Source organism: Eschrichtius robustus, chromosome 5 (genome assembly GCF_028021215.1).
Source record: "Eschrichtius robustus isolate mEscRob2 chromosome 5, mEscRob2.pri, whole genome shotgun sequence".
Classification (NCBI taxonomy): Eukaryota; Metazoa; Chordata; class Mammalia; order Artiodactyla; family Eschrichtiidae; genus Eschrichtius; species Eschrichtius robustus.
Genome location: NC_090828.1, coordinates 57,325,587 through 57,469,765, shown reverse-complemented (window position 1 = coordinate 57,469,765; position 144,179 = coordinate 57,325,587). Strand labels below are relative to the sequence as shown.

The 144,179-nt window shown below is 36.6% G+C and overlaps 1 protein-coding gene across 2 annotated transcripts; it reads left to right on the top strand.

The window, feature by feature from the left end:
* Nucleotides 1–57,008: 57,008 nt before the first annotated feature.
* MTX2 (metaxin 2) lies at nucleotides 57,009–117,307 on the top strand. Of its 2 annotated transcripts, XM_068543895.1 has the most exons (10): nucleotides 57,009–57,271; nucleotides 79,070–79,117; nucleotides 80,167–80,213; nucleotides 100,103–100,175; nucleotides 105,229–105,305; nucleotides 106,555–106,647; nucleotides 107,157–107,195; nucleotides 107,586–107,711; nucleotides 108,934–109,010; nucleotides 116,848–117,307. In XM_068543895.1, exons 1-10 carry the CDS (start codon nucleotides 57,232–57,234, stop codon nucleotides 117,020–117,022), a joined length of 795 nt encoding a protein of 264 aa, XP_068399996.1. In that variant the 5' UTR covers nucleotides 57,009–57,231; the 3' UTR covers nucleotides 117,023–117,307. The 2 variants fall into 2 exon arrangements, with proteins under 2 accessions (XP_068399996.1, XP_068399997.1); XM_068543896.1 differs by lacking the exon at nucleotides 106,555–106,647.
* The last annotated feature ends 26,872 nt before the right edge of the window (nucleotides 117,308–144,179 follow it).

The window sequence follows — 144,179 nt, the reverse complement described above, 5'->3', positions numbered from 1 at the left end:
CTGTCCTCTTTCAATTTTAGTTATACAACATAATTATCATTTGAACTCAGGAGAGATAGAATTAACTTAAAGCTTTCTCAATTAAGGTTATGTGGTATTAGGGACACTTTAATAAAATTCAAAAACACATTTGGGTTACTAAAAAATCCAAACTTTTAAATATTTTCTTCCCTTAATGTCAGAAGGCTCTATTAGAGGCTGCTCTCTTAGTGAAGAAGAAACAGTTATCTAACTGTTAGTTTTATCTATTTCTCTCTTTTGTTAAATTTAATATTTTTATTTCAAAAATAATATTCATGGTATGTAGCCAGTTTTATAAAATTATTTCTGTATACCAAACTATCTCTCTATGTGTTCGTCTATCATTCCTCACATCTATGTATATAGAGAGATGTTAATATTAATGATGATTATTTCTACATAGTAGAATTTTGTTGATTTGTTTTCTCTGTAGTACATTTCTATATTGCTTAAAATTTTCAAATAATGAATCATTAAATGTAGAGATAATAAAGTCGTTACTTTAAAATATATGAAAAAGGGAAAAATGCATTTGGTAGCCACATTCTTTGCATTTATTTTTGCCGGTGGAAGACCCCAGAGGAATTAGATAATGCATCTCATGTGCCAATTCCTGAATAATTAAATAAAAATGTCTGTAATATACATGGGTGTACACACGAGTCAAATAAATGATAGATAAGGTCTATCATTCATTTCTTCAATAGGGAATTCAGTACTTGGGTGTCACATATGTTCAATTTTCATCCTACCAGTTGGAAACCAGCTCTGAATTGTGCTGATAAAAGCAGAATTCATGACTAGCAAAAGAATAAGAATACCTTTAGCCTAAGGAAAATGGAGAACCAAGAAATATGGAAAACTACACTTCAAAGTATCATTTTTTCCATACTTATAAAGCAAAACTAAAGAAATGCTGCCTTTTATTTTAAAAGCAAGTTTATAAAGATACAAACAAACTTTCTATAAGAATGCATATTCTTTTTTTTTTGGCTGCGTTGGGTCTTCGTTGCTGCGTGCGGACTTTCTCTAGTTGCAGAGAGCGAGGGCTGCTCTTCTTTGCGGTGCACAGGCTTCTCATTGCGGTGGCTTCTCTTGTTGCGGAGCACGTGCTCTAGGCGTGCGGGCTTCAGTAGTTGCAGCACGCAGCCTTAATAGTTGTGGCTTGTGGGCTCTAGAGCACGGGCTTAGTTGCTCCACACGGACTTAGTTGCTCCGTGGCATGTGGGATCTTCCTAGACCAGGGCTCGAACCTGTGTCCCCTGCACTGGCAGGTGGATTCTTAACCACTGCGCCACCAGGGAAGTCCCTATGAATGCACATTTTTCATGAGCTTTGCATTTTCCTGGAGAGCAACACCAAAATATTCTTTAATTTCTTTCTTGCATTTCTGTTGCAGAAAGACAAAATTTCATAGTGGTCTGTGAGATAAATACACAAAAGAACAAGTCTAGTTAAGCCTCTAAGAGAGTAGTTAGGAATTAGATAACCATGATGAGAAAATGCTAGTTCTTTCACTGTTTTATTTCGAAGTTGGCTTATTTCATTAGCAACTTGATACCTCTAAGTATGTGTGAGAAAACTTAAAACAGATGCCTATTTTTTTCTAACTGTATTGGATATCTCCATTTGCCTGAAATTGTGAAAATTCTGTAGAGCATCTGCTCTACAATGGCTGCTGTCGTTTGGTTGTTCTGGGTTGCCCAGTATCCACTCTTCCTTCCCCTAACAGCCCTTCACTTTTCCTTAGGGGAAAGGAACGGTTGATTCTCGTGGCCATGGTGGTGATGCCGGCTCTGGGGCCTGAGCCTGACTTACTTTCAGGGTGTTCTCAGCCACCTGTGGAGCCACCTCCAAGCCTAGTTCCCTGGCCCTCCAGGAGATAACTAAAATTAATCTTTTTTGTTTTCTGTTTAAACTGGCTTGAATGGGTGCAATATTTGTCTCTCAGAACCCTGTGTGATGCACTGCCCTCAAGGAACTTATAAACTCAGGAGTAAGGGAGATCAGACGAGTCCAAAAATAACATTAAGTGCTTTAGGGGAGCTTCACATGCTGCGGACGGTGTCTACACAGCACAAAATGAAGTGGCAGTTGGGCATGCATCCAGTTGCTTTAATAATTTTGGCAGCCCATTGAATACATAAGGCTGCAGAGTGGATCATGAGATCTCTGGAGAAGGGGATCCTACAACTTCCACTGGGAGCTTGCTGGGAGTTGCTTCACAGACTCTGGCAATGGAGAAGAGTGGGGTTTTTTCCTTCATCTCTTTTGGTTCCGAAGAACTTTCTCAGCTCAAAGTGGGAATTTTAGACTAAATGATAACAAAGCTCTCACTACCAATTGCTTCTTGCTTGGTTTCATAGTTTGATTAATTTTAATTCCTTCTGTGCTCCACTCTGTACTTCATACACATCTTTATTGTATTCGGATTGCTGGTTATTGCAATGATCTGCGTCCACGTCTCTCTCCTCCAGGGCAGGAGCTGTAATATGCTCATCTTCCTAACTCTGGATTCTCTACCACACCCATTTTTGCTATGTTTGGTGTTATGCTGATTTTATGTACCATAATTACTGGAGAGATTTTTTTTTTTTTTTTTAAAGAGTTGTCCATGTGCTCCACTCTGATCCTTTTAGAAGGTGCTTCCTCCCATGCTTGGGTTAGAATGATAAAGTAAGACAAGTTTGTCTTTGTATCTTCTTTTTCTGAGGCTCCTTCCGTCGTAACTCCCCTGTGGGTCTACCCACACCTTCTAGTCAGTCCTGGATTAAGTCAGCTCCAAAGCACTCATTGGCAATGTTCTGTCTTAACCTGGTTACATGAGTGGTCTCTTTTATTGTTTTTTAAACTGTACCCAAAAGTTCAATGCGCCCTTCTGCAATCAAAATAAGTGAAATAATGCACATTAAGAACATGTATCTTGGGACTTCCCTGATGGTGCAGTGGTTAAGAATCTGCCTGCCAATGCAGGGGACACGGGTTCGATCCCTGGTCCGGGAAGATCCCACATGCCGCGGGGCAACTAAGGCCATGCGCCGCAACTACAGAGCCTGCGCTCTAGAGCCCGTGAGCCACAAATACGGAGCCCATGTGCCACAACTACTGAAGCCCACGCACCTAGAGCCCATGCTCTGCAACAAGAGAAGCCACCGCAATGAGAAGCCCGTGCACCACAAGGAAGAGAAGCTTCCGCTCGCCGCAACTAGAGAAAGCCCGTGCGCAGCAACGAAGACCCAACGCAGCCAAAAATAAATAAATAAATAAACAATTAAAAAAAAAAAAGATGGGATGCCCAGTTAAATTTGAATTAAAAAAAAAAAAGGACATGTGTCTACCACTACGTATACTGGGTTTCCCTCTGTGTGAGAGAGAAGAATTTTAATACATTTTAAGCTTCTTCTAGAGGCAAGAACGAGACACTGAGAGTAGTGAGCTCTGAGTTGACATGGAAAGCAGTGTTGTAAGATGGATTAGATGGGAAGAGATGGAAGTCAGCCAGGCCATTTCAGGGTTCATTTCCATAGCCTTGATGAGAGATGTTGAAGGCTTGAGGCAAAGAAGACAAAAACATAAAACAGGCACTTTGGAGGAAAAATGGGAAGGCGTTCGTGACTGATGTAAAAGAGGAGCGATAAGACAAGATACAGACCTTAGAGCTCTAGAAACAGAAATGATTAAAACGATTTTTTTATCATGGTAATATACATAAATTAAAAGTTACCATTTTACCCATTTTTAAATGTACAATTCAGTGGTGTGAAGTACATTCATACTGTTGTGCAATCATCACCCCATCCATCACCAGAACGTTTTCATCTTCCCAAACTGAAACTCTGTACCCATTAAAAACTAACTCCCCATTACTCTTCCCCTCAGCCCCTGGTAACCTCTACCCTACTTTCTGTCTCTGTGAATTTGCCTATTCTAGGCACCTCACATAAGTGAAACATAATATCTGTCCATTTGTGTCTGGCTTATTTAAATTAGCATAGAGTTTTCAAAACAAATGAGTTTGCTGTGCCTCACCTCCATTACAAGTCACTTAAAGATAAAGTTGTATTTTTCAAAATGACATCCATTATGTATATGCTTAAATTTAAAAAGCCTATTTCTGGGTTTTCTGATTGCAAACTTCTGGATAATTGAAGCCAAACTTTTCTCTCTATGTGTGTCTGGGGTGTGAGTGGGGTGTGTGTGTGTGTAGGGGGTACTCTCTACTCACCTACTAGGCGCTCCTCCACTGCTCAGGAGGCCTTCCACCACCTGGAGACGATACATTTTCAGATCTTCCTTGGACTCACCCCAGATTCAAATGTATCTGGTCAGTCTCCTATTCCCTTTGGGCTCTGTTCTCTGCTAATAGGTCAAGGAGGGTAACAACAGGTTGGTGTGCATTTCCCAGGTTAAATATTTACACTTTAACCAGGAGTATTTTTAATAGACCCTAATGAATCCTGGAGACAATGTGGAAATGGAAACGTCAGGAGAGCGGCAAGCTGATGGAGGAGAAGGTGAGACTCATGTGGCCAGGGCAGGTGTGGGGCTCTCCCAAACCTCCCGTGCAGATGAGCACCCAGGATGGCTGCATGGCCCCGGCACACACCAAAAGGTGGAGGTGCTTTAGGTGCCATGAGGTAGGGTGGAGGAGGAGCCCCTCACGGCTCAGAATCCTAACTGTTTGGGCTGGCAAGAGCATTAGTGATTGCCTAGTCCAGTTCCAGAATATGGGCTTGGAAATTAGAGGGCCTGAGTTTGAATTTTGGTTTCATGCCTTACTGTATGACCTTGGGCACATCATTTGACCTCTTCTGTGCTTTCCCCACAAGTTGCCTTGTGGGGAAATGAACAAATGGTATCTACCTCATAAGACTGTTGTAAGGATTAAATAAAGACAATCTATTAAAGAGTATTTAAGAATGGTTTTTGATATATAGTAAGCACTACATCTATGTTAGCCATCCTTCACTTTACTCTTGGAAAAGACTGAGGCCCAGAGGTATTGCCCTGACGGCTCAGTGTAGAGCCAGGATTGAAGCTACAGTAGTAGGAAGCTTTATGTGCCCATTAGCTCTCTGGGTTTCTTTTTTTTTTTTTCATTTGAAATATAGTTGATTTACAGTGTTATATTAGTTTCAGGTGTACAGCGTAGTGATTTAGTGTTTTTACATCTCTGGGTTTCTTAAAGCCAGGAGAGGGAGAATAGCAGGTCATAATCAAGAATGTTTCTATCCAAGTCTGAGGGAGAAGGTGACCTACTGCCCAAAGCACTGCATTTTATTTTCCCACGATAGAAAGAAGGCAGAGGGGGGGAGCCTGGTGACGCAGAGGCTGACTGCCAGTGAGACTCCTTTACGCGCGTGCACGCGCGCACACACTCACACACACACACACACACCCCTACCTGTTATTTCGGCATTTTTTTTTTTAAGTGAGAGATTCTGGTTAAAGTATAAATGCCCCTCAAGAGGGGTTATATATTAACCTCCTGCATTAGTTATCCATTGTGGTGTAACAAATCACTCCCAGACTTAGTGGCTTAAAACAACAATAATCATTCATTAGACCCCCCAGTTTCTGGCGGTCAGGAATTCTGGAGTGGTGTGGCCGGACGGCTCTGGCTCAGGGTCTCTCACCAGGTTGTGGCCAGACGTCAGCTGGGCTGCATCAGCCTGAGGGCCTGACTGAGTCTGAGGATTCAGTCCCAACCCGGCTCGCTCACGTGGCTGGCAACTCGGTCCTCTCATGTGGGCCTCTCTGTGGGGCTGCTTGAGTGGCCTCCTGACATGGCTACTGGCTCCCTCCAAAACAAGAAGTCCGGGCCTCCCTCGTGGCACAGTGGTTAAGAATCCACCTGCCAATGCAGGGGACACGGGTTCGAGCCCTGGTCTGGGAAGATCCCACATGCCGCGGAGCAGCTGGGCCCGTGAGCCACAATTACTGAGCCTGCGCCTCTGGAGCCTGTGCTCCGCAACAAGAGAGGCCGCGATAGTGAGAGGCCCGCGCACCGCGATGAAGACTGGCCCCCGCTTGCCACAACTAGAGAAAGCCCTCGCACAGAAACGAAGACCCAACACAGCCATAAATAAATAAATAAAAATTAAAAAAACCCAAAAAAACCCCCAAGCAGTCCAAGAAGCCAAGGTCTTTCTGAACAAGCCTCTGAACTGACACACTATCACTTCAGAATGTTCTGTCAGTCACACAGTCAGCTCCACTCGGGGTGGGAGGGGACAGCAAGGTACGAAGACCAGGAGGTGAGGATCTCAGAGGCTGGCTACCACGCCCATCTTCAGCTCCAATCCCAGTCGTGAATTAACCCAGGAATAGGAGAAACATGGAGGTGGTGTGGCGTCTGGGGGGAGGCCTTAAATTGGCCCCAAGGGGGAAGGCAGGAAGACAGGAAAGCAAGCCTCATCCACCTTTCTCCGCCCTACCAGAGGGCCCGAGAGGCAGCTTGAATCACGAAGGCGTAGCCCCTGAGGAGGTGACAGACCTCAGAAGCACTGTCACCACTGAAAAATACCGATAAAATGATTCCTCTTTGAAGCAAAGCAGTGAGAACTTTGAAGCTTTTGACAAATGTCCTGGTACTCACTGTCACCTGGCTGGACAGCAGTTTGAGATAGCTGCTGTTGCTTCTGCCAGTCTAATGTGTGTGACATCAAGTCAGTCTCTTCATGTCTTACTGTCTCCATCCCTAGAAGGGGTTTGACAATATTAATTCCCTGGTGGTTGTTTTGAAGAACAGGTTTATCATTACCAGTACATAATATACTTATTTTCATGTTATCATTTTGCTTTAGAAAATTCATTAGTGTGTTTAAAAGATAGTACAAAGATTCTCATAGGTGCATTAATCAACACATTTACTTGCTCATTTTTCTTTTAATTTTAGTTTTCAAAAATGCCCAAAGGCTACATCCATTACAGGGTAATGGACTGCAAAATGTTATTTAATTGCAACGAACATATTTACTGGAGTTACGGAAAAGAAAAAATATATAATTCTGTGAACTTCTATCAATTTAAAGGAATCAAAACAACCCCTGGAAAGGGGTAAGAGAACGCTTCCTCATGTTCTCACTCTCCCTCTCGCTCCCTTCTCTGCTCATTCACCTTTGCTCCACTGACCTTGAGAAAGCAGGAGACCTTGGGCCAGAGCATCTTCTACACTCCGAAGGCCCGAGACCCGTGGCTCAGAACTCTTGGGAGGTGGATGTATCTAACAGCCTCCTGGTTTGATTCTGATACAGGGCTTTAGGGTGCCTCCCCACCAGCAATTTTCCAGAGCCTTCCTCCTCTGCAGTCTGAGAATGCTCAGCAGATAGATCTTCCAGGGACTGGCGGGGGGCAGGGGCCGGTGTGGGGGTGGGGAGAGGGTGGGCGCAGCAGCCACAAGCAGTCCCACTCGTTGTGAGTTATTCCGGCGCTTTCCTCACTCACCTCACAGATAGTCTGAGCATTTTTTGGAGGTGACTAACCATGGCCTTACACCAACAATCTTATTTATGATTCTTGAATTATAAAATATTTTAAGGGAAGGTTTCCCGCATAAATTTAAAACTGATAATTAAAAATATCAATAGATAAAACACACAAGTTCAGGTATACTTAATATACCCAAATTTTTCCAGCAGATCCTGGTACCATTACATATACAATTATATTTAATTCCATCGAAGATGATTACTTTGAACTGGATTCGCCTGCTGTCTATTTCTCGTTCCTCAGGGATCCTGTGAAAAATCCAAGGAAATTCCTTGCTGATTGGGGAGATATTAGATGCAACATATGGCCCACACATGTGATTAGTATTCCTCCAAGGAGAAACGCCAAGGGTTATATTTAGAATATGGGGTATGTGTTCAGTGGTTCTGGATGACCCAGGGGATTATTAGATTCTGCGTGTGGAATTTTCTGTAGTTAAAAGAGGAATCCGGAATTTTGACTGTGTGTTGGAGCTCATCTGTAGGCTTTGTCAGGTGTGAGGCCTGCCACATTTTCACTATTGTGTAGTTTCTTGAAAGCTATTCCTATGGCTCTTCAGAGATTTTCTGAGTTTCAGGGTCTCTACCATGTATTTTAGAGGAGTCTAAATTTTTACTTTAGAAAGTACACAGGTACTTTCTAAAGTAAAAATTAATAATTCACGAACAATGTTATTGGCCCCCAAATAAAATGGATTGAGCCTATAATAGCATTGCCAGTTTTGCGCCTACCTTAAATGAAATAATTCTACATTTTATTTTATTGTTTGTCCTGATGTTTCACCACAATGGTGTTTTACCATGCATTTGATCATGGAACTAGAGAATGGGATAGGATTTCTGATAGAATTCTGATGTTCATGTCACGGTCCTGGGAGGCCACACGCTGATAAATCAGGATTTCTGCTGCCTTGATCCAAGGCCTTGGCTCATCTGACCACCTCAGAAGCTCTACAGTCCCTCCTCCATCTCCTGGTAGGATGTCATCTACTGCACTATGAACTCCTAGTTTTCTGTGTACCCTACTTAAGCCACTGAAGTCCTGAACAATGTAAGGGCTGCCTATACTTGACTTTTCCAGCTGAATATCCTACTCTCAACTCAGAATCAATACCCTCTGCCCAATTTACTCCCCAGAACTGGAGGTTCCCTTTCCCAGTTACCTGACTGCTGTCCCTGTGGTGACACCTACTTCTCTTCACTTCCAGTCAGCCAGATGAGAACGCTTGGGAAGTATACTTTTATTCATTGTCTTACACTAATGTCTAAGTCCCTTTTCTCATTTTTCCCTTCAAGTGTTTGGATTCACTTTCCATGTTCTTCTCATTTGACACTGCATGGGAAGCTTTGATTCTAGCTATTTGCCATGACTCCTGTGTCCTCTCTCTCTCTCTCCCTCTCTCTGTTGTGCTGCTCCCCTGGCCTCTAGGCAAACTGCACCAAGCTTAACTAGTTTACCTCACTCTCAAGGGCCACCTCTAATGAGAATTTGCTTAACTCATCCACCCTGGTTTTCCATTACTGCCAAAAAAACCTTCACTTCAGTCAGGTTAATTTCCTTTTCTCTTTTATTCATATTAAGATTTTACTTGCTTCTGTTTATTTTTTCAGGCATTTTTTCTTCCTGAAATATTCCTTTTTCCATCTTTCAGTTCTCCATATTCAGACCTCTGATAACCCCGCCTCACAGTACTTTCTTCTTATCCTGTACTTAAAATTAACAAAACAGATCAAAACCATAAAAATGTGTTCATACTCTTTGATCCAGTAATACCATTTCTAGAACTGTATCCTAAGAAATGAAAAATTAACAAATGAGAGAAAGCTCTTGTGCACAAAGTTTCCTCTCCCATACAACATTATTGATGATAATATTGAAGAACTGGAAACAAACTATATATCCAATAATAGAATTAAATAATTATCATACATCCCTCTATGGAAATTTTTCATGCACAAAACGAATATTATAAAGATTGGAATTATATGAAATTTTATTTAAAATATAAAGTTAACTAAACAATAGAAACAGAATGTATAATATTGTATGTATATAAACATTTAAAGTCAGTCCTTAATGTGCAAATTTTAAACAAGCTTGGTTTTTCCCCTTTTTTAGATAATTTAACACTAAAGACATTACTGACAAAAGAAAAACACATCCATTTACAAGTTTCTATGTAAATGAATTTTTGTTAAAAAGAATCTAACACCTCTTATGTGTGTATGACATTCTAGTTACTTTATAATCATTTAATCCTTAAAACATACCCAGTGAGGCAGGTATTATTAGCTCCATTTTGAAAAAAACAAGCCAGGAGAGGGTAACTAATTCTCCCAGGATCACACAGGTAGGAAATGGTAGATTCAGAATTTTCACCAGACTCTGCTGCATGATAATCTGAAACAAACTGTTTCAGAGGACTTCAATATTAAATAATTTGACTATTATCATCCTTAAAAAGTAGGGGACAAGAGAAAGAGAAAGAGAGTTTTGGAATTACTTACATGGACGTCTTCCTAAGGAGTAGTGGAAAACATCACAGTGGTTAATGACAAAGTCCATGGTGGTGGACAGGGTGTCTTCTGGGAGTCCTTGTTCACCATTCTTAGCTTAAGGTTTATGATTCAGAGGTGACAGTGATAAAACTCTTCAAGCACTTGAATGGTTTGATTAGGCTGCAACCCACCCTCAAAATCAGATAGAAGATTGGATGCTCCCATCTTTCTGTAGATGGCAATTCAGCTTGGTCCTTCATGACACTTTGGTTGCAAGTAATCTGTCAGCTTTCCAAAGGTAGTTGGAGCTCCAGACTCAGGGCTGTTTCTGGAGCACAGAGGATCCTGGAGCTATCTCCCGTGTATAGGTCATAAGAAGCTGTGAGGTTTGGGCAATCTTTGGCTGTAAGCGATACCTTGATCTGCAGAGAATTTTGCAAAAATAATGTTGGCAAAAAGCTAATTTTACTGAATTCATGGAACTGGTAGCCACCTGGAAACGGGTATTTCAGAGATTCGTACATTTTCCTCTGGGCCTTCAAAGTGTGGATTCCTGATTGAAGAGGACAGGTAAGATGTAGTTTCTGAGCTTCTTCCATGCTCTTCGAGCTATGTGGGAGTGGCCTAGGCACCATGGATGCAGTGCTAGTGAGAATTTTAATCTCACAGTGATTTGGTTATTAGGTCAACCTTTGATTCTACCCAAACTGTGCTGTACTTGTCAGAGCCTATGGATAAATAACGCCATTAGTTAAAAAGATGAGACAGACTGTTCATACCTAAAAAACTCAAAATTTATTTCACATGGCTATGGGCAGAAAAAAGGTCAGTGGCTAGTTTAGTCACTCACAAGCACCATCAGATAATTTTCAGAACAGTCCATGGGGTTAGCATGAATTGGGGCAATAATGCTTAGAGAGAGTCCTTTGTTACTAGAGTGACCAAGACAGGCAAGGATGGAGTGTACATTTGTTGTGTGGGAGGAGGGTCGAGGTAGGATGGCTGAAGCTCAGGTACAGCCAACTCTTATCAAGGTAAAAGGGAATGGAACTGCCACACACATTTCAGGCTTCATATTATTCATATTGCATTTATATATAGTATGACTCATATTATTCATATATATTCATATTGCATTGTTTTGACGTTTTGTTTGCTTTCAAGTCTGCCCATACTGTGTATTTTAACTTGAAGTCCACTGTGCAAAAATTCTGGAGTGCGGGAGGTAGTGAGGAAATTTTAACTTCCCCAAACATGGTGCTAGCTTTTGTATCTCCCTCAGGGTGGCACTACTTTGGTTAAAATTTGCAGTTTTGTGAAATCTGTTCCCTGTTGAAGAGTGAGGAGTCCAAAGTTTAGAAGTGCATCATGTCCACCAGTAGCCTTAGCATTGTTACCAACACGTTGTTAAATAACTCGGTTGTGTGGTATTTGCTAATATGGGTATTAAAATCCCAAACAATTTAAAAAAATTAAAGTTTTTAACGTGAGCAGCTTCAGGGGACAGAAAATGCTGAAATTAGCAGAGGGGCATGGAATGACTAAGAAGATCCACCAGCCCTTCTACCTGAAAATCTTAACTCCAGAGTAGAGAGGCCTCTTGGATCTTTGTTTTCATTTCTTTTTTTTTTTTTTAATTTTATTATTTATTTATTTATTTTTGGCTGCGTTGGGTCTTTGTTGCTGCACGCGGGCTTTCTGTAGTTGCAGTGAGTGGGGGTTACTCTGTTGCGGTGCGCAGGCGTCTCACTGTGGGGTCTTCTCTTGTTGTGGAGCACAGGGTCTAGGTGTGCGGGCTTCAGTAGCTGTGGCACGTGGGTTCAGTAGTTGTGACTCACAGGCTCAGTAGTTGTGACTCATGGGCCCTAGGCACGCGGGCTCAGTAGTTGTGGGGCACAGGCTTAGCTGCTCCGCAGCATGTGGGATCTTCCCGGACCAGGGCTCGAACCCATGTCCCCTGCATTAGCAGACAGATTCTTAACCACTGTGCCACCAGGGAAGCCCTGTTTTTATTTCTTTTTAAAAGTACTTTTAAGCTTACCTAAAGTCTCTTTTTATTATGGAAATTTAAAAACAAATATGGAGTCTAAACTTATCTTGAGAATTCTATTCACTTGGATGATTTTCAAGCTAGATAACTAGTGATGCAACTTGGATATTTTCTTAGCTTATGTTTTCTGAAAAAAAGATTCAATATTTTGCTTTTGATGTACATCAGATGAGCAAAGAATAGAATATCATATCTTGGTATGCTATTTAGGGATTCTATTATGAAGAAATTTTGGAGTTTTCATACTGGTTGTTATATGAATGGTATTATTTTTAATAAAAGCATGACTTTTGGCCATCATCTTATTCCCCTTTCACTGAGCTATAAGCAGCATCAGATAACTTTCTTAAGATTGTGAAGAAAAAACCCTATTATTCTATCGGTGACCTTTGCCAGGCACCTGCTCTCTTGAACTGCTCATGTCTCTGGAGTGTCTGACTAAGGTTTCTTCTGGTCAAGCCATCGACAGTCCAAATGTCAAACAACAATGTGGCCATTTTTCATCTTGAGATAAGCGTTTCTCCAGTAAGATGATCAATTAGTCTCATTCACATTTTAACACTCCTCCCCATGTATTTTTATGCTATACAAGGATCTCTATAGTCCTATTACCTTCTTATTAGAAAATCTCTCATTTAGATTTCAGGCTATTAGAACACATAATCAATCCAAACACACCTCATGTATGACCTATAAGTGTATTGACAATTTCATTATACCAAAACATCCTGCAAAGGTGGTATTATGAAAAAAAAATCTCTTCTTAAGGATATGAACTAAAGTCTTTCATAGAAAATGTCCCACTTTATTTCAAGTTCTGGAAATGTTTTTTCCTGAAGCAAAACTTACGTTTAATTAATTACAAATAGGATTTTTTTTACTTGGAAATAAAGCATTTCATGGAATGCTATGTAAGAAAAATTCCAAAATGTATTTGCTTTTTGCTGGAAAGACACTTAAGATGCCATACTTTATTCTAAAGAAAAGTATAATGTGGGAAACATTAGGTGTACATTTTGAGAATAATTCTCAGAGAATCATTACATATTACTTTTGGAAAGTTTGACTGCTGTCTGGATTTGCACAGATATAGCTATAACCACTGCTTCAAATGCAGCCAGATTTTAAATATGAACTACTGGTTTTTTTCTTAATTCCTTGTTAATGGTTCATCATCCACATCTACCCAAGTTTTTGAAACTGTTTTACATTACAGGTGGACGATTTATAAATCCTGCCCAAGAGACACCTACATTTTAGAGAGACTTATGAATGCCCTCATTTTTAGAGAGCTAATTTTTAATTAATTAAATTTAAAAAGACCCTTTCAGAGAATGTTACTTGGGAGCTCAGAGTGCTTACACCTCTGAATATAAACTGTTTCAAGTCACTTTAGGAAGCACAATAAAAATATAGTACTAAATATATATGCATATGTGTGTCTGTGTATAGTGAGAGAGAAAAATAGTTCCATGTCCAGAATCAGTCTTTAGTAACACACTTCATAAATTTGGAATATTTAACATAATCAAAACAGCTGGCTTAAAATAATAACAAAATGCTTTTCTACATTTGAAAGTGAAACAGCAGTTCCAATAGGCATTATAAATAGAATGATCTTCATTGGTTTATTAATTCATTCTTTCCTAAGACAAGCCAGTGACGAGCACCTAATCTGGGCCAGGTAATGTACAAGGCACTAGAGATACAAAGATAAATGACAATCTGTGCCCTCTTAGAGATTTTTTTCCTCTTGGAGTTTTAATGTTTAATTTCTTTTGTGCTTTTATTAGGAAGGAAAGGCAGAAGAGGAGGAAAATGATTGTCTAAAAAAGGAATGGAAGCTTGAGTCAGAAGCCTGAACTCATTCCATTATTAGAATGGTCTCAGTTCTCCAACTGAAATGAAACCTACACACTCCTTTTCCCTCGTACAAAGGCAGGATGAATAGTAACAAGAAAAGGGCATGGGTTCTGGAGTCAGGAAGGTATGGGCTGGAATACTAATCCTGCTACCAGTTGGATTGTGCCTTTCTGTAATTTACTTAACTAGCCTCCTCATAGATTGCTTTCCTCATTGCAGAATGGGAATAGAAATATAGGTTGGTCCTTGCTAAAAGCCAATTCTTTCCCCTTCTAGTCCCTTCCTTTCCCTTCAAGCACTGAATATCACTGATCTGAAAACAAGGCTCCAAACAAAATAAATTAAAATAATTTGAAACCTGGGAATGATAACTTTCAAACGATGTAGCTTAACTGCTAACCTTGATGTTTTATAAGTTACTGGAGTAAAAATGATGTTGGGGACCCCTAATTTCTTGGTCTGGCTGTGCATGCTTGGCACTGGTCCCAGACTAAATATAGCACATCTTGCTCCTTGGGTCAATATAATTTCTAATCCCTAGGTTGAATGAGAAAACCTTCCCAGAAGAGATTTAATTCTCAAATGCATTTAGGTAGACAGTGGATATATCTAACAGTGCATCACCAAGTGAAAACAGGTCATCAACATTAGCTCAGCTAACTGAAAAGAAACTTGCATTAGGAAGCCAGCAATCTCACCAACAATCCTGCTGGGGATTGACTAAACATAACTGTTAATTGAAAAAAAAAAATTAAACATAGAGTATTAGGGATATATTCTCCCACATAATTCCCCGAAGTGTAAATGGAAGCTCAGCAAGTGCATCCTCGGAAGAGTATCTACCTCTTAACATCCCTGTTCATCGCTCAAGCTCCATTCACAGACTCCTGAAGGGGGGTGAAAAAGGAAAGAAAATCCCATGGAATTTTCAAGTAAGAGGAGTCCATCTCTTTGCACTTACCAGTTCATCACAACATAGCCTTAGCTTTAAAATGGCTGAACTGTTTAGAGTCACGTGTTCTCATCTCTGGAGGATGGACTTGGCCCTTTACCTTTCTAGAATAGATTAATGAGTTTCATCTCACTTACCCACATGAAGGACAAGGTTTAAAAAGCCAGGCCCCTCTGATTTAGATGGACAGTAAAGGACTTTTTTTTTTTTGGCCTTGGTCAAAATGTCTCTGAATTCTTAGACTTAAAGCTGAAAACAGGCTTTATGCTCTCAGAGTATCAGGAGAAGTTAAATGTCTTTATTTTTCCATTCATTTTCCTTGAAATAAACAAGCCTATATTTTCCAATTTCTTCACTAACTGGAATCAATTTCTGCGGTGGATGAAAGTTACTATCACAACTGAGTGTGAAAAATCAATAAGAAATTTAAGACTGCTGTTTCTGCCACCACTTGTAATGATTACGACAGCAGGCTTAGACTGCCTACACAGTAGTCCTATAAGCCAGGCCCCAAAGAATCCTTATATCTCTGTGCAATCCTTCCTAGTAAAACAACCATTCAATCTAAACGAGACTGAAAAAGGTACCCTTTAGCAATTTGTTGTTTGGCTTGTGGCTGGTATTAGTTTTCTGTAACTGCCTTAGCAGAGTAGCACAAACTTAGTGGTTTAAACCAATCCAAATGGATTATCTTACAATTCTGGAGGTCAGAAATCTGATGTGGGTCTCACTGGCCTAAAGTCAAGGTGTTGGCAATGCTATATTCCTTTCTAGGGGCCTTAGGGGAGAACCTGTTTCCTGGCCCATCCAGGCTCCAGACGCTCTGTATTCCTTGGTTCAGAATCCTCAAAGCAAGCAATAGTAGGGTGAGTCTTTGTCATATCACATCACTCAACATTGATTCTTCTTCTGCTTCCTGCTTCCACTTTTAAAGACCCTTGTGAATACTGGATAACCCAGGATAATCTTTTTATTTTAAGGTCAGCTGACTAGCAACCTTAACTCCATCTGTAACCTGAATTCTTCTTTGCTCTGGAACATATATCCACAGTTTCCGGGGATTAGGACACAGACCTTTGCCTGCCATGGGCTGAATAAAACCTCCTCCCAAAACAAATAAAAACAAGCAACAACAAAAAAGGCAATACATTTCCCTTTTTCAGAAGAGTAGAATAAAAACTCTTCTCAGATGAAGACATTTGTCATTTGGTTGGAGCCTTGGGAGTAACAATGTTTGAATCACAAACTCCGAGTGAGCCTTGTCGAGCTGGAGGAGTTCCCAGACTAGTGACAGTCGCAGCTAAAATAAAGTTCTGAGTCCTCTGGGGGTTCACCGCCTGTTTCAAACGGTAAACTGGAATAAACAATTACTTTCTTACAGGTGTCTGGAGGAAACAGTTTAAATATGTATCATTCTAATCTGAACTGAGCTGAGAGAGCTAGATGTCTCCCCTTTCCTAAAAGCTTACGTTACAAGTTCCTGTTCTAGGTGTGAAGACCCTGACTTCCGTACTGGCAATCCAGGATGGGCAATTTTGTAGAGAATGGCTTTGATTGGCAGCTGGCGCATAATTAGATACTTACTATCATTCCATAATTGATGCATCTTTTTCTGTCTCTTTCTGATAATTTGGGGGTAGGGAGTCATCTTTATTTCCTCTTCTTCCTCCCACCCCTCATTTCTGCCTGCTTCTGTCTTTACCCAGCGCCTCGCAAATGGAAGGGTATAAGTTATTCTGTGAAATGTGTGAAGTTTTTATAGCAGAATCCTATGTAACTGAGGCAAATCACCAGACTGGGCTTGGTTTTTCTCTATTGTCTTCTCATTCTTCCTCTGACCGTTTAAAAAATGTGATATAAAGGATCTTTCCCAAGTCAAAAGATTCAAAGTATTTCCATATTGCTATAAAAAATCTTTGTACTTACAACTTTTAAGGGCTGCATAATATTCTTGTAAGTGGAAGTACAATAACTTACCTGATTTCCTCATTCTCTTTGGGCATGTTGGTTACTTCCTATTTTGTTATTTCAATTTGCAATTGAAAATAACAGCAATTATCGTCTTGTGTATCTGGTGTTGTCTTCTTTTTTTCTTTCACCACTTTGGTTTTTCCCATGCCATTCTCTTCCTTGGTATAGTTCTCCATTTGTTGTAGTAACTCCTCAGATAATCCTCAGTGGTCAGTGGATGGCAAAATTTCTGAGTCACTTCATGTCCAAAGCTATCTTTGTTTTTCTCTTCATTAAATATTAATTTAGATGGCTACTGATTTTGGGTTGAAAATTGCCACACGCAAATATATGGCAATATCAAACAAGAAAAATTCCATCTCCCCAATAAGAAGATAATTTAAAAGTTATCCGCTAAAATTGAATATACAATTTTATACATGCAAACAAAATAGGTAATATATATTTATAATATTTAACTTTAACTTCATAACACAAGATTTAAAGAAACATATTTTAAAAATCACTATTTTTTTGTTTGAAATACTGCTTTCTTTTTTCTTGTTGAATTCTTTAATATTTTTGTTGTGGTAGAATATACATAACATAAAATTTACCATTTTAACAATTTTTAAGCATACAGTTTAGTGGCATTAGTACATTTACATTGTTGTGCAACCATCACTACTATCTATCTCCAATTGATATTATCTTCCTTCTGGATTAGGAATTTATTGTAGGTGTGATTACGGGGTTAGAGGGTTTGAATCACCTGCCTGCTTTGAAATTCAATAATGTTGTAGTGTCAAGCGCATGGATTATAGAGTTAGACAAACCTAGATTTGAGTCTTGAGTAATATTTTACAACATTGGGGAAGTTATCTAACCTCACTAAATCTCATTTTCCTCTTCTCCAAAGTGGTGGTAATAATAGCACCTAATAATACCTAATAATAATCTGTCTGAAATTATATATATAAAGTACATAGTATGGTGCCTGGCACATAGTAAACACCCATTATTTATTTAATAATATGTAAACATATGTAGTATGTAAATCTATTATTTATCATTATTATCATCATATTCACAATCATATAGAATCAATTATTCTTTGAATACTGTAACTTCTGGCATTTTACCGCCATATTGTAAGGATATTTTAAACAATATTTGCATTTTGAACAAGTTGTGATAGTATCAGGATTATATAAGGTGCCATTGGGGTGATTCTTGTTAGACTTGAAGGATCACCTTTTTACAGAACATGGAATTAAACCACAGCAGTATTCACAGCACACCACAAGGCAGATTTCAATATCAGATGAAGTGCAGTGGAAAAGAATATAAAACAATGAAAGAGAGAGACAGAGAGAGAGGGAAATAGATTGATTTTGAAAAAATGAATAGAGAGAGAACCAGGGAAGCTCCTAGTTATTAATCCATTAAGGAAAGCAATTGTAGAGAAAAAGGGGATGAATGTACAATCAAGTCCTGCAAATATCCTCGCAATACACTCATGAAACAGTGAAGAGTGCCTAAGCCTAAATACAGGAAAGCTTACTATTCCCAGCATCACACAGCCATTCATCGGCTGATTAGAATTTAGGTTCCTGATCCCACGATTCCATTTGCTTGTGGCTCACTGATTAAGGACTGATTTTAGAAGGAGGTCCTTTTTACTTGGAATAAGTGGGTCTTTACACAGACACAGACTCATGGAGAATAGACAGAGCACAGCTGAGCAGCAGAGCTGACATTTGTCCTCTGAGATCCCTGCCTACCCTTCTCCACCTTGCATCAGAATTGGCGGGCAGAAGTTGCACTAAAGGGCTCTCTTTTTTTTTTTTTAAAAACATCTTTATTGGCGTATAATTGCTTTACAATGGTGTGTTAGTTTCTGCTGTATAACAAAGTGTATCAGCTATATGCATACATATATCCCCATATCCCCTCCCTCTTGCGTTTCCCTCTCACCCTCCCTGTCCCACCCCTCTAGGTGGACACAAAGCACCGAGCTGATCTCCCTGAGCTATGCGGCTGCTTCTCACTAGCTATCTATTTTACATTTGGTAGTGTATATATGTCCATGTTACTCTCTCACTTCGTCCCAGCTTACCCTTCCCCCTCCCCGTGTCCTCAAGTCCATTCTCTACGTCTGCGTCTTTATTCCTGTCCTGCCTCTAGGTTCTAAAGGGCTCTCTTGCCCTCCAACTTTCTGCTGCTTTTGGCCAAGGAGACTGGAGGGAGGAGAGTATTATCCTTCTGGTCTCCTCCCTGTGGGCTTGGGTCAGGCTGGCTGTGTCCTGGCTTCTGTCTGGCAGCGCTCTGGGCACAACCCCTCAGTCTGCAGGTTCCGGTAACTTCTCTACACTCTTGTTAGTGCAGGGTGAAAACAGCCCCAGTGCACTACCGTATTGTTCCTTGTTCATTCCTTACACCCTGATCATAACCTTGTAAATAGTCCTTTTACCAAAATCTCCTCAAACAGTCCCCATATTATCAGTTTTCTGCTGAGACTCCAGCTGATACACAAGCTTTATTGCTGCTAACCAGAACTTTTGGGGAAGAAAGAGGAGGTGACCTAGCCTAAGAGGGATCTAGATGCTTACCACTCCAGCTGGGTTTGGCCCATGCTGATGGGAAAAGAATGTGAGTGGAGTTATTCCAATAGCTATGAGTCCTCCAGAAAACTGGATCCTTCCTCTTCCAGTCAAAGGGGATATGACATTTGCATTGATGGGGTCTCACCAGGACAAGAAGAGAGACCTGGGCTGTCCTGGAGAGTTGGCCATGAGGCCCCTCCCCTGGGTATAGCCTTTTGTCTAGAGTGGCCAGGCAATCTGGGGCTGGGCAGCCCAGGCATCTACTGATTCTTAAAAGTCATAGGGCTAAAAGGCAGCCGAATCCTTACATTTCAGGACTATCATTGGCACCTAAATTACAGTGATTTTTAGGCCGCACTGTGCAGCATGCAGGATCTTATTTCTGTCACCAGGGATTGAACCCATGCCCCCTGCAGTGGAAGCGTGGAGTCCTAACCACTGGACTGTCAGGGAATCCCTAAATTACAGTATTATAATCCAGCTTTATATCTAAGGCTTTCAGACTTTGGATACTTTAAGGAACAGTTTAGTGACCAAATGAAGTCATTTGTTTGGAGGTCTCTAGACTCCAGAGAAGAGATTGTCCTGGGAAGCCCTACCACAAGACCACTGTTGTCCCATATGGGGACAGCAGCTTTGACATTGGAGTTGCTGCTTTATGCCCTCTCTTGGCAATGTTTTATACATTTGATAGGCTGCCAGGCTCTAGCCAACGGGGAGAGCTTCTTCTATTCTGTACGAAATGGGAAAGCCCAATTCTAACCTTACCTCCAAACCCCTTGACTGTCATTTAGCTATCTTCGCTTCTCTAACTGCTTCAGGCTTTAATTTTCTACCCCTCACTTTGGTACCTGACTGTGTAGAGGCTACCTTTTGTTGTTACTTCAATGGTGTATGTTCATTTATTTATTCAATTATTTATTGAGTGGGCAGGGACTGGGCTATAATGGGCAACTGTGAGTATGATGAATATAATCTCTGCTGTCCTAGGATTTATAGTTTAGTGGAAGATACAGATACATGGAAAGATAATTACACATGCTTGTTCCTTGTTTTGCCAACTTTATTGTAAGCAGGAGGCAGAATTCATACCTACTGTTTTGTATCCATCACATACCAAGTACATAGTGACATTCAGTAAATACTTTGTTTTATACATTTCCTGTTAATAGTTCAAAGTTTGTTACTCTGTGTATTCTTTGGTGTCAAAGGCATCAGATCTGGCCTCCAGGCAAAGAAGGAAATCAGATTGCAAACTGATGCTTGCTCAGCCCTCTCTCTACACACCGGGACAGCGGTCAAAGCAGACTAGCTCGCTTCGAGTGTCTGCGAGACCTGGCCAGCTCCCCCATTCTAAGCCTTCTTCCTGGAGGTACAGGTGCTCCCTCACTGATGAGTCTGCCCACCGCACTGGGAAGAACTATTTTCCAGTAAGGAAAAGAAAAAAGAGGAAAGAACAGAAAGCTCTGTAGCTAAACCAGTTTCATCTCTCAGGGATAAGAAGCTGTTCTCCAAATGACTTCATTGTAGGGAATGGGAAAGGAGAGTCTATCTGAGGCTCACTGGAGTTCAGCCACTATCTCTTACTTTGGTTTTCTTGCTAAATTCTGGATATTTATTGCCACTGCTTGATGTATTTTATTATTGCTCTTTTAGGAACTAAAGCCCAGTTATTCCAACTAATATATTCTAAGATTGTTTGGGAATGGTTAGTTTCAAATATTAATTTAATTTCCAACATTCTTGACATTTTAAGACTTTTAATTAAGATGAATTTGTTAAATGCATCAGGATTTGCATGATGGAAATGGTTCTTTGCGAGGTTCTTTTTAAACTGAGTGGTTTTAAATGGACAGTAGCCCTTATATTGGTCACTATCATTTAGTATTAATACCAGCCCTTCCATCTAGATCAAATTAAAGACTTAAATTAAATGCAAATTCAAGAGTTAAATCAATTATAGTTATAATTACATTCATAAATTTCCTCAAAATTTTATTTTTATGAAGTTACCCACTTATGTACCTTAATTTTCATTCATCTTAACCAGTTATGGTTTTTATTTAAGATTGTTACCTTAACCTGCCAGCATGTCCATCTTATATCTGTAGTAATTTGTTCATGATCTTAGGCTTTGTTATGTATGTATGTATTTATTTATAGTTTTATTGAGAAATAATTGACATATAACACTGTATAACACTGTATAACGGTTTGATTTACATATATTGTGAATAGGTTCAGCTAACATCCATCTTCTCATATAGACACAATAAAAAGAAAAGAAAGAAGAAAAGAATAATGGAAAAAAAATTTTCTCCTTGTGATGAGAACTCTTAGCATTTACTGTCTTATCTTCCCTGCCTATCATACAGCAGTGTTTGCTATAGTCATCGTGTACATTACATCCCTAGTACTTATTTATCTTATAACTGGAAGTTTGTACCTTTTGACCACTTTCCTTCAATTTCCCCTCACAAGTCTGATCTCTTTTCTATGAGCTTGGTTTTTTCTTTTTTTTTAGATTTCGCATGTAAGTGAGATCACATGGTATTTGTCTTTCTCTGTCTGACTTATTTCACTTAGCAAAATGCCTTCAAGATCCATCTGTGCTGTTGCAAATGGCAAAATTTCATTCTTTTTTTACAACTGAATAGTATTCCATTATATACACACACACACATATATGCCGTATCTTGTTTATCCATTTATCTGCTGATGGACATTTAGGTTTCTTACATATCTTGGCTATTGTAAATAATGCTGTTACGAACATTGGGGTGCATGTATCTTTTTGAATTAGTGTTTTTGTTTTCTTTGGATATATACCCAGGAGTGGAATTGCTGGATCAAATAACAGTTCTATTTTTAGTTTTTTGAGGAAACTTCATACTGTTTTTCACAGTTGCTACACCAATTTACATTCCTATCAACAGTGTACGAGGGTTTCCTTTTCCCCACATTCTGGTCAACATTTGTTATTTGTGGTCTTTTAGATGATAGCTATTCTGACAGGTGTGAGGTGATGTCTCATAGTTTTGATTTTCATTTCTCTGGTGAATAGTGCATTTTTTCATGTGCCTGCTGGCCATCTGTATGTCTTCTTTGGAAGAATGCCCATTCTGGTCTTCTGGGTTAGGCTTATTTGTAATTTTGAGGCCATTGGAACTTCTTCTATTACTGTCTGCAGGGAACTAGGTAAAAGGCTCCTCTGCTGTTTACTCTGCTGCTAGACTAAATCCTAAACTACTCTTCTAGACCCAATCTGGTGCTCCCCGATCCCACTGAGACTTTCTCCACAGGTGACTATAACTCATTTCTCCATATAGTTCATTTATCCATCTAGTTCTTACCTTGTCCTTCTGACTGGAAGTGCTCCAGTTGTCTTCTGGCTTACAAATTTGGCATCTCCTAACTTCCCCATTCCAGCAACAACTTCAATGGCTACCACAGGAAATGTTCTCCCAACCTCCATATTGGAAGGGAAATGATGCTTCCATCAGACTTGTCCCAGGCTTGAGGTGGAACCCAGATGCCCTGTTTCTTAAAAAAATTTTTTTTTTTTTTTTTTTTTGCTAATTAAATGTTGAATTGTGGAAACTGGTGGGATGGATTGGATCAGAAACCAACCTAGAGGTGGGCTTAGGGATGAATGCTTTAGGTAGAATTAGAATATAGCATGCTTTAGCAGAATTAGAATATGGCAGAAAGCCAATAACTGGTATTTTCAGCTATTACTTTAATATTTTCAGCTATTCTGCTGTTTAAATCCTTTTTATAACTAGGATGAATTAACCGGACCTGTGAAAAGCATAACTTTTCTCAAGGAATCTCTAGGAGAAGGAGCAATGATTTTCAAGGTAGAGAAAAAAGTATAAGTATTAAGACTGAATTCACCTAAGATGGACTAAACCAGGAATCTATAAGAAAATATATCAGTTAGGATTAGACCTTGTAGCAAGTAACAGGAACCCAAAATAATAGTGGCTTTACCTAAGTGGAGCTTTATTTCTCTCCATGTAAAAATATTTCTCGATTTCTAGATTTCTACTTCTGTAGGCAGTCCTTGAAGTCATCAGGGATTCCGGCTCCCCCATCTTTTGGCTTTACTGTCTCTAGTGTTCCATTTCCTGGCCCAAAGTGGCTGCTAAAGCTCCAGCTGTCACATTTGCATTCCAGCCAACAGGAAAGAAGGCTATTACATATATATATTACTTTATCACATTAGATATAACTTAGTCATATGGCCATACGTAGCTGCTAGGGAAGCTGGGAAATGTCTTTTACCAGGTGGCCACATGCCTAGCTAAAAATCAGTACTATTGCAAGGAAGAAGGAAAGATGTTGGGGAATAGATAAATATGATGTAACTGGGGACTGTTGGGGGTAAAAGGATCCATGAGCATTCTATGAAAACAACTCCCAAAGAATTTCTGCCTTCTAACATTAAGCAAATAATTTAAAATAGATGTGAAATCATTTTCCAGAACATTTTTATAATAGAACTACAGCACAACTCTCAAGGGCCCGGTAGTAGAAGCACATGACAAGTTATAACTCTTAATGTAGGTGCTGAGAATGAAGAAGAGTGAGTGACTGTTGAAAACAAAGACCTCAGAGATTTTCGGATGAAGGCGCACCAGAAGTGTAACAGCAGCCTGTCACAACGTGAGGAATGATTTTGATCATTGTCAGAGGAGTACCTCTGAATCACAGATTTGGGACTTGCAGAGTTTTATTTGGGTCATGTTCTCATGGGCAGCATTTCTGTACTTAGATTTTCAAGTCAGAGAAACTGAAATCTTAACTCCAAAGGATACCAGTTATTTTCAAAGTAGCATTTTCCTCCCAAATGAGTCAATTTCAGTCCCTTCTTGCCATTTCCTGAAGCAATAATATATTTACCCAGTGTACTCCAAGTTAACTTAATGTGCTTAATTTGTTATGAGGGAATGATTCATGTACCCTGAAAAATAGAGTTCACTAGTTTATGTGTGGGGAAAAAAACCAAAAGAATGTTCCCTAGGAACCACCAGATCACTTACCATCACATTTGGCCTCATTTGTTCCCTCTGGAGGACTTTCAGATCAAAATCTCTTGAGGCTAGGGATCTTTCTATTTCACTTGGTATCCCAAGAGCCTAGCACAGTGGCTCTCACAAAGCTAGCTCTCCATAAACATTTGTTGAAATAGTCTGAAGATGGTTCATCAGAGACATTGACAGAAAAGCACAGAATAAAAATTAACAACACAGCTCTTGGTTAGTCTTGGGTTGTTTTTAGTACTTCTAAGAGAGAAGAAAATTCACAGCAAGACGGCCCTGGGAAGTCTTGAGCTTTTGTAAAGAAGTGATGAAGGAAAAATATTTATTTGACAACTGCTCTTCAGTGTGAAAAATCCACAGCTGTAAACCACAACGAAGCAAAGAAAACCTAATCTATAAGAGCTTAAGCATTTTTCCATACTACATTTCAGGATACACGATTATTCCTTTTGCTACTTCTGTTTGCCAGTTCTGCCCATTTGCCAAAATAAAGACGTTCTTTCTCCAGCCAAACCTCAGCTATGAGAGTGAACTAATGACTTCAGAATGGAAGACAGATGCTTCCTGCAGGAGGATTCCCCAGGAAGACAAAGAACATGCAACTAGGACCGGTTACAGAGTTTGTGAGGCTCAGGGCAAAATGAAAACGTTGGGGCCCTTTGTTCAAAAGTCAGGAAAAAAGTGCCATTAAAGTTACTAAAATATAAATCTTTTTCCTTTCTTCCACTGCCTCTCTCTTGACTTGTCACATTGCTTTTTATTTTTACTTAGTTTTGCTCTAAGTAAAGAAGAATTAGACAGTTTAAATTACTGGCATGATTTTTACCATTCATCTTTTTATCTTGGAATTCCAGTTTTAAATATAAATATGAGAACATTTAACTTGCATGCAGGATCAGCGAAATTACACAATTTGTATTTTGTAGCTATTACCTGCATACATATTTTGTTCTTACTAGAACACTGGAAATGCTGCAAAAAACGACCTCAACTGTTTTTTTATTTCACTTCTCGATACATGCACATTCTACCAACACCCCACAGAAGTCAATGTCTTCCATAAAATGCTTACCTTGTACTTGCTTTGAGTCCTGCTGAACTCCCACGCTGAGTCCACTGGAATTCTATGCTCATGCAGCACCAGGAATGCTACATGCAAATGGGCTGCCAAGGAACTATGGACACACATATATTGTGCGTATCTGCTTATGCTGCGCTATGTTGTGCCTTTGGACTTCACTTACAAAACACAAGTTCAAAGATAAAATTATTATGAATTTCAACATAGTGACAGTAGCACATTAAACCAAGTATGAGGCCCTTCTGAATGTGGGGCTATGTGACTGCCCAGGTCACACATCCATGAAGCCAGCCCTGAAAGTAACCAAAGTAAGAGTTACTCTTTCTTTTTCAATAATTTGAAAAATGTGTAATTATACGAAGAGCACAAACAAAATGAGCACATGCCAATAGGGGCAATATTAAAAAATAGTACTGTAATGGGTAACTCAAGCATGAGGTGAATCTTGAAATATTTAAAAGAGTTAATAGGAAAAAAAGAATCTGAAGGCAAAGTTCAATTGAGAGACATCTGAAGTGCAATAATTACATAGTTGTGTGGAAAATCAGTGGATTAAAAATTTGTAAAGAATTAAACATTTTTGGGGCTTCCCTGGTGGCGCCGTGGTGGAGAATCTGCCTGCTAATGCAGGGGACACGGGTTCGAGCCCTGGTCTGGGAAGATCCCACATGCCGCAGAGCAGCTGGGCCCGTGAGCCACAATTACTGAGCCTGTGCGTCTGGAGCCTCTGCTCCGCAACAAGAGAGGCCGCGATAGTGAGAGGCCCGCGCACCGCGATGAAGAGTGGCGCCCGCTTGCCACAACTAGAGAAAGCCCTCGCACAGAAACGAAGACCCAACACAGCCATAAATAAATAAATAAATTTAAAAAAAAAATAAAAATTGAGTCTTAATATACTTTAAAAAAAATTAAACATTTTTGCTTATTGCTGCAAACCTTACAACTTTTAAGAACTAAAGTTTAAAAATTACAGAGCGATCGTATTAAAAAACTACTCACAATTTTAATATATTTTGAAAAATTTGTTGCATATATCTCTAACATAACCATTTTTACTCCTAATTCAGGGAGATGACTTAAGAATAAACAGTCTTGTTCTTTTCATGCACTCAAATTTTGTATAACTTTGTTGATGAGAGTCAGCGCCATAATAGCCCCAAAGGAAAATCCATCTAAACATTTTCAACTTGAAGGATTTAAAGAAACAATGATAAATAAGCCATTAATTTGTTTTCATTTTAATGTATCTTGTCTTATATTAGGGTGAAAAATTCAGCTACATTTTCAAATGATCAATAAAAATATAAATAACTATATTAGAATGATACAGAAAATCATTTGTGACAAGAGGGCCATGATTAAGTTGTATGAATATACAGCTCTGTGAGTATTAAAGTGTTGCTGCAAAATAAAGATGTATTATACACTCACTAATAATTTTTTATAATAAAATTAACCAAAAGCCAGATTATTCTTGTCCTTAATCAAATAGTCCTTAAAAATAACTCTTCCAAACACATACGCATGCATGCACGTACACACACCCACACGCACACACATGCACACACTTGACTATGCATTGAATATTTCTAAAAGGACGTTCAAGAATGTGTAGTTAGGTGGTTCCACACCTCTGGGAGTGAGATTGGGTGTTGAGAGAAAGACTTTTACTTTTCACCTTTTCCCTATCTTCTATGCTATTTGGATTTTTTGTCATGAACTTAATTTTGTTTTAATAATTTAAAAACTGGTTAATTAACAAAGGTAGTCATTCAGTGTGTATACAACTAAAACACAGTCTACAGGCACACAAGGAAGATACATGTTTCTACCTTGCCTTCATTTCTTTCTTAAGTTGGTTGCAGCCAGTCTCTAGCCAGGGGGGAATCTTTGCATTAATAATGTCATTGGGGGTCCCCAGAGAAACAAGCTTCTGCAAAGGAGAGGCACTTCTTGCAATAGAAAGGCTTAATTGTCAATCATGAGGAAGAGCAGTATCCATGAGCCTTTTCCTGTCATATGTTGTATGTAAATGATATTCTCTCACACTTTTAAAACATTTTTTAAATGGAAAAATTCAGATATATACAAAGGTAGAGAGAAACGAGGCCCCACGTATCCATCACCCAACTTCAGCCATGGTCAACTTATGCACAATCTTGTTTTGTTTATACTCCCAACCATTCCCCCCTCCCAACTGAATTATTTTGGAGCAAATCCAAATATCCTATCTTTTCATCCATAAATATTTCAGTATGTATTCCTACGAGGACTATAAAAAAAAATAACCACAATACATTATCACATCTAAGAAAATTCTCAGGAATTCCTTACTATTGTTAAGTATCCAGTTACTCTTAAAATCTCCCTGATTGTCTCATAAGTGTTTTTTATGGTTGACTTGTGTCTCTATTTTTTTCCTTACCCTTTATGTGTTGAAGAAACCAGGTACTTTGTCCCATAGAGTTTTCCATAGTTTCAATTTTGCTGATTGCATCCCCCTGTTATTAACATGTTTTCTGTCCCCTGTATTTCTTGTAAATTAGTAGTTAGATCTGGATGCTTGGTCAGAGCATCTCCTATTATTGGGGAAGACTACTTCATAAGTGGTACTGTGTACTCCCTGCTACATCACCTCGGAAGCTGCATAATGCCTGGTTGTCTCTCTCTGTGTGAGGTTGGCATCGATTGGCAGTTTAGGGGCTGTCAGTAGAGCACACTGTAGTATCCTCCTCACTGGTCTCCCCACTTTGCCCTTGCTCCCACTCCATAAGGGGTATTTTCTGGGGGGACTGAGCTGTGGGTTGGCTGGGTGATTTTTCTGGGCTCATCTAGGGCTCACACACTAGTTGGTCAGCTAGCAGTCTGATCTAGGGTGGCCTCCAGTGGGATGGGATGAGCCCAAGCATGTCCTCATGGGTAATTACAGAGGTCCAAGAGCTTTCCATATTTGATATAATCTGAGTCATTAAAAAGAGCAATCTTTCTTAGCAAATTCTTCATTAGGCTTCCAGTTAGTTTTCAATATGAGCATTCAATACAGATATACTATCTGATAGAGCTGACCTTTCTGAAGTTTTGGCAGTTCATTTTGTTTCTTATGCAACAGGATAAGGTTTATTATTAACGTTTTCTTGTTCTTGTACTTACATAGTTTTATAGACTTTCTGACGTGAATAAAGGTCTTTATCATTTTATTCTTGAGCTTGTCAGTTCAGTCCACACCAGAATTCTTTATTTCCTTTAATCTGTCTCATTGACTCTTTTACTTCCTGCACAATTCTTCTTTTTCTTTTGGCAGCCCAAGCAGATTTACAGACATTCCTGTTTTAGCTATGCCGGCCTATTTATTCAATTTATCCTTAGGAGATTCAGGTGAAACCTGTTGCAGTTAGCTTATAAGCTTTTGTGATATTTACTTAACAAATGTGGCCTTTAGGAGATCAAGGTAGGCATTGACTGAGTTGACAAATAAGAAAAATAGTGGGATGGCAAACTCAGGCACAGGTAGAGGGGAGAGTCACTCTGGAATGACGCTTATATGAGATGAGGAATATTTTCCCCCCAATGTTAGAAGCAGCTCTGTCAAATCATTCATTTCTTCAATAATTTACAACTGCTTGGGCCTCTTAGAGTATAAAAATTATATCTATATCTGTATCTATTTTTGCCCCCTTGGCTTGACCAAATATATCTTATTTGTTGTTTCATACTCTTCAAACAATTTTAAAAGTAATAATTCACTTAATAGTGACAAAACCTTGTGTCATACTTCTGGAAGTATTAATTCAGAGGCAAAAAAAAAAAAAAAAGACCCTAAAGCTCAGGAAGATAGCTTTCCTCTAACTCATGGCAGAGGTGAGAGCACACAAGCCTAACTCTATGCTTACAGGCAACCCCTTACTCACCCCATATGCAAAAGCAGGTAACTTACAGCCTGAACTTGAAGGATGTTACATAATAAAGTATTTTGCTGGAAATTAAGAATTGAAAGCCTTGGATGGATTTTGCTAAACAACACAGTGATCTGTGAATGCCAAAGAAGTGGAAAAGAAAAAGAAAAGCAACTCTTTTTTCAGAGCTTAGCCAGCCTTATGTGGATCCTAAGGGACAAGCTCAACAATAATTAAAAATGAGAAAGGGCTTGAGTGTCTTACATTATAAACAACCTTACAATCTGGGAACTTCAAAAAGCCTTCTGGAATACCATTATGATGAATCAGTTTAAAATATTATCAGTTTAACACTGATCAATAAAACACTCTCAGTTTAAAAATATTTCTTGAATGTCTTAACACTGTGTTTGGTACTTCCAAGGAAGGCAGATGAAAAGAAATTGGCCCTCATAACTTTTTTTTTTTAATTTTTATTTATTTATTTTATTTGTGGCTCTGTTGGGTCTTCGTTTCTGTGCGAGGGCTTTCTCTAGTTGCTGCAAGCGGGGGCCACTCTTCATCGCGGTGCGCGGGCCCCTCACTATCGCGGCCTCTCTTGTTGCGGAGCAGAGGCTCCAGACGCGCAGGCTCAGCAGTTGTGGCTCACGTGCCTAGTTGCTCCGCGGCATGTGGGAATCTTCCCAGACCAGGGCTCGAACCCGTGCCCCCTGCATCGGCAGGCAGATTCTCAACCACTGCGCCACCAGCGAAGCCCCACTCATAACTTTTTAAAGAGACAGTAACCTCTTTTGAGTTATAGACTACTTAAGGATCATTTGAAAGCTATGAATTGTCTCCTCAGGAAAATGCACATCTGAACATACACTCCAAATTTTACATTTGGTTTAGGGGAGTTTAGTGGGCTTTCCAGAAGCCCTTTCATGGATCCTCTTGGGGTGAGTTATGGACTTCAGTTGCCCCTAGTGTACTGGGAAGAAACTAAGTAGGAGTCAGATATGCCTCTAACTTGCCATCTGATCTTGGTGAAGTCATTCATCATCTTCAGGACTCAGTTTCTCCATCTGTGGAAAAAAGAATCATGGACTCAATAACCTTCTTTACATAACGTCCTCTGTCTTTGGGACAATAATCTGGTTGGAAAGTTAAAATGAACGCTCACAAAAATTCAAGGCAATATTTCCCCAACATTTATTATGAAAACTGTAAGACAAACAGTGAAAAGGGGAGAATTTTATAGTGACCACCCATATCTCCTTCACTTGAATTCTACCATTAAGTTTTATCACATATTTATCCACTTAGTCATTCCTCTATTCATCTATCAATTCATCTCTTTAAAAATGCATTTCAGGGCTTCCCTGGTGGCACAGTGGTTAAGAATCCACCTGCCAATGCATGGGACAAGGGTTCAAGCCCTGGTCTGGGAAGATCCCACATGCCGCGGAGAAACTAAGCCTGTGAGCCACAACTACTGAGCCCGCAAGCTGCAACTACTGAAGCCCACGCACCTAGAGCCCGTGCTCTGCAACAAGAGAAGCCACTGCAATGAGAAGGCTGCACACCGCAACAAAGAGTAGCCCCCGCTCGCCACAACTAGAGAAATCCTGCGCACAGCAACAAAGACCCAACACAGCCAAAAATAAATAAAATTAAATAAATTTTTAAAAATGCACTTCAAAGTAAATTAGGCATCCTTACTTTCTAAGTTCTTCAGTATGCATATCATTAAGTTGAGTTCAACATTTGTTTGCAGTTTTCTTCTTTTGGTGTGAAATTTACATACAAGGGAATGCACAAATCTTAAGTTTACATTTGTTGAGTTTTGACAAACTAGTCACTCTATAATTGATCACTTGCTACACCCCAACTCTTCTGTCCCTTCTCTGTTTATTGTACTCAGCTGGAGAAACCAAAACTCTGCTTAAATCCAGCTCTCCAACCAATAAAAACTTATCTGTGATGTTGAATGAGATGAGACAGAAACAACTATGTTCACTGTGTGTTTTAAATTCATGATTACTAGCCTCAAGTGGGGCTTCATGCTTCCTAGCAGTTACACTGTTTGCTTAGTCAGTTTCTCCCACATTTTAAACAAGTGTTTTTCAAACTATCTGTGGTGAAGGGCCAGTTTCTTATAATTTAAAATTCATTTTAGAATAATACTTTTATAAAATACAACTAAAATGGGTTACAAGAAAAATGAAATAAAGACATGCAAAATGCAAATTCTAAATTTGTCTAAAAATTACTCCATCAAATTGCTATAAAAGATTCTAAATGCTTACTCTTAATTTCTGTATTTATCCTTTCATGGACAGGTAACAGAGAATTTGCAAGAAAGCACGGGTCTGCGTGCTACCCTTTGAGTAGCACTACTGTAAATGTCTAGACTATTTTGTACCTTCTCTCCTCAAACCGCCACCACCTCCTTGTCTTCTTTTACTCTCAGTTGATGACTTCCCTTCACCAAGACACTTGAATGAATCAGAAGAGAATTTTCACGGCTCTCACCATCATGTCTACTTATCTACCTGTATCCGTGTCCATATGCACTGTCCTTTCTCATGTTACTGTGGATGAAGTGCCACATTCCTTGAAAAGGCCAATTCTTTCATCCGTTTACGGCGTCACACTCTCTGAACTCAAGGATGTTGCCACGGCAATTCTCCCCTTCTCTTCTGCATCATTGTTCCCCCTCCCCCCTCTATACATCATTCCCATCAGCATACAATCATGCTGTTATTGCTCCCATCTTAGAAAACCTCCCTTGGCCCTCCCTTCCTGTCCAGCTACACACTTACCTCTCTGTCCCTTTCCTGCAAAACTCTATGAATTAGTTGTTTATACCAGCCCTCTCCAATTTCTCTCCCTAATTCTCTCTTCGACCCACTTTAGACAGATTTTCACCCCCAGCACTGCATTGAAACTGCTCTTTTTTTTAATGTCACCAAAGGCATTCGCATTTCCAAACCAGTAGTCATTTCTTAGTCCTCATTTTCCTTGACCAATTGGAAACATTTGAACACTTTGTTGCCAATGTTCCCTGGAACACTTTCTACTGTCTTCCAGGACACCGCACTAGTTTGCTTTTCCTCCGACTTTTCTGGCCTTTCCTTTGGAAATGTTTGAGTACCCAATCCTTGGATTTCTCCTTTTTCCTGTCTCCATTTATTCTCTACATGACCTTGGTCAACTTCATGACTTTAAATATCATCTATAGGCTGATGAATCTCAGGTTCTCAGAACCTCTCCCCTGAAGCCCAGATCACCTGCTTATCATCTCTCATTGGGTGTCTAGTGAGCAACTGAGCATTTCAAACTTAACGTGTTCAAGCATGGCTCCAGATACTTCCTTCTGCCCCCAAATGCTTTCTCAGTCCTCTGTATTTTAGTTAATAGCAACTCCATCCTTCCAAAGCCCTAAAACTTTGGCATCATCATTGGCATTTCTCTTTCTCACACACCACATCTAATCCCTCAGCGATTCTTGTTAGGTATCTCAATTTATCCAAATGATAAAGAGTTTTTGCATAAAGATTGAAGAGTAATACTTTTTAAAACAGAAATACTAAGAGAATGCCAATATAGCCTCTGTGCCCATTGAATATGGGGATGGAAAATGAGCAACCTCCATTCCAGAGGGCTGCAGAGGGTTGCTGGGTCACAGAATGTTCTCAGATTCTCCACAGGCAAGAGATGAGTCAGATTTTGTAAAGAGACTGAGGATGAGAGGAATTTGCTAACATTAGAATTACTATTCAGAGGGCACAAAGGAGAAGACTCAGGAGATAACACTGGGAGGTTATGGCATCACCACCATCATCATCATCATTGTCGTCATCATCATGTAGTCTAACAGCCTATTAGAAGAGTAGTAGGGATACATATACATATAGATGCATTGGGTTGGACCCTAACATCTTAAATGTGATATACATGTGGCAATGTTAACTTAATAATTTAGGGGCTTCCCTGGTGGCGCAGTGGTTGAGAATCTGCCTGCCAATGCAGAGGACACGGGTTCGAGCCCTGGTCTGGGAAGATCCCACATGCCACGGAGCAACTAGGTCCGTGAGCCACAACTACTGAGCCTGCACGTCTGGAGCCTGTGCTCCGCAACAAGAGAGGCCTGTGCACCGCGATGAAGAGTGGCGCCCGCTCACCGCAACTAGAGAAAGCCCTCACACAGAAACGAAGACCCAACACAACCAAAAAAATAAAAAAATATATTAAAAAATAATTAAATTAATTTAAAAAATAAATAATTTAATGCCAAGGCCAAGTAATCAATAATGAAGTCCCAAATTGTAGCTAATTTATAAGAATTGAAGAAAAAGGACAAATATTGTATGATTCCACTTAACCTAAGATACCTAGAGGAGTCAGATTCATAGAGACAGAAAGAATGGTGGCTGCCAAGGGCCAAGGGAGGAAGGAGGGGAGTTAGTGTTTAATGGGTAGAGAGTCTCAGTTTGGGAAGATGAGAAAATTCCGGAGATAGATGGTGGTGGTGGTGATGGTTGCACAACGATACGCATGTACTTCATGCCACTGAACTGCACACTTAAACATGGTTAAAATGGTACAGTTTATGTCATTTATTCTTTACCACAATAAAAAAGTTGAAGCAGTGTGCACTTTAACACTTGCTAATCCAAGTGAGTTCACAGAATGTCAATTGCACACACTAATAGGGGTCTAATGCTGTGGCAAGTGTTCTATTCAGTTCCTCTTATTTAATCCTCACTCAGCCTCATCAGGGAAGTATAACTATCTTCATCATAAGAGAAGGAAAACAGAGAGCCAGGGAGTGTTCCTTTTGTTTGTTTGTTTGTTTTCTTTTTTAGTTGATTTATAATGTGTTAGTTTCAGCAAAGTGATCAGTCATATATATATATACACACACACACACACACACACACACATATAAAATATATATATAAAAGAATCTGAAAAAGTATATATATATAATATAGGTTATTACAAGATATTGAATATAGTTCCCTGTGCTATACAGTAGGTCTTTGTTGTTAGCCAGAGAGTATTCTTATCCAGTCATATAGCTGGTAAGCAATGGAGCTGGGAATTATATCAAAGCAAACGTGTCTCCAAAGTGTATGTGCTTTCTACATGCTAACCCCATCACACTGCAATAGGGGAGATGTCAGTTCTGTTTTTTTTATTTTATTTTATTTTATTTTATTTTTTTATTTTTTAAACATCTTTATTGAAGTATAATTGCCTTACAATGGTGTGTTAGCTTCTGCTTTATAACAAAGTGAATCAGTTATACATATACAATATGTTCCCATTTCTCTTCCCTCTTGCATCTCCCTCCCTCCCACCCTCCCCATCCCACCCCTCTAGGTGGTCACAAAGCAAGTTCTGTTTTTAAAATGTTCTGAGGTCCACATTTTAAGCATGTGACACAGTAGCGGACTGCTGGAAAACACTAACAACAGACAATTAAGGCAGCTTCTTTTAGACAAAAGCCAGACTGTGCTCAAGTTGAGAAGCCTGTGCTGTGAACCAGAGCAAGCTCCAGGAGAAGTGGCCGAGGCCTTTAATGAAAGAACACTGATCAGTGGGAACACTGCTGAAGGACTGACCAACATACATCGGATTCCTCAGCCATCTCTGCACACACAAGCAGTAATTGCTATCGTGGGACATCACCTCTGGATAACGCACAGCCAAAACACGATGTGCTCAGAGGTAAAATTAAAATTTTATATCTGTACTTTATAACTAAAAGTATTTCATAAATACAAGGCATTGAAATGATTTAGATTCCACAAAGCAGTGCGGGAACAGGAATGGTTTTATCAGATGCGTGTCATAAAGTTCATGAACTGCCAAAACAACAGTGCCCGAAAGGAATTAGGTACAGACCACTCAGGGAAGCTTTGTGTAATGCCACCTTGATTTTTTTTTCTTTTTCCCACGAAAGCATGTTTTGGAAAATCTATGCATGTATCCTGTTGTATAGAAAACTTCAAAAGACTAAAGTGGACCACTGCAGAAACCTCAGAATACTGTCTTGAGAATACTTCAAATATTTTAAAAACACATCAGTATAAAAAATCTGCACTGTAAGTTAAAGATGCCAATTGGGTTGCCAGTAAGGGCAAAGTTTAATATTCCCAGATGTTATTGTGCAGTATCTATGATATGCTGGCTGAGTAGGGTATGCACGTTTGTACACTGTGGTATTTTTTCAAAATGTAAATCTAGTCCCTGGAGATATAACAATAGCAAGACTGAATAAATTGTCTGAAAAGTAAAATTCATATTTCTTTTTTATTGTTAGTTTGAAAGATGGGGGAGGGAAAGAACAAGAGAGCTAATTCCTCTGTTAAACAATATTTTTTTCTTATCAAGATTATAAGCAAATTCTTATTAAGCATAGACATGAAATGAATAGTTTTTTATTTTGGCATTGAATATTCCTATTACAGATCTTCAGGAGGAAGTAATGGAAACTAAATATGCTCATTTACTTAATAAACTCTCTTGTTGAGGTATTGACCATGTTATAGTCATAGTCCATTTTTAAAACTTCCTATATTTTAAGACAATTGATTGAATTCTATCTAAGATGTTCAAAACAAAACGAAGCATGGTGATTTCACAACATCAAAAAGCCACACCTATATTACAGAAGTATTTTGGAGAATTCATAACATCCTTGCCCTTGTGGGAGTTGGTAGTGACGATAGAAGAGTAAAAACAGTTTCATTCTCGAAATTTCTCCTACTTAACTCCATTCGGAGTTGAGATTCAGTGATAATAACCACAAAGAAAGAACATTTTTAAGTGCAAAGTTATTTTGGTTAACCCAAAGAAAAATTTTTATCCAGTCACTGTCTCGTTCAATTATTCAATAGATTTTGAACTCAAAATATCATTATAGAAAGCAGAAAGGGGAAGTTGTCAAGTTGTCCTTCATAAAAGTAATATAGCTAATGTACTAGTCTCCAAATATTCTGGCATTATGCAAAAACCTTCAAGGTACGGGTCAGTAAACGAGATTTCTAAACTCTAACAGTAGGCAGTTGTGCAACATTGGAAAAGTAATTTTAGCTCTTTGGAACTATGTTTCTTTATCTTCAAAATAAGAAAGTTAGGTTAGACTGATGAAGTTGGCTTCATCATCAGAGTACCTCATTTCAGCAGTTGTCAGAGGTGTCCTAGTTGGGAACTTCCGATTAGCTTATGTAGTCAATCTGAGGACAAATGCACAATGTCTGTTTGATGTTAGGCTAGGATGATGGGGTTTTCAAAGTTTCCTTCCATCTCTAACCGTCTATGATCCTATGACTTATTTGGTGGCTATCTTTCAATCATCTTCAACAACAATGTGTTATGGGTGTTATTGGGCTAGGCAAGGAGGATACTAAAAAGTTTAAAAGATTCCTCTTCAGTCTGGTTAGGAAGACAAGTTAGATAGATAGAATTAAGGGAACAGAATAGTGTGTACTGGTTGGGAATGACACCCTAGGACCAGAGTGTTGAGGAAGGCCTTCACAGATCAGACTGGAAAGAGTTAACAAGGTAGAAGAGGGTGGACCTGTGCAAAGGAGTGATAAGGCCTTTCTAGGTGGGATAAACAGAGTCACTGGGAACATAGGAGCAGGAATATTTAATGTCTGTCTTGGAATAATGCGTAGGCCAGTTCAGCTGGAAAGAATTGTGTTATTATTTAATGAGTCTTTAATCCCAAATTGTGTATAGCAGCTTAGCTGTTATTTTAGCAAATGTGGTAGTTATTATCGCTATATTTAGCCAGCCTGTGGTGCATCAGACTATCCAACTGTTTATAATTACTTTTATTAACCCTAGGGAAATTATTGATGTGTCTCAAAATCTAACATTGACACAGTGGAAAAATCGACAAATATTTATTGAGTCCATATAGTGTGCAAGTCTTTATGGGGCCTAAAGCTGGATTGGAAAGGTTCTGGATCTAAGGGAGAACACTAGCTGCTGTTTTAAAATGCCCTCGAGGAAAAGCAAAATAAAATACAAGACCATATAGCCAGTTTAGCACCTTAAAAAATAAACCTTCAAGCCACCTATACTTACAAAAATGATCTTACTCATACCCATGATGCGAATGATTATCTTGGTATGCTGATCAATCTAAACCTCTAGCTCTGGTCCAAGTCACTTTTTTTTTTTTTTTTTTTTTGGCCATGCCACATGGCTTGCGGGATCTTAGTTCCCTGACCAGGTGTTGAACCCAGGCCCTCGGCAGTGAAAGTGAGGAGTCCTAACCACTGGACTGCCAGGGAATTCCCCAAAGTCACTTCTTATCCTCATAAGCTCTGAAACAGCATTTCCTTTATTTTTTTCACTCTGCAGATCTCTACCTGGTATCTCACAAGCATGCCAAACTCTAAGCTCCAATAGATTTTGACATAATCTTCTCTCCCCAACACAACATCTCTCTCTCAAACAAAATATAATAAAAGCAGAAACCACTTCCATTGCCACTACCATCATAAAAAAGCAGCCACTAAAAAACTCCAAACCAAACAAATCCAAACCCATCCTTTCTCTGGCAATTCCCACCTTGGTGAATGGCACTACTTCCAATAACCCAGTCACTAGGTCAGAAATTTTGGACCCTGGAAGAAGGGCATGATGAGATGAGGCAGTATTGCATACATGAAGGGGGTAGGGATGAGGAACCATTATGAGGCCAAGGGATGTGCCTGTCTTAATCACTGTATTTCTACAGAATCTGTCACTTAGTAATTGTCTAATAAATGTTTGTTAAATTAAGTAGAAAGTTGCCCAAGAGCAGAAATTATTGCTTTATCAAAAGGGAGGAGTAAATTATTATTCATCTTTTTGCTTTTTTTGGACAACACAAAATTTGGACCCACAGATTCTTAAACTGGTCCTGAGAACTTGGGTTGTTTCCTTAAAGGCTAAGTAGACTTTTGTGAGCCAGCTTCAAAATCTACGCAGATAAAAATGAACTTATTTACAAAACAGAAATAGACTCACAGACTTTAGAGAACGAATTTATGGTTACCAGCGGGGAAGGGTAGTGGGAAGGGATAGTTAGGGAGTTTGGGATTGACGTGCACACACTGCTCTATCTAAAATGGATAAACAACAAGGACCTACTGTATAGCACAGGGAACTCTGCTCAATATTATGTAACAACCTAAATGGGAAAATAATTTGAAAAAGAATAGATACATGTATATGTGTAACTGAATCACTTTACTGTACACCTGAAACTAACACAACATTGCTAATCAACTATACTCCAATATAAAATAAAAAGTTAAAAAAAATCCACAGCATTTATAATCTGACTTCTGAGGGAGATCGTATTAGCATTTCAAGCAGCCAATTTATAAAGATACCTTTGGAATACAACTTGTTTGTAAATTGGGGATTCTTTGTACTCTATGTGACAATGATGAGTGAATATTTGAGATGCTAGAACCTAATGGTGTACTCAGAAGGGCAAGATTCCTTCCAGGGGGTAGGTGAGAGAGCTTTTCAAGATGAAAGATTTGAATAGAAACTTTAAAAAATGGGCAGGGATTGAAAAGGAATAGAGAAGGAAGACGGGCATTCTAGATGAGAGTAAAATTATGAACAAAAGCAAGAATTAACAAGGAGTACAGGCAGATAGTGAGTAAATGTCTAAGTTGTGTAGGGAAGTATGAGAGAAATGTAGAAAGCACGTCACTGAAAGAGCAGCTTTTCAGGAAGATTAATCTGGTGGTTACCTGTGGCATGATTTGGAATTGAGAGAGATTGGAAATGGTAAAATTTGTTGAGTCTATTTTATAAATCCTGGTATGAGGTACTGGCCTGAACCAGGGTGATAGTGGATGTACAAGGAATATGAAAAAAGATAATAGGAAATGAATGATATTTTATTATTTCACAGAGCAGAAATTATATCCTAAGCTTTCTGATTTATAACTAATATATAAACTATAGTGAGACATTCTCTGAAATACATCACTGTAAGATCTTGTATTATTTTTCTTGAAGGTACTTTTTTAAAAAATTAATTAATTAATTAATTAATTTTAAAATATTTTTGGCTGTGTTGGGTCTTCGTTGCAGTGTGCGAGCTTCCCATTCTCGTGGCTTCTCTTGTTGCGGAGCATGGGCTCTAGGTGTGCAGGCTTCAGTAGTTGTGGCTCGCGGGCTCCAGAGCGCAGGCTCAGTAGTTGTGGTGCACGGACTTAGTTGCTCCACGGCATGTGGGATCTTCCCGGGCGAGGGCTCGAACCCATGTCCCCTGCACTGGCAGGCGGATTCTTAACCACTGCGCCGCCAGGGAAGCCCTGAAGGTACTTTTTGTTTATGTAAAAATCATATTAAATGATACATAATTACACTCTTAGAGAGACCAGTTGAATTTTTTGTTATTAAAAAGGCACACTGAATCAACTATACTTCAATAAAATTAAAAAGCTTTTTAGGGGCTTCCCTTGTGGCGCAGTGGTTGAGAATCTGCCTGCCAATGCAGGGGACACGGGTTCGAGCCCTGGTCTGGGAAGATCCCACATGCCGCGGAGCAGCTAGGCCCGTGAGCCACAACTACTGAGCCTGCGCGTCTGGAGCCTGTGCTCTGCAACAAGAGAGGCCGCGATAGTGAGAGGTCCGCGCACCGCAATGAAGAGTGGCCCCCGCTCGCCGCAGCTAGAGAAAGCCCTCGTGCAGAAACGAAGACCCAACACAGCCAAAAATAAATAAATACAAAAAAATTTTTAAAGGCACACTGAAACTTCTATTCCCAGCAAAACTGAGAATTAGATAACATGAAAAAGTCTCTCATTACAAACCACTTGGAAATCAGGGAAAATGCAACATCCCTATACATCAAAAGTGAAGAGGGAATTGAAAACGAAAATGGTGTGGTGGAAGATGCTCTTACGGTGCCCTGGAGAGTTTGCTGGTCTTGTTAAGCTAGAGCCCTGGGTTTATTATCCCATGCAAGAACACGAGAGGCCTTGGGCTGGTATCAGGTTAGATGACCCCATAATGCTGGAACCCCGAAAGGCTGTGGCCTCAGAGAAAGGACAGGCTAACAAAAATCTGCCTACCAACATGTGGAGGCAACCAGGAGCTTGATGCTTTCCACCTGTGCGGTGGGTCGACCAAAACAGTATCCACTTGAGGTTAATAACCACAGGCCCTCATACGGATTTGTCATTTGAATTTACACTATCTGTAGGGGTCCAGGAACTCCCCCACACCGAGAAATCAACCAAAAAAAAACAGGTGGTCTAGGCTAGGCTGGTATTATTTCCAGAGTGCTTGGTAGAAGCCAATGCAAAACCTGCTGGGGATGGTGGTGGTTATATCCTTAACCCTAGTTGCACATAATTGCCACAGAGGAAGCTACACAGATTAAAATTACAAAATACACAAGGAAATAATCTACTGTGAATGAGGGTCAGAAAATACATACATCCAACAGGATGATTAGACCCCAAGAACTTCAGTTAATGAAAGTGTTGGTTAAAATATCTGACTTATACAACTGTAGTCCTCAAAGAAGAAATTAAGAACATAAGAAAAAAAGTTATAATTTTAAAGAAGTATTTTGGAGCGTCATTCTGGGCAGATTACTTGGGAAAGGGGAGCAATTTGGGCATAAGCAGGGCTAAGACTAGTGGTTAGGAGTTGTCATAATGTCCATGGGATGATGTGAACTTCCATCCTATTCATTTAATGTTGATATTTAAAATGTGAGACATTTTGGGGTGAGGCTTAGCGGCAGAGATCTCCATGAAGTAGTGATAATTTAAGTCAAATGATGAAAGAACAGTTCTGTCCAGTTGGAAGCAAGACCCCAGCCACCAGGTAGAGTATAGGGGTAGTGGTGGTAGTGATGGTGGTGGTTACAGGGGGTAGGGGGAGAGATGGGGGATAGCTGCTGACACTAGGGTGATTGTCAAGACTCTAGTCAAGAGAGCTTGAGTTTAGGGTAGACGTATATCCTAGGAGAGAAATGGGTTACAAAACAAATTGTGAAAGAAGTCCTGTAATGCAGATTAGGTGTGCATAAAGAAGATAGGGAGCAGTGAAGACATAGTTCATTCAGGATTTGAACTACAGGTACCCTGGGTACCAGCCTTCAAACAACAAGACTAATTCCAGACCCCACATACTGATGGGAATGGGGTTTCCAATATGTTGCCAGGCTTGGTTAGGACTTGGTAAGAAGCTGAGCAAATTTAAAACCTAAATTTGGGTCAAGTTCCATGAGGCAGGCACTGATACGTCTGACTGTATTTGTATACCCACTTATCTCTTGACTGTGCAATGCCTTTAGGACTTAAAAAATGAAGAGTCTCACGTTAGTATTGGGTAATAAAGCAATTGTCGTCCTCTTTAATTTACTACAAAACATCATACAAAATATTTCCTTTTGCACACGGTATGGCCCCTATTTAAATGAATGAATGCACAATTATCATCCATACCTAGATTAAAAGAAAAAAAAAATCAGTCCCTAATAAAGAAGATTAAATGTCAGTTCTCCTTAAATCAGTGTATAGATTTAATGCAATTCATAATCTCAATGAACAGATTTATGATAAATTCATCCAACTCTTTGTTGTATGGCTTCCACTGTCACTAGAATTTCTTTGTAGGTGTTTATTAAGAGAAGCAGTTTTTCCTTTGCTGATAAAGTATTTTTTGAGGAGTGATTTTTTCATTTTAGAAAATTTAGAATAAAATTTTAAATGACTGAGTTTAGAATATTTTGTTTGGGAGGGGGAATCCCAATCAGCCCTGTTCCCACCCTAACTGCCTGCTGGGTTGGTGCCCACCTATAGGTTCCGTCTGGACAGGCCCTGTCAGGAGCTGCTCCCTTCTGGAAAGAGCCTGCAGCTGCTGAGCTCCCCGGGTTGAGGGTCTGCTCCTGAGAACCAAAGTTCTCCAGAACTGCGCTGCTACACTGCATGTGAGTTTCCAAATACTCCTGGGCCTTTTGATTCCATTGGTTTGGTGTTCTCCCTAACACTCCGCAGAGTCCCTCTCTTCTTCAGATCACCCTCCTGTTCCCCCCCAGCTCACAGGTGCCTGCTTCAGAGTAATTCTCAGCATGCTGTTCAGCTGGGGCTGCGGTGTGTCAACCCTAGGAGTACTCTGTGGCAATATTCCAGGGTAGCAAAGTTCTGTTTCCTGTAAAATAAAAATAAAATTCCTAGATTCTGTGTTTGACTTTGAGGGCAGAGAGGAGGCTGAAGAAAATTGGTTTACAGTGTGCTCTAAAATTTCCAAAGTGTATTCCAAGATACATCTTGTTCCGAGAATCCCTTTGGAAAAAAAGATTGGTTAGGGCATCATTAGGTGGGACTTCCCTGGTGGTCCAGTGGGTAAGACTCCGTTCTCCCAATGCAGGCGCCCGGGTTCCATCCCTAGTCGGGGAACTAGATCCCACATGCATGCCTCAACTAAGAAGTCTGCAGGCCACAACTAAGAACTAAAGATCCCGCATGCCACAACTAAACATGCTGCAGTGAAGATCCCACTTGCTGCAACGAAGACCTGGCGCAGCCAAAATAAATTAAAAAAAAAAAAAAGGCATCATTAGGTTAATTTACTACAAAACATATGCAAAATATTTATTTTTGCACATAGTATGACCTCTATTTAAATGAATGCTACATCTCCACGAACAGGTTTATGAGAAATCCATCCAACTCTTTGTTATCTGGCTTCCACTGTTACTATAATTTCTTTAACTTTTAGTTGGTTAAAAAAAAAGTGTAGAGATCTGCATACTGTTCTTTCTTATGGGAATTCATAATCCGTGGAAGCATGTTAATAGCTCTGAGAAATCCTGTTTAATTTTGATTAGTCCAATGTTTTTCAAAACTTTTTGATCGCCATAACATTTTTTGAATAATATCTGTTATCATCCTGAAGGAACTAGAATGCTGGGAACCGAGCTTTGGAAAACACCAGAATTACCTGCATTCAATGGCGTTTGTTCAGGCCTCACTGACTTTGCAGCTTCTGCATAGAGGCTCACTTTTACTCTCTGGATCTTTCTTCTTTCTTGGCCTCTGTGACTTCCCTTAGTCTGATGTTCTTCCTACCACTCTGTGTCCTAAGCCTGGGTGTTCTTCAAGGTTCAGGCCTCAGCTCCCAGTTTTCTTCTTCATCTTCTTTTTTAAAACTCTCTTCATTTGGTATTACATTCCCTCTCCTGGTTTCAATTATCATCCATACCTAGATTAAAAGAAAAAAAATCAGTCCCTAATACTTCTCCTAGCTTGAGTCCTGCATCTCAAAATGCCTCCAAAACATTTTCACTTGTATATTGTTCTGCCACCTCAAATTCGACATGTCTACACTTGTCTTCCCACAATATGTGCCCCTTTCTGTGTATATACACAAACAATAACCAGTTACACTCTATAAATTTGGAGAAAACCCCATTTAAATAGCAATAAAGAAGATTAAATACTCAGGAATAAACATAATAAGAAATGCGAAAAACCTAGATGTGAAAAATTTAAAACACTCCTGAAAGCCAAAAATGTAGACTTGAACAAATGGAAAGACATTCTCTATTCCTGGATAGGATGAGTCAACATTATAAAGATGTCAGTTCTCCTTAAATCAGTGTATAGATTTAATGCAATTCCAATAAAAATACCAACAAGCTTTTTTTTATGGAGCAATATAAGTTGATACTGAAGTTCATGTGTAAAAATAAACATGCAAGAATATACAGGATAACATTCAAAATTTATGAGAAAAGAAAGACACTGAAGAAGATAAATTACTTCATGTAAAAGGGAAGGAGGTTTTAAGAAAAGAAACATTTATCTGCTAACTTCTAAAAAAGAAATGCAGGAACAATAAACCAGAAATAATGAGATTGGTTACTTATAGGGAGTGGATGAGAATGGGTGGAAAGAATGTGTACTATGAATGAGGGAGACACATTTCTCTGTGACTGTCTTTTTATATTGCTTTGACTCTTAGAACCATGGTAGTGTTTCACTTGCTCCCCCCTCCCCAAAACAAATAATTGAAATAAGCCAGGACTTGGGGGTAACTTCAACTAGAACATGAAGAGCCATAAATGAACCTAAATGTATGAAATGAATAACATAGTCACACTGAAATGGGTGGGGAAGAAAAGAACTAACTTAACTAACCTTGGAAAAATAGTTTTTTAGCTATAAACTATAAGGCTAAAGCCCAAAATCCTGCACAGAAATATTGTACTCTACTTAGTAAATTTGTTTCCCATGGGGATATGGGTTTGCAATTCTGAAACTACTTTATGTGTACACTATGATTGAACAAATAAGAAAATATATTGTGGATAATGCGAGCCAGGCTTCTCACTGTCAGAGAAAGAAGTTACAAATAAGGAAAGGGGGGAAGGCTAAAGTGAATTTTGTGGTGTTGGATTAAAATTGAAGGTATCAGTATGAACTCACGGTTTTATATATTTATAATGTATATTTTATATAATGTATACATATATGTATTGTGAAAATAAAGGAAACCTCATTTAAAACGGAGTGGGGAAGTCCTGAAGGAGGGGCTATCATATACTACCACTTGCCACTCCTTGCAGACTCCAGCAGGAAGAAGCTTGCTTTACACCTCTGCAGAAGGTGGAAAGATTTTTCTCCTTCCCTAGCCAATGAGAAACCACTACACTCAGGCAACCAGAAGCTACCACCACCCTGAACTCCTGCTCTCCTCCAATAAACTTTTGCGGCAGACAGCCCCTCCTAACCTCCTCCTTTTCTCTGTAAAAGAAGATGGCTTCTCTTCTGTTCTCTAGATTTGCCTATGGTTCACCATGGTTTGCATGTCCCGAACTGCAATTCCTCTGCTATTCCTGAATAAACTTAATTTTGCTAGCTAAACCACTTACCCTTTTGTTTTATATATGTTGATATATATATATATATATATATATATACACACACACACACATATATATATGTATATATATATATATTCACACACACAGATGAATAGTTTTAGAAATAAATATAGGTGTGTGTGTGCATGCGCTACTATACACACATTTATTTCCTACCTTTGTTCACTGAGTGGGTCTGAAAGCAATAACAGCCCAGTAGCATTGGGCATACCTAGCAACCAGATCTTGGTTTCTAACTACCACTCCACTAAAAGAAATCAGGCTTCCTTAGAAAATGATTGATTCCATGGCTGGAGCAGGGAAAATACAAAATGAGCCTGGTACATCTTCTAGTGCTAGAAAATAAGGAAATGCTCAAAAAATGATAGAGCCATTTTGAAAAGACACAGGAATCAACTCGAAAGATCTAATAGCCAAATCTGGGGAAATTTGAGCAACAAAATAAACAATGATAGCTTTGGTTTATAACTAATAGAATAAAATTAATATTCACGAATCCATACTGATACAAATGAAAAATCGAATAAATAAATAAATTTTAAAAAGAGGAGAAAGCACAGCCCTTTCTCGAAGTAGGATTCTATTTATAAATGTGGGAGGAAAGACAAAAGTAGAAAATCACCATTAGGCAAACATCAAAGTAATAATTGTTGCAGGCAAGAACCATCAATGGATATCAAAATTAGCGGACAGAAGTATGATCAGAGACAGGATTTTGTATAGTCTCAAAGTATCTTTCACAATGTACTTATCAATTACAAAATAAAATGTAACTGTGCAGTGGAGAAAACTCATAGAAAGTATCTTAACCAATGATCACATTGAACATGACAAGTAATAAGATATATTGATGTGTACCCCTCATATGATGTACTGAAAAAGGCACAACATCACTTCTGGGGGACTCTTGCCAAAAACTCATAACCTCAATTTATCATGGAAATATCAGAGAAATTCAAATTGAGAGACATTCTGCAAGATAACTGAGCAGTATTTTTCAAAAGTGTCAATGTCATGGAAGACAACGAAAAAGAAAACCGGAGAAACTGTCACATATTGGAGGAGACTAGAGACATGACAACTAAATGCATGTGAGAGCCTGGACCAGAAAAAGTAAGTTAGTAAGAAAACTGGAGAAATTAGTATAGGTCTGTAGATTCGCTAATGGTATTATATCACTGTTGATTTCCTGGTTTCAGTAATTTTATTATGTTTTATTCTACATTTACAAAAGCACATACATTTTACAAATACATTACATTTACAATTTTGTATTTACATAAAATATAAAACTATATTTTCCTCTAAGATATTAACATTAGATAGAACTGAATAAAATGTATATGGGAACTCTGTACAATTTTTGTCACTTTTCTATAAGTCTAAAATTATTCAAAACAATAGTTAAAAACAATTAGATAAAAGGACTTAACTACAGCTACTAGGAAGATATACTTCAATACTCAGGAACTGAAATTTTAAAAAATACTGGGAAGGCTATGATACTAATTTTAATTTTAGGCTTGTTATTGTGTGTTTTAATCCAACTTCCTTAATATGCTTTCTTACCACAAAACGATCAGGCAGTGCTGGTAAGTTTAAAGTGTTTTCCCGTATGCCATTCTTTTTCTAAAAGCCTTATATCTTGCTGTTAACATACATTTCAACATGATGGACATTAAAGAAAAGTTGAAAGATATATTTTTAGTTTATCATAGGAATATATATTGGCTACTTATATGACCTTTAAGTTGTTAGATACCAAAGTAAATTTATTGTTATTAAAAAAAAATTCTCTTAAGTATCATCTTTTTTCATTCTGTCTTCATCTCATTTTAAGATACTGAGATTCGTTGTTTTTCATACTCGTGTTTATGTATGTGTGAAACTACATCTTTCTAGATACATTATATATGCAGGTTCTCTTTCTCAGATATGGGGAAGTTTAGCTACAAATCCTCTGGAGAAAACTGGATGAGGGAGTCCTGTGCAAAGAAACAAAATTCTCTTATCCCTCCTTAGCTAGTGAAAGGCCTTCCTATTTGAGTTTTTAATACTTCAGCCTTAGATTACAGTTGAGATGCAACTAATGTGCTTTGAGTGTTCCTCATACAGTACCTTTTTCTCATGATTTCGGAGTAGTAGCCTAACAACACTACTGGTGTTATAAATACGACTTTAAACAAAGCAAAGGCAGTTATTCTTTGTGACTTTTATAGTTGGAATTAGGTTCTTTACTGACAGTAAAATACAGACAAAACTAAATAGAAGATCTCAGTAAAGTTCATGTGGGTTCATGTGAATGACTGTGTTCAACAGCAAAGAGAGGAATATTCATTCACTTATTAAAAACTTTCCAGGAAGAAAATGGGAAACATTGCTGTGATTGGTGAGAAGTGCTGTTTTCCAATATTAGTTGCTTCTATTCCTTTTGAGTTCCTGTGTTTTATTTCTGGGATACTGTATTAAAAAAAGGGAAGCTGGTAAGATACCAAATGTTTCATGCTGAAATTTGAACTGACCAACAGCTTAAAATCGTTGCTTTTAATTTTGAGGAGTATATGGTGAGATGTTTTCATTTTATCTAGAAAGGAAAAAAATAATGAATTGCCATGAACAGAAGCACGTTGTGCCCCTGAGAGACTGTGAGGTTCACACATGTGCCAAAATAAGGTTGTTCATTACCCCTGTGAAGGCTAAGATATTTGATGAGTTTTCAGGTTACTGAAGGTGCACTACGTACCAGCCTAAGGAGTTAATTTGCAGACATCTAATTTCAGAAAGGCATTTGGTGTCCTGGCAAGGGCATTTCACTTACCCTGAAGAGTTGTGGTAGCTATGGCAACACAGCAAATTAAAATATTTCTTAGGTCACATTGCCTGTGACTTTGAATGGGTTTGGACACTCATAACGCTTGTTACACTGTTGAAATGGTTTGTTTGCTTGTCCATCTTCTCAACTGGGTCCATCTCAATTAGATGGTAATTCAGAGAAGACACTGAATTTTGTTCACCATAGCATCTCCATGATCATGTTAAGGGCCTAGCATTACAAAATGGGGTCCAATAATTACCTGATGAATGAATGAATGAGTGAATAAATCTCATGCTCTAATACAGATTCTGATTTGAAAAAAGGGCAAAGGAAAACAGTGGTGGCCATGTCGATGGACATAATCTTAATAGATGTCAACTTTATATCAGAGGTGACCTATTTTTCCATAATGGGAACCTTTTTCTCGACGTGTCTCCAAGTGTTCAGGGGTCCTTTCAAATTTCTGCTGTCTTAGGCCCATTCTTTACCAGTTGTTGGTGACACACATGTTGTAGACACTCTTGCTTCAGGTTCCTTAACCACTTTCCTCTTCAGCTTTGTTTAAGGGTTATAAGGTAAAATATGAAAACTCAGACAAAGTTTAAAGTCAATGCCAAACCATCATCAAAAGCAAGAGTCTCTATAACCAGTCTACAAAGTTTGCCAGTTTCTCCCTATTCAATGCACCCATCAGTATTTGACGATAGGAGTCACGCATTGAGATATGTCTCGTCCAGGTGTGTGCAACATTGACTAAGGACATGCAATCAAGCAGTAACGTATTTTGGATGTTGTTCTGTCTGCACGTGTTCTTCTCTTGTTACCGTAGCAGTGAATCTCTGCTATGGAACATGGAGCTGGTTAAGGCAGTTTCTCAAGAGTATAATTAAGGCCGTGGAGACCTGTACTGTGAGGCCTGCATGTAGACAGGCCAGCGTGCTTGCCATCTTAGTCACCTTCTAAAAAGTTCTACTCATTGTGATAAAAACACTTTTTTCCTAAGTCGTAAAAGTGGTAAAAAATATGACAGAAAGTTTAGAAGACAGCCAAAAGAAAAAAAATCAAAATCCCATCCCTTTGTTGCGACAGTTTTACCACATTTGAGAAATCCTACCCCGTTTTTTTCATACACATTTTTACATAGCGGTATTCACAATAAAATACATTTCACATTCTGCTGTTATTATTTAACATTGCATCATTCATATTTTCCATGATTCCATGTTGTTATATTCACACATATTATTTATAGCTTCAGAAAGCGTATATCCTTGTTAGCCAACTCTGGAAGGATAATATATACACCAAGGGATGAGACAATTGTGTGTGGGTTTTTCGTTTTGTTTTGCAAACCTGTAAGTTTACTGCTATAGTGATTTAGGACTGAGTTAGCTTATTACATTTATGTAAAAGTAATTACTTTTCCGTAAGTATAATAATGTCACAATAAATACATATAAATAATAAGTGTAACTTGTTGAAGTTATCCTCCGCTCTTCCTTTTAGTTACCACAATCATCTGAATTTCTCTCTCCTTCCCCCACCTCAGAGACTGTAGTTAAGGCGTCATTACATTTTATTATCCCCTTTGTGGAAATGAAAAATACCAAAGAGCTTAAATGGCTTTTCTAGTTTTAAAACAAATGGCAGCCACAGTGTAGCACTCTTGAGTCTTACTGTAGACTGTAGTACTATGGTTTTGGCTCCTAGCATCTCTTCTTCCGTTTTTCCTTATAACAGGTCTCATTTCTCCCTGGCCTGGTTGATCATTGAACCCATTCACTTGGACAAAATATTAATCCAGAGGTGAGAACATCCAAGCAATGATCATTCTTCCCTGGGATTGATTTAAGGAAGTTGGGGTTGCCCAACTAGGAAGATGTTAAGTTGGTGCTGCTGGCAGCTATTTTTCCTGCCATCTGGGAGAAGGTGTGTCTTCAATAAAAAAAAAAAAAAAAAAAGCTGAACAGAGATGAGAGGTGGTGAGACAGAGAGCTGAAGCACTAAGGTCCTGGTTCCTAGAGCTCTTCATTCAGTTCTGGGAATTACTCTCGTGTCTTTTCTGCCACTATGAGGCAAAAAACTGAAACTTTCTTATGTTAGGTTTAATTGTGTTTTTATAACTTGCAACCAGAAAAGTCCTAACTCATTCAGTTCCTGTAACTGTAGATAAGACATTTATCCACCACCAGTGACGAGCATCCTCAGTAGATATGGTTAAGAGACTCAGCTCCCAATAATAACGTAAAGCTGTGAAAATGAGGTAACATACATATTCTGCAGAACATTTTGGAAATTAAGCATTTTCACTTCTTTTGATAACCAGTTAATGTTTGAAGAGTCTAGGCCCACTAGAATCGATAATGTAGATAGTTCCCGAAGTGTAGGCCAATCGACTTGCAGTTCATATGAGGGTGTGCTAACCTAAAATGCAGGAGGGTGGGATCAGAAAGTGAGAAAGAGGTAAGAACCTAATAGTCCTGGATTGACCATGATTTCTTAGGAATTAAACAAAATGCAGGGAAGAGGGGTTGAGAGAGATAAGAACCAACGGCTGTCACATTTCTGTACCCTTTACATAAAAATCTCTGTAATATATTAGATTGCTTATAGTTGCCTACATTTCCATTGTTTTTAAAGAAGTAAAAACTGTTAACAGATGAACAGAAAAGCTCTGGTGCATAACATGGTTACCTTAGTGTTTGTAACTATATTAACACTCTATTTGGATTGATTGAATTAATCATAGTTAATTCTGTTGTTGGGAGTTGGGGGGCAACTAATTTGATAAAAAAGACCTGAATTTATTATATCATTGTTAAGTAAACAGTATAATTTTGAAGAAATCTCAGCCTCAAATTTTCTCTTGCAGGCATTTTTGAAAAAAGAAAATATTTACATTTAAAATATTAACATTCTGCTACAGAAAAATGAAATGAAGATAAAATGCCTTAGTACTTTAAGCTTAATAAAGCATATATTCATCGTGATCACTATATATTTTTAATTTAACATGGTAATATAAAATCCAGATTAAGACATGAAAATGACATTGACAGAACAGTTTTGCAAGAAAATCGATTTTGTTAGGGCAAACAGTAAGGCTGTTAGCGTCATGCATTAATATCTTATTTTAAATAATTGTGTGATTATCCTTTTAGTAACATATGAATTCCCTAGCACTTTTGTTTTATAACCTCATTCTTAAAAATTCCAGGGGCTTGTTTTCTTGTATGTTCCCTAATTGTGGTGATCTTAAACAGATCTTCAGTTTTAAATCTGCCAGTTGTTCTAATACAGCTGAATAAATGTATTTTCTCCAGTTGGCTATTTATTACAAAGACAGCTTGTTTGTGGGCACCGTCAGGACATCTGCATTTTATTGGATTTAATTTTTAGTAATAAAGACCTCCCACATTTATAGATTCTTTCCAGCACAAATTAGCCTGTGTGGGAAGCAAAGAACCATCAGTCAGGGAGAAAAAGTGAATCCATATGGTGCCAATGATTCTGTTTCCCTGGCTACAGTGCAGAAAGAGTTGAGCATAGACAGTTTCCCCTAGCAGATCTTTGTTTTTTTCTCAGAAGCTTGCTGGAACAGGATTGGTGTCAGTCCCAACGCAGTACCTTTCAGCCAGCCCAGCTCATCCATGTACCACGCATCAAGTCATAGACGCTTAACTGAAATATCAAGGGTGAATTCTCCTTTTCTTCTAATCTTGTTCTGTTTCTCTTACATGTGTGCCCAGTCCCTGGCTCTTGCCATTCTCTTCCATTTTGGGGCTCACCTCTGCCCTTTGGACTTGTTTTGTTTTTGCCAGTCCAAATCCTCAGCGCTTTCTCAGGGCTTTGGTTCAGGTTCCCACACAGGGTCTATGATATGGAGAAATCTTTAAAAAAAACCTGCTTGTGTCAAAAAGCAGTCAAAACATTCTATCTTCAGCTTTTTAAAGGTGACAAACTAAACTTGGTAATAGAACTTGAACAGATGATGGATATTCTTCACTTTTAAAAGTTATATATAATTCCCTGTTGTGAGAGAACAGACAGGAACTGAAAATTTTTCTTTCAGTTGACACCAAAGTACCCGGAACAGTTCATTTCCCTTGGTCAATGTCATCCATGGGATGAGGAGGAGGAAACTGGGCATAGCATACATATACTTTACTATCAGTGTTAAGTCCTTCAGCACAAGAAAAAACCTATTATCTCTGCCTCTTGGCAACTCTGAATCTCAGCCAGAGAGAAGATGCTGCTTCTTAAACACTACTATGTTTATGTCCCCGTGAGTTTTTGGTAAATTTAAATTTAGTTTAACAAGTTTCCTAGTTGTAGAGGGTGATACAAATATTGATGACTTATCCTTAAAAATTTATTATCTAGTACAGTGGGTAGAACTGTGTTCCCTCCCCCCACCCTTAATAAGATATGTACACATTTCTAAACCCTGGTACCTGTGAATGTGACCTTAGTTGGAAATAGGGTCTTTGCAGATGAAACCAATTTAAGATGAGGTCATACTGGATTAGGGTGGGCCCTAAGCCAATGACTGGTGCCTTATAAGAAGAGGGAAATGTGCCCACATAGACACAGAGGGAGAACACCGTGTGATGATGGAGGCAGAGACTTGAGTGATGTGTCTGTAAGCCAAAGAAGGCCAAGGACCGATTGCTGGCAACCCTCGAAAGCTACAAAGAGGAATTCCCTAAGAATTCTTCCCTGCAGCTTGGAGAGAAAGCATGGCTCTGCTGACACCTTGATTTCAGACTTCTAGCTTCCACATTTTTGAGAGAATAAATTTCTACTGTTTTTAGCCACTCAGTTTGTGGTTATCTGCTATGAAACTAATGCACTAGTTAAGGAGGCAGAAATATGAACTATAAACTGTCACACAGTTTTAGAGACCTATGGAAGCATAAAGAAAGGAGACATTGCTTTCTAAATGTCATGGGCAATAATTTTTGGAACATCAGGTTTCTTTGCAGAAACTTAGTAAGCTATCTGACTTTTAAATGTACTGTGTGATTCTTTTTTTATTGAGGTATGATTGACATACAACATTATATGAGTTTCAGATGTACAGCTAAATGATTCCACGTTTGTATGTACAGTTGCAAAATGATCACCACAATAAGTCTAGTTAACAGTCTATCACTATACATAGTTACAGAAGTTTTTTCTTGTGATGAGAACTTTTAAGATTTATTCTATTTTTTCTTGTGATGTGAACTTTTAAGATTTAGCAGTTTTTAAATATGCAATATATTATTGTTAACTATGGTCACCATGATGTACATTATATCTCCTTGACTTATTTTATAACTGGAAGTTTGTACCTTTTGACTCCCTTCAGCCATTTCACCCAATACTTACACCCCACTTCTGGCAACCACCAATTTGTTCTCTGTATCTATAAGCTTTTTTTCTTTTCTTTTCTTTCTTTTTTTTAGATTTCACTTATAAATGAGATCATATGTTATTTGTCTTTCTCTGACTTATTTCAGCTAGCATAATGCCCTCAAGGTCCATCCATGTTGTTGCAAATGGCAAGATTGCATTATTTTGTATGGCTGAATAATACCCCATTGCATGTATATACGAATACCACATCTTCTTTATCCACTCATCTGTTGATGGACACTTAGGTTGCTTCCAAATCTTGGCTATTGTAAATAATGCTGTGAACATGGGGGTGCATATATCTTTTCGAGTTAGTGTTTTGCTTTCTTCAAATGAACATCCAGGATTGGAATTGCTGGTTTGTATGGTAGTTCTATTTTTAATTATTTTGAGGAAACTTTATACTGTTTTCCATAGTGGCTACACCAATTTACATTCTCATCTACAGTGCACAAGGTTCCCTTTTCTCCATATCCTCACCAACAATGTTATTTCTTGACTTTTTGATGATAGCTGTTCTAACAGGTGTGAGGTGTATCTCATTGTGATTTCGAATTGCATTTCCCTGATGATTTGTGATGTTGAACATCTTTTCATGTTGGCCGTCTGTATGTCTTCTTTGGAAAAAAGTCTGTTCAAGTTGTCTGCCCGTTTCTATTTTATTTTATTTTGGCTGCACTGCACAGCTTGTGGGATCTTAGTTCCCTGACCAGGGATTGAGTCCGGGCCCTGAGCAGTGAAAGCACAGAGTCCTAAACACTGGACTGCCAGGGAATTCCCTCTGCCCATTTTTAAATCAGATTTTTAAAAATATTGAGTTGTATGAGTTCTTTATGTATTACAGATATTAACCCCTTAACACATATATGATTTGCAAATATTTTATCCCATTCGGTAGGTTGCCTTTTCATTTTGTTGATTGTTTCCTTTGCTGTGCAGAGCTTCTTAGTTTGATGTAGTCTCACTTGTTTATTTTCACTTTTGTTGCCTTTGCTTTTGGTATCAAATCCAAAAAAATCATCACCAAGATCGATGTCAAGTTGCTTACTGCCCAAGTTTTCTTCTAGGAGATTTATGGTTTTAGGTCTTATATTCAAGTCTTTAATCCATTTTGAGTTAATTTTTGTGTATGGTGTAAGGTAGCGGTCCAGTTTCATCCTTTGCATGCAGCTGTCCAGTTTTCCCAGTATCATTTATTGAAGAGATTGTCCTTTCCCCACTGTATATCCTTGGCTCCTTTGTCATAAATTAACTGACATATACATGGTTTATTTCTGAGCTTTCTATTCTGTTCTATTAATCCATGTGTCTGTTTTTATGCTAACACCATTCTCTTTATATTACTACTGCTTTGTAATATAAATAGTTTGAAATCAGGAAGCATGATGCCTCCAGCTTTGTTCTTCTTTCTCAAGATTACTTTGGCTATTTGGAGTTTATTGTGGTTCCACACAAATTTTAGAATTGTTTGTTCTATTTCTGTGAAAAATGCCATTGGAATTTTTATAGGGAATGCATTGAATCTGCATATTGCTTTGGGCATTATGGACATTTAAAAAATATTAATTCTTCCAATCCATAGCACAGAATATTTTCCATTTATTTGTGTCTTCTTCAATTTTTTAAAATCAATTATTATTTTTTAAAAAAATAAATTTATTTATTTATTTATTTTTGGCTGCGTTGGGTCTTCATTGCTGCGCACGGGCTTTCTCTAGTTGTGGCGAGTGGGGGCTACTCTTCGTTGTGGTGCGCGGGCTTCTCATTGTGGTGGCTTCTCTTGTTGCGGAGCATGGGCTCTAGGTGAGCGGGCTTCAGTAGTTGTGGCACGTGGGCTTAGTTGCTCCGCTGCATGTGGGATCTTCCTGGTCCAGGGCTCGATCCTGTGTCTCTTGCGTTGGCAGGCCGATTCTTAACCACTGCGCCACCAGGGAAGTCCCTATTTTATTATTTTTGATGGAATTGTAAATGGGATTGTTTTCTTAATTTTTCTTTATGACACTTTGTTGTTACTGTATAGAAACAACAGATTTCTATGTATTGATTTTGTATCCTGAAACTTCACTGAATTCATTTATTAGTTTAAAGTTTTTTTGGTGGTCTTTAGGGTTTTCTACATTTAATATCATAGCATCTGCAAATAGTGACAGTTTTTCTTCTTCATTTCCAAATTGAATTTCTATTATTTCCTTTTCTTGCCTAATTGCTATGGCTTGGATTTCCAATTACTGTGTGATTTAAAATGAGTCACCTCATCACTCTGAACCTGTTTATCATCAGTGAAAGAGGGGCTTTGGCCCTCCAGATGATCTCTGAAGTCTGTTTCACTTGTAATATTTCATTCCTCTAAATCTGTAATATAGTCTAATTTTTCTTTAATTGTTTATGTATATTTTAAAAAGTTATTAGGTTAAGGGGTAAAAAGTCATCTATGGGATTTAGGTGTCTCCTCTTCCTGCCCCTCTTACCCCTGAAAAGGATGAACTGAAGTGTGTGACTAGAGTATTTTATTCTCCAAGATGAGCTTCATTTCAGGTGTACACAGATGAAGGGCAAACTTTTAGCTTAGGTGCTGCTCAAGCCGCCTTCTCTCTGGCAAGCATGTTTGAATAAAGAAATAAACACTAACATCTGTCCATGGACTAATCAACCTAACAGTATAGTTGAACAGAGGAAATTAATGTGGGTTTGAATCTGGGCTTGAGTGGACTCCCTGCGCAGGCAGTTTAAAATCCCTAAGCCTGTTTCTTTATCTGTAAAATGGCGATAACATCATCTTATTGGTCATTTAGAGGATGACATGAAATAGAATACTGTATATATTTTTTAAGTGCCTAGTATCCAGTGGACACTTAAAACTGTTACTTGCCTTGATGATATCCCTTATTTGTGGAATCTAAAAAAATACAACAAATATTGTATTTGTGAATATAACAAAAAGGAAACAGACTCACGGATATAGAGAACAAATTAATGGTTACCAGTGGGGGGGGGTAGGGGCAATACAGGGGTGGCGGAGTGGGAGGTACAAACTACGGGGTGTAAGATTAGCTACAGGGATGTACTGTATCAATACAACACGGGGAATATAGCCAATATTTTGTAATAACTGTAAATGGAGTTTAACCTTTAAAACATATAAAAAAATAGAATTAAAAAAATCACCAACCTATACAATCAAGAGCAAACAAATGCTTGTTGTTTGAAACGACTTTAAAAAAAAGTTACTTGCTTACAAAATCCTCGCTTAGAAAGGAAACTGAAAACCTCTGGGCTACCCCCGCCTGTCAGGTAGGCTGAGGTCCGGAATCAAACACCCTTCTCCCCTCTCCCTCCCCTCCCCCCGCCCACCGGCGGCCCCCAGCGGCCTTGAGCCCGGAACAGCACGGCCGAGAGGAGTCAGAGGCGGGGCCGGCGGAAGTGCTCGCTCGCCGCTGTCAGCTGCGCCGGAAGTTCCTGGCCCGGCCTGGCGGTAACCTTGGGGTCTTCGCCGCCCGAGCAGCCACGGCCGCCGCGGGGGTGGGCTTTGCTAGTCGGAGCCTCAGCCGGGGCCAGGTCTGTTAGGTGCCAGGAACCGCCGGGTTGCGCAGGAGTTCGCTGAGGTTCCCGGGGAGTAGGAAGCGCGGGCGCAGGGCCTCCCAGCCGACATGTCTCTAGTGGCAGAAGCCTTCGTCTCGCAGATTGCAGGTAGCGTGCATGGCCGCGGACCCGGACGGAGGCGGGGACCGGCGTGGGGCAGTCGTGGGGAGCACTATGGGCTTTAGGACTGCAGGTTTCCTCCAGCCTTGCAGCATTAGACGCTGAACCCAGGCCTGGGGATGGAGGTGGGCACTGACTACCAGCCGCATCTCATAGATGAGAAAACGGAGGGGGAGAAACTTGGCCAAGGTCACCCCGTAGGACTGGGAGTTCCATCTGCTTTTCTTGGGCACTGCTTTGTCCAGCTGCCCACTGGGTCTGGAGTTGTTGGGGTGCGTGGAGAACGCCGTGGGTTGGAATTAAGGTGGGGGCGTGGCCACAGGGGCAGGGCTTCCGAAGGCTTCAGTGATTAAGTATGGGGGCAGCCTCGGTGTGGGACCTGAAGTTTAAGGTGATTGTCACTAGTGAGTCGCCAAGTGTCCTCTCCGGGCAGCACAGCATTACCATTTGCTAGGTCTCTAGGATTCATTGACACATTTTTAAGTCTACATGAATTTTTTGAAACACCTTTGACTTGACGGACTGAACATGACTGATGTAAATAGATTTATAATGTATTTCTGTTATCGAGGTTCTTATTTACTGTAGTGAAAGAAATTAAATATTGTTGAGAAAGTGAGGAGACTATTGTAGGCGTAGGTTGATGGGTAATAATTAATCTTTAAATGGAGTTAATCTTAAACATCCTAGCAGTATTTTCACGGTGAGTACGGTAAATATTCAGTCACGAGGATAAATAGGTACATTTACAATAAGGTAGTATTTTTGAAATGGAAAGTACTGAATGTGTTACAGAATTTGCCAAACTGTTTTTCATTGCATTTGTGTGAACATACACTTCTTTTTTCCTTTTTTCACTTAAAGACTGTTTTCTAAAAGAGAGGGAAGCTCCCACTAGATTGCAAGCTTCATGAAAGCTGGGATAATAGTTATTTTGTCTCTAGTATCTTTTTTTCTTTTTTAAATTTATTTATTTATTTTTGGCTGCCTTGGGTCTTCATTGCTGCGTGAGGGCTTCTCTCTAGTTGTGGTGAGCGGGGGCTACTCTTTGTAGCAGTGCGCAGGCTTCTCACTGCAGTGGCTTCTCTTGTTGCAGAGCACGGGCTCTAGGCATGTGAGCTTCAGTAGTTGTGGTACGCGGGCTCAGTAGTTGTGGCTCGTGGGCTCTAGAGCGCAGGCTCAGTAGTTGTGGCGCACGGACTTCATTGCTCCACAGCATGTGGCATCTTCCCGGACCAGGGCTAGAAGCCCTGTCCCCTGCATTGGCAGGTGGATTCTTAACCACTGCACCACCAGGGAAGTCCCTGTCTCTAGTATCTTGAGGACCTGTCAGTTGGTGCTCAGTAAATATTCGCGACCTGAATCAATGAATAATCTTGAGATTTCAAACGATTATTTCTATTTATACCATTTATGTTTTAAAAAAAGTTAGATCACAAATTTAATTTAGATTGCTGCTATGTTAAAATATTTCAGTGTATGCTGATATTGGTCTACTGTATTCCCTAATGTGTGATTTCTTTTAAAGAAAAAATGATGAATATCTTTTAATAAGCTTTTAATAAGTTTGGAACTTTGCTTCCATTAGTGAAATTTAAGAATTTCTAGGAATTTTATCAGTCTACCATCTTAGCTATTTGGAGTGGTCACTCTAGGAGGAGGCATTTATAGATGGATAATTCAATAAATGGTGTTGGGACCACTCCTAAGTCATAACATTTCAAGAATAAATTCCAGATGAATTAAAGATTTAAGTGTAAAATAGGAACAAAAACCAAATTGTAATAAAATAATTAGGAAAAAATATAGGAGATACAGCGTAGGAGGCCCAAGCAAGACACAGAATTCAGAGTTCATGGAAGAAAAAAATTACAGATTTTATTGCACATAAATTTAAAAAGCTTTGTATGATAAGAGACATAAGTTTCTACAAATTAAGAAAAAGACAGTCCAACAGAATCAAAGATAAAGGACAGGAACAGGCAGTTCACAAAAGGGGAAATGCAAATAGCAGTGAAGGTATGAAAAGATGCTCTCCACTAATTTCCACTCAGTTGGACCCTCAAAGTATTGGTGAGTCTGTAAGAAATCACTGCTTTTTGGGAACTTAACATAGCAATATTTATTTAAATGCTGTTAATTGACCCAGAAATTCTTCTTAATGGGATTTATCTGATAGAAATAGAAGGACCAGTATTTAAAGAAATATACAACAGTAATAATTGTAGTATTATTTTTAATAGCAAAATCCCAGCAATGTCCTAAGTTATGGCATGTCCACATTATTACACACACTAAAAATGAAGAGGTATATCTGTTAAATGTATTGGCTTGAAAACTCTGATTATCTTAACTAAAAAGTTATAGAATAGTGTTTGTGTGTATATGTATATAGTATGAACCCACTGTTGTTAAATAAATGAACCCTGTATAAACATGTATATGTAAGCAAAGAAAAATGTAGAAGAATATTCAACTAATTTTAACTAGTAATGTCAGGGTAATAAGGATAGGATGTTGGTGGAGTGAGAATATTTTACTTTTGAATTTAAATTGTTCTAATTTTAAAAATTTGAAAGATTATATTTTGGCAACAGCGAAAAAGGGTGGCTATACCAATAATTTATATGAAACCTTGTATTTGACTTGTAAGTGTGACTCAAATCTAACAACTAATCACAGCATTCTGCTTCTGGCAGTAATATGGTTTTCTTGGAAGAGATCAACCTCAAGAGATTAGAGATATATATCTACATAGTCCCGTTATAACTTAATAAGTAAATGTGAATCTGTTTTTGTAGTTGAGAGCTCTATTTTTTAATGTATTTAACACTTTGCTTATTATTCTTTCTTTCAGTGGGCCAACAAACTGGTATTTCTTTTGGAAACATTTAACGGCATCTTACATCTATCTGTGATATTCATGAAGTGCCCTCCTTGAGAACCTCATTCATAAGGACATCTTTTTGAAAGCCTTCTCTGAACTCTCCCATTTAAATGAACCACTTCTGTCTCTTTACCACTAGTGTATCCCTCACCAAGTCCTCTCAGTTCTTACTCCTTATTATGACTCAGTAGCTATTCTCTCCATCTACACTGCTATATTATTACCTTAGTTTAGGGCTTTGTTATTTCTTGCTTGGATTACTGTAGTAGTGTCTGAATAGGTTTTCCTGCTTTCAGTCTGGTCTCTTTCTAGTACAGCCTCTACACTGCAAAACCTCAGTGGGTTTTTGTCTGTTTGTGTTGTTTTATTTTTATTTTCCTAAAATGCAGATTTAACTCCTTGTTTTAACACCTCATTGGTTCCCCACTGTCAGTAGAATGGAGTGAGGCATACAAGAGCCTCCGTGAGTTATTCCAAGTCTGTCTCTCCAGCCTCATCTCTCACACCCCTTTCCTTGAACTCTTGCCTTTCTAAACTATGAGTAAATAAATAAACTATTAGTAGTGTCCATCTTTGGCAAATGTTGCCTTTTCCCTGAACTGTCCACTTTGCTTGGATAACTCCTGTCTGTCCTTTAAGACTCTGAGCACATTTTAGCCTGTAACTCTACCTGACATTTTTTTCTGTGTAATAAGAAAGGTTTATTGTTTTTTTTCTTTTTTTCTCATAATAAAAATGATACATTACTACTGTAGAAAATGAAAACAATCCAAAAGAATGCAAAGTAAAAATCACCTAAAATCATAAATTTAAAATCTCATCCTCATCATTAAAACTTTGGTGAACAAAGCTACCTCATTTACTCTCCCTACAAATAAAAAAAATGAACATAAAAGATATATAATATGATTACTTTTTTGTAATCTGTTTTGTCATGTAGCATATCGACATCTCTTTCCATGTCTATGAATGGACTGACATATATATCATCATTGTTAAATGGTTGCATTAGTATTTCACGGTAATGAAGAAATCATAATTAGCTTATCTAATCTTATTATGATGGGTATTTGGGTGTTGTATTAGTTCGGCCTGAGAAGCAGAAGTGGTAGGAGCTCTAGCGCTAGTTCTACCTCTGTCTATACATACACACACACACACACACCCCCACACACGCACGCAGGCGCTCGGAACTGGCTTATGCTGTTGTTGTGGGGTTGGCCAAGCAAATGCTAAGTCTGCACGCAGACAGCCCTGAAGGGGTTCCAGGAGGAGGAGGGAGCACGTGCCGAAGGTGCTGCTTGCAGAGCCTGAGCTCAGGGAGGACTTAGGTCCTCTGTTAGTAAGTTGGGCCCACCCAGGATAATCTCCTTTTTGATTAACACAAAGTCAGTTGATCCTGGACTTTAATTATATCAGCAAAATCCCTTCACAGCAACGCCTAGATTAGCATTTGAATAACTGGGAGGTGTTTGCTGCGAAATGGCTGTTGCCTCCCTTCTGTCTTCCCAACACCTGCTGGAGGATACCCCTTGTAGCTCACCCTAATAAACAGTAGAAAGGGTATTCTGGGAGATGTAGTTCAGTCTAGCCAGTTTAATGTACCTCAAAACCATCACAGGTGTATATGACTTTGTAAACAGTGCTTGCAAATACATATTTGTGTATCTGAGTAGTTTCTTTGGATAAATTTCTTAAACTGGGAGAGAATTTTGAATTTTTCTTTTAACTCAGTGACATGGAAAGAAATGGTAACTTATGATTTTGAATTAATAGCTTGGATCTCTAGATAATGATATGCTAGATTAAGAACTTTAAAAAGAGGATGAAAATAGTCCTGGATATTGAGTGGTTTCCAAAATCTTTTGTAACAACCTGTGTATTTTAAATTTTCACTTGTTTTTTTAACTGGCAAAATTTTCCAATACATTAGTTGAGTTTCAGGTTAAAAAAATTATTTTTTTCAGATAGTTGGGTAGGCACATATCCTGGGGAAGGATTGAGTATTCCCATTTGGGTTGTATGACCATATTTGGAGTAGTCACTGTAGCCAAAAGGACAGAGTACTGTGATGGACAGGCCTGACTCACTTGCCCATCTGTTTACCCAGAGTGACTCCAGCTTTTAGGGCTCCACAGTGCCACCAGATACACGCAAAAAGCTAGAGAGGTGCTGAGCGCTAAACTACAGGAATCTCCTACAGTGTTGATCACTTCCTTCACCTTGCTTTCTTCTTGTGGACTTGGAAGTGAGAGTCAGACCTGGGTTCTTATTCAGCTACTTGCTAAATGTGTGACCTTGGGCAAATTACTTGCCTTTTTAAGCCTCAGGTTTCTTATTTGCAAAGTGGTAAAGATAATTATAGATTATTTAAGGAATAGATGACAAAAGATAGAAAATGCTTGGCATTGTATCTGGCACATAGTAAGCACTCAGTAAGTGTTCATTAATATTATTTTTAGCTCATTTACCTATCAGTTTTTCTCTTTTACTGGACTTTGCTTCTGTCCTCCTGTGTGAAGATACAAGTTTGGTAAAGCTTTTAAAATTACTTATAAGTAGAATACATAATTTATTTAAATAATATAAAACATCTGTAAGTAGTTATTACTTTTATTAAAATTACTCCTTTAATAAATTATTCTAAGATATTTGTTTCAAGATTATACCTTTGATAAGTTCCAGCCATATTTATCTTCATTATATAATTGAATCTTCAGTATAGGCCATAGGTATAAATACTCTGAGACTTTTTCAGTGTGATTTGTTTGTTAGCATTGCCAAAAGGTTTTAGCCTTAAAAACTTAGCTGCTAAGTATCTGGTTGATGATAAGAGTAAGCGTCCATTTTTGACCCACTGTGCTAGATGATATATTGATACATAGTTGCTAGTATTAACAATTTGATCATGTTAGGCATTTTTCTTGTTTTATGGATCAGGAAATTGAAACTCTGTTAGGTAATAGTGTATAACGGTTAAGAACAAGGCCATTGGAGTGAGACAGAACTGAATTCTAAGCTCAGTTCTGCTTTCTGTTTTATGATCTTGGGCAGAGCTTTCTAGGCCACAGTTTCCTTATTTGTGAAAAGGGGATAGTATATTCTATAATCTAAGCACCTAGGGTAGTACATGGTATGTTCAGTATGTGGTAGTTTGTTACTGCTTTTGTTTCCTAGGTGCCTTTGAGGATGTTACCTTTGTACTGTTATCCCTTTACCATTTTGGTCAGCAAAATATCCAAAGTGTCTTTATTTTTATTAATTTCTATACCATCATTTCTGAATGATCTTATTACTTCACTAACGTGTTGATATAGTTTAAGCATATTAGTTAATTTCATCATACTATGGTTATTAATCTTTTGAAATCAGGACAATATCTGTTCTGTTCTTTATTTAGAAGCTCTGTAAACTATGTAAAGGATGAAAAAGAAGACTTGGAATATTTCATTTATCTCATTGTGGGCATGCAGGTGCTTAATTGTTTAAATTAATTAATAATTTCATTCTCGCAGTTGCATTAATTTATGGTATGATCTAGGAAAGTAGTTTTACAGGTTCCATGGCACCCATATGTAAGCATTTTGAAAGTAAGTATAATCAATATAGGCATGTTTAAAAAATTTTGTTTTTATATCAATAATAAAGTGCTTTTTATTCCATCTTTCTTCCACATGAATACTGGGAAATTTGGACTTTGAAAGCATTTCAGAAGCGTCTTAGAGGCCCAAAGTGGAAACTGTGGGTTAAAAGTCCTTTGTAAAAAAGAAGTGATGCTATTGCTCACAAGATTTATTAAGAGTGAAGAAAATGGTAGTCAAGGCTCTTACATCTGTATATCTAATATCTAATAATTGCAACAGATATTTGAAAAAATACAATGCATTCAATTCTTTTGCTCTTGAAAATAAAGATATTTTGTTAGTTATTTGTAGTCCACATTCTGAGGATTCTCCAGTATTGAGGAAGGCACTGAGGAATTATTGAGAAGTTATTGAAGTGGCCATTACATTTCAGAGAATCTTTTTTCATTTGTATTAGTTGTATGAATAGACTCATAACCGTAGTGCTTATCACCTTGGCACATGAAAAGTTGATATTGAAGGGGCAGATGGAGAAGCAAAACAAAGACAAAATAGGTTATACTTCAGATTAGAGGCAAAATACAGTTTATTGACAGCAGTGTGACCTATTTTCTTTTATCATATGAATAGGTTGAAAACCAAATTCTTAAAGGCAATGTTTATTTCCTTTTAGAAAACTTTAGTATGCTGTTAAGATCACTTGAAAGGCTTGTTTTTGATCGTATAATAGTCCATATTAAGCATAATGTGAGTTTTGATTTTCTTGTGTGCTTCATTAACATTTTGTACTCTGAAATTACATGATTTTTCATTTTTAACTTAAAAGATTTTGGTGATGTATGCCCCATAAAATTTGTCAGTCGTTCTTCTATGAAGACTTTTGAGTTATTAACGTTAGCTCAAGCCTTTCATATATGAGTGAAAATTGAAAGAAAACATCAAACTTCTTAACATTTTTCAAACATTTTTGATATTTCTTGATAAGCAGTTTTCAGATGGGCTGAAGATGTCAAATGAAGATGAGATATTAAATTCAGGCTTCTCATTCTTTGTTCAAAGACAGAAGTTATAATATTCAGCAAATCCAGCTACAGACATTTATGTGTAGAAGTTTCTGCCTTGCCAGTAAGAGAAATGCACGTTTTAATTTTTTATTGCTTTGTAAATGATCCTGTGCTCTATTCTTGAACACTTTTCTTATTTTTGTACACTCTATAAATGAATCATGGTTTTGAACTTTCCTACATCAGTAATAAAAATGAAATTTGATTGGTTAGTAATAAAGAAGATTCTTTTCATAAAAACAGTCATTTTGTCATGGCAATTCCCATTAACTGTAACTGCATTAGCAGAATAGAAACCATAAAAAGCATTTCATTATGCTTGTACACTTAGCTATGTTTTTGTACTGATTATATATTTTTATCTCTAAGAACTTTTATAAACCAGAGAAGTTTCTTCATGGCTTAACCTGAGATGTTATCATTCCTAATTTGGTTAGATGGTTTTATTTCCAGACTTATAGCAATTTTTTGCTGTCAGATATCTTTTAGGCTTTAGATAGCAAAAGACCTGCTTGTATTTTCCACAGAATATATTTTTAGGTTGAGTATTATCTGATTTGCATTAGGTGCTCTGCTAAGTGGTGGGGTACAAAAATGAGTAACAGTTGTTGCGTTTGGTGAACTTACATTCTTGTGTTGGACAGATCCATTGAAACAAAGTGGTGTATCCTGTAATACAAATGCTAATTTACTGAGCCTTTTACCTCCCTTCTCTCAAACTGAATTAGGGGTGTTAGATATTTAGTGAACATCTCAACTCCTCTCCCTGCCCCTCACCTTCTGTCTAGCGCACTTGTGATTATTTTTTTTTACCCAGTTCATATTTCGTCTCCTCTCGTGAATTCTTTCCTGTCTTCCTCAAGCAGATTGTCATTTCTTCAAGAGGATTCCTATAGTGCTTTATACATCCCTCTGGTCTGATGCTTATATTAATAATTGTTACTGAGTACATTCTGTGAGCTTAGAGACTGTATATGGCATTTACATAGTTTATCTAATTTTATTCTTCCAAGAACCTTACAAGGTAGATGATATTTCCCCTTTTTACAGATGAAGTAAATGAGGCAAGAAGAGGTTATGCAACTTGGCTAAGGTCACTTAGGCAATAAGTTGTAGAGTTGGGAGGGGAACCCAGGCATGTCTCACTTCAGGACCTATGTTTTTTCCCTACACCACCTGTATTCATTTATTGTATTGTAAATGGTTATGTGTATCTCAGTCACCTCCTCTCACTCCCTCTGCTCTGTGCCCCCCACCCGCTCAACAAAATTAGATCTTAGAGAGCAATGGCAGTTTTATATTCATCTTTGTCTATCTATCATAGTCCCTTTTCCAAGTTTAATAACCTATGGTTGTTTAGTTAAATGCTTTAATATATATTTTTTCTGCCTCTCTGAGGATTTTCTATCCCTGTGCTTCTGTTCATGAAGGGATTCTGTGATGGTTAGTTTATGTTATCTTATTTCTTGTTTGTTTTTTCTTGTTTTTTTTTGTTGTTGTTCTTGGGGAATCTGGCAATTCTGCCAAGATTTCTGCAGGTATAACAACAGATCAAATCCTCTGTAAGGAGTCATTTGTTTCACGGCTAGCTGAGAGGAGTAAGGGAGGAGGAATAGAGAGTTCTTTGGTTACCTAGCTTGATACGAGAGAGTGAGTATATGTCACGTACTAGAAAAGGGCAGATCCTTAAAATAATAGGTACTGTTGTTACAGTGATTGTAATTGGTTTAGAGTAGTGGGGAGGATTGTTTCTTAGTTGGAGGGACATTTATTTTCCGTTTTCTAGGATTAGATTTAGAGAACCATTAAATCTTGAAGGTTAACACTGTTAACAATGTTGAGGTCTGATACTTGTGTGGGACTGGTTGTCTTCTCTCTGTTTTTTGGCCAGATACTGCACTTTTAATCTTAACCAGCTGTTTTTGCATAGTTCTGCTATTGATCTCATATTCATCTCTATTTCTGAGAAAAGTTCAGACACGGTGTCAGTGTTTCCTCTTTTATGAATTACAGATTACCATTTTTAAAAAGAGAATTCAAATTTTGAGTCCTAGCTACAAGTTTCATATCTATTCATAGTCACCTGGAGTTGGCCTGCTGTTTATTGGAAATTAATGAAAAATGGTGGATCTTTTTTATAATGGGGCGAAGTCTAAACATAACCATTTGAGAGGATGACACATGAATCCTTACTAAGAATGGAAGGTTTTCAGTTTAACTTGTATTCATTTTAGCCTGAGTTATTGGCTTGCTGATGCTGTGAATTTGTTTTCTTCACCCTTGTTAACCTCCAGAAGTTTGTCAGTTTTATGAAATTGATCCTTGAATACCATTTTGAAATTGATCTCTAGTGTCACATAGATAGGTTCAGATGGCTCACGTTCAAGTCTCATAACTACTAACTTAATTTTACTTTCCTTATTGATTACATCTAATGGAAAAACTATCATTTAACCACTTTTTGGTTCCAAAGCAAGTGCAGCCTCAGTTCATTAGTCTTAAAATCTTATTCTGGAACACTATTAAATTGCAACTTGTTACTAAAGCATGTTTTAAAACATGGCTTTAAGCCATATCCACAAATACTTAAGTAGAATAAGATGGGTAAAAATCTTCTTGAATAAAATTAATCTACATAGATCCTTACTGCCACATTCTGTGAGGCAAATGAATGAAAGGGGTGAAAAGAACTTAATTTTATTTCAAGTGTACTCCATGTCCTTTGGACAGTTCTTTTTTTTTCTTTTTTTTTCTTTTTTTTGGATGGTGGTCGCAGACCATCTGCATCAGATTTACTGGGAGTGTGTGTGGCAAGTTTGGATTCTTGGCCCTAGTTTCTACAGTATCAGAATCTCTGAGTTTGGGGTTTGGTGGAAATATGCAATTTTACAAAGTTCCTTAGGGGATTCGTATACATTAATGGTTGAGAACCATTGTTGTAGGGTGATTGTAATTTCTTTAATTATAATTAATTAATTATTATAATTATTACCTAAGAACGTTTATTTGTGGGCTTTGTAAGAGGTTAGCTAATACAGTTCTGTGTTCATTGAATCTGGAGCCAGACTACCTGGGTTCAAACCCTGGCTCGTGTCACTTATTAGTCACTGTGACTTTGGCAAATTACTTATGGTTGTACCTTAATTTTCTTATTGTAAAATAGGGATAATAATAGTAGTGTCTACCTCATCAAGTTGTGAGGTAGTTACTATGTCAAGCACTTAAGTACACAGTAAATGCAATAAGTCTTAAAATCTATTTCAGCTTTACTGAGGTATAATTTATATACCAGTTTTAAGTGTACAATTAATTTTTAAAATATATTTACAGAGTTGTGATTATTACCACAATCCAGTTGTAGAAGAAACATTTTCATCACCCGCAAAAGAAATTTCTTGCCTGTTTACAGTCATTCCCATTCCCATCCCAGCCTGAGTCAACCACTAACCTACTTTCTGTTTCTGTCGATTTGCCTATTCTGAACATTTCATATAAATGGGATCATACAATGTGTTTTCTTTAGTGACTGGCTTTTTTCACTGGGTATAATGCTTTTGAAGTTCATCTATGTTGTAACAGGTATTAATGCTTGGCTCTTTTTTTATTGCCAAATAGTATTCTATGGTATGGATATACCACATTTAGTTTATCGACTCATCAGTTGATGGTCATTTAGGTTGTTTCCACCTTTTGATTACTGTGAATAACACTGCTGTGAACATTCTTGTACAAATCTTTGTGTGGATATGTTTTTCCATTTCTCCTGGGTGAATACCTAGGAGTGGAATTGCTGAGTCATAATGGCAATTCTGTGTTTAACATTTTGAGAAACCTCCAAACTTTTTATATTCCCACCAGCAATGTGTGAGAGTTCCAAATGCTCTACATCCTCTAAACATTTGTTATTGTCTGTCTTGTTGATTAAAGCCATTCTAGTGGGTGTGAGGTGGTGGCATCTCATTGTGGTTTTGATTTGCATTTCTCTAATGACTCATGATATTGAGTATCTTTTCATGTGCTTGTTTGGCCATTCATGTATCTCCTTTGGAGGAATATCTATTCATATCCTATGCCCATTGAAAGGACTGAGTTATTTGTCATCTTTGTGATTGAGTTGTAAGTTTTTTATATATTCTAGATAATAGCTGTAAGGGTCTTAAGGGACTCTTAACTGCTGTCACCATCCACCCCCACCCCCCCACCATTATCATCTGCCTCAATAGCAGTCTAGGTAGTTTTTGACCAGAAAGAGGTAGATTCTCATTATTCTCTAGTTTCATTTGGGCACCAGCTTTGGTTGCAAGAGAGAAGTTCTGCCCTTTACAAGTTTTCCTGAATTTTCAATCTGTTTTGCTTTCCTTCTTCTGCCTCCTGAATGGCAGGATATTAGAACCCATTTGCCTTGGATATTCATTCTAATGTATCATTCATTCATGTGCCCTCACTTTGAATCATTTTAGTCCTTTGTTTACCACTTTGTTACAAATGAATAGGTGGTTGGAGATATTGATGAGGGATTTGTGGGGCTGATGATTTGTCTGCCATGGGCTCAGTAAATTGGCATTCATTTGGCATTCTGGAGATTGTGCACTGTTTTATGTAATTTTTTTTCTTAGTTCTGTGTAACATGTAGACAGAATTAAGCCTTGTTATGGGTGTATCAGATAATCTTTATTGTTATTTTCAGATAGGCTCCAGTATTCGTCAGAGTTTTAAACTTGGAACATTATAAAGATAACAGATAGGGAGATGGGCCATATGGTACCACTAAAGTCTAAGTGCCTTAAAGGCAGTTACTTGATTTTCTTTATAATTTTATCCCTAGTGCTTAGAGTGGTGCCTGGCACATTATATTCACGGTGTGTGTGTGTGTATGTGTATATATATATATATATGTGTGTGTGTGTGTGTGTGTGTTCTGTGAATATTTATTGAATGACTGATAAAACAGATTTGTAGAATGTGGCTTAATTTACTTTCTAAAATGAGAGCTATGTACACTTTACTACACATACTTACATGCAACAAGCAATAAAGAATATGCAGTGGATTCTGATGTCAATCAACAAGTTTTTAAGGACTGATGATAACTTGTAGCCAAGGGAATGGTTCTAGTGTGAATCTTCTTCCAAAGTTTGGCAATCCCTTTGTATTTTTGTCTTACACTTCTCTAGTCTGTCTTAGAATGTCTGCTCCTTGCTTCAGGACCCTTATTTCAATCTAAGGTATTCTTTAATCTTTCTATCTGCCCTTCCTTGCAGTATATTTTTTAAGTGGCTCCTATGATCTGAATGTTTGTGTCCCCCTCCAAATTTTTGCATTGAAACCCTAATCCCAAGGTGATGGTATTAGAAGGTGGGGACCGTTGGGAGGTTATTAGGTAATGAGGGCAGAACCCTCATGATTGGAATTAGTGCCAAGAGATCCCAGAGAGCTCCCTAGCCCCTTCCACCACGTGAGGACCCAGCAAGAAGTCTGCAGTCAGTGACCTGGAAGAGGTCTCCTACCAGAACCCAACCATGCTGGTACCCTGATGTTGGACTTTGAGCTTCCAGAACTGTGAGAAACAAATTTCTGTTGTTTATAAGCCACCCAATCTGTGGTATTTTGTTATAGTAGCCCAAGTGGACTAAGACAGAGAGTGGCCTTACCACTGTGTTACAAAATACTACCTGTCAGTATTTTAAGTATTGGAACTATTTTAAGTTTATGGAAATGACAGCATGGCACGACACCTCTCCATTCTCTAACATGAGCCACTTTCTTTAAAGTATTTAAAAATTGAAGTATAAAAAAAAAAAAAAAAAATTGAAGTATAGTTGATGTACAATATTGTGTAAGTTTTAAGTGTACAATATAGTGATTCACATTTTTTAAAGGTTATATTCCATTTATAGTTATTATAAAATATTGGGTATATTCCCTGGGTTGTACAATACATGAGCCACTTTCTGACATGAACATTGATCTCCAACTGTTGAGGTGATGGGAGAATGTTTTTTTGTTTTTTTTAAATAAATTTATTTATTTATTTTTGGCTGCATTGGGTCTTCGTTGCTGTGCGCGATCTTTCTCTAGTTGCAGCGAGCGGGGGCTACTCTTCGATGCGTTGCTCAGGCTTCTCACTGCGTTGGCTTCTCTTTGTTGCAGAGCACGGACTTTAGGTGCGTGGGCTTCAGTAGTTGTGTCACGTGGGCTCAGTTGTTGTGGCTCGCAGGCTCAGTAGTTGTGGAGCATGGGCTTAGTTGCTCCGTGGCATGTGGGATCTTCCCGGACCAGGGCTCGAACCCATGTTCCCTGCACTGGCAGGTGGATTCTTAATCACTGTGCCACCAGGGAAGTCTGAGAATGATTTTAAACTCTTATTGTGTGAAGAGTCACGTCCTGCTTACACATCCTATGTAGTATCATTAAACATCCCCTATGAGACAGTACCTCAAGGATATCACTATTTAATCATTTCATGATCAGTATTATCTGGGATATAGTGTTATCTTTGAATTGTACTATAGTTTGCAGGCTGAACTGTTGAATCTAATACATAGCTCTTAAAATTCTAGCTTTGATGAAGTCACATGTCATCATATTTTAACTCTAAACATCTTAAAAATCTATTTTAAATGAAGGCTTCATTTAACAACTTGACAGGTTTTGAACTTAGTGTCTATGTTGATATCACTGAGATCATCAGTATAGTATTTATGTCAAACAGTAAATTATTTCCTTCTTTTCTCTGTGTGTCTTGCAGTAACTTGTCCATGTTTAAGAGCTGTCAAATATTCTTTGAGCATTTTGTTTTATTAGTCGTATTTGCATTTACACCTTTGGCAGAACGACATCCAAATTTGGAGATAGGTTACATGCGTTTTTTATTCCTTTAGACTGTCTAAATAGTCTTTGGAAGCGGAAGAGATGACATCTATGAGCTTTTGGAATCTAGTTGCCTAAGGATAAACTGGGTTTGACTTCATTAGTGCACAAATGATAGGTTTGTGTACAGTTATTATAGCATTAATCAATTTGATGGATTGGAAATATGACAGTACTGAAGCAGCATGTAATATTAGTGCCTATTATCCTACAAATTATGTCTTCACCTACATTCATATGCCAGAGGAGTCATGTTGTACATTAAGAATGAAGAATTAAAAAAAAAAACCCCAACAACAGAGGGCATCTCTTTTTATGGCCCTTCTCTTGTCTTTTTAGATTAGATCATCAAGAGATGGACTTTAGAATTAGACTTGTTTATTAGGGCATAGCACTTTCATACTGTGAAATACCCTGAATTGAATGGAATAGATAGATCATTTGCCACCAGAATGACTTATCACCCAACTTGATACTATAGAGAATACTGCAGGTAAAATGGAGTCTTTAAGAAACCTAGATATGTGAATTTGTTGGCCAGTAGTCATTTCTCTAAAAATTGTAATGGATTTGTAGTAAAGAATATTGATGTTTTTGTTATATTGGTTGATAAAGCTTGAAAATAATAGGTACCTTAAAGATAATTAAATGAGAATCAAGTATGTATTTTGGGGGGCTATGGGTTTTGCTTTATCATGTGTGTATTTCTAGCACAAATTTATTTATTTATGCATTGTTTATTTTATATTAGGACTTTCAAAAGTCTAAAAGTATGTATTCTCTCTTTTTCTAAGCTTTATTCTCCTCCAACATAAATACTTATGGGAGGTAGAAAATAACTTTGAAAAATTTAAAAACATTCCTTTGCATAAAAAAAGCTATCACTAAAGGCTGAGACTTTAAGAGGAATCACCTTTGCTCCTGGTAAAAGAGGCACTAGTGTGAAATACTCAGGGCAGTTTTACCTGGGCAAAATTGGAAAGAAAGTAAAGGATAAAGGAGTTAAAAGACCTTTAATAATGTTATTTGGATAGAAAGTTATGCGGTGTTCTGATATTTGCTTTATTTCTAGATGTTTTTTATTTATACCTGTAAAATAGGAATATATTTCTTCTTTATAAAAATGATAAACACTTTCATGGACCTTTTGCTAGGGAATAAGAAGTCGTTCTAATTTTCAAGAATGAATTAATGTAGGTCACTAAGAGTATCTTGGAGTAAGTTATTGCTTTGGTATGAAAATGATATAGTAGTTTCTGATTGTGAAAGAATTAATTTCTGAAAGGTGGGTAGTTTTACTTTGGAACTCTTGTGATAAAGATTAGTTTTAAATGATACTTAGATCAAAAAAATTTAAATATTGCTTAATTTGAATTTCGTATTTTGGCATGTATTGTACATATTATTATAAATGCCATATTCAAGTTTGGAGCAATTGAGAAGCCTAGTCTTTAATAAATAATCTCAGGACCATAGCAATTTTCACATTCTAGGAACTTACTGCCTACAAATGGAGATAAGGTATTGACATAATAATAGAATAGAAAAGAAAGCAATATATGATATAAGACAAGTACAAACTGCTATGAGCAGTATAGATAAAGGAGAAATTAGATTTGTTTAGTTACAAAAGCCTTCTTGATAGAGGTAGCATTTTAAGCTTGGTCTTGAAAAAGGTGTAGGATTTGGGTATGTGGTGGGGAAAGAATATTCTGGACAGAGGGGAACAATTTGAGCAAAGTCACTAAGGTGAGGAAGTATGAAGTATATGGGGGAAATTTTAAGTACTCTGGTAGGATACAAGGGTCCTATTATTAGGTAGATGGGTAGGCAGGTATTCCCCCCCCCCCCCAATTAATTTGTGTGTGTTCTTTCCAAGCTTTTTTCGTGTTCAAAAAAGGTGATTTCACTAGAATAGAGGAGGACTCTTTTTTGTTCAAGGGTATGTGAATGGCTGGGTTCCCTGCTGAAACTTCAAATAAGTAGTTATTTAATTAGAACAGTGTTTTACAAGGTGGGGCGAGGTATATATACACCCTGTTTAATGCAGGACAATCCTTTGAAGTACAGGAAGAAAATATTGGAACTTAGGTTTCAATTTATTTTTTAACTGTTTTCTTTTTTAGTGTATGTTTTATAATGTGCATGATTTATTAGCTTAGGAATACCAGCCATATGATTTCCAAATCTATTTGGGTCTGCATACTCAAGTATTTTATTGATGGGGACATGAGATTTTAAAAAGTGATAATCCCTATGTTAGAGTTAAAGAATATGGAAAGGGGAATAGTGAGATGACTTGTCAGATGGTTGAGGGCCTTGTGTTGGTCTTAGGAGCATTTCAACAGTAATATCCAGTGAAAATTGTATATTTGGTATAAAACATAGAAACAGATTTCCAGTTTTAGGGTCAGTGCATAAGTAAGTTTACAGGATTAGATTCTGCCAACTATTTTAGGCAGCTGTTTAATATTTTTATAGTTGTGTTATTGGTTGTAGTATTGGAGTTCTCTGGGTAAAAGTTTCCCTTTTTTGGCCAGGTTGTGTAGTTTTCTTATCTTCCCTGCTTCATTCTTAGCCTAAACAGTACAGAATCATAATAATGATAGTAGTAATAGTAAACACAAACATTTATTCAACCAGCATTTACTGATTGCCTGTTTGGTGCTAGGTTCTAGGAATGAAGTGGTAAGCAAAAATCAGACATGAACACTGGATTCATGTGCTTATTTTCTAGTGGGGGAGATAAACAAATAGTCCTCAAATCCCTGTAAAAATGTTGACTTTGATAAGTGGTACAAAGAAGTGTGCATCTTATTCAAGCTTGAAAAAGAGAGGGTTTGAACTATTCCAGAGGTCACCGAAGTCTTCCCTGAGGACAGGACCAGCTACATAGTTTGTAGGGCCCAGTGTGAAATGAAAATATGAGGCCCCTGTGTAAAAGAACAGGGGCCTCAAGACTGGTGCAGCAGAACCTAAAATCACCCGTGGAGCCCTTCTACGTACGGGCCCTGTGCAGCTGTTCAGGTTGTAAGTCCATGAAGCTGGCCCAACCTGAGGAAGTGATGTTTTTGCTGAGATGTAAGGACACGATAGGAGGGGAGAATAGCTCCAGGGTAGAGGAAACAGCTTAAATGAATCTCTGGGGCCAGAAGGAACGTGATGCATTCAGAAACTGGGTGAAGGCCATTGTGGCTGGTGTATAGAGTGGGTGGAGAGGAATGATGAGGCCAGAGAGGGAGAGAGGGTGATGTGTAAGGCCAAGTCGATCTTTATTCCAAGAGCCACACAAACTATTGATGTGTATGAAGCATAAAAATTACTTTGAATATGCAAATAATACCAGTAGTTGGCACCTTGACAGTGTTGGACAACGTTGTCTCTCAATCCTCATTTTCTATCAGTCTCCTTTTCAGAAACGTTTAGTCTCACCTTCTATATTTATTCTAAGGCTGGCCCTTCCCTAAGGCAGGTTTTAAAAGGCTCTTCACATCAGGGAGAGATTTTGGTGGTAGAAATTGAAAATAGGATAGGTGAGTCATGAAATTTTATTCACGATTGAATTAGTCTGGTCTAAAACATTTTAGGTTGACTAAAGTAAAACTAGTAAGAGATGAAAATGTTTTATTATTTATTTTTAAAGAATTTTCTTTTTAAATGCTGCAGATTTTTAAGGTCTGTTGTGAGTACTATAATTTTGAATTCTTAATCTCCCTCTCTTTTACACATGATCAGGGACAAGGGTGGATATTAACTTCCCTAACCTTGGGAAAGAGGAGTGGGGAAGAAATTGTAGTTTTGGACTTTGTCTTTCACATAATAGGCATTCTCAATGAAAAGGCTTTAATTAATATTACCCAAACCAAGAAGTAGGCTTTGTACTTTGTTACGTGTAGATAATGTTCATGATTCATGGACTTACTTATGAAAGCTCATTTCCTAGAAAGATACCTACATGGTTGATTTGTAGATCCATTGCCATGCCAGACAACTTAGGATTTTCACTATTGTCTCTCTGTTGAATAACACACCAGCCATTTCTTCTCCCATGTCATTCATTCCCTGATCATTTCCTGCATACTCTGCTATTTCTTGCCTCCTGGACTATGGTTATACTGGAATTCCAAGCTGCTAAAATAGCATGGTTATATAGGTTTATATCAGCCTACTTGCCTTCTCTTTTTAAATGATAGGTTCTGTTTGTGAAGATAACATCAAATGTTTTGGCAGAGTTACTTTCTGAGAATTTTTTTAAAAATTTAATTTAATTATTTATTTTTATTTTTGGCTGTGTTGGGTCTTTGTTTCTGTGCAAGGGCTTTCTCTAGTTGCGGCAAGCGGGGGCCAGTCTTCATCGCGGTGCGCGGGCCTCTCAACTATCGCGGCCTCTCTTGTTGCGGAGCACAGGCTCCAGACGCGCAGGCTCAGTAGTTGTGGCTCACGGGCCTAGTTGCTCCGCGGCATGTGGGATCTTCCCAGACCAGGGCTCGAACCCGTGTCCCCTGCATTAGCAGGCAGATTCTCAACCACTGCGCCACCATGGAAGCCCTGAGAATTTATTTTCAATAATTCCTGAGTTGGAACATAGTTTGTATATTGGAGCAAGGAAAATATACTCCGTCATCCCCATTTCCAGCTTTAGGATCTTAATAACAGAGCTTTTAGTATTTGTAGATAACTCCTTTATTCTTATTTGCAGTCGGGTAATATGTTGCAAGATTTCTGTTACTTTTACATATGTCGGTTGTATTACATCAGGAGAAAGGGGGTGAAGATAAATGAACTTTTAACTGGAATTACTGAACACAGAAGAATATATGAGAACTCTGATACTGCAGAGTAGTGATGTAGCTTCTGATTTATCAAAGAACACTTAAATTATATTCAGCATATATTTAATGCTAAATGTATATTTTTCCATTGTTTTGAAATTTTGTAATTCATGTCTAATATGTACACAAAATAGCTAACCAAAAGTTAAAACTACCAGAATGTTTAATTAGAGCACCCTATTACTTTAACATAGTTGATAATTAAATTCAGTAAAACTTTGGTTAGCCAGAATATTTAGGGGATTGACTGGTAGGTTTCTTTCTTTCCATGCACAATTAATGATCACCAACTGTACGCAAAACATGGCACAGTGTGGCATACACAGATGCATATGACACATTTGTGCCCTCAAGGAACTTAATTTCAATGTCTTTGGAACTTTTGTAAATTTTATTCCTATGCCTTATTGCTTTCTTTAATAAGATTAATATAATGCATATAATTGAGTCTTTAATGATGTGGACTCTTATAATGAATGAACCTCATTGTATTGTTTCTTATATAGATGTAAACAGTGTAGGTGTGCTGATCATACAGTTTATCCTAAAAGGTTATTTTTTAGTAAATTGCTGATGTCAGCTTGTTTTTGTTTCCCTGACTTTTATTTTTAAAACTGTTACACAGGTTAATTGGGTTCTTATTGAAATTTTACTTTGTTAAAAAGTTTACAGTAACATACAGTAATATTTAGTTGCACTGCCTTTTTGGTATGTGAGTTGAAATTCAATAGCCTTTACGAATATGTATACAGACAGTCCCTAACTTAACAATGGTTTGACTTACGATTTTTCGACTTTACGATAGAGCGAAAGCGATACGCATTCAGTAGAAACTGTACTTCACATTGTGAATTTTGATCTTTGCTTGGGCTAGCGATATGTAACTAGATACTCTTGATGCCGGGCAGCAGCAGGGAGTCACAGCTGCCAGTCAGCCACGAAATCACGAAATCAAGAGGGTGAACAACTGATATGCTTACCACCATTCTGTACCCATAAAACCATCCTGTTTTTCACTTTCAGTACAGTATTCCATAAATTACATGAGATATTCAACACTTTATTATAAAACAGGCTTTGTGTTAGATGATTTTGCCCAACTGTAAGCCAATGTAAGTGTTTTGAGCACGTTTAATGTGAGCTAGGCTAGGCTATGATGTTTGGTAGGTGAGGTATATTAAATGCATTTTCAACGTACAGTGGGTTTATCGGGATGTAAACCCATGGTACGTCAAGGGAGGTCTGTAATACTGTGGATAACAGTGTGCAAAACTGTGTATGGTCCATTATTTGCTTGGTGACTTCATGTATTATCCCTAAGTATGAGTTTAATTTTGTGTAGCCCAGACCAAACCAAAATTTATAATTTACAATAATAGTACAATGTTTTTCTTTTCATTCTAAAGTGGAAGTAAAAGGAAATTAAGGCGTCCACCCCTCCCTCCCACTCCTAAGACTGTTTTAGTGCATCTTAAATGATCAGTCTTAAGAAAAAAATGCTTCATGTGTATAAATTTCTTTTTTAAAAAACCAGCTGGAAGTATATATTAAAAAAATAATTTGTTACTGTGTCACAGAGACTGTATTAATTTAAACACAGTAAGAAAAATACCAATTATTGTCAAATTTCATATTTGACTTTCTTCCTGACAGCAAATATAGTTAGAGTGTTAGAATTGGTGATTCTGATGTTTTATGGATTTTACAAAGAAGAATTCAACAAATGATATACTGAATATTCTGTCAGTGGAGGCATTGCTTCTTAAGTGCAGTTGATTAGACAAATTCAAATCTAGTGCTTTTTCCAAGCACTGGTAGGTTGCTAATATTCTCTTTGTAGTTGGAGTCTACTCTGGATGAGAGATTGAGTCAAGGTCCAGCCTGGCTTCAGGCCTAAAATTAGCTTTAGCAGCTCTATTTCACATTGTAGGTACTTAACTGCTTCATCATGTTACTTCCCTTTGTTTTGGTGAGATGGTATTGGTGAGGTCAAGGCAATGAAATGTAGACAACAACAGGATTCCTCTGTCTGTTTAAATACTACCAGCTTATGAGGAAAGATGCACAGCCTGATACAGATGTATTTGATTCTTTCATACAGTGTTGTCTTTTGAATATTTACTTCCTTAAAAGTTTACAGTAAAATATAAATATTGCTTCACTATTTTTCTCTTTGATAGTGAACTGAAATTAATTATCTTTTTATATGCATGAGTAACATTTTGGATATGTCTGTGTTTGAAGGAGCCTAAAGGAATAGTAGCATTTAGGCTGTTTTATTTTTAAAATTTTCCCTTTTGATTGGGCAAGATGTCTTCCACCTCCTCCCCATCAAAAATGAAACTACCACCATTCACTTAAAAGAAATTATCTAACCTGCTTATATAGGTTCCCATAGAATCTAAAGTAGTGTGACTAGTTGCCATATTTAAGGTATCCTTGGCAATTGACTTTAAATGCTGTAGGCAAATGTATGTGATTATTAATTTGATTGGTTATTGATATGTTTTTGCCCTATGTGCCTAATTATCACTGCTGTGTTTCCACAGCTGCAGAACCTTGGCCTGAAAATGCTACATTATATCAGCAACTGAAAGGTAGGTACTTGTTCTCAGTTAAAAATGGCTTTGTATCAAAATATATTTATTACCAAAAACACCCTTCAATAATATAATCCTTTGCAAAGAGAACATAAAACATGAAGAAGGGATTCCCGTGTATAATTTGTCTAGGAGATTTTACCTAAATTTATATCTGCCAGTGTAAACCAACTATTCATGGCCTATAAGGTCCTTAGTTTATTATTGACTCATTATATTGGCTGCTGTAGGCAGTGTAAAATGATGTGGTTGCAGGAGCAGTTGGCAGATTTACTGTGCCAATAGCTGACACAGCAGATTTTTGAAGTCCTGTGGTAAAGTGGGCTCTCAGTAAAAAGGAACTGTTAAAATGTATAGGCTAGGATGGTTCAGGCTCCCTTTAGCAGCTCTTCATATATCATCAGGTCACATTATGGACCCCATTTGGGGCTCAGCAGCCTGCTACAGTTGTCAGAAGACTGCAAAGTAATGAAGACTAATAGGCAGCAGCCCTAGTCTTCTAAGCATGGAATTTTTATTGCAGCAAACTTGTCATCTTTCTTTTGTGTGACAGACCTAGACACACTGTGTAATATTAACTGTAAGCTGGTTTTATATGATTTTGAATGCTTTTACTTTTAACTAGAGAGGTTTGAGTAGAGATACTATTTTACTTAATTTTAATGAAAAGAAGAGGAATGTTTCTTGAAAACTTGGAAAACGAATTTGTTTTTAAGTGAGTGATTTTCATTACATATTGTTGATAAAATACAGTAAGTGATCAATTAGTTTTAGAGGAAATTGTTGATAAAATACAATAAGTGATCAAATAGTTTCAGAGTAAATAGTTTTGTTTCATTGTTATTTACATACTCTGATAATGTAATCAAAATTGTAATCACACATTGATATAGACATATAGACACAACAGCATTGATATAGAACTTCATGATTACATTTTCTTTTTAGAAATAGGAATAGTTTTTAAAAATAAAAACATTTATAAATGTATTTTACTTGTTTAGCAGTTACGCTTTTGACTCAGACCTTTCATTGTATTTCCACAGGGGAGCAAATTTTGCTTTCTGACAATGCAGCTTCTCTTGCTGTGCAGGTAAGTACGTAAATAATGTAATTTTTTAAATTTTGAGTTGCAAATTTTTTTTCTTCTCCAGTCTGATACTGTATGTTTAGAATCTTTTGTGATTTATCATTATCAATATAACATCTCTTTGTGAAGTATAATTTTATTATGTAATATTATTCAGGTAATTGTTGTTAGTATGTAAAATGAACATAAAAATCTTCATTATTCATTCTTTTTATAAACAACACTTATGTTGTAGGTGCATTTTCTTTATTTGCTGTTTTGCTTTTGGCTAGATATGATGGTATTGATTATTTGGGGTGATATGTTCATTTATAGGCACAAAACTATTTTCTAACTTATTTGTAAAGATTTATTCACTACATATTTTTAAGCATCATTCTCTCATTCTTCTCATTCTAGCCTTAACCCATTTGGTAATCATGAAGCAAACATATTCTTCTCCAGCCATTCCTTATATATTTATCGATTACATTAGTGTCTATTATCCCCAGACCACTTACTGAATATAATAATAACTCGTCAAGTTGTATATCACAGTTGTGTAATCCAAAAGATTAGTGGTCCTGTAAACTTTAAACTGCGCTATAGGAAGAATAGGATACTTGGGAATTGTTTACCTTAAAAAAAAGAGAAATGTTTATGTAGATTATGGAATTATAATTATTGAAACATTTTACATATTTAGTTGCTGTTTGGTTAGCTTACATAGTTTGAATCACAAAGAGGATTTTATTGTGTAGCACCTAAAAGATAACTTAAAAGAGAAATCTAAGACGTGACATTTGTTGGAGATGAGACTGTGAGCTTCTTGAGGACAGAAAGAAAAGGAAGAAGAGGGACTGCTTTTGCTGCGTTCTAAGCATGATGCTAGGCACTTGGTCATCTTGTTTTTTTTTAATTCAACTTGATATCATCTGGGCTTAATAACTATGTCTGATACATAGTATGTCATTCAGTACATTTTAATTTTGTTTAAGGCAGGGAAAGAAGGAAAAGATAGAAATGTGTTTGGACAATAATTTATTTGTATGAGTATGAGCTTTTTTAAGTTTCTTTCTTTTAGAAGATTTATATATTTTTACCAAGAATGTAAATTTTGTTTATTTTATTTACTTACCTTTATTTTATCTTTAGGCACTATAGTACTATAACTAGTGTATTTTCTTCCTTACGGTAATCTTTGAGAGGCAGAACTTCTTAGTTGGTTATATTTAATAAATATGGACTTTATACTGCCTTTTTGGCAGGGGGGATAAGGAAGTTGAAATTTAAGTTTAGCTTTCAAATACTAATGACACAGTGCCTAGCTTATAAAATGTACTCAGTAAATATTTGTTGAATGAAGCGTTTATAAGTGTGGTAGAAGCAATCTTGCTTGATAACTGATAGCACAAGTAAATTACTTGCTGTGTGTGAAATAGTGTCTTCAGTCTTTATACTTTTGAAAAGATAGCTTCAGGGCACAGTGAATATATATATATTTTTTAACATCTTTATTGGAGTATAATTGCTTTACAATCGTGTGTTAGTTTCTGCTGTATAACAAAGTGAATCAGCTATACATATACATATATCCCCATATCTCTTCCCTCTTGCGTCTCCCTCTCTCCCACCCTCCCTATCCCACCCCTCTAGGTGGTCACAAAGCACCGAGCTGATCTCCCTGTGCTATGCGGCTGCTTCCCACTAGCCATCCATTTTACATTTGGTACTGTATATATGTCAATGTTACTCTCTCACTTCGTCCCAGCTTACCCTTCCCCGTCCCTGTGTCCTCAAGTCCATTCTCTACGTCTGCATCTTTATTCCTGTCCTGCCCCTAGGTTCATCAGAACCATGCTTTTTTCCTTTTTTTTTTTTTTAGATTCCATATATATGTGTTAGCATACAGTATTTGTTTTTCTCTTTCTGACTTACTTCACCCTGTATGACAGACTCTAGGTCCATCCACCTCACTACAAATAACTCAATTTCGTTTCTTTTTATGGCTGAGTAATATTCCATTGTATATACGTGCCACATCTTCTTTATCCTTTCATCTGTCAGTGGACATTTAGGTTACTTCCATGTCCTGGCTATTGTAAATAGAGCTGCAATGAACATTGTGGTACATGACTCTTTTTGATTATGAGTTTCTCAGGCTGTATGCCCAGTAGTGGGATTGCTGGGTCATATGGTAGTTCTATTTTTAGTTAAGGAACCTCCATCCTGTTCTCCATAGTGGCTGTATCAATTTACATTCCCACCAACAGTGCAAGAGGGTTCCCTTTTCTCCACACCCTCTCCAGCATTTATGGTTTGTAGATTTTTTGGTGATGGCCATTCTGACTGGTGTGAGGTGATACCTCATTGTAGTTTTGATTTGCATTTCTCTGATGATTAGCAATGCTGAGCATCTTTTCATGTATTTGTTGGCAATCTGTATGCCTTCTTTGGAGAAACGTCTATTTAGGTCTTCTGCCCATTTTTGGATTGGGTTGTTTGTTTTTTTGGTATTGAGCTGCATGAGCTGCTTGCATATTTTGGAGATTAATCCTTTGTCAGTTGTTTCGTTTGCACATATTTTCTCCCATTCTGAGGGTTGTCTTTCCGTCTTGTTTATGGTTTCCTTTGCTGTGCAAAAGCTTTTAAGTTTCATTAGGTCCCATTTGTATTTTGGGTAGGAATAGACCAGTAGTTCTTAACTGAGGGAGGATTACTATCCCACAGAGGACATTTGACAGTGTTTAGACATTTTTGATTGTCACAACTGCTAGGGAGGCTGCTTTTGGCATCTACTGGGTAGACACCAGGGATGCTGTGAAACAGTGCACGAGACAGTCCCTCCACAGAAAGAATTATCCAGCCCCAAATGTAAATGGTGTCAATGTTGAGAAACCCTAGAATAGACGGTTTAACTAGTTTTCAGCACAAACCAAGATATCATTATATTACTGTTAAAAAAAATTAACATTTTAAATAATCTGGGGAAGGAAAGAAAAAAGAAATCTTAGTGTGTACCTTATCTAGTAATTCTGTTTTTATGGTTCTTATTAATTTGCTTTCTCACCGTGGCATCTCAAATCACAGTTGCAATTAAAACCAGAAAATAAGAACCTTTTAAAATGCAGAATTTTGCATAACCGTTTTAATTTTTTTTGTTATCCTACGTATGTCACTTAGATGATAAATTAACCAGCATATATTAAAAATTCTTGGTTTTCTTCAATATTCTTTGACTTGACAGCTGATAGTAGCCATGACTATAAATGTGACTTTTCCAGATATCTGATGTAAACTTTATGGAGTAATTTTCTTCTATATAGTGGACCAGTATCTGTTTAGAAGAATCAGTTAAATGTATAAAATTGACCAAAACAATGTGATGGGTATCCATAAACTGGATATTTTCTAGAAGATATCAGATATCAAGCATCAGATATTTTAGTAGTCTGCCAGTTAAGCCATCAGGAAATTTAAATTTTACTTACCACATAGAATTGGCATTTATTATATTCCTGGAACTAAGTGGTTAGATTTTTTATTTTTTTTGGTTAAAGGAACTTTTATGATTTCAGTTTAAAAGAAAATAAAATTTTTTTTTTCCCAGGGCTGTTATTTCCTCTTAGATTTGTTTTCCTTCTTTCATCCACAAAGTATTGGTATTACCTGAAGTGTTTGCCTAGTCATAAAATAATCTTGTATGTTGAATATTTTGAAGTATTAGAGTAGCGTGTTCCTCTGGTTCTCATGAGCAGTGTGTGTGTGTATAAATATATATATACACACACATATATATGGCAAGGTGCACATACACAGTATTACATACACAAACATGGGGGAGAGAAATCTTCCATTTCATAATATTACTTCCACTTTGAAGCTTGTAATGGTTGGTAAAAGAATTTTGATAACAATTCTCTGTTGCTATCCTCTCATCCCCTAAACCTAAATCAGCTGTCCAGTAGATATATAATGTATATAATGTTGCCCACATATGTAATTTAAAATTTTGTAGTAGCCCCACTAAAAGAAGGAAAAAGAAACAGGTGAAATTAATTTTAATAATATATTTTATTTAATATTATCAAATATTATCATTTTAACATGTAATCAGTACAAAATTTATTAACGTGATGTTTTTCGGTTTTTTTTTTATTAAGTTCAAAATCTGTTGTGTATTTCACGCTTACAGCACATCTCAATTTCTGCCAACCACATTTCAAGTACTCTGTATGTAGCTGGTGGCTCTTGTATTGGGCAGCACATGTCCAGAAATACTGTATGAGCAAATACATATGAACTTCAAAGTTTTCTGTGGAAAATGTTTCATTTGATTTTTCTTCAAGAAGTTTATATCTTTACTGATTCAGTATATGTTGTCTTTTATAGCAGATTCCACAATTGAAATGGGTGGTTGGTCTCTGTTCCACATACCTTAAACATTACTCTTTGTTTCAAGTTTCCTCATCTGTAAAATGGAGATATAATAGGAGCTATCCTACTGGGTGTCATGAAGACTGAATGTGTTAAAAAATATGTAAAATATATATAAAAATTAAAGCATTTAGAAAAGCACCTGGCATATTGTAAACATGCAATGAATAGTGGTTATTTCCTTCTTTCCTGATTCTTTGACAGAAATATACATAATCAGTGTCAGCAGCAGGAATGGAAGCTTGCAGACTTTGTAATGCCTAAAGTAATTACAATAAATGTTAGGTGTAAGAATTATTTTTGGACATATTTAAATCTGCATGAACATTAATAATTTTTATAATCATTGTTCCATTCCGTAACTAAAAGTTGTTAATATAGAGTGCTTGAATTCAAACAAACCATTATTTTAATAATACTAAATAAGGTTTGTTTTAAAATTGAGTATTTATTGAATGCCTTTATTGTCTAAGGCACTCTATTGAGAGCTTTCATGTGCGGTATCTCATTCAATCTTTACCGTAACCCTAGTGTAAGGCACTATTATTAAGCTCATTTTAAAGATGTGGAAACTGAAGCTCAGGAAAGCTCTGGCCAAGGTCATAGAGCCCACAAATTGCGGAGGTAAACAGACACCAACAGCATTGGTGGAGTGCCTACTATGTGCTCATCACTGTGCTGAACACTTAATTCTTATGAACTCATTTAATCCTTATAATAACTGTATGAGGTCAGTGCTTTTATAATCCCCATTCTGCAGATAATATTAATAAGAACAACAATAATAACTGTAGCTAAAATTTACACAGCACTTATTCCATGAGCCAGGTCTTGTTCTATGTACTTTAGGTATCATAGATAATGCTTACACACAGGCACCATATGAGGTAGGTAGCATTATTATTTCCATTTTGCAGATTAGGAAGTTGAGGCAGAGAGGTTAAGCAATTGGCCCAAACTTATATAATTAGTACTTGACAGAGCTGGAATGCAAATCCAGGGAGTCTGGGTATAGAGTCCACCCTTGTAACACTTTGCTGCATACCAGTCCAGTCCAGTGATACAGACCTTTGGAGTTTTATCCAAAAATAAGTAGACACTTAATTCAAAAATCATTTCTGACATTTCCTAGCAAATTATATCTTACTATTTATGGATTACATTAAGATGTGAGAGATAGATATGTTGCAGCTTTTGGATCTCTGAGATGTGATAAAGGTAGCATTACCTATGTTATGGGTTATTACGAAGTTCAAGTTAGGTAATAAATGGGAAATTCTTTTGAAAAAAGTGAAAGCAGAAGAACTACAAGATGATGTTGAATGCTGAATTAGTGCCTATTTTTGCTTCAAAGATTTATATACGTATTTTGTGAATGTCTTTATATAATAAAATGTTACTTCTAGTAAGTTTTAGAAAGGATTTTTGTTTATTATATATGAAGCCAATTTAAAAAGAAACCTGTTTTCCTTTTTTGTATGGCTTAATCTAAATATTGTAAAAGTTTAGTTATTGAATTTATTTTTTAGAGAGTGTCTCAAACTGATGATTATTAGAATGGTGAATGAAAAAGTAATCTTCCTTTTTACTTCTTCATTTTTTACTTCAAGTAAGAATAACATTTAAGCTCAGGTTAAAGGAAATAATATTCTTATTTTTTCCTATCCTTTGTGAATAAATACTTAATCTCTAAAAATGAAGGGGAACACAACAGAAAAAAACTGTATTCTTTCTGTTGAATATGTTGTTTTTTTTTCTTCAGGTTTTGTGGTTTTTATTAACACAGGCTGTTATTAAAAAAAAAAACTTTTGTTTTGCTTTTTTAAAATTATATCTAGTCATATAACCCCAAAGAATTATTTACTATTGGTACAAAAGGAAATAAACTGGGAGAGCGAAGTCCTATTTTAACAGTAGGAAAATATAGTTTAAGCTATTCCATTGAGAGCCTGCCTCTCTATATGCTCCCCCAACTTTAATCATTAAAAATGTCAGCATTTTTATAGGCCCCTTTAATACTGGGCCATGAACACTAACATGTCAGATCTGCTGATAAGCAGTTAGCTGACCCTTGCTTTTTCCTTTTCACAATTGATGCTTTTTAGGTGGACATATTAATATGAAGTTAAATGATAACATCATAATGTAGTGATTGGGGAAGAGCAGGAAAGAGGAGTATCTCTCCTTCGGGACTGCAGGTCAATTGTTGCATTGGAGAAAGAACTGTGAATATGAAATTACAGCTGTTGTAAACTTGTTGTGTCATTCAGATGGTCACAGTGGACAACTTACCTATAGAATTTTAGAGGAAATGATTTTGAATTTTCAGTTTGGTTTAATACATTTTCTACTTTAAACAGCTTGTTTATGGTTGTATGTAGTTTCTAAGTGTCAGTTTAAACCTGATATAAATACAATAGGTGGGAATGCACCGATGCATTTATTTTAATAGAGAATTAATAGAATACTATTTTATGTAAAACATTTTAAAATTGATATAACTTTCTTAAAGTTTTATAAAGTGTAAAATTTTAGTTTTTTAAAGTATGTTTATCCCTTCCACTTTGATCATTTTCTGCAAAATGAGGCTTCTGTGTTCACTTTCAGGATTAGGAGAAGGAAAGCTAAGGGATAGGGAGAATTTAGTGGATCCTTTTCAGTGTTCTAAAATGAGCAAAATAGAGGCCGCAGATGTTTCCTTGATATCACTGAATTTAAATTCTTCAGATTGAATGTGTTACATTACATTACCTTTTTTATATCAGAAGTATTATAAAGCGTTTTGGTGATATATGCATATAACACCTGGAATGATTTAAATGTATAAAATGTGACCTTTAGGAAAGATGACTGTGAACTTAAAGTGCAAATAGAATTTAGTAGATTAAAAAAATTCTCAGTATTAATATTAATCCCTCAACACATAAATGGTATGGTGTATATAAAACATTTAAATTAATCTTACAGATTTGTGAAAATGAAGTATATTCAAAATAGAATTAGGTGGCTGTTAGAGTTGTCATTTTTAGTAATTAGTGAAATAATGTAAAATGGTTATACAGGGTAATGGTTTGCTAATATAAATATCTATTTAACTTAGCAGAAATTTACATTTCTGTAGTTCTGAGAGATTGCAAGTTAGAGTATCAACCGTATACTTTTCTGTTTAAAAAGTAAACAGCAAGCAGGATTTTAAAATTTGTTGCTGTTAAACAGAACAATAGAGACATAGCAGTAAGATGAAAAAAATGACAAGTCTATTTTTTAAACAGAAAAAATGCTAGAATTCTTCATGATTAGATATACAGTATCAACATAATCGATCTAGCAGCATTATATTTGACCTGAAAATGCACTTAAATTTGAGACCATACACTACCCCGTGTGAGCGAAACATCTTTCATATAGTTCTAAGATGAAATTACCCTTGAATGAATAGCATCTTCATTTATCTTCAAACCTCTTCTGTGCTTTTAGTGAATCTACTCTTTCAACATTCTACAACAAGAATTACATTATACCATTATACCAGAGTATTTCTGCAGTGTGAAATAGATTGGTTTGGAAAATGAACCTGGCTTTGATATAAATTACATTACCAGGTACAAAGGAATTTGTTATTTTGTTTAAAATAGTCACAAATATAATTAAGGTCTTAATTTATGTTAAACTACAAATATGGCTATTACTTTAACTGGATTAGGAACGTAATCTGTCACTTCAAGAATGATACCTAACACTTTTCATTTGTAACCTTAGATACATTATTTCAATTACAGGGTCTGCAGCTGTTTGATATAAAAAATGAATTATTTTGTAGATAGGTTTGTTTGTGGTTTTTAATTTTAAAACATGTCTCTTCAGTAAGGTGGAAAATAATCCTTCAGTTGTTGTCACAGATTTTCCTTTGTGTTTGGGTAAAACAAGATATGAATTAAAATTCAGAACCATTTTTATTTTGTGCCCTGAAAATGGCATTGCGTGCTTTAGAATAGTCCTTAGTGAGTTCTTACCTAAAATATTTCAAATTTAATTATGAAATGAATAGAAGCTTTGTCCTAAAGAAGAAAACCTGAGGCCTGCTGTCTAAGGATAACTGGTAATGGTTGGACTGAAAATGGATTTTTTTCTACTTAGAATTCGGATAATTTTGTTAATGTTAAATTTACATGCGTTTAGAAACTATGTTTATAATCCCTTAAATTCCACAGTGTTAATCAATTTAAAGCACCCAATCTTTTAAAAGGTTATTGAGGACAATTCTTTAAAATTTTGAGTTCTTTTAATATTTTTATTGGCAAGCAATGTTGATTTTATTGCTTAAGTGCAATTAAAGAGTATTGTTATGTATTTAACTTATAAGACAAATGTTCGTTTTATTTTTGGAATAAAGAAAAGAAGTTAATTGGTGTTGCTCATTGGTAAATGATTCAATATCGAGTTACCATTATGTTATTAAAATGAAATGAATACATTTTATATTGCCATCTACTATTTAATTTATCCTAAGAATTTTAAATTTAGTGGGTTTTTTTGTTGTTATTGTTATTTTTCTCAGTTGGGAATATTTAATCTGTAAATCACAAAACTTTACAACATTCATTATAGGAACTCAGAAAAAAAGTAGTTTCCTGTCATTACTCCCAAATTGTTCATTGAGTGCCAACTCTGTGACTGGTACTGTATTGGGTTCTTGGGTTACAAGAATTATTCTTTCTGTGTCTTTGACTATTTCATAACTCTTTTACTTAATTTTGACCCTACGATTTACTTTTATTTATATTTAATTCTAACAGGGAAAACTTATATCTTTTCCTATTCTGGTTAGCTTTTTTGTTGCTTTCTTTCTGCACTTGATGTTTTTCTACAGCTGTCAGATATTGATATATCTAAACTTGAGTCATATATTCCAAGAGTGGTATTCAGGTGAGAGTTGTGTTAATTAGGAAGGTCCTATTCTCTGATGTGATGTTTCGTATGTGCTCCCAATAGCATTTCATGTTTTTGGTAACAAATTTGCTCTATTTAGAGCTTTTTATGCATATTGAATTGTGGTTTCTGATGATTTCTGCATAGCTAATTTTTTAAGAAGTTGAATTCCTGTTGTTTTTCTAAACAACCTCTGAATTTAACAGGAGTTATGTTGATCTTCTTAATGCAATGAGCTTTGGTAACATAAAATAACAAAATGCTAATCTTTGTTGTAGCTTACTCTTTTTCTATGAACTTAGGTATGTTTGTATTTATTATTATGAATATCTGTGTCTTATTCATTAAGCAAACGTTTATTGAGAACCTGTGGTGTGCTGAGGATAAAGCAGTGAACAAGATAGGCGTGGTCATCATGTACTAATGGAACTTATGTTCTGGAGGGGGAGGCCTTTTATCAGTTTCATCAGTGTGTATGACTTTGAAAAATTATTTGTAAAGTAAAAGTTTATGTCAATATCAGAATGTCTTCAGTTGTTTTTGCCTTGTTGAGAAGATTTTATATTGTATAAGCTTTTGGTTATGTTCCCTTATTCTTTTAATATCTACTTAGAGATTTCTGTCTTAGTGCACAATTTTTCTATTTTGATTATAAATAAATATAACTAAGTTACAGTATATAATTATTATTTGCCCTTTTCTCTTAAAGAGGTTTAATAGGTAATAAAATAAGTGAACTTTTCTTTTGCAATCACCAAGGTTAAATAGTCTTTCTTCTTTTGCAGATAGATCTATGAGTATTTATTATTACTAATATTATTACTACAAATTTTACTAATAATACCTTATATTTATTGAAATACTATGTGCCAGACAGTATGTAAAATGTTTTACATACAACACTTCAGTTAATCTGCCTAATAAGGTGTCTTCATTTTAGAAATGGGAGCGCTTACAAGGTAAAGGAACTTTCTCAGATTAACACAGTCATCACCGAGATTCCACCCAGAGCTGTCTCACTGCTCTATTAATCTTTTTTGTTCTATATTGGCTTTTAAGACTGATGCAGGGGATTCCCATTTTTCAGAAGACACTATAGTCTCCCACTTAAACAGTTTGCTTCTTAAATCTCTACTCTGTTAGGATCCATTAGGTTCTGCTAGGGCACTTAACCAGTGACAAATAAGGAGTGAGAGTGTGCTAATAGTAGCCCAGTCATAAGAGTGGTATGGCTTATGAGTCAGCAACAGAAAGTCAGATTACTCTAAATGATGGTAAGGACAGCATCTCAATGAGGCAGCAGCCTCCGTGTGCAAAGGCAGTGACCAGGGTGGGCCTGTTGTTGGCTGGCTGTGTTTCCATTCAACCAGGGTTGAGCCCTTTACACCATTTCATGAACTGAATATTTTTAATTACCTTTTTGGTTGTTGTTAACATAATGCAATTAAAACAAAGGATATTTGATATTTTAAGGTTTTTAAGGTTGTAGATTCTGTTTCCTTACTTCTGTCAGGGACCATCATAATGATTGTTTTCTGTAAAAGAAATTGATGACTTTTTGGCTTAAATTTAATTTCACTGATTTCCCCCTAGATTCTTTCTGGAATATTATTAATATATTTCTTTGGGAATAAAGACTTGAAGAAACTAGTTATGTATACTATTTGAGAGGTTTTGTTTGATTTGCTCATTAATGTTATTCTGCTTACCTACTTATATTAGTTGTGAGACTTGCATGCTTATTTTAAATTTTCTGACAACTGGGCCATAGTTGCTGAGATTTTAAAGGACTCCGGCTGACAGTGGCTCCTTCATGTGTTACTTCTCAGTAAATTTTCAGAAGATAATACTGTTTTTATCAGATGGTTTCTTAGCTTCTTAAAGCTTCTTGTTTAACCAGGTGTTAAATTGACTTTTCAGTTTTTAAGTTTGGTGGGCTATAGATGCAGAAAAGATCAAAGATTAAAAACTGTCCTTGATTGTGTTTTTGTTCTGCATAATATCTGTAGCTCTACCCATTTCTTAACACCTTGATATTACCATACTTGCAGGAAAGTGTTGACAAAGATGATACTGATTTGTAGGTATTTCTGTCACCTTTGTTCATAAAAGAGATGGGGTGGCCTTTGAGATTGGGCTCCTTGATGTTTCATTAGAATCTGTTTATCTGGTTTCAAAGCATATAACTGTGCCATTTGCAACTCCAGGCCTTTGAAAAGAGAGCAGAGTTTTCTGCTAGTCATTGCCTGTCAGAAGTCTAACAGAGAAGTGATAGTTAGAGAAGACCATCTAAATGCCCCTGAATCCTCCTCCTCCCACCAAAACCTGCTCGTCCCACAGTTTTTCCTATTTTGGTAAATGGCAATTCCATCTTTCTAATTGTTTATGTGAGAAACTTTGAGTCATCTTTGGAGTCCTCTCTTTTATTGCTATGTCCACATCCAGTTACCAGCAAATCTTTTTGGCCCTACCTTGAAAACATAGCCAGAATCTGACTTCTTACCACCTCCAGCTCTCCTATCCTGGCCTGGGCCGCCATCATTTCTTGCCTGGATTAGTGCAAAATTTTCCTAACTAGTTCTTGTGTTTCCACCCTTCTACTCTTTACAATCTAATCTCTGTATAGTGGTTTGTAGTCCTTTAAAATGTCGGTCAGAGTCCAGCAATCCTCAGCTCAACCTCCTGTAATGATTGTTCGTCTCACTCAAATTAAAAGCCAAAATCCTTACAATTATCTAGATGTCCTACATGATCTCCTGGTTGTCTCTCTGAGCTCGTCTCTTACCACTCACTTCCTTAGTCTGCATCGTCACACAGGTCTTGTTGCTGTTCCTCAAACACTCCAGTTGAAGCATAGAACTGCTTTGAACTTGGACGGCTCTTCTCCTAGAAACCTACATGGCTTGCTCCCTAACTTTCTTCAGGTTTATGCTCAAATGTTATGTTACCGGTGAACCCTTACCTGACCATCCTACGTATAATAGCAATACCCTGACACTGCTTTGTATTTCTAAGTAGCAGGAATCACAGTGGATCTATTCTGGTTTATTTGCTTATCATCTGTCTCCATTAGAATGTAAACTCCATGAGGTCTGGGACCACTCTATTCCCAGTGCCAAGAACAGTTTCTGATATATAGCACGTGCTCAATAATATTTATTGAGTGAGTGAATGAGTGAATAATTGCTTTCCATTCATTCTTCTAGATATTCAAAATTATATCCTCCTACCAAGTTAGTTCACAGGAAGCTATGCAACGGACCAAATAAATTAGCTTTTTGCAGGCCTTATTAAGCTATGGTTTTAGTGATTTGCTCCAGGCCTTTAGAAGAAAAATAACACAAAAAGGAATTCTGCATTTGGTGTATACTGTCTTATGTCATTCAGTAGCCCAGATGAGAAATGTCTTTGGAATTTAGTGTGAGAAGTTCAGTTGAGGGGCAACCCCATTCTTTTTTGAAGGCTACAAATAGTCCATTAATAGATTCACCACAGTTTATTGAACCAGTCTCTTATTGATGGATATTAGGCTATTGTTATAATTATTACTTTGCTACTATAAATAGGGCTTAGGTGTGACTATCCTTACATATATCTTATATAATCTTATGTAAGTATGCCCATATGATATATTTCTAGCAATACAATTACTGGGTCAAAGGCTATGTATATTTAGAATTTTGGTAGATGTTACCAAAGTGCCCTTTAAAAAGATTACATTGATTTATACCCCGACCAGTGGTTGAGTATAAATTTTGTTTTGAATTTTGACAAAAGCAGCCTTTTTTCCCCCCCTGTGTTTTTATTATCAGAAGTTTCTGTTGTTTCATTTAGAAAAATTCATATATGACTAGAACTAGGTGTACTGAGTTTTGGATTCTCTACTCTTTATTTTGTGGTTTATGTATTGTTCAGATTTTTGTGTGTTTGTTCATTTATTCATTGAGCTGATAATTATTATCTGCCAGTTATGTACCAGGCACATAACTGGGAATTACAGCAGTAAAAGCTAGTTTTAGAAGACAGAGGGTTCTGAAATGAGAAGGAAGAGGAATCAGAAGCCTTGCCACCGTGTTACTGAAGGATTGCTGTTACAGGATCCCTGTCTATATTCCTGACATTCTTTTTTTTTTAAATTTATTTTATTGAAGTATAGTTGATTGACAATGTGTTAATTTCTACTATACAGCAAAGTGATTCAGTTATACATATATATACATTCTTTTTCATACTCTTTTCCATTATGGTCCATCACAGGATACCGAATGTAGTTCCCTGTGCTCTACAGTAGGACCTTGTTGTTTATGCGTCCTGTATATAGTAGTTTGTGTCTGCTAACCCCACACTCCCGGTTCATTCATCCCTCCCGCTGCTGCCACCCCCCACCCCACCCGGCCCCGGCAATCACAAGACATTCTTTTATCTGCAACATGTGTTAGGTTTTCCCCAAACATTAAAGATGCTAGTTTTATGATCTAATAAAAGGAGTGGCACTGTTATCTAAAATAACAACTTTTGAACATAGGATTTAAAGTATTTGTAAGGGTCGAATTGATTGGTAACAGATTGTTCTTATTTCTTTAGACTCCTGGCCTTAGTTTCAATTATATGTAAATGAAATATATTTTATTTCTCAAAACTAGTTTTTACAAAATATTTGAGCTGTAGTTCCCAGAAGATATGATTCAGAAGTAATTACTGAAGAAATAGAATTTAGAATCTTCATGGATTATCATAGGTGTTACCTTCTGGGACTGTTTCTAGAATTTCTCTGATTTAAAAGTTCTCAAAGTATGCTATTTCTAAAGAATTTAGAGTTAAGAAAAATATGTAATCTTTTTATATTTTTCGCTTTTTTATAATAGCAATTGGTAATATTATATATCCTTTTTAGCTTGGAATTAGGAATTTTAGAGTTGCTGCTCATGTTAACGGACATTTGAGTTCCTTTATTTGATTATATGGACGAAGTTGCTAGGAGCATTCTTGTATGTTAGTGACTATGTGCCTCGTTTCTTTTTGGTGTATTTCTGGGAGGGGAATTGTCGGCTGACAGAGTAGGCATCTGCTTAATAGGCAATATTACCAAACAGTTCAAAGTGGTTGGCTCGTTTACCACTCCCACCATCAATGTATGGGAGTCTTATCACACACAGAAAACAGTCGACTGTCCCACCCTTACCTCACCCCAAATCCTGATACCCAGAAACAACCACTTTCTGTTCTTTCAGCTGTATTTTTTTCGCCTGGGTATTTACCTCTATATTTCGAAGTAAGATGCTTGTGTTGCCGTTTCATTTTTTAATTTAAATATATCTATTGAATTCCACTACGAAATTTACCATTTGCAGCTCTCTTCCCCTTCTCCTTCCCCATCTTCCCAATAGTTCTTTAACTTTTGTTAAATTAATATTCAGTGTTTATATTATAATTAGAATGTAAATATTGACCCCAGCTGAGTGGCTTAGTGTACAATGAACATATTCTTTCTATATGATTTTTTTTCCATTGAGTAAATAATTGCTTTATTTAATTCATTTGGGTAGTTTTCTCTCCTAAACTCTTTGACTGAACTGTAAAACTCCCCCTCACAATGGTCAAACATGTCAGGTCCTTTATTTATTTATTTATTTCTTGAAACTATTACCTTTGAAAGCCCTGTTCCTTCTACTTTAATTGGGACGGTTTCTTTCTTGGTTGGCGTCACAGTTGGTTGTTATGACTGCTATTCATCATCATTCAGGGAATTCTTCTTGCCTTCCTTTTATGTTGGATTCCCTAATTTTCTGCATCCCGTGTTCTTTTTTTCTTGGTTTATTATTTTTATTTTAGGCTTTTAAAAAAGACCTTGCTTGTGTTATTTTTTTTTAAATTCTATCTTCACACCTGATTGATTCCTTGGCCACATGTAGAATTTTAGGTTGGCAAGATTTTTCGTTAGAATTTTGAAAGCCTTTTGTCATCCTTTAGCTTTTGGAGCTTCTTTTGAGACATTCAGTGTCATCTCAGTCCTTTTTATGCTTTGCTTCTTTTCATTTTCCTTTTTTCCCTTTTTCTTTCTTTCTTTTTTTCCTTTCTTTCCCTTTTTCTCTCCTTTCTTCCCTCCCTCCCTCCTTTCCTTTCTTCCTATATGCCTTGAATAGATTCCTTGACCTCCCTGTACTTCTGTTTTCTCATCTTAAAATAGGGATTTTTTTTTTTGTACCTACCTCATAGAGTTAAGCTCTTATACAAGTACCTGGCACATAGTAAGTGCTCAATGAATATTAACCATTATAATTTTTCTTTGAAGTTGCTGTCTGCATTTTCTATTTCCTCTCAACTACTTTTTTTTGTAGTTTGTTTTGGCTCTGTATGTTTGAGGCTTTCCTCAAATATCTATTGATCTCTGCTAACAATTTATATTTAAGAGTGAGGCACTAAAAAGCTGATGGGGCATTGAGGGACTTTTTGACATGCGGGCTTCACTATAGACTGATTGCACAGTGGCCATTTTTTGGCCACTGTCCCTACCCCTCACTAAAATCATCAGTATTGGTAGGTGTTTTCTATGGAGAGGTACTCTGGAGGACTTAATGTGGCTGCCAGTGTTTGGGAGCTGAGAGGGAGGGGGTGCTGTGGCTCTCTACAGTGTACATACTTTCCCTTAACCTTCCTTCCAGTGTGACCCTCTACCCGGGGCCCTCTGCCGTGCGTGGGTCCTGAGTCAGGAGCTTCTCTGGTTGGGTTTCTCCAGAGAATGAACCCCTGTCTCCTGCCAGATTGGGGGCGGGCTAGTTGTCTGATGCTTTTACAGACTTTCATCCAATTCTCCTATTTTTAGTCCTTTACCTCACCTCTGCCTTCTGTGGTACTTGGTGCCTCCAGTTTTGGAATCTTCCCAGTTTCTGTGATGCAAATGTATTGATTTTCTCCTCTGCATGCCCTTAGGATTCAGCTTCCTCTGCCCTGCTAAGTCTGCTTTTTAGCTTATAAAAATGGGTTGACATCTCTGGTCTGCTTTGGTCTCCTCTTCCATTCTTTGTGTTTTTCTGGGTTTACACATTTTCTGTTTCTTCAGTGTTATTTCATTGGATTTTTTGAAAGGTTGCAGAGATAAATGTGTAAGTTCAATCCTTCATGTTTAACTGGTTCTCGATGATCTAGTATTACTTTTTTCCTTTGAATTTTTTTGTGGAAATAAAAAAATATACAGACATACCCTTCAATGAGTTTTTTTGACGCTATGAACTTAATTAATTCACTCAATATGTTGAAACTACATGAAGCTAATTAAATTTCTGGGTCTTAGACGTTAGGTACTTGGTATTATGTTCTGTGTGCATGTGTGTGTGTGTGTGTTTAAAAAAGTCCTACCATGTCATATGTTTAGGTACTCAGTAAATTTATATTCAAAGAATATATTTATTGGCTGTGCTTTAATTTATTCATTCTAAAGTTCTTAATTTTCACATTTTAATAAACTTACCTGACCCATTTTGTCAATTGGGGTTGCTCAGCAAATGAGTAAACCCTATATTAGTTCTTTCTGAAAATTGAAAATATTATGGTGTTTAATGTCTCACAGTCATCACTGTAATACTGTGCAGGTTGTTTTTATAATATTTAGCCTGATCTCTTTCAGATGATGTCAGCCTGTTGTGCTAAGGTATCTTTTATGCACTGATTACCATTGCTATTGCAATAGACCCACACTGTCCAGTAGAACTTTCTGTGATGATGGAAATGTTCTGTTATTTGTACTGGCCAATAAATATGGTAGCCACTAGCCACATGTGGCTGTTGAGCCTGTGAAATGGCTAGGGTGACTGGGGAACTGAATTAAAAATTTTATTCAACTTTAATCAATTTAAATTTAAGTTAAATAGCCACAGGTGACTAGTGGCTACCATACTAGATAGCACAGTTATAAATCATTGTTCTCATAGGGTGTGCTAAATTTTTTATTTAAATTATCTTATGTTGTCAATCACTTGAATTAGTTTGGAATAATGTATCCAACAGAGGAATAGGAGTTGGCTGAATTTTCCTAACTTTCCTTATTATAATTAGAACTACGTTTTTCTTTGGATTTACATAAAAGTATGCAGATTGCTATTCAGAATTGAAAATAAAATGTGTTTTAGGTTGGTGTATCATACCTGTTTTAATTAGAGTATTTGAGGTGCTGATAAGAGATTGAAAATGCAAGTGAAAGGTGAAAGTACTATTTTGGAGCCTCAGAGATTTTTCTCCTATGCTACAAGAGAAAGGAGAAATACTGCTGAATCAAAGTCTGTTTTGGATTTGGAATTTTTATATTCTTGAAGACAGTAATGGTAATGTTTTGGTTTGCATTTTTAATGTTTGGATGAAAATACTGTGTTTGTGACATCAGACTTCTTTGTGATTAATTCAGATTAATTCAGAAAATTTCTTTTGAATCAGGGATGAAGAATAATTGCAGTAAATGCTATAAAATTAATCTTTGGCTAAGTAGAATTGTGCCATCAATTGAGGTCTGTGGTAAGTTGAATGTTGTTAAATTGTTTAAAATTAAGCCAGTTATTTTTTAATAAAGAAGTAAAAAATTCACAGGACTGGAAACACGGCTTTGATTGTAGAACGTTACAATTTTGCTTAATCTCTTTTAGTGAAACACAGCTTTTTGAAACAATGATTAGTACAGTTACCAATATTCATGGAGGTTAGCAAAATATACCATATTTACTATTTTATATAGTACTATGATTGTTAACTAACAACTGAGTATTATTCTGACCTTTGAGAAGATGCATTAGCAGTTCTTTCAAATTCTTTTTGTTCTTCTGAAGGCCTAAACCCCCTCTTAGTCCTACATTGTCGGCAGACAGTTTTTTCTCCCATTTCACAGAATATGAGCACTCCCTCATTTTCTTGACCTTCTCACTTATCAGCTTGCAATCATCATCGCTGATGCTGACCACCCCTTGCAAGTACAGTGGAAAAAGTGTCCTGCTTCCTGAAAAAAACAGATGCTTCCACCTGTGCTCTTATTTCATTCCTTTTTATCTTCTCATGGATCTTGTATGTCAGTTATTCTGCCTGGTTCTTGTCATTTCAGCCTATTTCCTATATATGTTTTAATGAGCTCAACCTTTTTCCATCATTGGGTACAGATACATATATAATAGAAGGGAGTTGACCCTTCTTAATTCCCTTCTTCTTCCTTCTCAGTCTTCTTGAAAGGTCTCTTTATACTTATTCTAATTCTTCCCTTCTTAGCAATCCGTGTTTTAACAAGCCTTCCACATGACTTTGATGGTACACTGAAGCTGGAGAACCACTACCTGGAGTCCATACTTGTGGGCCAACCAAGAAGCTCACTATTATTGTTATAAATTGGGAGCATAGGTTATAGTATTTAGAGGACTGTTAGTTATACTTACATAGACATAGAGGAGTCAACTTTTGTTTGGGTGAGGTGCTGTTTAAACCTAGAAACAGTAATTGTTGGTAAATTGGTTAGGATTAGGTTTGGCTGTGAGTTATGGAAAACCCAAAATAGCAGTGGCTTAAAAAGATAGAAGTTTATTTCTTTTCTTTCTTTCTTTTTTTTTTTTTTAATATAAGTAATCCAGGTTTGGGACTGAATGATTATCAAAAACTTAGGCTTCTTGCCTCTTCTTGTTGCTCTACCATCTTCAACACTCAGCTTCTACTGTGATTCAGTTTGGCTACAGTGGCTGTAAGTCATCTTTTTCACATTCTAGTCAGCAAGAAGGAAAAAGAGGAGAGGTCATATCTCTTCTTTTTAAAGAAACTTCCCGAGCAGTTGCCCAGAACTTTGAGTCCCGTTGGCCAGAATTTAGACATTGGTCACACCCAGTTGGAAGGAAGCTTTGGAAATAAAGTTCTCATTTAAGGCAGTCATGTGTGAAGATATAATTAATGATTTTAAAAAATTGTTGTATAAAATTATATGGTTTGCATTTACCATAAATAATTTACCAGTTCCCTATTGTTAGACAATTAAGTCACTTATAAAATTTTTGTTGCTATAAACAAAGTAAAAATAAACAATTCTATATCTTTAAAAAGTGAGTTAATAAGCATGAAAGCTACACATTAGGATGTTGAGTATTACTGGAGAGAACTTTGAAGTAGTAAAAATAACGTTTTGAGAGTTTTCCCCTAAGACAGGAAAGATAAGGAATCTGTAAAGAGGAGTGGAAGTTAGTAATAGCTTATAAAGTTTGGACTTTAGTCATCTGTTAAAGAAAATTAAATAAATATACAGTATTGCTGACTTACATAAACTAATGCAGTAAAATAAGTGGATAATTTACATTTGTGTGTATAAATGCTTTAAGTTTTATACATTTACTGGTGTCTAAGTCATATTGATTTTGAGTATTGAAATGACATTTTATTTTTGTTTTAGAGTACAAATCTTTCACTTTAAGTTGATTCATTCTTTTTCTTTTCCTGAGCTATTACTTAAGTTTAGAAAAGAAATAAATAAAAAGTTGTGTTCGAATATGCATATACTTTCACTAGACTTACTGTAGACTTCTCTTGGTTGACAGGCCTTTTTGCAGATGTGTAATCTGCCTGTCAAAGTGGTTTGCAGGGCAAATGCAGAATATATGTCTCCATCTGGTAAGTGTTTTTTAGTTTTGTTTTTCTTCTCTGTTAATATTCTGCATTGATAAAATTGCAGTGATAGTCCAGTTTGTACCTAGATTTTCTAAATGCCTATATTTTTTGTTTACCCTTTGAAGAATTTTCCTGTTATCTATAAAGTAACAGTTGCAAACTTGACAGTCTTGGGGTGACATGTCTGCTCATTTCAACTCTGTGGTCAGAGATGATTACTGGAAAGTTAGGGGAATTGTTTCAAATAGTAAATGTTAAGAAAATACATAATCTCAGATTTCCCCTAGTCTTATTTACATAAGACTGTTCCTTCTTCAGAAAACAAATTTTAATATGTGAATCCATTTATTATTAAATACACTTCTCTAAATTGTATTCTCCCATTATGCCGATGGAAGAAGAGAGATTGTGGAATAATTAAATTAACATGTCATAGATCTGAATGTCTTTGGTTTCTGATTCTTTTTGTTTCATTTTACGTTTTTAAGGTACTTTTTCTTATTATTAAGGTTTTAGCCTTTCTGCTATTTTTTGTAATCAGTATTGCCTTTTCTGTGTATCATGTATTAGTAGATTAAGGTACAGTTTTAAATAAATATGATTCAGGTAATTTTTAATATAAAAATATAGTGCCACCAAATCTGATAAATAAATAGAATTGGTATGGGTTATTATAATTATGGTTTTGCTGGAGCAATAATAACACATAGGACCACTGCTTTATGAATAAATTCGTTGAATATAACTGATTGATACAAGTGTGTTACGTTGCTTTTTAGGGAGACATTTATCGATCTCTTTATTGTGGTGATAATTTAGGAATGACTTGGATTGTTAGGAATGACATTTTTTTCATCATAAACTCTTAAGGGTGGTAATAATTGTCAACAGCTGTGAAGACACCCTCTCTATACACACTGAAAATTCTATATGAATACCTCTACATTTATAGGTTTATGAATATACATTTCAAAAACATTTCAATAAATGCATTTTTAGACTTATAAACATAGACATCTTTTAGATTCTTGAAGGCTATTAATTGAATTATTTTGTTTTAAATTTATACATAGGTTTTATAAACTTTATTGAATTCTGGTGAAATGAATTATATTGGGTTCTGTCCATCTTTTTCCTCTGTGTAGTCATACAAAGAGTGTAGATATACATATAAAAAGGTTAGTAAACTAATACTAAAGTTAATATCTTTGACAAATCAAGGAGAAGCCATATAGCTTATCCACCTATTTCCTAAAATGACTGTACTATATGTAGTCTTACCTAGGTAGCTATCCATCTTTATAGATTCTAGGAAAGACAAACATAAATAGTGTAGAGACTACAATACATGCATATATACATATATGCATAGGAGAAGTCTCCTATAGGTAGATGAAAATGGCACTTTCTATTAAGGTATTTAAATTTCATCATGTCTCTAGAATTTCTTTCATCATATGATTTGGGTGACCATGGGAATGTGTTATATTTAATTTGCTTGTTTGATCTGGTTGTTGGTAGATTTTTAAAGCAGAGAACATCATGGAATAGTCAGAATACCACTTGGCTAAGAGTTAGGAAATTTTTAGTCTAACCCTTCTGTGACTTTGTCACATGTTAACAGTTTTCTTGGGAAATTTCACTTCTCTTCTTTGAGCCTCAGTGGCTTCATCTGTAATATGAGGTGTTTGGATTAGATGACATCCAAGGTCCTTTCTATTTCTAATATTCTCTGAATAAATAAACTTGCTTGGCAACATCTTCTTGCTTTCTTTAAATATAATAGTTCCAAAAATGATTATTCTGCCTAAAATGAGAAGCAGGGCCTTCGGTTTTTTTTTTTTTAATGACCTTTGATTGGTGCCAGAGAATAACTGTCTCACTCTGCCTGTGCCTGATCACCTCCAATAATAAGGATATAACACTGGCTCCACTTTAAGTCAGGCTAGTGACAGAAGACATTATTTACTTCTAATTTGTTGCCTTGATTTTTTAAAAAAAATTAATTAATTAATTTAGTTTTTGGCTGCTTTGGGTCTTCGTTGCTGTGCATGGGCTTTCTCTAGTTGTGGCGAGCAGGGGCTACTCTTCATTGCGGTGCGCGGGCTTCTCTTGTTGCGGAGCATGGGCTGTAGGTGCCTGGGCCTCAGTAGTTGTGGCATGCGGGCTCAGTATTTGTGGTTCGCGGGCTCTAGAGCGCAGCCTCAGTAGTTGTGGCATGCGGGCTCAGTATTTGTGGTTCGCAGGCTCTAGAGCGCAGCCTCAGTAGTTGTGGCATGCGGGCTTAGTTGCTCCATGGTATGTGAGATCTTCCTGGACCAGGGCTCAAACCCGTGTCCCCTGCATTGGCAGGTGGATCCTTGTCCACTGCGCCACCAGGTAAGTCCCTTGTTGCCTTGATTTTTATGTATTTCTTTGTATTTAGACATATATGAGTACTCAACTGACTACCCACACTGCTTCCCTGCTTCAGAATTTACAATGCTCAAAGTATTTTTAAGAAAAGAAATAAAATACAGGCATACCTTGAGATACTGTGGGGTTTGGTTCCAGACCGCCACAGTAAAGCGAATATTGCAATAAAGTGAGTCACATGGATTTTTTTGGTTTCCCGATGCATGTAAAAGTTATGTTTACACTATACTGTAGTTTGTTAAGTGTGAAATAACATTGTGGCTAAAAAAACACTATACATATCTCCATTAGAAATATTTTATTGCTAAAAAATGCTAACCATCGTCTGAGCCTTCAGTGAGTCAAAACCTTTTTGCTGGCGGAGGGTCTTACCTCCATATTGATGGCTGCTGGCTGATCAGGGTGGTGGTTGCTGAAGGTTGGGGTGGCTCTGGCCATTTCTTATTGTTTCTTTCATTGATTGATTGATTGATTGATTACTTGCTGCGTTGGATCTTCGTTGTTGTGCGCGGGCCCCCTCCAGTTGAGGTCAGCGGGGGCCACTCTTCGTTGTGGTGTGTGGGCTTCTCATTGCAGTGGCTTCCCTTGTTGCGGAACACGGGCTCTAGGTGCGTGGGCTTCAGTAGTTGTGGCACATGGCATCAGTAGTTGTGGCTCGCGGGCTGTAGAGTGCAGGCTCAGTAGCTGTGGCGCACGGGCTCAGTTGCTCCGCAGTACGTGGGATCTTCCCGGACCAGGGCTCGAACCCGTGTCCCCTGCACTGGCAGGCGGATTCTCAACCACTGTGCCACCAGGGAAGTCCCTGGCCATTTCTTAAAATAAGACAGCGTTGAAGTTTGCCTCTTCGATTGACTCTTCCTTTCACAAACGATTTCTCTGTAGCATGCAATGCTGTTTGATAGCATTTTACCCACAGTAGAACGTCTTTCAGAATTGGAGTCAATCCTCTCAAACCCTGGTGCTGTTTTATAAACTAAGTTTATGTAATATTCTAAATTCTTTGTTGTCATTTCAACAGTCTTCACAGCATCTTCACTAAGAGTAGATTTTATTTCAAGAAACCACTTTCTTTGCTCATCCATAAGAAGCAACTCCTCATCCTTTAAAGTTTTATATTTATAACAAATATAATAATATTGAAAATGTTTGAAGTATTGTGAAAATTACCAAAATGTGATACAGAGACATAAAGTCAGCAAATGCTGTTGGAAAAATGACACCAATACACTTACTTAATTTGGGGTTGCCACGTACCTTCAGTCTGTAAAAACACGCAATATCTGCAAAGCCCAATAAAGCAAAGTACAATAAGACAAGGTATGCCAGTATAAACTCTGTCTTCTAAGAACTCCAAACTGGATAATGAAAATGAGAAATATACTTTGATCTCAAAATGTACCACCCCAAAATACTCTTCAGTCTAGACATTCATTCACAAATAGTTTTCATTCTCTGGTCATATTATCTCAGAGGACCTGCACTATTTCTAGCAGTATAGTAGTTACAAAGATATTATCCCAAGTTAAAAAAGAGTTTGATCTAATTCTTAACAGATAAGAATTTTTTTTCTCTTTTGCAAGATTTATAAAGCGGTAGAAAAAAGGAATGCAGAATTCAGTGTTTTTATATTGGTAAATGGAAATGTCTTCTAAATACCTCTGTTGAGTTGTATTCCAAAAGGCCTGCCTTTCCTTTGTAATGTTGTCCTGTGGACGCAGATGAAGCTTTTGTTGGTGCTGTGCACCTCATCCATTACCCTCAGGCTGTCTAAGCCAGAGAGGAGTGAATCTGTTGAAAAGGACCACGAAGACGCCTGCTGTTAGTGTGAACTCTATTTGAACTAGGTCTGACAAAGTTTCATCCTCTAGCATTTGAGGTAGACTTTATTGCTATTTGGAGATCGTCATCTCTGATAATTTCATCTACTATTAGTATTTAAAAAATGAAATATTACTTTTTTAATGTGGCATTTATTTAGGGAAACCAGTTTTTGTAAGCATACTAATTCTTTTTTCCCCACATGTGTTGGGAACATACTTTGTATTATAATTCATAAGCTAGCATACCTTCAAAGATTGTTATTGCCTTAATTCCTGATATTTTTGAGTCAGATACATTTATTAATGCACCATTATGTGCTTAAACAATTGATCTGAATGGGTACCTGAGATTTGAAAGTAGTAGGTGTAAAAAAAAAAAAAAAAAATGAGCTTCATAAATGTAGTTTAAATATAGATTGATTCATTGTACTCTGAAGAGAAGGCCCAGTTAAATTTTTTCAGATCTATCAGTGGTCATGAACCAATGACTAGGCTTGGGTCATATCATTTGAATAATTAGTATTTACTGCTATATAGTGACTTATTAGTGTTAGCTCTGAAAAGGGAATATTGTGATCTGTTATTACATATAAGAACTCTAGAAATGAATCTCCTTGTTTTTTTTCTTTTGTTTTAAAATTAGTAATTAATGTTTTAAATTTTTTAAAATTTAACATACGTATTTAGCTATAATTTTCAAAAGTCATAGTGTTAGGAAACTGTGTATTAATAAAACATGTCCCAGTTTTGTGTTGATTTCCTTTTTAGCACAAACTTTAATTTATGGAGAGTGTTTTCACATTTTTTTTCCCCCTCAACAGGTAAAGTACCTTTTATTCACGTAGGAAATCAAGTAGTATCGGAACTTGGTCCAATAGTCCAATTCGTTAAAGCCAAGGTAATAAAAAAGATATTAAATACATTTGATCACAGTTACTTTTAAATAAGTCATTCATCATTCTTTAGGGTGTTGTAACATTTATGTTGATTTTAACCTAGTTTTACAAAATGCTGATATAAACTACCAGAGAAATATTTCTAAAGAGTAAGTTTTTTTTCCCCATAATGTAAGTCAATGGCAAAAGAGGCCATTTGATCTTTACGAAGTGATAGATAATTTTCTAACTCATGCTTATGAGAATTTTGGTCACAAATGAAAACTCTTCACTGTTGTAAAATATCAGGTTAACCTTTGAGAAGGGAGTTACAGAATATGTTTAAAAGTTGAATGTATCAATACTAATTCACCCGTTTGAATTATTATTCAGTTTAGATTTTAATAGTTATCAAAGAACAACCTCCATTAACATTTTGGGGAACATGCTTCCAGAATTTTTTTGCATATGTAGAAAAATGCAGGTCATACTATTATGTATTATTTTGCAACCTGCCTTTTAAAATCACCAATGTGTTTGGAAATTCTTCCATTTAATGACTATAGATATATGTTATCCTTTTAAATTGTTGTATAATCTTCTATCGTATGGATGTATTATAATTTATTAAGTCTTTATTGACGGACACTGAAGTTGTTGCCAATTTTCTGCTGTTATTGAGTGCTAATATAAATATTCTTGTACATACACCTTTGTACACTTGTTAAATTATCTCCTTAGGATAAATTCCTAAGAGTGATAATACAGTGTTATAGGGTATGCATTTTTAAAATCTTACAACTAAAGCTTATACTATTTTATGCATCCACTCATTACTATACCGTATTAGAATTTAAAAATTAGTGTCTATTTCCCTATCCTTTACTAATAACATTTAAAAAAATCTTTGACCACTTTATAAGTAACACATGTCAATCTTTGGAATTTATTTTATTACTAAAAAGGTTAGTCTCTTAAAAAAAACAAGGTTTACTGACCATCATTGTTTTCTTCTTTTGTGAAATAATAATGTAATTTTGTCTCTTGAAAGATACATTTTTATAATGACAAGTAAATACTTATTAATATTTTGTAGTGATAGCAAAGTATTAATTATTTTTTCACATAAAATAATTATGTTTTGGGGGCATTTTGGAAATTAATCCATTGGACATTTGCAGTAAAACATTGATGTTACTTGGTAGTAAGATAACTGAAAGTTTTTGTGCATTTAATATGATGCTCTTTTAAAGTTTTTTAAATTCCCTTTAGGGCCATTCTCTTAGTGATGGGCTGGATGAAGTCCAAAAAGCAGAAATGAAAGCCTACATGGAATTAGTCAACAATATGCTGTTGACTGCAGAGGTATAATAGAAGATAATAGGCCTTGAAAATAAGCTTTTTCTCTCATAAAAGATCATCTTTCTTATGGGTTATGTTAAAGTTACTGAAAAATAGGAAAACAGTCAAGCAAATTCTAGGGCTAGTGTGGTTACCCAAATTATTTGATCATTATCTTTGAACAAGTTGCCTGATATTATCATTTCTAGTTTTTCTGTTTGCGAACAGGAGTGACTCTTGCCCACTCATTATTTTATTTTGGTCTTGTGAAATTCACTTAAATGGTATCTGTAAAATACTTTAATGGCATTTAGAGATGTATTCTATGAATAAGAAATATTTTTATAGGTACCACCATTAAGTTTAATAATTCTATGTAGCAACATTAGCCAAGAAAAAACAAAAACAACCCTCACATATGTGACTTTTATGATGTTGGCTTATAAAAAATTACCCTGGCAAGGAATAACTTCCTTTATCCATTTTCTCTTTGATACTCTAAAGTTTTGGTGACTGTTTTTTTTTTTTCCTAGTTGTATCTTCAGTGGTGTGATGAAGCTACTGTAGGGGAGGTGAGTGGTTCTGCAGCATTTATCTTAATTAAAATTTAATGAAAAAACACTTTTGCTCAGAATCATAAGTCCCTGCTCATAAATGAAACATTGTGGTTTATACCATTAGTGATATAGTTTTTCACTTTAATTTTGCTTGCACATACATTTTAGGGAAGCTGTGTGTCATTGTTTGATATAACTGGTTGCAGAGTATGTGAAAGTTTATATATTTTTAAAGGGAATGGTTCAAAATTTTAATTTTTAGATTGCAAGCTATGTTTTGTTTTGTTTTATTTGTTCAGATTGCTCTGTTTGTGGTCTCTGGAAATATATTTCCCTTAGAATTTTATTTGTGAAAACAGGCTGTGTCTTTAGAATCATGTTTTTAACATAATCTTTTTGCTTTAGATCACTCATGCTAGGTATGGATCTCCTTACCCTTGGCCTCTGAATCATATTTTGGCCTATCAGAAACAGTGGGAGGTCAAACGTAAGATGAAAGCTATTGGATGGGGTAACAAGACTCTGGACCAGGTCAGTTCAGATTGAAGTTGATAAAACCCTCAACTTTAATACATAAAGAAAAAAGATTTTTAATTGATAGTCCTTTAAAAAAAATCCCAGGGGACTTCCTGGCTGTCCAATGGTTAAGACTCTGTGCTTCCAATGCAGGGGGTGCCAGTTCCATCCCAGATCGGGGAACTAAGATCCCACATGCTGCGTGGCTCAGCCAAAAAAAAAAAAAAAAAGCTCCCAACATAATAAAAAAAAATTAACAAAACATTTGCTCTTATTTTCTCTGACATGAAGTACTTTTTTGTTTTATAAAAATCACACATGCTTATTGTAAAACAAATTATGTAATACAGAAAACTTCAAAAACGGAATAAAAGTTGGCTGGAATCCTACTATCTAGAAATTGCCACTGTTAACTATATGGAGAACATTCTTCTAGGTGTCTCTTAATAACATTTTCTTTAAATGGGGTCATATTATACCTGCTACTCTATAACCTAATTTTTTTTATCCATTCAGCAATACATTGTGGACATTTTTTTATGCCAATAAATATAGATCTGCAGCATCAGGGCTTAAAAAGAAAAACCCAACCCTGTTAGATGCAGTGCTTAATATACCTGCTTTTCTTTGGTCTTAAATTTACTGAAGTAGCAAAATTATAAAAATATATATCTTGTCAAGGTCATGAGTTTGAGCATCATTAAGCTAATTAATGTCTCTTTTTCAAGGATACCCCTAGTCCTAGTCAGCCAACTCATTGATGTGTGCCATTGGCCACAAGGGGGATTGGGTAAATGAATAGGGATGGAGTAGGTAAAATCTATTTCCACTAGTGGGAAAACAATTCAAATGTTTTTTACTCATGGTAAGTCAGCAGTGTCATCTTTATGAAGCAGATTTTTTAATATATGTGAAGTCATTTGATTATATGGATTCAGGAAAACATTTTTGTAGGGAGTAGAGTTTTGAGATAAAAGCTTTGTTGATCATAATCCTTATAAGTAACTTAAATGTACTTGTATTTACAGGAAATTTGCTCTCAAATTTTCTTCCTGTTTCTTATATAGAAATTATTACGTATGTTCTCTATGTGGTCTATAGTCTGATTTAAATATACTATAAATGGTTACCTAAATTTATATTTTTATTATAAACTATGATACAAATTAAGTTTTAGACACATTTTATTGCTTTGCTAATTTAAATATTTTTCTTTGGGGTCTGTTGCTTGTGTTAGGTCTTAGAAGATGTAGACCAGTGCTGTCAAGCTCTTTCTCAAAGACTGGGAACACAACCATATTTCTTCAATAAGCAGTAAGAATTTATTCTTTTTAGTTAGTTTCTTTTCTATATTATTATTTTATCGTGCATATCGTATCAAACATTTTATCATAGAGGAATTGTTTTATCAAGAAATATTTATGAAAAGATTTAGTTATATTAAAGTTCATTTTTGTATTCATTAACCATTTAATTTCTTGGGTGTCAGGCATAGCACTAGCTTCAGGGAGACCAAGATTTCTAAAATGCAGTGCTAGCTATTAAGAATTTTCTCCTGAGGGTAGACAGTGTAAACCAGTCATTATTGTATGATATGATAGAGGTTCTACTAGAGGTAGTTCAAGGTGCTTTGTATGGAACTATGACATCTTAACAAAATCTGAGCTTGCAAACTACTATTAAAACGTGAAGTGTAGCCATACTTGTCTGTATAGGATGATACCCTGAGGACTAGAAAAGTGAATAAAACTAAACCGTAAAAAATATTGTTGGATGGACAAGCATTATTATGAACTTTTCTTTTAAAATTTAATGAAAATATTTGTAAAGCATAGAAATAATTGTGAAGGATATAGATTAAATATATGTATGTGTATATATGTAAATTGAGTAATTCATGTTTTATTAAGACAGAATTTTTTTGTAATTTGAAAAATAATATCTAACGTAGGCAAAGAATGAATTTTCTTTTTTTTTTAAAGTTACAATTTTAGTATATCAGAATCAGCTATCCTGTGATCCAGTTTAAGATGGGTTTAAATTAGCATTTTAACCTCATTGGTTTGCTTAGAATTCTAATCTTTTCTTGGCTTTTTAATAAAAATCTCTTGACTTTTAGATTGATAATTTTTAAAAAGGTTTATTTGCTATTATTTATTTCATCTTCATAGGCATTCATCTATAGCTATATCAAACATCTTTTGGTAGAGATACTAATATTTGTAGCAAAAATGACTATGATGATAGATTAGAAATATTAAAGTTATATTAATGTATGTGCTATATAACTGATATTAAAATAAAATTGGGCTCTGTTGACCTTTTTTTTTTTTAAAGTGAATGATTTCTTTTTTTTTTTTTTTTTAATTAATTAATTTATTTATTTTTGGCTGTGTTGGGTCTTCGTTTCTGTGCGAGGGCTTTCTCTAGTTGCGGCGAACGGGGGCCACTCTTCATCACAGTGCGCGGGCCTCTCACTGTCGTGGCCTCTCTCGTTGCGGAGCACAGGCTCCAGACGCGCAGGCTCAGTAGTTGTGGCTCATGGGCCTAGTTGCTCCGTGGCATGTGGGATCTTCCCAGACCAGGGCTCGGACCCGTGTCCCCTGCATTGGCAGGCAGATTCTCAACCACTGCGCCACCAGGGAAGCCCCTCTGTTAATCTTTGAAGCAGAAAGGTCATAGAGTTCAAACCATGAAATCCTGGTAGGTAAAGTTTCTACAGCTATGTTCTTATTTCTAGTGATGTTTGCTATGCTGATTCTAGTTGTTTACTCTCTAATACTAAAGAAAGTTATCAAAATGTTAGTATTATGTAGTCCCCTTTCTTTCTGATATAGGAATTCTTAGGAGCTGAAAGGCTCAGAAGGGGTGCATTTTATTGTTTGAAGTGCATCACTCTGTTTTAGGAGTTAGTTTTGTTATGCACCCTGTCTCCATGGGAAGCCAGGATAATAGATGTAACTTATTTTTCTCCTCATTTAAACTCAGTGTCAAAGAGTTAGTAGCCAGGTATCATTTGGCATGTGATCCAGTGGAAATATCAAAAATTTTTTTTCTTCATAAGGGTATAATTATTATTATTTTTAACAACTTTATTGGAGTATAATTGCTTTACAATGGTGTGTTAGTTTCTGCTTTATAACAAAGTGAATCAGCTATACATATACATATATCCCCATATCTCTTCCCTCTTGCGTCTCCCTCTCTCCCACCCTCCCTATCCCACCCCTCTAGGTGGTCACAAAGCACCGAGCTATTTTACACTACCAAATGTAAAATAGATAGCTACTAGGAAGCAGCTGCATAGCACAGGGAGATCAGCTCGGGTATAATTATTTTTAAACTTGTAATGAAAAATTCAAAATTTAGAATAGGTGCAAAAACAATTGAGAAACTGTTTAACTGGTATTAAGATGTAGGTTTTTGAAATAATTTTACCTTATATGAGACTTAGATAAACATTTTTATGATTGAAGTATAGAATAGTTTTAATTTTTAATTTTACCCAATTGTTTAATATTAAAATTTATTTCCCTGTGTATCCTCTCCTTACCCTCTAAAATTAGAATCAGCTTTTCTTCTAGCTTACCTACTAGACATGTTGAGAGGCCTCATGAAAGAAACTCAGTAGCTTTACTTGATGAGAGAAAGGGAAAGATAGTTGAGGGAGATCTTGCAGCAAGAATAGTAATTGGGAAAAGAGGACAAAGAAGCTAAATGGTGGAAAGGAAAAAGGAAAGTGAATTTGAAAAAAATTAGAAATAATACAAAGTAGATACTAACAATTGTCCTTTTTATCCTTCATAATATATAGTTGGTAGCTTTTAAATATTTAAATCATATTTCTAAAATGCAACTCAAACAAAATCTGTGTCATCTGTTGTATCTGTAATCTTGCTGATGTGATATCTGTTAAGACACCTACACAAAGACTGGGTAATTTATTCCCTTTCACCTGGTGAGTGGATTTGGAATAAAAAACTAAAACTTTTCTTGAAGTGATATTTTCATGTTACCTTTTCAATAAAGGGGAAGAAGAAGAAAAAAATAATTTTTCTAAATGTAATCAGGATAGAAAGAGTTAATACTACTCCAAAGCATTTATGAACTCCATGAGGGTCTGTGTTTTCCAAACAAAACCTATTAGAGGAAGCTCAGTAAATGTTGGTTAAGACTAGATTAAATTGAGAAATTGGAAAAGGAGTTAGGTTTGAAAAAGAAAAAATACTGCTATTAACCATTAAGGAAATGATAAAATTTGAAAATATACCTTCATATACTGATAGGAAAGTATTTTGAAGAAATGATGCAAAAATTATACTTGGGAACCTTAAGAAAAATTTCAGGGGGTAATGGGATTTCATTGAAGTTTATTCAATTGAGAAATCACTGGTTAAGAAAATTAAGGGGAAATTGCTCAAAAATATCCAAAAGCAAAATATAGCAAAGTTGATGGCAAGGGGCTTGATTTACAAATTTGAATGATAGTCCTAAAGATCAGTGATTGATATATAAAGAAAGGATATGTAGATTATTTCTGTTAGTATGAAGAAATGACAAGTTAATAGTATAATGGGAAAGAAAAATTAGGGAACATTCAGACAAAATTAATGTTTTTGAAACTAGACTGTGAAATGTATCAGAAAGAGAGAAAGAAATGTGGGACCATAATAATTGAAGAAAATGAAAAAGATAAGTACAAAAAAATTTTTAGTGGGAAAGGTTAGGAAAACATTCGTATTTTATGGTACCGTTTTTATTTTGATATTCAAATGAAAGAATAGTAGATAACCGGTGGATGTTAGTTGAACCTATTGTGGCAACAATTTTACAATATATTTATGTAAATCAAACCATCATGTTGTACACCTTAAACGTATACAGTGATGTATGTTAATTATTTGTCAGTAAAACTGGAAAAAAAAAGAACAGTAGGTAACCAACAGAAATGTGGAAAGAATGATAATGCAAGATGAGAAGGCAACAGTGTGAAAGATGTTGAAGGTCTTAGGAGAAGAGTTGCTATCTATATCCAAATTACAGTCTACAAACTACTTAGTAAGCAGAAGGGTGGAAATGTTGTTTTCTCTCCATATTGTATAGAAAAGGTAATTAAAACTGGAGGTACATGAAATCTTGGCTTGATTAAACAATTCAGTTGAAGTATTGGCTAAAGTGTAATTTTTTGTCCTTGTCTCTAATAGGAGTTGCAAATATTTTTCTGAGCTTATTGCTTTTTTTAAAAGTCAGGTTTATTGTGGCATAATTTACAAAAAGTAAAATTGACGCTTTTATGTGTATAGTTCTGTGAGTTTTAGCAGTGGTATACAGTTGTGTCCCCACTACCACAGTGTACTTTTTAAAAAGAAAGAATTGTGGGAATTGATAACATATATGTCAGAGTCAACTAATATAAGTAGTTGCTGAAATTTGTAAGGATTACAAAAAATATGCATTGTTATGTGTGTGGTTTTTTTTTTCTTTTAAATTTCATTTATTTATTTATTTATTTATGGCTGTGTTGGGTCTTCGTTTCTGTGCGAGGGCTTTCTCTAGTTGTGCCAAGTGGGGTCCACTCTTCATCGCGGTGCGCGGGCCTCTCACTATCGCAGCCTCTCCCGTTGCGGAGCACAGGCTCCAGACGCGCAGGCTCAGTAATTGTGGCTCACGGGCCTACTTGCTCCGCGGCATGTGGGATCCTCCCAGACCAGGGCTCGAACCCGCGTCCTCTGTATTGGCAGGCAGATTCTCAACCACTGCGCCACCAGGGAAGCCCTATGTGTGTGTTTTGTTTGATTTAGTATAGTGTATTCTACTTCCTGTTAGATGTTCTAAAAGTAATTTGTCATGAAGTTGCTATCTTTAGGTAACATCAGATCAGTTTTTGTATGCTCATTACCCTACATAATTCAGGACCTTTTGAGTTATGTGGATGTATATTTGAAGCAAATAATATTTTGGCCACTTGGGGGGTACTTCTAGACTACTCTGGTTTGAACATACCTTCATACCTGAGCTCATTCAGAGCCTTCACTTATTGTTAAAAGATGCCCATCTACCCTACTGGAAGTTGCATCAGAGAATATATTCACCTTTTTTTAGGCTCTAGTACAAGAGGCAGAGGGTAGTTAATCCTAAATAAGGATTAGGAAAATAAATCCTAAATTGGTAAGATACACGTTTTAAGAAATATGTTTAGGGATCTGGAGGAGTTGGTGTTTATATTACTTCTCACAAAGTGCCTCAGCTCCATATTTATCCACCTTCTACATCCTTGGTTTTTACAGGTATCCATTTGTTATTGATTCTTCATCTGTAATGCTAGGATCATGGTGCTATTAAGTCCCAGGACACTTGTGATTTTTTTAAACTATCCTATTGACTACCCTCTTAAACATGGCCATAAATTGCACATTTGACTTTGATTAATACTTCATGAATGTGTCAAAAGAGGGAAGGCTTTGGAAGAGTGTGGATAACTACTGTTGAAAAATTAAATATCCTATACAACTTAGGCAGGATGCTTTCTTTTCTCTTTCATGTATTCATTCAGCAAATAACCATTCAGTTCCTTAGATACTTTGCTAAGAACTGTGGTTATAAAGATATATGCAGTGTTATCTTTAGAGAACTTAGAGTATAATGGGGGAAACATTAAGTAAACAGTTATAGTATGGTATGAGAAGTACTTCACCTTTTTATTGATTCATTAAACACATATTTATTGAGAACCTACTTTGGGCCAGGCATTGTTCCAGGTGTTGGGGACACAGCAGGAAACAAGTAGACAATGTCCTAGAAGAAAGAGATAGACAGTTAATTAAAAACAAATATTAGATAGTTTTAAGTGCCATATAGAGAATTAAAATAGGATCACATCACAATAAGCGGCTATATGTCCACTTTAGTTTGAATGGTCAAGGGACGCTGACCACTCAAACTAAGATGTGACATTTAAGTTGTATTCTGAAAAACAAGGAGGAGCCAGCAGTATGAAGTCAAGGGCAGAGTGTTCCAGGCAGCAGGAATAGTTGGGTCAAGGCCCTAAGATTGGCTAGAGTTTATGTTCAAATGGAAGAAGCAAAACCATTTATGGTTGTGTGTTGAAAATGGTAGGAGATGAGGCTGAAGAGGTAAGCAGGAGCCAGATCATCTAAGATTTGTGTGTTTTGGATAAGGAGTTTGGCATGTTAGTGTAAGTGGAGTGGAAATTCATTCTAATGTTTTATGCTTGGAGGAGATATAGATAAGTGGTGGCATTCAGGACATATTTTGGTGGTTGTGTCTCACCAGGCTTGCTAATGGATGTGGGAGGGTAAGAGAAAGAGGGGACTGAAGAGTAACTCAGATTTTTGGCTTGAACAGGTGGTGGGTAGTGGTGACTTTTATTTTGGGAAGATGAGGGGACAAGCAGGTTTGAGATGCTTATTCAACATTCAAGTGGAATTGTTATATAGGCCTTTGAATGTATGATTCTGGACTTTAGGGGAGAGACTCAGATTGGAGATAAATATTTTAGGAATTAGTGGCATGAAGAGATACAAAGCCATGCAACTATTAAAAGAAGTCATTCATCAGTGGCGATCAAGGCCACATAGCTAGTAAGTGACAGAATTAGGATTTGACGGACCCCCAAATCTATTCTGCCAAACCAGATTACTGCAACATATTTTTACATTTTAGGTCGACTAATGTGTTTTCTCAGTAACTTTATCACTGTAGGGCTGACAGCAATAATTAGTTCATAATAATGATCGTATTTTCTCCTTTTAGTAATATTGTACTAGTACAGTACAATGAGGGGGCTCAGGGTGCTGACCCTTTGCTGCAGCTGAAAATCCATGTATAACTTTACAGTCAGACCTCTGCATCTGTGGTTCTGCATCTGCAGATTCAGTCAACCCTGGATTGTGTAGTATTGTAGTACGTATTTACTGAAAAAAACCTGTGTGTAAGTGGACCTTCACAGTTCAAACCGGTATTTTTTAAAAATTAATTAATTAATTAATTTTTGGCTGCGTTGGGTCTTTGTCGCTGCGCACGGGCTTTCTCTAGTTGGAGCGAGTGGGGGCTACTCTTTGTTGCAGTGCGCGGGCTTCTCATTGTGGTGGCTTCTCTTGCTGCAGAGCACGGGCTCAGTAGTTGTGGCTCACGGCTCTAGAGCGCAGGCTCACAGAGGCGTGGTGCACGGGCTTAGTTGTGGCAGACGGGCTTAGTTGCTCCACGGCATGTGAGATCCTCCCAGACAAGGGCTCGAACCCGGGTTCCCTGCATTGGCAGGTGGATTCTTAACCGCTGCGCCACCAGGGAAGCCCTCAAACCAGTGTTGTTCAAGGGTCTACTGTAATTATTTTAACGTAATATAGATGGGTGATGTCCCATTTATAGACCGTTAGTAGCAAGGTAGATAAATTTCATCTTTTTGTTAGTAATATATAATTAAAGGGAAAAAAAACACAGAAAAAATTTTGTTGAAGCCATTCTTACATCTCCTTCAGAAGCTAAGTTTGCTTTTAAAATGGTAAAATTAAAATTAAATCATGTTGTAATATGATGATCAGGTAATCTGGTATCATTCTGTTTTCCTAGCACCACAGTGAAATCCTCTGCTTTGACAGCATTTTGGTCATGCATCTACAAAAGCACTTACTAAATTGTGTTGTGGTAATTTATGTTTTGTGTCCATGTCTTAGAATATCTTTCTTGCTTTTATATCTTTAGCATCTGGCATAGTTCCTGGCACACTGGAGACCTGTTGTATATATTTAGTGAATAAATTAATGAATAAAATGAATATGATCATTTACACCAATATTATTATTATTTTAAGGTTACATACTATATAAGTCCATTTGTATGACATTCTTTTTTTTTTACACCAATGTTATTTTAACACATTTAAATGATGCTATTTAAAAAAGCAAGTCACACAACTAGCAAATCATAGTTTAAAAGATCTTTTTTTCTTTCATATCTTATAACAGAAACTCTAATAAAATAGAATAAGTTCTATCAAGTTGGGGTAGGACTTATTGCTTACATGACTTTTTTTCTTTTAAATAGATGAATAAAGTGTTTAAAAAAATAGTATATAGTCTACCATACAAGTTAAACACTGTTCATGTTACTCTCATTTCTGCTTTTGTCTTAGGCCTACTGAACTAGATGCACTGGTATTTGGCCATCTGTACACCATTCTTACCACACAGTTGACCAATGATGAACTTTCTGAGAAGGTGAAAAACTATAGCAACCTCCTTGCTTTCTGTAGAAGAATCGAACAACACTATTTTGGTAAAGTCAGCTCATCCATCAGATTGTCTTAGAGTTATGTGTTAATTTAGTTATTATTTTTAAAAAGTTTAGCTTTTGAAATATATGTTACTTGAATGATGTAATAGATAATGGTATCAGAATTTTAAAACCAAAAATACTGCTTTTCAAAACCTCAAAACAAATTACATAATGTATACGTGTACCTTATACTGCTATTTGTGTATACATTAAAATAATTTTGAATGATTTCATTTGATATGTTGTACTCTATATCTTGAAATTTTTGGTTTTTTTGACACATGTATGCATATAAAAATAAAGCTCAAACAACTCTGTGGCCGGTGTATTTACTTTCTTTCCATCTTTCTGAAAGCTACTCTCTGAGCTTTATACATGGAATAAACAGTGTCTTTTCTAAGGCAATAATTTGTATTCCATACTCCCAAGATTACTTTGCTAGATGTAATGCATGGCAAACCTGGTCATGGGAAGAATGTTCTTAACAGTGAGCACTTAGAAAATGCGCATGATTACAAAGTGATTAAATCCTGGAACAGATTACCATTTAAGAGCATTTTTCTTATCTAAACTTTATTGAACTTAAAAACATTTTATCAGAGCAGCTATAATTTACATTTGATAAAGGGATAAGTTTCAAGGACCTTATTTTTTTGAAACTTCTTTTTGGAGAAAATAATATTTTAATAATGCTGTTTTATTCCTTTTGTGGGGAAGAGAGTATAGATTTCACAGAAGTTATCAATTTATACATAAGCATAAAAGATTATATGCTGTATTTCTTTCAATTTTTCTAATATTTTATGTAAAGCCAGGGATGCTATAAAAGAGTCCGATGTACAAATAATTTCTTGAAAATGTCTAGAATAGTAGTACTTCTATATTTCTTTTTATGTACCAGACATTTTAACTCATTTAATCCTTACAAAAACTATGAAGGTTATTATTCCCAGTTTACAGAAGGGGAAATGGAGACACAAAATGGGTAATACCTTGCCCAAGGTCATAAGGTTAGTAAGTGGTAGAGTTGGAATTCAAACCTAGGCGTCTGGCATCTGTTTGGCTTTTAAAGAACACTACATTTTTTTTTTTTTTAGGATTATAGATTTATACCTTATAAGGGATGTATTAGGTTCTCCTTAGCCCAAGTCCCACATGAACTTTGGGTACTCCCTTTTGACTATAGTGCTGTTTATTATAGCTTTCCTGAACTGATTTTGTAATTTGTTTTATTATTAAAATAAAAATTCCAAGTTACCTGTGCTTTTGTACAATTTTTATGACAGGTTTTTTTTTTTTTTTTGGTATGTATTTCTGTATGCTTGTTTTATACTGAATGATGCTCTTTTAATAATACCATAAAGTTCATTTCATAGAACAAGTACCTTCTGTACTCAGTATATAAAATCTAGACTTTTTTCTTCGAGTTTTTTGGATATAAAGATATTACAAAACATGGGCTCTGATATTTTAATCTTAATCATTACAACTGGCTGTATTATCTTAATATGAGAAACATTGGCAGACAATGGTGGTTTATTCCAAGATGAGATATTTACTCTTATTTAAGACTTACTGACTATGGATCACTTTGATAGAGGTCTTGTTTTTCTCTAGTGTTGAGTGAATCACCATCAAAACAGAATGCCTTAAAAAGTAGAGGGCTTCCCTGGTGGCGCAGTGGTTGAGAATCTGCCTGCCAATGCAGGGGACACGGGTTCGAGCCCTGGTCTGGGAAGATCCCACATGCCACGGAGCAACTGGGCCCGTGAGCCACAGTTACTGAGCCTGCGCGTCTGGAGCCTGTGCTCCGCAACAAGAGAGGCCGCGATAGTGAGAGGCCCGTGCACTGCGATGAAGAGTGGCCCCCGCTTGCCGCAACTAGAGAAAGCCCTTGCACAGAAACGAAGACTCAACACAGTCATAAATAAATAAATAAATAAATAAATAAAAGAACGTGAATTTCTAAAAAAAAAAAAAAAAAAGTAGAAACCTTAACATTCAGTTATGGTTATTTAATACCTGCTTTTTTTTTTTTTTTTAAATAATTTATTTATTTTTGGCTGTGTTGGGTCTTCGTTTCTCTGCGAGGACTTTCTCCAGTTGTGGCAAGCGGGGGCCACTCTTCATCACGGTGCACGGGCATCTCACTATTGCGGCCTCTCTTGTTGCGGAGCACAGGCTCCAGACGCGCAGGCTCAGTAATTGTGGCTCACGGGACTAATTGCTCCGCGGCATGTGGGATCTTCCCAGACCAGGGCTTGAACCCGCGTCCCCTGCATTAGCAGGCAGATTCTCAACCACTGCGCCACCAGGGAAGCCCTTAATACCTGCTTTTATCTTTTAAATTTGGGTCCATCAAGCCAAGTCCCAGTAGCTAAAAATTACCACTGAAAAGCTAGTTTGCTGACCAAAGAGTTAAAGGTTTTCCTGCCAAAACACTTAGGTGTGTACTGAATTTTAAAGTAAGTAGTATGGGCTTCCCTGGTGGCGCAGTGGTTGAAAATCTGCCTGCTAATGCAGGGCACACGAGTTCGAGCCCTGGTCTGAGAAGATCCCACATGCCATGGAGCAACTGGGCCCGTGAGCCACAACTGCTGAGCCTGCGCGTCTGGAGCCTGTGCCCCGCAACGGGAGGGGCCACGATAGTGAGAGGCCCGCGCACCGCGATGAAGAGTGGCCCCCGCTTGCCGCAACTAGAGGAAGCCCTCGCACGAAACGAAGACCCAACACAGCTAAAAATAAATAAATAAATAGAGTAGGTGTTAAAGTAAGTAGCATGATTCCTTATTTAAATTAAAATTTAAGTCATAAGTAGTGAGAAAATTTAAATCAAGATAGGTATAGCCTACCCTGTCATTTGATGACTTCTGAATGGTGTACGTTGTTGGGTTTAAACTAACTACAGTCATCCAGGACCTCCCACAAATATCAAAATCTTTGGATGCTTAAGTCCCTCATATAAAATGGTACAGTATTTGCAATAACCTATACACATTCTCCCATATACTTTATTATTATTATTTTTTAATTATTATTAATTTATTTATTTATTATTTTATGGCTGTGTTGGGTCTTCCTTTCTGTGCAAGGGCTTTCTATAGTTGTGGCAGGCGGGGGCCACTCTTCATCGTGGTGCGCGGGCCTCTCACTATCACGGCCTCTCTTGTTGCGGAGCACAGACTCCAGATGCGCAGGCTCAGTAATTGTGGCTCACAGGCCCAGTTGCTCCGCGGCATGTGGGATCTTCCCAGACCAGGGCTCGAACCCGTGTGCCCTGCATTGGCAGGCAGATTCTCAACCACTGCGCCACCAGGGAAGCCCCTCTCTGTCTGGTTTTGGTATCAGGGTGATGGTGGCCTCGTAGAATGAGTTTGGGAGTGTTCCTTCCTCTGCAATTTTTTGGAAGAGTTTGGGAAGGATGGGTGTTAGCGCTTCTCTAAATGTTTGATAGAATTCACCTGTGAAGCCATCTGGTCCTGGACTTTTGTTTGTTGGAAGATTTTAAATCACAGTTTCAGTTTCATTACATGTGATTGGTCTGTTCATATTTTCTGTTTCTTCCTGGGTCAGTCTTGGAAGGTTATACCTTTCTAAGAATTTGTCCATTTCTTCCAGGTTGTCCATTTTATTGGCATAGAGTTGCTTGTAGTAGTCTCTTAGGATGCTTTGTATTTCTGCGGTGTCCATTGTTACTCCTCCTTTTTCTTTTCTAATTTTATTCATTTGAGCCCTCTCCCTCGTTTTCTTGATGAGTCTGGCTAATGGTTTATCAATTTTGTTTATCTTCTCAAAGAACCAGCTTTTAGTTTTATTGATCCTTGCTATTGTTTTCTTTGTTTTTATTTCATTTACTTCTGCTCTGATCTTCATGATTTCTTTCCTTCTACTAACCTTGGGTTTTGTTTGTTTTTCTTTCTCTAATTCCTTTAGGTGTAAGGTTAGATTGTTTGAGATTTTTCTTGTTTCTTGAGGTAGGATTGTATTGCTATAAACTTTCCTCATAGAACTGCTTTTGCTGCATCCCATAGGTTTTGGATTGTCATGTTTCGTTGTCATTTGTCTCTAGGTATTTTTTGATTTCCTCTTTGATTTCTTCAGTGATCTCTTGGTTATTTAGTAACGTAGTTTAGCCTCCATGTGTTTGTGTTTTTTACGTTTTTTTCCCTGTAATTGATTTCTAATCTCATAGCGTTGTGGTAGGAAAAGATGCTTGATACGTTCAATTTTCTTAAATTTACTCGAGGCTTGATTTGTGACCCAAGATGTGATCTATCCTGGAGAATGTTCCGTGTGCCCTTGAGAAGAAAGTGTAATCTGCTGTTTTTGAATGCAATGTCCTGTAAATATCAATTAAATCTATCTGGTCCATTGTGTCATTTAAAGCGTGTGTTTCCTTATTAATTTTCTGTCTGGATGATCTGTCCATTGGTGTAAGTGAGGTGTTAAAGTCCCCCACTATTATTGTGTTACTGTCAATTTCCTCTTTTAGAGCTGTTAGCATTTGCCTTATGGATTGAGGTACTCCTATGTTGGGTACATATATATTTATAATTGTTATATCTTCTTCTTGGATTGATCCCTTGATCATTATGTAGTGTCCCTCCTTGTCTCTTGTAACATTATTTTAAAGTCTATTTTATCTGTTATGAGTATTGCTACTCCAGCTTTCTTTTGATTTCCATTTGCATGGAATATCTTTCTCCATCCCCTCAGTTTCAGTCTGTATGTGTCCCTAGGTCTGAAGTGGGTCTCTTGTAAACAGCATATATATGGGTCTTGTTTTTGTATCCATTCAGCGAGCCTGTGTCTTTTGGTTGGAGCATTTAATCCATTCACATATAAGGTACTTATCAATATGTATATTCCTGTTACCATTTTCTTAATTGTTTTGTGTTTGTTTTTGTAGGTCCTTTTCTTCTTTTGTGTTTGCCACTTAGAGAAGTTCCTTTAGCATTTGTTGTAGAGCTGGTTTGGTGGTGGTGAATTCTCTTACCTTTTGCTTGTCTGTAAAGCTTTTGATTTCTCTGTCGAATCTAAATGAGATCCTTGCTGGGTAGAGTAATCTTGGCTTTAGGTTCTTCCCTTTCATCACTTTAAATGTATTGTGCCACTCCCTTCTGGCTTGCAGAGTTTCTGCTGAGAAATCAGCTGTTAACCTTATGGGAGTTCCCTTGTATGTTATTTGTCGTTTTCCCTTATTGCTTTTAATAATTTTTCTTTGTCTTTAATTTTTATCAATTTGATTACTATGTGTCTCAGCATGTTTCTCCTTGGGTTTATCCTGTCTGGGACTCTGTAATTCCTGGACTTGGTGGCTATTTTTTTTTTTTTAAACTATGATTGATTGATTGATTGATTGATTGATTGATTGATTGATTTATGGCTGTGTTGGGTCTTCGTTTCTGTGCGAGGGCTTTCTCTAGTTGCGGCAAGCGGGGGCCACTCTTCATCGCTGTACGCGGGCCTCTCACTATCGTGGCCTCTCTTGTTGCGGAGCACAGGTTCCAGACACGCAGGCTCAGTAGTTGTGGCTCACGGGCCTAGTTGCTCCGTGGCATGTGGGATCTTCCCAGCCCAGGGCTCAAACCCATGTCCCCTGCGTTAGCAGGCAGATTCTCAACCACTGTGCCACCAGGGAAACCCTTGGTGGCTATTTACTTCCCCAAGTTAGGGCAGTTTTCGACTATAATCTCTTCATTTATTTTCTCAGGTCCTTTCCCTCTCCTTCTGGGACCCTTATAATGTGAATGTTCGTGCTTTAACATTATCCCAGAGGTCTCTTAGGCTGTCTTCATTTATTTTCATTCTTTATTCTGTTCTGCAGCAGTGAATTCCACCATTCTGTCTTTCAGGTCACTTATCCGTTCTTCTGCCTCAGTTATTCTGCTATTGGTTCCTTCTAGTGTAGTTTTCATTTCAGGTATTGTATTGTTCATCTCTGTTTGTTCTTTAATTCTTCTGGGTGTTTGTTCTTTAATTCTTCTAGGTCTTTGTTAAACATTTCTTGCATCTTCTCGATCTTTGCCTCCATTATTTTTTCCGAGGTCTTGGATCATCTCACTCTCATTATTCTGAATTGTTTTTCTGGAAGGTTGCCTATCTCCACTTCATTTAGTTGTTTTTCTGAGGTTTTGTCTTGTTCCTTCCTCTGGTACATAGCCCTCTGCCTTTTCATCTTGTCTATCTTTCTGTGAATGTGGTTTTTGTTCCACAGGCTGCAGGATTGTAGTTCTTCTTACTTCTGCTGTCTGCCCTCTGGTGGATGAGGCTATCTAAGACGCTCTGCAAGCTTCCTGATGGAAGGGACTGGTGGTGGGTAGAGCTGGGTGTTGCTCTGGTGGGCAGAGCTCAGTAAAACTTTAATCAGCTTGTCTGATGAAGGGTAGAGCTGAGTTCCCTCCCTGTTGGTTGTTTGGCCTGAGGCTACCCAGCACTGGAGCCTACAGGCCTTTTGGTGGGGCTAATGGATGACTCTGGGAGTGCTTATACCAAGGAGTACTTCCCAGAATTTCTGCTGCCAGTATCCTTGTCCCCATGGTGAGCACAGCCATCCCCCGCCTCTGCAGGAGACCCTCCAACCCTAGCAGGTAGGTCTGGTTCAGTCTCCCATGGGGTCATTGCTCCTTCCCTCTGGGTCCTGTTGCACACACTTACCTTGTGTGTGCCCTCCAAGAGTGGAGTCTCTGTTTCCCCCAGACCTGTCAAAGTCCTGCAATCAAATCCCGCTAGCCTTCAAAATCTGATTCTCTGGGAATTCCTCCTCCTATCGCCGGACCCCCAGGTTGGGAAGCCTGACGTGGGGCTCAGAACCTTTACTCCAGAGGGTGGACTTCTGTGGTATAAGTGTTCTACAGTTTGTGAGTCACCCACCCAGCAGTTATGGGATTTGATTTTATTGTGATTGCCCCCTCCTACTGTCTCACTGAGGCTTCTCCTTTGTCTTTGGATGTGGGGTATTTTTTTGGTGAGTTTCAGTGTCTTCCTGTCTATGATTGTTCAGCAGTTAGTTGTGATTCCAGTGCTCTCACAAGAGGGAGTGAGCACACGTCCTTCTACTTCGCCATCTGCTTTTTACTCTTGAGGCAAGAAATGCTCATTAAGAATTTTAAGTGCTGACTATTTAAAGCATTTTTATTATGGAAAATTTCAAACATACAAAAAGAAGAGAAAATAAAAAGAACTCCCATGTACTTATGAACCACTACCTCACTTCAATAGTTACCAACTCAGGGCGGTCTGTACCCCCATTCTTTTTTATATGCTTTATTTACTTTATAATATATATTGCCCAAAAGTTCATGTAAGTCTGCTTTTGAAGATGTAATATATAAACATGTTCTTAAAAATATTTTGTTGTTATGTAGATCATATCCACACCTAGGTTAAAAAATAGAACATTACTGGTATCTTAAAACCTCTGTTTGACACTATTTTCATCTAATCCCAACTCCTTGCTCTACCTCTGGAGGTTGCCGCTATCCTGAATTTTGTGTTAATCATTCCCATGATTTAATTTTTTACTTTGATATTTCTATAAATGGAATCATACTATATGCATTCTGCTGTGTTTTTCTTCTTTCACACAATATTACGTTTAAAAATTTCATTTTGTTGCACCTAGCAGTGGTTAATTACATAGTATTCTTTTATATGCATATGCAACACTTTATTTCTCTGTCCTGTTGTCAGTGAGCACTTTGGCTGTGTACGGAATTTTGCTGTTATAAAAAATGCTGCTTATGAACAATTCTGTACATATGTCCTGATATAAATGTGTAAGAATTTTTCCAGGGTATATACTTAGGAGTGTAATTGCTGGGTTGTCAGGTATGTGTCTTTCACTAGGTAATTCCAAATTGTTTTCCTAAATGTTTGTGCCAGTTTACACACTTACACTTATCTACCACTTTGCAGACATTTGGAATTACTGGACAATTTTTTTTTTCCATTTGGGCTTTAGTTAGTATTTTCCAGATTACCAATGAGCTGAGTACATATTTATATTTATTGGCCATTTTCTTCTTCCTTTTTTTTTTCTTTTTTTTGAAATGACTCTTTCTAGTGGCTTTGCCTATTTTTCTGTTGGGTTGTTTGCCTATTCTTATGATTTATGGGGGTCCTATTTGTATTATAGATATTAATGCCTACTTGGTTATAAGGGTTACAAATGTCTCCTAGCTTGTTGTTTGTCTTTTCACTCCCTTTATGGTGTATTCCAATGTACAGAAGTTCTCAATTTTTATATAGTCAGTGATGATCAATCTTTTCCTTCATGATTTGAGATTTTTGTGCCTAGTTTATACAGAACATCCTTCCCAATCCTTATGTATAAGTCAGGCTTCAGTCTTACGGTCCTCTCATTCATGGGACTCCAAAATAAGGCCTTACTTTTTTTCCATGGGAAGTGACTCCTAAAGCCTTGTGGCTAGTTTACTTTCTGTATTTTAATCAGTCCAGTGGACACAGTCTTGTGAACCAGTATGGTTATGGTAGATCTCAGTGTCATAGAGCAGGTAACTGGAAACTATACCCATTGTATGATGTGAAGCAAAATATTTCCATGTATTTATTTTAGTGTTCCCCTTGTAAATTCTTGCCTACTTTATCAACTGAGTGGAGACCTTAACTGGTATGTTAAAGGTAATACCACAAAGAACACTTCATGAAATTCCTAAGCACATTCAGTTTACTTTTTGTTGAAATTTGTGGAGAAAGACAATGGGAAACTGACAGCAGATACGTTGAGAAAGGTATAATTTTCAACTGCATAGCACTCCTATATAAAGCTTAAGGAAAAGAAAAAAGTCAAGTTCTTCAAGAACTGGTTAGCTTGAAGAATTGTTCTACAAAAAACTAAACTCTGCCTACCTGGCTTCTGTGTTCTATACAGAGTTTTTTGGAGATAATTTATGATGACTCTATTATATCGGTCTATTCCATGTATGGCTATCCTACTTTGCATCAAAATCAAGTTCTCTTAATTACTATAGTTTATATCAAATTTTGATATGTGATAGTGCAAATCCCCCATTTTATTCTTTATCTTCATAAATTGAAGTTGGACCTTTGCCCTTCAATGTCAGTTTTAGGATCAACTTTTAAAATTCCATCAAAAACAAGAAGAATTTTGATTGGGTTTACATTGAATCTCTGGATCATTTTGGGAAGAATCACTATGTTTACAAAATTGAGTCTTTATATTCATGAATGTGTCATGCTTCCACATATCTCTTTAATGTCCTTCAATAAGGTTTTTCTCCATAGAGGTTTTGAACATCTTTTGTTGATTTTGTTTCTATTTTTTCACTCTATTTTTAGCCATTATAAATAATTAAAAATTTAAGTTGTTGATATAAAAAATGTTCATGACTTTTGTGTGAAATCTATCCAGTAATCTTGCTGAATGTTTTTACTCTAATGATCTTTCTAAGGATCCTTTTTGGTTTCCTATAGATAAAATAATATAATTCTCCAGTTGCGGCAAGTGGGGGCCACTCTTCATCGCGGTGCGCAGGCCTCTCACTGTCGCGGCCTCTCTTGTTGTGGAGCACAGGCTCCAGACGCGCAGGCTCAGTAATTGTGGCTCATGGGCCTAGTTGCTCCGCGGCATGTGGGACCTTCCCAGACCAGGGCTCGAACCCATGTCCCCTGCATTGGCAGGGAGATTCTCAACCACTGCGCCACCAGGGAAGCCCCAGTTTTGTTTCTTTTAAACTTTCATTTCTTTTACTTGTCATATTGCGGTAACTAGCACCTCTACGTTAATGTTAAATAAAAATGGAAGATCCTTTTCTTGTAGATTAATTAGATGGGAATTGACAGTTTAAGAATATTGAGTTTCTGCTCTTAAAACATGGTGAATATCTCCATTCATTTAGATTTTCTTTTGACTACTTCTTGAAAGTTTTATATTGTGCTGCATATAAACTGATTTTTTGCCCCTTGTTACAAGTTATATTTTCCTGCTTCTTTGCATACCTGGTAACTCTTGATGTCAGATATTGTTAATTTTATCTTTTGGGGGGCTGGATATTTTTGTATTCCTATGAATATTCTTGAGCTTTGTTCTGGGATGCAGTTTTCTGTTGAATTTGGGTGTCTTTCTCTAATGGAATTGGTTTTCTTTATATGTTTGCCAATTCTTCATTGTCTGCTTGTCTTTCTTTGTTTTTGAGAATTGCGACATTTCTTTGTGGGTGCTAGTTATATTACCTTGTCTGGTTCTTCTCATTTTCCATGATGTGCTTCTAAATAGAGTTTGGTGGCAGTTTGTGAGTGTGTTGTTCCTCATTCTTGGGATTAGTTGTTACTTGTGTGCTTCACTGTCTCTCTAATCTCAGATCTATGCTCACCACATCATTCTGAGAGCAAATACTATATTGCTGTTGAGCACCTCTTTCTTAGCCAAAGCGGGAGATGGAGGAGAGCCCCATTAGCCAAGCTGCTCTGAATTAATTTTCCTAATTAATCACTTGAATACATAAAATCCCTTCCTGCAATTTGTATAAGGTGGTACCTACCAGCGGAGTTACCTTGGACTGTTGCCATTTTTTTTGATAACCTTCTGCTTCTACCTGGAGCTTTGGTTTCCTCCAAACTTATTTCTGTGTAAATCTTATGCCATCTGCATTATTTTTTAAAGCAGAATTTCTGCCCCTCTGGTAGCCCTTTTTGTTTGTTTGTTTGTTTTCCACTGTTGCTATAGATATATTCTTTTAAAATACTTATCTTTTCTGACAGTTTATGGGCTATAGGGTAGAATATTGTGGACACATGTTCAGTGGTTACATGTTTCATTATATGAAGGTGTACCATAAGTAGTTTATCACCCTCATTAATAAGAGATTTAGGTGGTTTACAGTGTACATAAGTTATATTGTAATAAACATTCTTGAACATATATCTTAAAATATGTAAATATTTCTGAAAGGTAAATTTATAATGGAAATTTTTTGTGAAAGCATGTATGTTTCTTGCTTTTGATAAATTTTAAAAGTATACGTTGTCAAATTATCCTTCTAAAAAAGTGTATTTACGTTTGTTCAAACCCAAAGAATGTATAATACCAAGAATGAACTGCAAACAGTGGACTTTGAGTGACTATGATGTGTCATTGTGGGTTAATCAGTGGTAACAATTGTACCACTCTGGTGAGGGATGTTGATAATGGTGGAGAAGCTCTGCATACTTGGGGGCAGGGAATATATGGGAAATCTCTGTACTTGCCCTTCAATTTTGCTGTGAACCTAAAATTGCTCTAAAAAATAAAGTCTTAATTTTTAAAAGTGTATTTATTTAGTAAAGACTTATAGTAGTTGCGGATGTGAGTCATTATTCTAAGCTCTTTACAGATATTAAATAACGTGTTCTTCACAATAACCCTATGATGTAATATTATCCCCATTTTAGAGATGAGAAAACTAAGGGGGCACAGAGAGATTAAGAAATTTGTTCATGGTCATATAGCTAAATTATATCAGTTTACATCACACAAAACTGTGTTTCACCATGAAACATTTAAATATTTGCCAATCTAAGTGAAAAGTAGTATTTCATTACTCTTTGATTTTATATTTCTATATAAGTGAGATTAAACATATTTTCATATCTTTATTAGTTATTTGTAATGTCTGATTTTGTTCGTTGTCAATTAGATTGTTTCTTTTCCTTATTGATTTACATGTGATCTTTGTATCATGCATAAATTAACCCATTGTTTTCATAGGTATTGTGGATCTTTGTCCTCAGCTTGCCATTTGCTTTTGACTTCATTTTTTCCAGAAGTAAGTTAAATTTTTTTAAATGTATTGTCATATATTCTTTTTTATTATGGCTTTCTGATTTGTATGCTTATTTTGGTCTAACTGGAAGTTATCTTGAGGCAAGAATTGAGAGAGTTAAGGATTTGGCTTTATTATTTGTATGTTCATTTATTTATCTATTCATACAAATGGCTAGCCAGTTGTTCCAACACCATTTTATGAATTCGCTGATTAGAAATGCCATACTTATCATACTAAATTCCAATTTGAAATTTTGTCCAGAAATGTTACACTAACTTTTGTTATTATGGTAAATTATAGTATTTCTTGTTACATGGATTTTCAGTTTTCAAATCATTAAAATGCAGTAGGTTGTAATTAATAGTGAAATAGCATCAGGCATAACTTAATTACTCAGAATGAAGCAGAATGTATTCTAGGATATTATAATGCTTCAGGTTATTTTTATGAAAATCAGTTATAATTAGAATGAAGAATTTTAGTGCCAATTGATTACATATATTGCTAGAATGCTAGATACATCTGTATATATCATAATTATTAATCTTTATAAAGTCCTAAAACATAGCTTATTTGATTTGCTCACATTCTATTTAAACACTAAAGGTATAAGGTATTCATTTTATCCTCACCTGCCTACTTGATGAGATTGTATTGGAGGAAAAAATATTGATTCTAATTTGAAAAACAATGTTTCTCCCTCCTGATTCCTAACTTCCTCCATTAGTGAGAGATAGTAAAAGGCTATACCTTAAAAAACAATCATACCCTTTGTATTTACTAAGTATTTTGAAAACTTTACCAAATTATAAATATTACCTAATATCTTAGGTGATGGACTGTTAATTTATACTGAGTATTAGATCAATGTCCTAAGTTTGGTGTGTTAGATATTATTCAGTATGTTTGTGGGTTTCACACCCAAATATTTAATATGTGAACTTTCAGTGATTATTGAGCTGAAACTGGGGAGGGGAGAGCATACTTAAATCTCTCTGCGCCCACATGTATTTTGTTAATGTTGAACATGTAATTATTTCATTTTGGTTTAATCATACATTCAAAAGAAATACCATTTATAGGCGCAAAGTTGTTTCTGGGGGATTAGCTCCTTATTGTTTTTCATTGCCTAGGTTTTAAAACTAAACAAAAGTTATTTTAAAAATAATGTATAGAAGACTATAATATAGCTTAGACCAGAAAAATGACTAATTTTATGGTATTTTAATCAGAAATGTTGGCTTACCGAGTTTAATACAATGTACTTTCATCAGTGTAATGTTTCACTCCTATAAAACCAGAGAGCATTAAAAATAAAACAGTAAGGATATTGCTATTTTTAGCTTTTTATTGTAAATATTTAGTTTGAATTCCCAGTTCTCTTTACTTTTTTCTGTTGGAATAAGCAAGGTATGTACTTAAGGATATCATTGAGAATTTGTATCACAAACAGGGATACTGAAAGACAAGAAGAAAGTGCATGAGGAAAAACATATGAGAGTCTCATTATTGACCATACATGGAGTTTCAAAATGAAAAGACAAAGCTAATTAATTAAATTGTCAATTGAATTTTTTAAAATGTCTAGGCTTTTAAATAGGAAAGACCTTTCTCCTACTAGCTAGTTGTTTATTATGATAGTTGATTATTTATTTACTTATTTATGTATTTATTTGTCTGCATTGGGTCTTCATTGCTGCGTGTGGGCTTTCTCTAGTTGCAGTGAGCAGGGGCTACTCTTCGTTGCGGTGAGCGGGCTTCTCATTGCAGTGGCTTCTCTTGTTGAAGAGCGCGGGCTCTAGGCGTGCGGGCTTCAGTAGTTGCGGTGCACAAGCTGTAGGGCACGCAGGCTTCAGTAGTTGTGGCTCGGGGGATCTAGAGCACAGGCTCAGTAGTTGCGGCACACGGGCTTAGTTGCTCTGCGGCATGTGGGATCTTCCCAGACCGGGGATCGAATCCCTGTCCCCTGCATTGGCAGGCGGATTCTTAACCACTGTGCCACCAGGGAAGTCCCTGATTTTTTAAATAGACTGGAAAGTTAGTTAACAGTCTATGATATGTTCCTGCATATAAGGCTATAATTGTGTAAACAAGAATTAAACACATTATTCATATGGGGTAGATCTACTGTATCATTTATTGGCAGTCATTTGACTATGTGATGTTAAAAGTTTTTTCCAGGGGCTTCCCTGGTGGCGCAGTGGTTGGGAGTCTGCCTGCCGATGCAGGGGACGCGGGTTCGAGCTCTGGTCTGGGAAGATCCCACATGCCGCGGAGCAACTAGGCCTGTGAGCCACAATTGCTGAGCCTGCGCGTCTGGAGCCTGTGCTCCGCATCAAGAGAGGCCGCGATGGTAGAGGCCCGCGCACCGCGATGAAGAGTGGCCCCCGCTCGCCGCAACTAGAGAAAAGCCCTCGCACAGAAACGAAGACCCAACACAGCCATAAATAAATAAATAAATTTTAAAAAAAAATGTTTTTTCCAACTAAAAACAGTATCAGATTAGGCATCCATTATCTGTTCCCTTGGAGAATTTAGAAGTGCTGAATTTCTCATTAGCACAAGAAGCATTATTTTGGCAAGTTCTTGAATACCCATGTAGTCTTTGTCCCTTGGTATCAATCATATTCTTCATCACTAGATTAATACTCTTGAGAGTTAAGTTCTAATCAAATTTCATTTTTACATCCCCCAAAGTGCTTATATTCATTCATTCAGTAAACACCTTTAATTTGCCAGGGACTGTGCAAGGTTAAGCGGTAAGGATGAAAATCTGCTATTTTCCTGTCCCTTATCTCCAGAAACTTACTAACTTGTTGAGCATATGGCAGGTGCTCAACAAATAGTTACCGAGTAAATTTAGGTCATGGATAATCCCCTAATATTTGGAAATTAAACAAAACACTTCAAAACAACCCATGGTCAAGGAAGAAATCACAAAGGATATTAGAAAATGTTTTGAATTTAGGAATAATGAAAATATATCCAAGCTCATGTGATTTAATTTAAGCAGTGCCTAGAGGGAAAATTATAGCTGTACATGCTTATATTAGAAAAGGAAAAAAGTTTACAATCAATTATCTCAGCTTCCATCTCTAGAATCCAGAAAAAGAGGAGCAATTAACCCCTAATAAGTACTATGAAGGAAATAACAAAGAAAGAAAATCAATAAAATAGGAAATGGACAAACAATAGAGAAAATAAACCCCAAATGACATAGAAAACAGAGACAAAATAGAGAAAATCAATAAAACCCTAGATAATTCAAAGGGGAGAATAGATAGGTTTTTAGATAAATGATTCTGGAACAACTCAATATCATATGGAGAAAAAAACCCAATATTACCTCAAGAATACATAAGAATTAACTCAAAATGTATTATAGATCTAAATGTAAAAGTTAAAACTCTAAAACTTCTAGAAGAAAACACTGGGAAAAAAATCTTTGTGTCCTTGGGTAGGCAAAGGTTTTATAGATAGGACACAGAAAGCACTTATGAAAAAAAAAATATTGAAAAATTGGACTTCATTTAGACTTCTGCTCTTCCAAAGACACTTTATAAAATGAAAAGGCTTGCCACAGATGGAGAAAATATTTTTTAATAATATATCTGATAAAAGTCTTGTTATCCAGAACGGATAAATAACTCTTAGAACTTAATAAAAAGACAACCCAGGTTAAAAAGTGAGCAAAAGACATAACACAGACATTATACAAAAGAGAAGATATAAATGGCCAATAAATACATGAAAACAACCTTAATGTCATTAGCCATCAGGTAAAAGTAAATCAAACCACAAGATATCATTACACACCTATTAAAATAGCTAAAATTGGAAAGTTTGTCATTACCACGTGTTGACAAAGATGTGGAAAAATTGGAATTCTCACACACTGATAGTGGGAGTATAAATTGGTAAAAGCATTTTGGAAAACTGTGTTTCTTAAATATGCATTTACTGTATGATTGAGCAAATCCACTTCTAAGTATTTGCCCTAGAGGAATGAAACCACATCCATATAAAGATTTGTACCTGAATGTTCATAGCAGTTGAATTCATAATAGCCTGGAATTTGAAAAAAAAACCCAACAAATTCCATCCACAGATGAATAGATAAATTATGGTTTATTCAAACAATGGAATACTACTCATAATAAAAGGGACAGACTACTATGACTTACAGCACCCTGGATGAATCTCAGAACCGTTACGTAGGCGGAAGGTAAGAGGCCAGAAGTGAAAATACATACTCTATGTATAGATATATGAAATTCTAGAATAGGGAAAGTTAACCTATAGTGACAGCAGATCAGTGGTTGCCGGGGGTGAGGTATGTTGGTTTTGGGGGGGTTGTTTTTGTTTTTGCTTGAATACAGAGGGGCACAAGGGAGCTTTTGGGGGGAATGAAAAAATTCTATATTTTGATTTTGATGTTGTATATAAGTTGTATACATTTGTCAAAACTCATCAAACTGCATTTTATTCTATGCAAATTGTACCTCAATAAAGTTGATATAAAGTTGATATAAAGTTATGAATTAGATGACACTCTGTTCTCTGAAACTTATATGATATAGGGATTGTCATTCTTAAAGGTTATTGGATTTGGGGGAGGAATAGATTTTTGACTACCAATTCAATTTATATTATTTGTCTTTAACTTATTTAGATTTTATATTTTAATTTAAAGAGCAAATCAGTGATGAATCAATAGTCTAGAATTTCAATTTAAGGTACTTTTCTTCACTTCTTATTAAGCGTTATGAGATGTTTGGTTACTGAGGGAAGAGGGTTCTTGTTTCATTCTGTTTCTTTCTCCATTTATTTCAAATCTTGGCTAAAACTATTCTTAAGAGTTATTCTGAGATCTAGGCTGGGTTACATTCCCCTCTTCTGTGTTTCCATATCACTTACAACGTGCAATTTTCAAGAGATCTTGATACCATGCCAGGCATTGCTTGTTTAGATAGGGCAGAGGTAAAATATTTCTGAACTGAAGAAATTGATGCTTAGATAATTTGTGATTCTTGAAAAATCTCTGGATATATTTAGCCACATATCTTGATCCAGGTTACTTTCTCAGTTTTTTTTTCCCTTGGTTGTTATTATTTATATCTTTCCATTTAGCTAGGGATCATAAACTCAGTTTGGAAGTCAGAATGAGTGAGATGGACAGGATATTAAGACAATAGAGAATGGTGGAGGCTGCGCAAAACTGGAGAACGCATCCCTCTGCCTAAGGCATTTAAATAGCATAAAGAAATTAAAACAACTTGCCTGCCAAGCAAATATGTCTTTAGGCCACGTTCAACTGGTTGACACCATTTTGAGTCCATTGACTTGTGACTTAAAATATATAGTATCATTTAAAGAAGTTTCTCAATTAAGAGGCAAGGAATATCCTGGGAAGCTTTTCAAACAATACATATTCCCCTTACCATCTGCCTAATTGAGGACGACTGGTATACTACCTTGGTATCCAGTGCTAAATAATCATAATCAAGTTGATGGCACCATGTGGGTTTAGTTACTGGCCATTACTAACAGTTTTCTTTTTGCCAGCAGAGAATGTTAATTTTGCTGTGGGTTTTAGCAAAACTACATTTGTGCACAATTGCATTATTAGAGAAATGACAAGAGATAACCATATGTAGCTCTCAAATGACCCATATTACAATGTCAAGTACTTGGGCAAGAATTCTATTTTCTCATGTATTATTCATTTATCCATTTATTCATCCATTCAATAAATATTTAAATGTATGCAAAAATGAGTTAGTGGTTTCTTTTCTCTGAAGATACTTAAAACTTAGTGTTGGGTGGGAGAATATCTAGCACTGGTATTCAAATGGTGGATGTCACTGAGATGGGCTTAATGAAGCCTCAGGATCAGCTGGACTGCTAGCAAATGCTTCATTTCCTGTGGCTTTCTTTCCTCACAAGCTGAGCAGAGCTTCAACAGTTCTCACAACAATTATCACCCACTTGTTCTGTAGGTCTCCAGTTTTTTGCATTAGTCAGGTTGAAGGATTCATGGTATTAATCAGGACTGAAGTTGTTATTTATCACCTGCTGGGTGAGAAATAATAATTTTGGCACTAGTGGGGCAGCAGGCCAGAGGTACCAAATTAAGTAAAACATCTAAACACTAGCAAGGATCATTTCTCTGATTAATGAATTGTTACAAAGAAAAAGTGCTACTCATTATCTGGTCTTACCAATACAAAGTGGGGCATGTAAGAAAAAAAAAGTACCAGCTTGCTCAGACCAATTTTTCTGTTTATTTCATTCCTTCCTTTTCTTGCTCTTTCTCCATTCTCCCTCGCTTTTTCTCTTTTTTTACTATGAACAGACTTGTGTAGCCAGTCACATTATTTTTTGCTTTTTGCTACCAAATAACACAAATGGACAAATACTTTATGTTTTAATAGTACATTAGGAAATATTTCTGGCTATCAAAGCAATGATTTTTGTGACCATTAAGAAATTAAACTGAGTTCAAAAGAGGTTAGGTAAATAGCCTCTTAAATGTTGAATTATCTCCTCAAACATGTATAAATTAAAGACTTTACTATAAACAGTCAATGTATTTTACTTTTTATACTTTGAAATAAATACCATTCTGAAGGGCTTATTTTAGAAAGGGTAAATTTTCATTTCTGTTCGTTAGGTTTATTTATTTATTTTTTCACAATTCCAAGTAAGAAAAACTCATTTTTACTCTGACTTCTAGAGTAATCTTTACCTTTCATTAATGCCATCTAAGAGCTTCCACTTCCGGTCATTATGGGAGTAACAGGGACTGGATTTATTTTCCTGCCTTAAACAGCTAAAGAAACCAGACAAAATAGATGAAACAATGGTTTTCAGACATGAAACAATAGTCAGTTCAGGACAGTGATCCTTGCATGAAAGGGAAACACAGGGTGAGCCTTCACTTACCCCCGCTTCTGCCTAGAAAGCATCTCCACGCCACAGCAAAGGAGAGAGGAACCCAAACAGAGCTCAGTAGATTCCCTGAGTTGAGAAGACAAGAGTTGAGAGTTCACGAAGGCCAAGGTGGTTAGAATTCACAAAGCAGAGTACTGGAGATAAGCCAACTGCACAGAGAGAGAACTCTGGAGAGCTGTAGAGGGTTCCACTTCTAGTGTTCAACTGGGTGTTGATCATCACAAGGGTATGAAGAAACTACCAAGACTCAGGAAAAAAACTATTGGAAAAGAACAAGCAGAACAATCTTTAGAGCTCATGGAGGGCTGCAAAGAACTTGTGGTCCCACCAGTTCGGATTGGAAAGATTACCTGGTAAACATGGGGATCAAATGGAGTCCTCAGAAGGGCATTGCCTCAGAAGGGGATTAGGGCCAAATTAGACTTAGACTGAAGGCTGTCTGGACCTGCCTACTATAGCTTCAAAGCAAGTCTCAAAAGAACTGAATTAATTCCAAATAACTAACTGCATCCCAGAACAAAACCTTAACATAAATATCTCCAGCACCCAATAATGTAAAATTCACATCTGGCCTGCAAGAAAAAATTACCAGGCATGCAAAGAAACATGAGGAGAAAAATTAGTCAGTAGAAATAGACCCAGAAATGACAGAGGTGACAGAATTAGTACATAAGGATGTTACAACAGCTGTTATACTCCCTATGTACAAGAAGGTAGATGAGAGAATGTTATGTAAAATAAGTGTTATTCTAGGTAGACAATTGATGTTAGAGCTTTGAAAGTGTGCTAAGGACTGAATCAATGCAAATAAGCCAGGATTAATATGATTGACTTTTCAGAAGATGCATTTTAGTAAGTAGAGAAAGCCTTGAAAAATTTGTCATTTATATTTTCAAACAATAGGAAAATTATCCTGAATGGCAAATTGAAATGCTGAACTTTATTATATTTATGCTTGTGTTAAAATTATCCTAAAATGATTAAAAATATACACAGGAATAAACAAAATATAGGTTTTTGTTCTTTTCATTTGGTATGCCGTCAAAGCTTTACAATATATTTAATAATTACCACTGATTAATGACACATTTCTCCTAGTGAAGTTGTTTCAAGTGGTTTTCTAATAGGAGTCAGTGAACACCATCTCTGTGTAAACCTAATCAGAAAATAATGTGTCACATGAAAACTTGCTTTCTAAAAGAGACCAAGAAAAAGGTTACTTTATTTTAAACTCCTCATTTAATGATGATTAATAATATAGTATTTAAAATAAAATTTAAAAGAATATATCAAATTAGATTGAAAGTATCTAAGAGAGGGTAGTCAGGATATCTGTATATGGAATCCTATTATAATGCCAGAATGGAAATTCCAAGTGTAAAAACCATCTGCTAACAAAACTCAATCAAAATGAATTCAATTCAATTAAACATATTTGTTGAACATTTTAATATTGCATTTGTTAGGTTCTGAAGGAGGTACAAAGATAGACATAGCTCCTGCTGTCAAAAAGATTATAATCTATATGGGTAGATCAGACAAAGATGTGTGAAAAGTTAAATGAGAGTACAAAAAAGCAACAATTTAAGAAGGGACATGGTAATACATAGTTAAGTATTCAAGAAATGACACTGAGTTTAAACATGTGAAAAATTATAGACATTTAATAGAATGGTTGTGGAAAGATTCATGGAGAAGGTCAGCTAAATTACATTTTTTAATGTAGGTAGGTAGATTTTGAATAGGGGAAAACTTTTATTAGAAGGTCACAGCATGAGTAAAAAGGGCCCAGCAAGTTCCTGGACAGTAGGTAAATCAATGTGGTTGGATCAGAAGGTTGCTGTAGGATAGCCATGAAAGATGAAGTTATAAATGTAAATTTGTACTAGATTACAAAATGCTTTGAATGCACCTCAGAAATTTTGACATTTAGGCAATGTGCAGTCATCCTACACAGAATGGTATAATGGAAATTGCTCCAGGCTTGGAGTCAAAAAGACATGAGTTGGACCCTTGGCTCCAGTTGGTAGCTATGTACATGGTTTCAGGCAAGTCACTCCCCTTCCAAGTTTTAGCTTCCTGGTCTACAAAATGGAAATGTGAATACCTTTTCCGCCAACCTCACAGGCTTGTTGTGACGATCAAACAAATTAATTAATGTGAAAGTGCTTTGTGGATTATGAAGCATTCCACAAATCCAAAGTGTTATTGTTATTGGAGAGAAGAATAAGATATGATTAAATTGGCTGTTGAGCAAGCTTGATCAGGAAGGGAGGTGTTGGATGCTTCCTGCAGCTAGGAGGCAAAAATGAAAGGCCGTTTCATTACTTTAAATTGAGGTAAGAGACCTGGATTAGGAAGGTCACCAAGTAAAAGGAAATAGAGGGCAGATCTGAGAAAAGTGTGGAAGGAAAAGCTTACAGGGCTGATAGCTAATCAGATGTGGAGAAAGAAAAAGTAGTGTCAAAGGTTTTGAGCCTCAATAGCAGAAAAAGTATAGTTTCTAGAAAAGCAGTCTCATGAGTGGTTGACAGTTTGGAGGCCAGTTTAGGCATGTTGCTCTGGACATCCAAATGGAAATATCCAGTAGGCAGTTTACAAAGATGTTAGTTTTCACAATTCGAATTTAATGAATCTCCCAAAGAATCTTTTGTACATAGAGAAAATTTTAATAAGCGTTTCCTTGGTATTTTTAGGGTGTAGGAGAACAAAAAGCCTGGGGGTGGGGGTGGGGTAAACCGGGTATAATTTGGCTCTGCCAACCTTGACAATGCTCATTTAAAAACATGCAAATTAAACTTGTCAGGATAAACTCCTGAGGGGCTGCTGGCCACATCTTAAAAAGTCCCCAAATGTAAATTCACAAAATCCATCATACTTGTTTTTCCATAATTTTATTATTAACATATGTATGTTTCCATTTTCTTCCCTCTTGTCATTAATTGAAAGAATTACAGGTAATCGGAAGTGACAAATATTGACGGAAATTCTGTTAACTGCCTGTTATTTTCAGTTGATAGTGTTCAATTTCTGGAAATCATATCATACTGAGTCACTACGAAGATGGCCTTGACGGCTTCTATTTCATTACTTCCATAAGCATAACTGGTCCTAAGTGGGATGTTTCATTTTGCTAAGTACATAGATTTTTGTTTTACAAATTAAAACAAAAATCAAACAAAAATTTTGAGGGATTATTTTCTTAAATTAAAATTAGGTACTTTTGGTCGAAGTTTCAATGTCCACGTTTGAAAACTTTTTTATATCCAAATCTGATAAATGGTGGAGGACAAGAACTAAATATCAGGTCTGATTTTAGTGCCCCTCCCCCTCGCCGCTGCCCACCTACCACTGAAAGAGGGAGGTTGGGGAGATATTTTATGTCCACGTGAATTTTACAGGAAAATAAATCCATTTGTTTCTGATGAACTTACACTTCACTCATCAAAATGTGTGGTTTTGTAAAAGCTATTTGATGTCTAAACGGATCCCTTTGGGACAATCTTTAAACTTCTTAGTTCTCCTCTGTGGTTCCCTCTCCCTCCCTGGTAAAAACAGAGGAAAATGCTGCATTCTGCCTTGAATCGAGTGTCTGGAGTCTGCAGAGCTCTTAAAAGAAAAGATATCTTAATAGTTGAGAAATTATGTTTTACGATCTCACTCTTAGCGTGTGTCTGTGTGTGTGAGAGAGTCTGCAGGGATGACAATTCCCTCTACTTCCTGTCTGTAGCAATGGCAAATCCCTAAAACTAATCACACCTTCTGGTTGTAGGTGTAGCCAGTTCGGTTTACCACCGGTGATTTCAAGTATACATTACACCGCGTTCTCTTCCAAAGGAACAAAACAAAGGCCATTTCCGAGGCATTTGACACAGTAGTTAACCAGGGGATAGCAAGAGTGCCCTTTGCTTTCCCCTTTATCAAAATATATTCATTCCAGTTTTTAAATCGCTGTTTTCGAGTCCTAAATCCCTACCCACACTAATTTCTGCGGGTCAGGCTTTGACCCTGATTGGAACAAAATCCGGAGTCGGATATTCACACCAGAGCGCCTCCGCCCCGCGCGTGTCAGAAGCCATATTGCGGCAAATGCCTCACGCACCTTGGAGCGCAGCTTGTGGAACTGATGAGGTGAGAGCGCGGCGCAGCGGCGCGGGCCCGGTAATCACAGGACTGAGGAAACACATACATCATCTGCCACACAGGTTGGCATTTCAAGTAAAAAACCTTCACACTGTGTAAAATGTTGGACAAATGATGGCCACGTGCATGTTTGGGTGCAGATGGCTCTGCGTTCTCAGAGAGGAGAGAGCTGAGCTCGGCTCTTTTTGCAGACAGTTTAATATTGGTGACACAGTTTACGTCCTCTGCAAAAACAATAATGGAGGGGAAGGTGACATAAATTATTTGCAAATCGTTTGACATATGCAGGGCATTGTCCTTGCAATAATCACCATCAGTCTGTCAGTTTAAGATATGAACCGTGCCACTGCCATTTTATATCACTGTGTTAAGCTTTCACATGTTGTAATTTTACAGATTTGTTCTTTGGAGAACCACGGCAACACAAATCAAATTGGATTATGTTTAGTCATGGACTGTATCGTGCTTAGATAAAAATAAAAACGCGCATTGTATGGGATAGGGATCTTGAGGCAGTCTTCCATTCCATATCTAGGTGAGGTTGTAGTTAAATAAACTTTTCCATCCACACCATTACTCAACTTTACTTCACTTTTCAAATTGACGAGGCTATTTTTTAGAATATTGACTTCTGTTTCTCACTATAAAGATATATAGAATGTGTATAAGATGAAAATGGCTCATCATAAGGATTTTTCTTATGTTTTCTAATAAATTTAAGAAGTTAATATGCAAATGTTCAATGATACCTCATAGTCACCTTTAATTTTATATATGGTATTATTGGATTTCTTTTTCAACCCAAGAAAATGACTGTAAATGGTGATTAAAATGAGACAGCATTGTCCCTGTTTCTACCAAATGAATGTACTACCATATGGCACTTTTTACTATTGAGTTCTTGATGCCAATTGATATTGAAAACTGTGTTTTTCAGTGTAAACATTCACAGCAAATGTTATAAACACTCCTGAGTCATTGCTCTATTGCATGTATTTGGATCACTGATAAATGAACTTTAGAGACAGTTTCTCAATTTCCCAGAGTTTCCAAGAAAACTATAAATTCTAATTTATAGGAAATTATAAATTCTAAAACAGGGCATTCAGAAATTGAGTACAAAAATTTCTAAAGAGACATATGATTTGTTTTCATTTGGAAAAGTTACTTCCATTCAGTTATATCAGCAGAGCTGCATCTGCCCTCTCATTATATAACCTTTAAAACAAAGATTTATTACATTTCCATCTTTGAAATAACATTTTTTCTCATTGAAGGTAGCCATTATCACTATGCTATTTTATATTTGTACTGATAAGTACAGTGAGGCAAGCATTTATAAATGAATTGTTTTAATCTCTCTTAAATGATGCACTTACATGTTACATCAGGGAATTTGACATTAAGGTTTAGATGATTTCAGGAATTCTTTATTGTAACATTAAATTAAAATATTCTTTAGCATTCAGGATAGATTTAAATAAATAAATAATTAGACGTGATGAAGGTGCTGATAATAGCAAATATTTTACTCATAGGACCAAAGTGTAAAGGTGGCAATTGTCTTCCAACCAACTTAACTAGTCTATTTATTTTGAAAGTCATTGCCGTTATGCTGATGTATGACCTCTATGTCTAATCTCTATTGAACCTACTCAACAGAATGTCCCATAAGCACCTAAAAAAAAATACAGTCCTTTCTAAACTACTGTTCCTCCAGTATTTTCCCCATTTTGGTTAATATCAATATTTATTCAGTTGTTCCTTCATCTCTGTTCTCCTACAACTTTCATGCTAATTTCTGTTATAAAACATTTGTATATGTTATAGTTTTAATTATTTATCTCTTCAGGAAGACCGTTAGGTCTTCGAGACCTTGAAAGGCATGCAGATACTTGGTAAATATTTGTTGAATCGAACTGAATCAGCTTTGGCTCCTCTCTCTTCCTCGTTGCAGTATTAAGTACTGTCAATTGTTCTTATGAATGGTCTCTAGAATTCACCCATCATCTTCATTCCACTGCTTTGTTCCTGGTTTCAGATCCTCACTGTTCTCTTATTTTTTGCTAACTATTCCCTCCAGACTGAGGTGCCCCCTTTCTGTCTCTGCTCTAGCAGGGAACTTCCTGCTCCAGGGACCTCATGGCCTGAATTAATTAATTGATTAATTAATCAAACAGGACTTATCAAATATTATCTGATTGTTAACTTTTTGCATTGATTGAGTTTTGGAACTAATTCTTTACATTTTATTATAGCTTTCACCAAGTCTGATCTCTCCTGTATGTGACATCTATTTTTAGCTCACATGTCTAGTTCTTGATTTCCCTTTTTCTTTCAACTGTTAACATTTGGCACTTAAAAAATCTTTTTTATTATGACAAATTTTAAACATACAAAAATCTAGAGAGACTAATGTAATAAACTCCCTGTACCCATGGCCCAGCTTCTACAGTAATGAACTCATGGAGAGTCTTGTTTCATCTATACCTCTCTTCCCATTTTTTCTGTGAGTCATTGTGTTGAATCAGATCCTAGATGATATATATCATCTTTAAACATAGTATATATTTCTAAATGATAAGGGCTCTCTTGAAACCTTATTAAGTACCATTATAACACTTAGCAAAATTGACAATAATACCTGACTATCATCTAACATGCAGTCAATGTTCATATTCCTTTGTTGTCTCATAAAGGTATTTTGAAAATTATGTTTGTTTGAATAAAGATCTAAATAAAGTCCACACATTGCTGTCAGGTTGATGCGTCACTTACTCTTGATTAAGCTATAGAGAACTCCTCCATCTCTTTATTTTTTCTTGGCATTTAGTTGTGGCAAAAACTAGGTATTTGTCCTGTAGCCTTTTCTGCAGTCTGAATTTGCTGATGGCATCTTCTTTCCCTTTATTTACCAGTTTCCAAATGAATGAATTTGTTCCCTAATGCTCTTCAATGACCAATGAGTGTATTTGTTGTTGTTGTTTTAGAATCATTATGAACAAATGGATTTTTAAAAGTTTGTTTGTTTAATCCACGCATTTATCATCTTTATTGATGCTCAGATGGTCCCATCTTTGGCCAGTGGGAGGTTTTTCAGCTTGACCTCTGAGTCCTTTTGACTGGGGTAGTATTTGGCAGCTTCCTTGGTTTTTATTGTGGTCTATTTATACATTTTCTTTCTCAGACCTGGGATCAGCTATATCTCTTAAAAACTCTGGTTCTTTTTGGTGGTTAGTGGTATTTAGTGATACTCATTGCTCCTGGGGCTGATCATCATTTTAGGCATTTTCAGTGAACAGAACTAGGAACTATATAAGTATATTCATATATGTAAATGATACACAAGGCATGTTCAGAGAAGCCTAGCTTGTATCTCTGTCCTATACCATATTCTCTAGGTATCTGGGTGTTTTCCCATTGTTCTGCATTCTATTGCAGAACAAACTGTGCTTTAATAAAAATTTGTGTGCATATTTTTCCATATTTTTGCTAATATACCTTTGTAATAGAGTCCTAGACGTGAGATATGTGGGTTAAAGGTAAATGCATATGTCGTTTGGTAACTATTGGCAAGTTTCCTATGGATAATCCAATTCTGTATTGTCCATAGTAATGTGTGAGAGTTCCTATTCCCCTCACAGCCTCATCAACAAAGTATGTTTTCTAACTCTTTGATTTTTACTAATCTGATAGGTAAGAAATAGTATCTCAGTCTAGTTTTGAAAATCAATTTTATTGAGGTATAATTTACATATAGTAAATGTAAATTTTAGGTGTACAGTATTCAGGTTTAGAAGAGTACACATCTGGGTGACTATCATCAAAATCAACCTATGGAGTATTTCCATCATCCTCCAAAGTTCTTCATGACCCTTTGCAGTCAATCCTCACTCCTTACCCAACTCCTGATCTTAGACCACCACTAATTTGCTTTCTATCACTATAGATTAACTTTACCTATTCTAGAATTTCATATGAATGGAATCATATTATATGTACTCTTTTGTGTCTGACTTCTTTCAATCAACACTATGTGAGATTCATCCCTGTTGTCCCATGTATCAGTTGTTCATTTTTAAAACTCCATTTTATAAATCATATGGATATACTACAGTTTGTTTATACATTTGCCTGTTGATGGACATTTGTGTTGTTTTAAGTTTTTGACTATTTTGTGCAAAGTTGTTATAAACACTCACATTTGTGTATAAGTTTTTGTGTGGATATATGTTTTCATTTGGGTAAACATCTAGGAGTTGAATTGCTGAGTCATATGACACATGTATGTTTAACTTATTAATAA

Excerpts from the sequence above, each read along its gene's own strand:
- MTX2 (XM_068543895.1), top strand. The coding sequence starts at position 57,232 with ATGTCTCTAGTGGCAGAAGCCTTCGTCTCGCAGATTGCAG. Across the intron at positions 100,176-105,228 it reads AGAATATATGTCTCCATCTG|GTAAAGTACCTTTTATTCAC; the intron begins GTAAGTGTTTTT and ends CCCCCTCAACAG. Across the intron at positions 105,306-106,554 it reads TCCAATTCGTTAAAGCCAAG|GGCCATTCTCTTAGTGATGG; the intron begins GTAATAAAAAAG and ends AATTCCCTTTAG.